The sequence below is a fragment of the Micromys minutus genome (genome assembly GCF_963924665.1).
Source record: "Micromys minutus genome assembly, chromosome: 18".
Lineage (NCBI taxonomy): Eukaryota > Metazoa > Chordata > Mammalia > Rodentia > Muridae > Micromys > Micromys minutus.
In genome coordinates, this window is record NC_137953.1 from 32,286,151 (window position 1) to 32,403,851 (window position 117,701).

At 46.1% G+C, this 117,701-nt stretch overlaps 7 protein-coding genes across 15 annotated transcripts in view; 1 reads left to right on the forward strand and 6 right to left on the reverse strand.

Annotated features, from left to right (window-relative positions):
- GIMAP6 (GTPase, IMAP family member 6) overlaps positions 1 to 4,174 on the forward strand; it is a 7,116-nt gene extending 2,942 nt beyond the window's left edge. Inside the window, exons 2-3 of the mRNA XM_080932201.1 lie at positions 667 to 748; positions 2,154 to 4,174. Coding sequence (XP_080788327.1) covers positions 667 to 748; positions 2,154 to 2,794 — 723 coding nt within the window. The 3' untranslated portion in view covers positions 2,795 to 4,174. The remainder of the gene's footprint in view (positions 1 to 666; positions 749 to 2,153) is intronic.
- A 9,117-nt stretch (positions 4,175 to 13,291) lies between these two features.
- On the reverse strand, positions 13,292 to 20,508 carry GIMAP4 (GTPase, IMAP family member 4). Of its 2 annotated transcripts, none has more exons than XM_080931942.1 (3): positions 20,472 to 20,508; positions 18,203 to 18,274; positions 13,292 to 15,012 (listed from the first exon to the last, which is right to left on the reverse strand). In XM_080931942.1, the coding sequence occupies exons 2-3, from the start codon at positions 18,258 to 18,260 to the stop codon at positions 14,084 to 14,086; spliced, it is 987 nt and encodes a 328-aa protein (XP_080788068.1). In that variant the 5' UTR covers positions 18,261 to 18,274; positions 20,472 to 20,508; the 3' UTR covers positions 13,292 to 14,083. The 2 variants fall into 2 exon arrangements, with proteins under 2 accessions (XP_080788068.1, XP_080788069.1); XM_080931943.1 differs by lacking the exon at positions 20,472 to 20,508 and adding an exon at positions 18,400 to 18,450.
- A 4,065-nt stretch (positions 20,509 to 24,573) lies between these two features.
- LOC308432212 (GTPase IMAP family member 9-like) lies at positions 24,574 to 27,739 on the reverse strand. The gene is made up of 2 exons (XM_080931981.1): positions 27,624 to 27,739; positions 24,574 to 26,485 (listed from the first exon to the last, which is right to left on the reverse strand). Exon 2 carries the CDS (start codon positions 26,458 to 26,460, stop codon positions 25,588 to 25,590), a length of 873 nt encoding a protein of 290 aa, XP_080788107.1. The 5' UTR covers positions 26,461 to 26,485; positions 27,624 to 27,739; the 3' UTR covers positions 24,574 to 25,587.
- Positions 27,740 to 42,687: 14,948 nt separating this feature from the next.
- GIMAP8 (GTPase, IMAP family member 8) lies at positions 42,688 to 54,629 on the reverse strand (the record flags this gene model as incomplete). Its single annotated transcript, XM_080932381.1, has 5 exons — positions 54,479 to 54,629; positions 51,202 to 51,859; positions 50,348 to 50,390; positions 45,986 to 46,612; positions 42,688 to 43,364 (listed from the first exon to the last, which is right to left on the reverse strand). The coding sequence occupies exons 1-5, from the start codon at positions 54,568 to 54,570 to the stop codon at positions 42,688 to 42,690; spliced, it is 2,097 nt and encodes a 698-aa protein (XP_080788507.1). The 5' UTR covers positions 54,571 to 54,629.
- Positions 54,630 to 65,320: 10,691 nt separating this feature from the next.
- Positions 65,321 to 68,077, reverse strand: LOC308432326 (uncharacterized protein; the record flags this gene model as incomplete). 3 transcript variants are annotated; one of them, XM_080932113.1, is made up of 3 exons in its annotated part: positions 65,321 to 65,647; positions 66,942 to 67,088; positions 67,235 to 68,077. In XM_080932113.1, one exon carries the CDS (start codon positions 68,075 to 68,077, stop codon positions 67,466 to 67,468), a length of 612 nt encoding a protein of 203 aa, XP_080788239.1. In that variant the 3' UTR covers positions 65,321 to 65,647; positions 66,942 to 67,088; positions 67,235 to 67,465. The 3 variants fall into 3 exon arrangements, with proteins under 3 accessions (XP_080788239.1, XP_080788238.1, XP_080788240.1); XM_080932112.1 differs by having other exon boundaries at positions 66,870 to 67,088; XM_080932114.1 differs by lacking the exon at positions 66,942 to 67,088.
- A 6,044-nt stretch (positions 68,078 to 74,121) lies between these two features.
- Positions 74,122 to 90,145, reverse strand: ZNF775 (zinc finger protein 775). 6 transcript variants are annotated; one of them, XM_080932166.1, is made up of 4 exons: positions 90,076 to 90,142; positions 84,282 to 84,401; positions 81,921 to 82,002; positions 74,122 to 76,401 (listed from the first exon to the last, which is right to left on the reverse strand). In XM_080932166.1, the coding sequence occupies exons 3-4, from the start codon at positions 81,949 to 81,951 to the stop codon at positions 74,822 to 74,824; spliced, it is 1,611 nt and encodes a 536-aa protein (XP_080788292.1). In that variant the 5' UTR covers positions 81,952 to 82,002; positions 84,282 to 84,401; positions 90,076 to 90,142; the 3' UTR covers positions 74,122 to 74,821. The 6 variants fall into 6 exon arrangements, with proteins under 6 accessions (XP_080788292.1, XP_080788294.1, XP_080788293.1 ...); XM_080932168.1 differs by lacking the exon at positions 90,076 to 90,142 and adding an exon at positions 89,640 to 89,917; XM_080932167.1 differs by lacking the exon at positions 90,076 to 90,142 and adding an exon at positions 88,653 to 88,789.
- A 2,760-nt stretch (positions 90,146 to 92,905) lies between these two features.
- REPIN1 (replication initiator 1) lies at positions 92,906 to 97,799 on the reverse strand. The gene is made up of 3 exons (XM_080932164.1): positions 97,678 to 97,799; positions 96,786 to 96,980; positions 92,906 to 95,612 (listed from the first exon to the last, which is right to left on the reverse strand). The coding sequence occupies exons 2-3, from the start codon at positions 96,937 to 96,939 to the stop codon at positions 93,952 to 93,954; spliced, it is 1,815 nt and encodes a 604-aa protein (XP_080788290.1). The 5' UTR covers positions 96,940 to 96,980; positions 97,678 to 97,799; the 3' UTR covers positions 92,906 to 93,951.
- Between the last annotated feature and the right edge of the window lie 19,902 nt (positions 97,800 to 117,701).

Sequence of the window (117,701 nt, forward strand, 5' to 3'; positions counted from 1 at the left end):
CTTAAATGGTCTGAGACACGAGATCAAGACCACACGGCTTCCTTCTTTTCTTCTTTCTCTTCTTCACCTATTTTCTTCTAGTGATCCCATTTCCTACCCCAGGCTCACAATGGACAGCTCTGGACACTGTCTACCCAAACACATTTAGTGGCTCCTTTCTCTATGACAAATAATTTCTTACACTCATGATGGAGACCACAGTTGAGTGGGGGATATGGTTCCTAAAGCCTTCAGGGAGTGTCTCATACTCCTCCTGCTCCATCCTCATCAAGCACCTAACCCCCCACAACATGTGGAATAACTTTACCCTGACAGGAGAAAGACAAGGACCCCTTAAAATCCAATCAGTCAAAATGTACAGGCTGGAGGGGTGGGTTAATGGATGAAAGTGCCGCTGAGAGAACCGAACCACCTCAGTCTGATTTCTGGCACCCACTGTGGAAGGAGAAAACAGACTCCCAAAAGGTGTCTCTAACCTTTTCATGTGCACTGTGGCACATAATTGCCTGCACATGCACAGCATGTGAGTATGGTCTTGCACAAACAAAAAAGAAAAAGAAAAAGGAAAAGAAAGAAAGAAAAGAAAGTTATTCACGTTTTTGGTTTTTGGGGGTTTTTTTTGTTTGTTTGTTTTGTTTTTGTTTTTTGTTTTTTTTTCTTCTGTAGGTAGAAGAAGAGTGTGAACACAGTCCCCAGAAGAATTCCACAATGCAGTTGCCCCTGGACTCTGGACAAGGATTGACAAAAGGTAGACTACTTTTCTATCAGGAGTGAATCCGAGAAGTGCAGCTGGGAATGCTGGTATGCCAATGAACATAGGGAAACACACTGAGTGCTGGGAGGGCAAGTGAAGGCCCTCATTCCAGAGATCTACATGCTGTAGTCTAAATAAAGCAAAAGGGCTCTTCTTCACACCAGGAAGAACCCCTGACAGGTGTGATGGCCCTAGGAGGTAAGAATTGCCAATCCCAAGGCAAAGAGTCTTCACACCTAAACCCCTTTTTGAGAAAGACAGCCATATAGCATGCACATGGTGAGACTAGCCTTGAGGAAACACTGGACATCAATAGTCCTTGTGTGGATGATTATCGGAATCAGATGTGTCATACTGACCCACAGTGCCATGCAAGCAAGCAAGCAGAATGTCCTCAGTGGCCACAGGGTAGGGCTGGGTTCAGCCTTTGCAGAGATTCACCTAACCTAGGAAGATCAAACTTAGGGGTGCTAGATACCCACCCATGTTTTCTTTCTAGGAGAAACCAATTGTGATTTGTTATAGTTTAACATGTTTTTTCAACATATTTTTTTTCTTTATGAATTTGACGTGCCTGGGATGTCGAGGCGGAAAACCCCGCTTATTCTACCACAAGAAACAGTCACCAACACAGGCTAAACCTTTTTCACTTCTGACAGGAGGCAAAGTTAGTTATTATTTGAAAAGTCTCCTCTCTCTATCTCGTGATACATTCATCTTCTAAGTAGCAGCTCCAGTGGCTCAGATAGGAGCTACTCTTAGGCTAGGCAGGTGGGAACAAACATCCAACCACCCACACTTACTTAAAACTCCCATGAGCCCACTCAAATTCATTTCTATCCCCTTTGGAAAAGCTCAAGAAAACCATGAAGACTTGAGGTCAGCCTAGAGTGCAGGTATGCAGGAGTAAAACTCTCAGGTACTGAGGGGGTGGAAGGCAGAGCCTAGCATTCCTTGGGAGTGTTGGTGCTCTATAATCTGAGAGCCATCAGTGTCTCCCATGGGGACCACACTTGGAAAACTATCATTTGCCACTTCATGTGCTTTTAGTCTTAGCACCCACAGGTTCCAGAGGACATCTCTTTCCTAGCCTCCAGCCCCAGATGAGTTTTAAAACATATATTAGCATTGGATTAGCCAGTGTTTGGTTAATATCTGAGTCTTCTTAGCTGGTGGCTCTGATGTCCCCTTGGTAAGAATATTCACTTCCACCTTTCAGAACACAGGCTGAGAATGTAAGCCCAGGGCAGACCCTGGGGACAGGTGCTGGCCTTTGTCACTTCTGCTCTCCTTATCCTGGGACATTGCTTCTCAGGTACTCAGGGGCATGACCTCTGATAAACAGAGGGTAGGATAGGTTCTAATCCCATCTCTGTCTGGTTTTATAAAACTCTTCCAGGACTGAAGGAGGAAAAACTCACCCCAAAGAAACTGCAGCTCCTTCTGGTGGGGAAAACAGGAAGTGGGAAAAGTGCAACAGGAAACAGCATCCTTGGCAGGAAAGTATTTGAGTCCAAAGTCAGCGCTCAACCAGTGACCATGACATTCCAGAAAGGGAGCAGAGAGTTGGAGGGGAAGGAACTTGAGGTGATCGACACCCCAGATATTTTGTCACCTGAGAACCATTCTGAGACAACAACTAAGAAGATCTGTGACATCTTGGCCTCACCAGGACCTCATGCATTTCTCCTGGTGATACAGGTGGGCCGGTACACCACCGAGGATCAGGAGGCCGTCAGGTACCTGCAGGAGATTTTTGGAAACAGGGTCCTGGCTTACACTATTCTGGTGTTCACTCGGAAGGAAGACCTGGCTGAGGGCTCCTTAGAAGAATATATCCAAGAGAACAACAATAAGAGCCTGGATGATCTGGATGTTGCATGTGAGAGGCGCCATTGTGCCTTCAACAACAGGGCACAAGGGGATGAGCAGGAGGCCCAGTTGCAGAAACTTATGGAGAAAATAGAATTGGTCTTGTGGGAAAATGAGGGTCATCGTTATAACATGGAACTTCCAAATGTCCCCAGCAAAACCCTTTAACCAAATAGCAAGACTCTGAGGAGGCAACCCTTAAAGAGCTGGCTGAAAAGGCTGTTCCAGATTCAGATGGCCTCTGAGAAGACCTGTAGGTACTGATGCGGAGGGTATCCATATGAGCCCAAGCTGTCCATAAGCGGGAGTGTCTTAGTCAGTGTTCTATTGCTGTGAAGAGACCCATGACCATGGCAATTAAACAGAAATAATTTAATTGGATCTTGCTTACAAAGTCAGAGGTTTAGTCCATTTTCATCATTGCCAAAAACATAGCAGGGCAGGTAGCCAGACATGGTGCTGGAAAAGTAGCTGAAAGTTCTGCTATCTAGATACACAAGCAGCATGAAGAGAGAGACTCTGGGCTTGGAAAGGGCTTTGTGAAACCTCAACACTCTCCCTCAGCCTCCCACAGTGCCATAGTTCATCCAACAAGGCCATACCTCCTAATCCTAATCAAATAGTGTCTTTCCCTGGTGACCAAGGATTTGAACCTATGAGCCTACAAGGGCCATTCTCATTCAAACCACCCCAAGGAGACTTCACCAGCAGCTGTACCCTATGTCCAGCCCCTGCTGCCTGTTCCTTCTGTCTCCACAGAGAACGTTGCAGTCCTTGGGCCAGAGTGTTCAGTATGGTGATGGGGTGAGTTTCAGGGGCCTAGCTACATTCTGTGTCCAGCTACATATCTTCTTTCTGAACACACAGGCCCTCCTTCACCTTAGTCAGCAACAGCGCCCTCATAAGTTGTGCCGTGCTGACACCACATTTTTATGTCCTGTGTCTATTCTTGGCTACAATCAAAGCCTTTTGACAATAGGACCGGTTTTTTCTTTGTGTAAGCTGCACAGCTGCCTAGCCAAGGTAGTCAGAGTTGATGCAACCCAAGGGTAGTCATGAACCAGATGGTTGTACATTTCTTGGGCTTCACCCTTGCCCATAAAGAAGGACAGGCACTATATTTATTAATACAACTGCCCTGTGTAGTGGGTAGAAAAATGACAATGAGACAGAATAGAGCGGCCCAGACCTCCAGTTAAGGTTTTCTTCCACAGTGTAAGGTATTTTAATAGGTTGCGTTCTATAACCATGTTCTAACCACTGACTTACTTCTAAGCTCTTGATAGACTCAGCAGCAATGACCACATGTGTACAATGACTAATTCTGAACTATATATTTCTTTCCTGGGGAGGAGCAGGGGTAGTGCCTTCTCCATCTTTTGTGAGCTAAGTACAGTTGGATATATAGAAGCAGACGACCAAGCACATGGAAGCCCTGCAATAGAGCCAAAGATAGGCAGGACACGGCAGAGATTCCGAGGAGTCCAATATGAGAGAGTCAACCCAGAACCATCCTCTGTGTGCTGTCTCCGTGTGTTCCCCAATAAAGCCTTCATGTTCTATTGGTATCATTTGCCTCTTTATGATTTCTATCTGATTTGGGAAAAGAACCACTGTGGCTCTGATGTACATAGCAAGATCTGTCCTGGGCTATGGGAGAATTTGAATATGAACCTAGTGAGAAACAAAAACAAAAATCAGTCAAGCCACTTGATACTCTTGAAACATAACCAAAAGGTCTCAGGGACACTTCCTATGGGTCAGAATAAGTGGGGTTGGGATAAGAACTAAAGAAGCCAGCCTTGGCTTAGGAGAGTCTTAGCCCGAGGCTATGGGATGTGTATACCCCAAAGCTAACATCTGCATAGACTTGGGTAGAAAAGGCCAGTGCTTTCTTCCTCCAAGAGGCTGAGATGGGGCATGCCAACCATGTTATCGCCCCTTTTTTTGAGGGGGGGTTCATCACTCAGATTTAGATCTAGCTTTGGATATGTTAAAACGAAAAGGATGTTTTCATGTTCATATGAACCTCTTTTAGAAAAATAGATAGGGAAAGGGAGGGTCTGCATATGCAAATGAGCTCTGCAGGAGGATCTTTTAGAAGAGTGAGCAGAGGGAAGAGTATCTTTGCAAAAAGAGACCCTGCAAAAGAAGGCTGATGCTTAGACATCATTTGGGCTGGGAACTTGGTTTGTAGAAGAACTCTGCAACAGAAGGATGTCTTCCAGGGGAGGTGTTCCATACAGATAGGGTATAACTAACAAAAGAAGGAAACAGGACATCCGCTTGGACATTTTACAGGAAGCAGTTTAACCAATCTGTCATGCCTCAAATGCAGCCCAGCATCTGGGAAATTCAAAAGAGGTCCTGGGAGTGTGACCTCTTTACCTCATTGGTAACTAAAGGGAGGAAGGGACAGGACAGATCTCCATTACTCCTCCCCTCTCTTCAGATGGGCAGCGGAGGATCCCTCCCCCATAGAACTTTGGGAAGCAGGGATAGTGAGAACTCAATGTGGACTGTAAGGACTCAGAACATGTGGCCTAAAGTCCTGCTGGATGCTTATCTGCAGGTCTGTGACTAATCTCTTCTGTCTGCCTAGAAAGAAGAACTCCTAACCTCTGTTGCACAGGCAAATACATCACAAATCACTTCTCTTGGCAAATGACTATGACAGCTCTGCTTTGGAAAATTGCTGGGAAGTCCCTGACAAAGGGTGTAGCTCTTCCTTGTTTTGTTTTGGTTTTCCCCAAGCAGGAAACAGATGGTTTGCTCTGCCCTGACTCCTAGCAACCAGATGGGAGTTTCACTTTCACTTCCTTGATCACCTCCTTCTGCCCCCAGGTAGCCTTACACTGTGAGCTGGGCCCAACTAATCAGGCATCTTGACATCCCTAGACTGAATCAGCTATCTGAAACAAGCATCTTTATTATAGGTAAGCCTTGCATCTTATGATAACATTCCAAGGATACAGTGGATCTATAGGTAGTGTGGATACACTCTGTTACTAAGCATAGAGGGAAAGGAGTACTGAGCAAACAGAATGTGCTTTAAAATCTCACCAAGACTCTTCAGGTAATGGCTACAGCAGGTCTCACTGACAAAATATAGAGCAGACAGTGATGTCTTTCTGTTCATGTTGAAAGTCCTGCTATGCCAGTAGTAGCCTTTCTAGGAATAAGGCTTTGAGGAAGTTTGAAGAAGCCACTGTGAAGTCAGTGGGTGCCTGGAAAGAATGTAATTTTATGTGAAACCGTGAAATCATTTCACTTAAACTTGAATGGCAGGTTTAAACACAGACTAGAATAGGAATACCAGGATGAAATTGAACATTCTTCTTTTCTAAATTTCTTTATTTTTTTGTAGTGCTCACCCATTGCAGTTGGAGGACGGTGACAAGCAAACTTTTGGCAGTGTCTGAATCAGGGCGTTTTGACCTGCTGAGATGATCTAGATGTTGGTTCTCCACAGTTCTACATGGTGGTTGTAGGCACTCTCTCAGGGAAGGCTTAGATAACCAGGCTGTCCACCAATTCTCTGTGTGGGTTCCAAGGACAGGTGGGGGCATTTTGAGCACACTTCTGCCCCTCTGCAGTGAAGCTCCCTGTCTGCAGAATCTGGAAAGTCAACATAGAAGTCTCAGTTGATGTAACTCATCACCAGTTTTCAGATCAGGAAGTATCTTTTTTTATAGTTGGTATAAAATTCCCTATAACATGTCTGGGGGGTTGCACCGGATCAGCTCAGGCATATCACATTAATATTGTTTGACTACACCTAGGAGATAATTCACTACTGTGGCTTAGGAATCAAAGGAGCCGAGGTTGATGTGGCAAAGGGAGGCTCTGAGTCTGTCAGAGGCTAGGACAAGCTCAGTCAGAACCAATTCTCCCTCCCTTCCTACTCAGACTTCTTCTATAGCAACTTCTAGGCTGGGGATCAGAAGAAAGAGGAAGGCGGCACAGCTTTGCAAGAGAGCAGGGCCTTTTATTACCAAGGCAAAGGAAGTGCAGAAACCCACAATACTTCTGCTTATGTTCCTAGGTCATAAGGCTGGCGCTAGCCACAGGAAACCCTGTGGAATGCAACCCTTGTGGACACTTTGCTTTCTAGGTAATGATGTAGCTCTGTTCATAAGGAAAGGACAAAATGGTGGAACAGACAGAAGGCAGTTGGCTCACTGGACTCCTATCAGGTGACTCAGCTTTTCTCTCCTCACTCTGAGGCCACCTCAGTCTCCTTCCCCTGGATGGCTTTTTACTGCAACCTTCTGTCCAAGATAAGTTATTGTTAATTCTACATGAAAGCCAAAAAAAAAAAAGAAGAAGAAGAAGAAGAAGAAGAAGAAGAAGAAGAAGAAGAAGAAGAAGAAGAAGAAGTCAAGAAATGAATTCTCAGAATATGAATCTAGTTTCAAACCACACAAGAGCTTACACCTGGCCAAATTCACACAGAGACACCCTGGATAGAAAAAAGTCAAGCAAACCATCAGAGCTACAGGGAAGAACAGACCTCAGCTCCCAATAGCTTTTTATTTCTGAGATCAGCTCCTCCTGAGATGAAACTTGAGGCACTTGTTTGTTTAACTTATCATTTTGCCTGTGGGTCTCTTTCTTGGGAGATGAGGGGTTCTCTCATTCTAACCACTGACAGTTCCACTGTGTAAGACTCCTGAGCAATGGAAGTTGGTGGTTTTAAGACTTAGACAAATGACTGATGTCACCATTTAACAATGGCCACCAGGTCCTGCCAGCATCCTTTTTCCTGTTTGTTACAGGACCCTCCTGGCTGGCAAACCCTGTACTCTGCAACTATGGGTCTGGGCTGCTCTTTCCTACATAATCCAAACATTTTGATTATTCACTCTTTTTGTACCTTTGGTTGCTGCATCTGGTTTCCTTCTCCCTTCTCCTTTCCCCTCCCTCTCTTCTCACATGATCCAGGTCAGTCTGCTCAAGCCCAAACTGGATTTTCTCAGATGCCTTCCCACATATCTACAGTGACCCTTTTCCTTCACCATATCTAGAAGCAGTTATGTGTCTCTCTCTCCTTTTTGTTTCTGTTTCTTTTTCATTCAGATTTCAATTTCAACAGAAATTGGAAATGCCATAACAGGAACAATCCATTCTTAACAAAATGCTCATACTAAGAAGGCTGCCTTCTTTGGTTAAATCTGTATTAATCTTTTACATGTTAGAAGATGACCATCACTATTGACTTCCTGTGTATTTTTATGATGTGAACCCTGCATTTCACAAAAAATAATCCAGTATTTGTCAGATATATTTACTAGGTACCTGGTATAAAAGTGCAGGAAGAGGTCTAGTAAGTACTTTTCAAACACATCTTTGGTTGTGACTGGTATAGCATTTCTGTACCATTGTAGAATGCCTACCTTGAGACTGAGATCCTATGCTGGACAAAGCAAAGGGCATTTCTCCTGCTTCAAGTATTGCTAAAACAATTAGCAGGACATCAAAGACATGCTTCCCAAGAGTCTGTGAGAAAAATATACACAGAAAGGACTGGATCAAATAAGGTAGAATGTCATTTTTCTCACTTTATTGCTCTGTCTAGCATGTGACTCCCTGATCATTAATGAGAGTTCATAACAGAGACCTGAAGCCAATGTGTACTTAAATATGTTTGTCTTTTACCTACATGGACTGTGCCCATGAAGGCCAAATTAATCAGAGTAGCAAAGGAGGCTATGTATCTGCCCAAAGGAGCCCTTCTTGGGGCCCATAGAATGGAAAGAGAAAGGGTGAATGTAACTCACTTCTGCTCACCAGGGGCCCCAAGGAAGAGCAATATAGTCTCAGCTTTTGAAAAATACAGATGTAAACAGGAAACGTGGGGGTTCCCCAGACCTACCCAAGAACAGAGCAGAGCCAACCACTGCCCTTCCTGAGCAACAGGACTTTCAAAAGTTTTTTATGGCAGAGTTGCCTCCTCTCCTCTGGCGTAGTTCTTGTCACACTTCCCATCTGGCACCAACCAAAATGACTTGCACGGTTTATGATTCTTAGTCAGCCAAGACTTTTGCTTTATGACTTCATGAAGGTCTTTCTTATGTGATCAAAGTTTAAATATTTAGGAGCCAGGTACAGTGACACAGGCTGGAGGCAGAGGCAGGCAGATCTCTGTGAACTCTAGGCCAGCTTGGTCTACAGAGTAAGAATAACCAGGGCTACATAGAGAAACCCTGCCTCAAACAAACAAACAAAATGTAAATATTTAGTGTTTTCCCCAAACTCGACAATACTTAAGTGCTGATTATAACATTTTCCTAATTAGCATTTGAACAAGTAGACTTCTGAGGTTATGTGCTGTGCCTCTGTGTTGTGAAGAATTGGGGTAACAGAAGGATCCAGGGCCTTTCTCATAGCCAGTCTCAAAAACAAACAAACAAATAACAAAAAGTAGAGAGGGTCTGTGGGTAATGATATCTCTACGAAACCCATCTCTGGGAACTTGAGGTAGGTCCCTGGGAAGAGACAGGTACAGGAAGAGAATCAACTCTCACAAGTTGTCCTCTGATCTCTACCTGCAGATGTCCCATGTGCATGTACACATACAAGTAAATGTAATAAAACATAGAAAATCAGGTAGAGATTGATGGGAAAAGGTTCTCTGGCTTCCACGTGCATACTTATGCATATGTACCAACCACACATATACTAAATAATTGTGATGGAAGAAACTCCAAAGTAGAACTATGTGGTCCTGTTCTACTACTGCTGGGTATGTGCCCAAAAAGTCAAACCAACCATAAAATACAGCTAAATATATCACCACAATTATTATCACACTACCCAGTCTAGGGTCCCATAAAAGAATAAATGGATAAAGGAAATATAAAGCTTATACATATGGTTATTGAAGAAAGAATGTCATTTTATTTTCAGTAAATGGATGGAATTAGATATTGTTATGCTAAATAAATAAGCCAGACTTAGAAGCACAAATGCCATGCTTTTTCTGTCATATGTAGAATCTAGATTTGTTTAAGGAATTAAGACACAGGTGGAATGATTTAGGAAAGCGAAGGGGATTAGCAGAAGTAGGAGGAGGTAACTGAAGAAAACTGAGGGGCTAGAGAGACAGCTTCGTGCTTAAGAATGTTTGCTGCTTGCCATGGATATACGATGAAATAATAATTAAACAAACAAAACAAGGAGTGCTTGCTACTATTACAGAGGACCCAAGTTCAGTTCTGACACCCATGTTAGGTGGATTACAACTGCCTGTAACTCCAGCTCCAGGGATCCAAAGCTTGCTTTCTGTCTTCTTCTGTCTTCTCCGGGTGCCTGCACACAAATGGTCTATGTTAAGATAGTAAAGATCAGACTCCTTTGTTTGTAAAAGTAACTTTTATTTACCTGAATAAAAGTCACTTTTACTCACTTAATGTAATTGTCATCTCGGAGACTTACAGCTGAAGAAGCTCACCCTTTCTAGTTCTTTCTAAATTTTGTCTGGCTGATTCTATTCAACTGTTCTGGCTTAAACTCCTCTCCATGCTGACTGATTCAAACTGGCTTCTCTCAGGTTCTCACTGAATTGTTCTGCTTGGCCTCAAATTAACTCTAGTAATCTGTTCGAATCTTTTGGTTCCTTCTCATTCACTGGCTCATGCTGTCTTTACCTGTGTCTAGCTTGTTCTCTCTGCAACATGTCTCTGTAAAACTGTCCCAGTAAAATTGCCTTCTCTCTCTCTCTGTATCTGTCTCTCTGTCTCTCTATTTCTCTGTCTCTGCCTTCTGTATATCTCTGTGGTATCTCTCTGTGTCTCTCTCTGTGTCTCTGCATGTCTGTCTTTGTCTGTCTTTCCTCTCTCTCTCTCTCTCTCTCTCTCTCTCTCTCTCTCTCTCTTGCTGCTGCTGCTGCTGTTTCTCCTGTCCTTGTGAGAGTTGTGCACTTCCTATCTCTGTCTCATTTGTCAAATCTTTCTCTGATTCATCACTTTGTCTGCCACTCATATGACATCACTTTCAGATATGGGTGCTTCCTTTAACAAATTAATTTTATCTTTATTGTTTGGGATTAGAGGTGTGTGCTAAGTGCACATCTGTATTCCAGCCAGAGGAGCCATGTTGCTGAATTAAAATTCCTTTATGGTTTGTATTCTTGATTAATGACTGATGTAGTAGGGCCCAGCCTGCAGTTGGAGGTGCCATCCATTGGATCAGTGGCTGAAGTGTATTAAAAATATTAAGCAAGAGGCTGGCAGGAAGAGAGAGATACCCAAGTGCCCTGTGATAAGGGAGTATGTGATGGAGAGAGTGATGGGTGAGAAATCAAAGCTGAGCATTTGGTGCACTGAGGAGAGAGGTGGAATTGGAGACATCACAGCAGTGAGGAACAGTCAGATATGATGAGCCTGTGTAACCACCTGGGGCCAGGGTGATGTGCTGGTCTGGGCTACCACTAAAGTCCATATCTGAATCTGAAGCCTTACTGCAGTCAGGGTCTATGCTAATGGCTGTGTCCTATGTTGCCACCAAAGGCCATCTGGATGTCAGTATTGATATATATGGATCTTAGGTCCTATCACAGCCAGAGTCTGTGTTGTTGTCCCAGGATCATGCTACCACCCAAGGCCATATAGATGTGTCTGGTCTGGGCTGACCTGAGGCTGTGTTGATGTCTCAGCACTGTGGTGAGAAGGCTCCACCCCTCATCTACCATGTGGTGGTGTGGGGAGAGATACACTGTGTCTCAGCTCCCATCTCCACCTCCACCCCTTCCACCCAGGGCCCAGATCCAGGTCTTTGAGTTGGCTCACCCCAACATCCACCACATCTATGAACTGCTGGAGTGCATGAAAGGGCCAGTCTTGCAGTTTCAAAGCTGCAGGGTTTCTTTGACACAGGGCAACAACAGAATATTCCAGAGGAGTCCCAGTGAGGATCCAGTATAGATAGTGTAGCAGAAGCCAGAGTCCGTGAAACACCCCAGTGACTTCATTGTAATAAACATTTTCAAGTAAAGCTGTTTGGGCAAAAGAGTAGTACACTGTGTGACACACTGAGATCTTCTTTGGGTCTTATTTTGTGTTCTTTTAGTATGTGGGTGGGGGAGGTGTGCAACAGCAGAGGGTGGGTATAAAGGGACAGGGGGGTTATTGGGATTGGGGTGCGTGATGTGAAATGTGAAATTTACATAGAATCTACAAAAAAGTTTTTAAAAGTTAAGCAAGTCAAGGACACCAAGCAAGTAAGCAGCACTCCTCCATGGCCTCTGCATCAGTTCCTGTCTCCAGGTTCCTTTGTTTCTGTTCCTCTGTGATGGGTTATAAAGCTGTAAGATAAAAATAAACCCTTTCTTCCACAAGGTGCTTTTTGCCATGATGTTTGTGTTGGTTTGTATATACTTGGCCCAGGGAGTGGCACTATTAGAAGGTGTGGCCCTGTTGGAGTAAGTGTGCCACTGTGGGTGTGGGCTATAAGACCCTCATCCTACCTGCCTGAAAGCCAGTATTTTTCTAGCAGCTTTTCAGTGAAGATGGAAAACTCTCAGCTCCTCCTGCACCATGCCTGCCTAGATGCTGCCATGCTCCTGCCGTAATGATAATGGACGGAACCTCTGACCTTGTAAGCCAGCCCCAATTAAATGTTGTCTTTATAAGAGCTGCCTTGGTCATGGTGTCTGTTCACAGCAAAACAAACAAACAAACAACATAACACAACAAACCTAACTAAGACAGTGTTTATCACAGCAAACTTCCTGGTCTTCCTCTTAAATAATGTTCTGGGTCTTGGATGCAGGAGTTGTGTTGTGAGTGTATCAATTAGGGCTGGGCATCCCACAGTGATCTCTGCATTTTGACTAGTGACTTTCTATAATGGTTACCTGCTGCCAAGAGAAGCTTAGAAAAGCTAATTTTGAGATATGAAAGAACGATGTGGGCTGTCACAGGTGCTGTGGGGAGAAAGCTCTGAGGATTCTGAGAAACCAAGTGAGGGTAATTCAGAAGAAACGTAGCAAAAGGAATAAAGAAATAATTGCTGCTATCTTTATATTAGAGGGAACTTATGTACCAGAAAAAGCTCACAGGTCTCAGAAACCTAAGACACAGCTTCTGCCATAAGCTAATAAGGACCCAAAATACTTGTGGTCTTTGGCTGGTGAAGGATTGAGAACTTGGTTCAAAGAATTCAGAGAAAGAGGAGGATGAGAGTGATTCAGTCAGAAAAGTTCTTGTCTTGCAAGCTTGAGAACCTGTGTTTGATTCACAGAACCTGTATGAAAATCTGGGTGGGGATGCGTGCACTTGCGATCTCAGGGCTGGGGAGGTGGAAGTAGAAGAATCCTCAGGGGTCATGGGCCAGCCAGTCCAGCTGAATTAGTGAACTCCAGGCTGATAGGAATGTAGGTAGCATTACTGGGGAAGACACCTGAGATCATCCTCTACCCTCCACAAACATCCATGTACCTGTGCACACACAAGCATGCATGCACACACACACACACGCACACGCACACACACACACACACACACACACACACATGTATGTACATGCATTCACCTGCATGAGGAAACAAGACAGGAGATGAGGTGCCATGAGGTTAGAGCAAGTCTGGTTCAAAAAAAACACCTTACACTTTTACCAATAAAACAAAATTCATCTCTGTGCTGTTACAGCAGTAGCATCTTCTAAGACAAAGCAGATTCCAGTTCTAAACATGTATGAGGCGATATAAAAGTTTATTATAACAGCAATAAGCAAATTAGCTGGGCAGGGGCAGAAGCAGCATGATTGGATGTAGGGTGGTTCGGGGGAGGACTGCAGTAACCAGAGCATTTCTCAAGGAGAGAGCTGACCACTGATCAAACTGGTTGAAGGGTTGGAGAGAGCTTCTGGAGGCACACCTGAACACACCAAACATTGTGGTGTTGCCTGTTGAATTGCTAACTTGTGCTCACCCTGGATTACTTGACTTACAAGATCATCTTCGCCTTCAAAGGGCAGCTGGGACAATTTGATGCCATTCATGAGAACATAACTAAATAAACCTGACATCCATTGAGAGGCATGCTATCTATCTCTGACTAGAGATTACCTAATGCAAAAAATTAAACTTCCTAATAAAACATACAAAACAGTTGTCCAAAGAATGAGTATCGTGCAGACACTACAGGTGAAGACTGAACCTCTGTTCCAGAGAAGTGGGTCGATGTTACAGTCATTTTCTGTGGACCTCTGGGTGGCTTTCACTGAGGAAGAACACAAGGTAGCAAGCAATAATAAGTTCTGCTTTGGAGTTTCACAAATTGAAGTTTGGTCAGATTCTTGATAAGTAAATTGAAAAACTGCCAATGGTGAGCTATATTTCATTTCTTAGTCCTGAAAGGCTGATATTAGAGCGTTTGGGCATTGAGGAGTGAGCTTTGTGTGGCAGGGTTCTCAGGGGAGATGCAGAAAAATAGGGTCTAGTCTTGTAGACTAAGTCTAGTCTTTCATAAACTGGTTGAAGATAAAGGAAGCAATCTGCCATGCTTTTATGATTAACTCAACTATCATACTTGTGTTCTCAACTTCATTCCTAGCATTTTGTCGTCTCTCTGCAAAAACATCCTCTTTCTTTTTGAATTCCATCTCCATACGAGCCTTTCTCCTTTCCCTCTCCAATTCATTTTTCAGACCTCTAATCTCTTCTTCATACTCCCTTCTTATCCGTGCTTTCTCTCTCTCCAGTTCCTCTCTGTAAAATTCTTGCTTCTTCCAGGTTTGTTTCTGAATCACATCCTCAGCACTTTCATACATCTTATTAGTAAAGCATCTTCCACCATTTTCCCTCACCATGCTCTGGACCAGGGTCAACAGCTGCCTTTTCTGTTCCTCCTGTTCAGCTCCTGATGCTCTATTGTTGAACAAACAGTAGCGGTTCTGGAACTCATGGAGCACATCTTGGAGGAGTTGAGGAGCTTCCTCTAAGTATTCATGGATATCAGTGTCTCCCAAGTCATCCTTCCTGGTGAGCAAGAGAATCATGAATCTTCTAGCTCTTGTTCCAAACATGCTCAGAATTTTCTGTGTGGCCTTGTGTTCTTCCACACTGTAACGCCCCAGTGCTACCACTAGGAGCAGAGCATGAGGCCCTGGGGAGGTCAAGGCAACATATCGAGTGATCTCCCTTTGTGTATCAGCATCTGGTACCTCAGTGTCAAAAACACCAGGTGTATCCACGACAACAAGTTCTTTCCCATCCCAGGTGCTCACCCCTTTCTCACAGATCTTGGTAATGGATTTTGCACAAATGCCAGAACAAAATGCTTTTCTTCCAAGGATGCTGTTCCCTGTTGAACTCTTTCCTGCTCCAGTTTTTCCAAGTAAGACAATTCTCAGCTGGGGACTTCCCTGATCTTGGTTTCCAAGCTCTAGAATGTCAAGAAAACAAAACCAAATGTTAGAATCAGCCCCCAATCATTACACATATGAAGTGGCATAATCCAGTGCCACTCTCTGGCTGTTTATGACCTTTCCCCATGACCTCTGCCCTATAGGGCCAACATACAACTTCTGGGTCTAAAGACCCATCTGGAACGACTTGACATTTTGTCCCTCCCTTGATCTCTTTTCTTCACTGCCCCTTTTTAATATTCTTCTTTGAGCTCCTCATTCTGACCTTTGGTGATTTTCAGTCACCCAGCAGAGGAAATAAAGGCTGCAGAAGAGAATGGTGAACCACTTCTGTTAGCTGCCTCACTTACAGAATCCAGAGTGAAGCACTAAGTGTGAGTTTGGGGCATCTACCCAAAAAAGCATTTTTTTTTTCTGCTTCATCTTTTTAAATGACATTTTCTTTCACCTGAGAGACAAGTAGGGGAGGGTGTACAAGCCTTAAGATAGTTTTCCATGTTTGGGAACCAGAAAAATCTCAGGATGAATGAAGTAATATGACTGAGAACACTGCCTAAGGTGATCTTAGAAAGGATGCAGGGGCAGTTCACATAAGTATTTACTTAACACAGAAGAGTGCCCCATCGGAAAGATTCTTGCGGGCATTGAATTCTTGGTCATAGGAAGGAAGACTGGGAGAAGGAATGAATGGTAGCTACTAAGCCATAATTAGCCAGCATTGACAGTGCATAGTGCTAGTTAAACTGGACTCTACACATTCCCTGAACAAGCAGGGAAACCCCATCTGCCCTCCTTCCCCCAACTCCACCCACATAGAGAAAACTCCCATCTGCTTAAACGCTTGGAGAAAACTCGGGGCTAACATGTCATCATTCTCCTTCTCTGAGTTTCTGGCAACGAACCCAAGAATGATTGGGTTTAGGTTTTCACCATGTATGGGCACAATCCCAGATCCTAGCTGACATATCATCACTGTTTGCTAAATTCTATAAAATCACCTTGCTCCAGCCAGGATATGTGACTTCACTGACCTCTCTACCTGTGAGATTGGTTAACCCACTAGAGAGCTGCCTACAAATAAACTGCCTTTATCTACTTTTAATCTGGTCTAGTCTGGCATATAGCTGCATTACTGAAGGGTGTGGAGAGAAAATGGCCCTGATTATACCATAATACACACCCTCTTCTTCCCATCCCTCAATGCCCTCCACTTTGGGATGTAGATTCGCAACTTTTTCTCAGTGGAGTGCAGCCAATGGGCTGGGGGACATTGTGACATGCTCTGGGGGACAGGCAAACAAAATATTCAAAACGCTTTAAGCACTGAGGCCTGACTGCTCCTTTGGCTCCTCTGCAGCTGCCATGTGGTGATCCCTGGACTAGCTTAGCTGTCAGTGAGAGCCAGGAGAGATTCCTCTAGGCCTGTCTGCCGAAGAGCTAGTCCACTATACCAAAGCTTCTTAAAGCACAGGCTGTGACTTCATATAGGGACACAAAATTGAACATGGAGAGGAATAGAAAAATTTAACAACAGTAAAAGATTCTGAATGCACAATGACTAAAAAAATATTTTGAAATCAAAGGTGTAATAAATCTGTCATGTCTCTGACAGCACTTAGGTGTGTTTTATGATGAAACAGCCTCCTTATTACTAACCAAACAACATTAATATTTGCTCATACCCCACAGCACCATATACACAGCATGAGACATTGTGACTTGGCTTTGACACTAATGCTGCTCTGTATTGTGAGCTTAGTGAATGGCATCTTGCAATTTCTTACTATACATTCACAAAATCAGTCAACCCTAAAAACTGTTTGATGTGCTCTATCCGTCAAGATCGAATATTCAATCAAGCTTTAGTTATGCAAACAAAACTAAACCTGTGTATATCCACATCACCAAAGTGCAACTGTGCTGTTTTAAGTTGAAGAAAGACAACAGTACAATTTATTAACTTTAATTTTCTCATTTACTTTTCTTGTACCTGGCATACACTTCTTCAGTGTTGTCAAAGACTAGTTGTTAAACACAACTTGTATGTAGCTATGGTGTACAATGCATTGCTTTAAAAAGATACTCAGAAAATTTAACATCTGCATTGCTCATATAACTATGTTTTGTGGTGAAAACACTTAAAATCTGCTTTCTTATGAAATGTAAAATATAGAACTTATTGTGTTCACTATGTTATGCAATAGTTCTTCAAAATTTACTCATTCTATCAAACTGAAACCCCCTATGGTATGGGGAAAATATACTTTAATCATTAAGAAACAGTAAATTATACATACACATATATACATATATAAATAGTAAATATACATATATATCAAAAGTTCATTTCAAATTTTGTATGTTTGACTTGCAACCTATTTTAACCTCACATAAAAATTTCTTGGGCAAATGTCTAAGAAGCCCTGATGTACACACATCTGTGAATCTGCCAAGACTGACAGAGAACCTTACCACAGGTACATGAGTGACACGTCTGTGAGCCTATCAGGACGCTGGCAGGAGCATGCATGAGAGTCCAATGTTAGCTAATGTGGTTCAAAGAAATGGCTGATGCTTTAAACTACTGTGTTGTAAGGTAGTTTGATAAGCGAGCAAATCTCAGCTGACAATCTCAGCAGAGGATCTGGGTGCTCAGTGGCACACAGTTTCATTTGTTGATTGGAATGGGGGCAATGGGATCAGGGAGCCAGACAAGGGACCAATGACCCCCGAATTGCTTTCTTTCAATCCTCCTTCAGGAAAGGACAGAGATGTGACCAGAGAGGCCACAGGCAGCCTTTCTGCCTGTAGGAAAGAGGAAGTGAGAAGTTGTGCTGAAGGCGGCATGGTGGCTCATACCCATCCCTCTGCACAGGAGCAGGGTGGCTGTCACAGGCTTCTGGCTAGTCAGGGCCACAGTATGTGTAGAAGCCCATGTCAAATGGAACAAAAGAAGGAAAGGAGAGAAGGGAGGGCTGTGCCAAGCTCTGGATGAGTGAGAGACCATCTGGGTTTGTTCTGCTCGGCCTAATGGACATTCCTCGGATAGCATAAGGACGTGCAGAGCAGAGAACTATGAGGGCAGCTTGATGGTTTTCTCCCATTCAGTTGTGATGGTCAAGACAGGAGGGACTGCACCCCTCTTTGTCTGCCTCCCCACTTCTCCTGCAGTTTGGCTACCCTCTCCCACGCCCCAGCTCCTCTCACCATGGTCGCTCCTTGATTTTTCCAGGATGGACCCCACACCACTGTACTGGGCTTCCATTGTAGCTCAGCTCCCTGCAGATAAAGAAACAGCCATGGAAAGACCCGAAAAACACCTGGAACCCCACTGTAGCTGACACTAAACATTTTGTTATAAACTCAGTACTTTGGTTTCTCCTGCCCCATACCCAAAAACTCACCTTGGTATTCCATTTTTCAGGCTATGTTTTTTTTTTCTTACACAAACTTAAATCCTACCAGCATTTGCATGTGCTGGACCTATTTCCCTCCATCTCTCCAGCTAGTGAATGAGTACTATTCAGACTTCTTCCTCAGCTTCTCATTGTGACTTTTGTTTGAGTCTCTAACAAAGGCAGACCAGGATAGAACTTTTGTCCCCTCTCCTTTTCTAGTCCTGACCCCTTGTCTCAATAAAAGGTATCACCACACAGCCAGTGGCTCTTGATAGGCTATGAGCTCCGCTCTAGTTTTGGTTTCCTGCCATGAATGAACCCATCTCCAAACCTTAACGACTACATTCAGAAATCTCATTTGGCCCTTTGTTTCTGCCTCCCTGTTGATCAGACCCATTGTTGTTCGCTGTCAGTGCAGCTGGGTGGGGCCCCATCATCCCTTCTTGGGTCCCTTTATAACACTGCCACCAGATCTCACTTTTGAAATAAAATTTGGTTTTACTTTTCTTGCTTGAATTTCCTAGCAGCTTTTGATTCTCTTTAGAGGATAGTTTGAACTATTAGGATGGTTCAGAAGTCCCTGCATGAACATTTTCCCTGAAAGCACTGACCTCCCCTATGTTCCCAGGGTCCTTGAAGCACTTTTATCTCCTATACTTTCTCAGAATTTCCCTTTTCTGGGGGCACTGCTCCAACCTAGCACCCAGCTGGACCAGCTCAACCTCTGCTTCCTGAGCAGCCCTCTCCAACACCTCTCTCCTGCAGTAGCACCAGCCTGAGACTCCAGCTTCTGAGGTCACTTGCCTTTGCTGACACTACACAGCACCATTTCCTCATCAGAGCATGGTAGTAACATGAAATTGTTTTCTAGCATACAATAGTCTCCTCTAAGACTATGTGACCGGAAACTTACCAAGAATAGACACAGCATTGGACAAAGAATGGGTCTCTATTTACTAAATAAGCAAACTGACCATCTTGAGTCTTTACCTCTCTCTGCTTGGTGGCCTGTGCACACAGCAAGCCTTCCTTGTTAACCAAGACACAGTCATGTAGAAATAAATGCTCAGCTCATTTTGAAGGCTTCCACAACCCATCCCACAGGAACATATTTGAAAACTGTAGAGCCAACTGTGACTAAAACAGATTGGAATTCTCCTTGTCAAGGACAGACAGAATCCCCATACAGGGAGCCATCAGTTACAAATGTGAAGCAGAACACCAGATGCTTCTTTTGAAAGAGGCTCAGTTCTTTATGCCTGAAGGCCAGGTAAGTAGAAGACAGATTTTCATAAACTAAAGAGAAACCACAAACTTACATAAAGCATTGGTTTTTAGCACAGAACTGATGTTGGTGATTTTCCTGGAGACCCACATCAATGGTAGAACATTTCTCACAACATTCTCGGAGTGGAGAGAGACAGAAGGCACCGAGTGACAGAGGGGCACTTTAGACAGCAATTCATATGTAAAACCAGACTTTGTTTCTGTAGGTGCTGATTTCATTGACTAAGTCATCTCCCCTCTGCCTATGACCTAACATCTACTCCTGACTTCAGAACTGTAGCCACAGTGAATGTAACCTCCCTACTTAGACCCACCTGGAGGGAGCTCAGCTCTTCTAAGAACTCAGGAAAGACTGGTTTCCCCAAGAAGCAGGTTCCCCAGGAAGCAGCTTAAAAGAACAAAGGTAACAGCTAGTGCTGGTTCTGCCCTGAATGCCAGCATGGTGGAGCTGTGCCAAGCTGTGCCTGTTAGGGGTCCCCCACCCTACCTTCTCCCTGCTGCACCTTTCAAGCTAGTTCATTCATTCTCCTCTTGGAAGATTCAAGACCAGTAAAGGAATACTTTCTCCATAGAGAAATTGTCCTCAAAATAGCGAGCCCTGAGGCACACAGGAATTTGTAGAACTCAGCCTTCCACTCAGATTACCACCTACAATGATCAGGCTGGAATCAGAAACGTACAGTTCCCAAGAGCAGGTCTGTCAGGAGGTTTTCTAGACACAGCCAAAGGAGAGACCCCCTCCTCACCAAAACCAACAGAAACTCAAATGCTATTCATCCCTGTTCTCTTACCTGAAAACCTCGGTCCTGTGGCCTTCTCTGATTTTGCAACAATGCTAGAACCAGAACACAGAGTATCAGAGAGGAAGCGAGGGGGAGGAACGGTGGAAATAGGAGGCTGCAAGGGACCCACCCATCTTCCTAGCTAGCTGCACTGCAGAACTTTCCGAAGCCCTCTTGTTCTGTGTCATCTCATCGGGGACACACGGGCTGCTAGTAGCTATTGAGCACTTGGAATGTGACAAATCAATAGTCACTTTTTTCATCTCCAGGACTTCAACAGACTGCAATAGGTTCCATCTTAGTAAATAATGGGCAGGCAGCTCTCGTTGGGCAGAATGTTCTGTAAATAAAATGGGAGTGACTTGGACGGCAGTGATACTGAATCTTGCTAACAAAATATAATAGAATCTACATTTAATTTGGATATTTAGATATTTTATATTTCATGTAAATCCTGATACAGGTGAATTTAAATGGGATGTCTATATCATTCCCCCTCTCCTCAGTTATTGAGGGATATTATAGAAGAGGGGTGGAAGGATTTGAGGTAGTGAACATCTGCAGTGAGACACTATTGCTGGTATGACAAGGTCATTTCACACACAAATTTGCACAGACAAAAATCCCAGCGCTGATGGTGAAGGGCTCATGAATTCTTGCCCCTATCTAAGGAGCTGAGAGCAACTGATTGCTCTGTGTGTCTGTGTCTCTGTGTGTGAGTGTGTGTGTGTGTGTGTGTTGTGTTTTCTCCAGGCTCTATACATACCTCTTCAACTTGGGACAGTTTTATTTCAAATTCCATCCAATCTCTCCACACACACACATATATACATATACACATATACATATATGTATCAGAAGAACCTCATGTCCTCATGTCTTCACACTGTTTTCGAGTACTTGACATCCATATAGTTCATAAGTCCCAAGGGACCACCAGGTCTGGGGAGTTACTCAGGCAGAGATCAGCAGGAAGAGCTTGGGTTTTGGATCCCTTACAGGAATAGGAATAAGTGTGATGGGGGAGGGGGAAGAAGTAAGTCAGATTAGGAACCCTCCCACCAAGAAAATCTATTTATGAAGTGACTTCGATTTCCCAGGTTCATCTGTAAAATCTGCTAACTTGGCACAGAGTCACCAAGCAACCAGGTGCTTCTGAGAGAGGCCCTGACAAACCTCAATTTTTACCACAGGTCTTCTAAGCCTCCTCTCATCTTCAGGTTACTGTCCTGTGCACTGAAAGGTCCCATGAATTTGTAATCTTCAGTAATTGGAAACCTGGGAGCACAGACATCCAGAAACATATCAATCCAGACAGGCATTTGTAGCAGATTACACTAGTCAGCACGACACCTTCCAGCCCTACCGTTTATTTTTCAACCATTTCTGTTCTTTCTTCATGTTCCCTCTCTGCTACATAAAGTGACATTTTCCTTCAATGCATGAACTCCACCCTCAGACTTATATAAATCTCTGGTCCAACTCAGTTGATGTTTTTGGTGAAGAGACCAGGGAATGATTTTTTTTTATAACAATCCTTGAGAAACTGTGGGCTTGAAACTAATGTCAGCCCATTTCCCAGAACCCTTCCTATGAGAGTAAGACAGTTATTGTTAAATGTGCCCTGAGACACTTCCTTCCTGCATCTGCCACAGACATTTCCTGTGCTAGCTCCTTCACCTTTGTCTTACTCACCTCATGAGTTGTTATATTACAGGGCAGAAAGGCTAAGATACAGCAGCCTTGTGCACGGCCATTAGCATAATAGAGTGCCTCGAGAGACCGAGAAATGAAGCTCCTCAGGAAAGCTCAGCTTCCTGAACTGAACTCAGAATTCTCTCTGGATGTCCCTTTGGACTAGAACTGGTCCAAAGCAGAACTTTCCTGTGCCTTCCACTTGGAGACACTTAATTCTGGCCAGTTTGTGATGTGAGTGACCTTCACTAGATATTCTGTACCCATTAGTAAGGTCCATAAAGCCAGGCTTTAACGTGTAGCCCCGAACTCATGGTCACATGAACAGCCCTATTAAATTCCGTGAGATATAAGGTAAAACAAAAAGTCGTAATTTAGGGAAAAGATTTGTAGGGAAGGGAAGATTTGAGGGGGTGGGAAGGGAATGAAGAAGGAGGGGGAAGAATGATGAGAGTATATCATAGGCATGGACTGCAAACAAAACAAAAGTTAGTAATAAAAACAAAAAGTATATATTTTTATTATTAGTTTCTTTGAACCAGTGGTTATTTAAAATATCATTGAGACCACAGGGATAAACATGAGAATGCCCGTGACATCATGCATTCTGTGCATTTTTTTTCTGTCATGTTTATTTGCATTGAATCACAGATCAGAGATTTCAAAATCAATATAAGCTGGCTTATGAAAAGTCAACTCCAGGGCAACACTGTGGTTTCCCACCTGTTAAGTTCCACAGGCAGTCTCACAGTCAACTCATCTACTCACATGATCAGAAGGCATTCGATGGTACAAAAGTTAAGGCTTTAGTGTTAACAGCATCCAACACAAGCCCAGAAGACTGGAGGTTGGTAGTGACCGAGACCAAAGCACAGCAGGTACCAGAAGTACCAGCTATGAAAAATTGTGTTACTACAGGATAAACATGGGGGCTAGTGGATAAGGTGGGCCCAATAGTTTCCTTCCTCCCCCTAATTCAGAGTACCGCATTTTATTTTCTCCTAGAAAGATGATTATAAGGTTCTTTTCTAAAGATTAGAGCATCTCACAAAAGCCTTTCATATCCCTGAACTTAGGACTCATTCCACGTATGCATCTGTGTCTGCTCTGCCGCCTGTAGTGGAGTTTGGAAACCTACTACAGAGTCTTCAGCCAGCTTTCCTGATCACTTGCTCATTTTAAATTTAAATGAATATGTCATGTATGAATACATATGTGTGTGTGGTGTGCTTGGTGCATGTGTGTGTGTGTGTGTGTGTGTGTGTGTGTGTGGTGTGTTACCAGGCCATGTCTATGTGGACTGTGAGTGCAAGTACCAGAGGAAGGGAATTTTATTGTCGCCCCTGGACCTGGAGCTGGAGCTGGAGCAACAACAGGTGGTTATGAGCAGCCTCTCTGGGAGCTGGGAAAGGAGTTTGATTCTCTGGAAGAGCAGTACACAATCTTAACTGCTGCACCATCTTTCCAGCCCCAGTAATTTCTTCTGAGATGAAAAGGTAACCAGGCAATAGTGACATTACATAGGAAGATACAGCACAAGAGAGATAAGAGGTGAAGAGGACACGAAAATGTGACCCCGAAGGAAACAGTCACCTCCTGATATAAAAGTGAAGAAAATTAACCATGCAAACTAATCATTTGCAATAATATGGGTGAGTCTGGAGGGCATTGTACTAGGAAAGGACAAATACTTCCCTTCTCATGTTCACACACAACCTAAAAAAAAATCTCAATTGGAGTTTGGAGGTGCTCAGCCACACTTGACAGACACATCTACAAATAAAACATCTGCACTTAAGGATCAGCGATAATCTCAGAACCAGGATATCTGTGAGATTGTGTCTCCTGGAAGTAACAAAAAACTTCACCTATAATATATCAACAATATGTGGCTGCTGAAACAAGACCTCTACAAGTTCAATACCAATAGACATACAAACATGGAAGAGGGAATTCTCATGAGGTCTTATCCCCAAAGAACCACAGGCAACTAAAGCAATGCTGCAGGGAGCTGCAGGGGTGTCCTGAGGAATGAGTCCCCTGACTATTGTTCAGTACCAAGTGGTCCCCCCAAGAAAATGTACACACATAACCATTAAATAGGCTGGGCAACTTGTATTTATGGATTTATGTATGCATACATGTGTATAATAATAATGAAAAAAGACTGAATTTGAAAGGCAGCCAAAGGGAACAGGAGAGAGGTCAAATGGAGGAAATGTAAAATAGAAATTATTTTAACTTCAAAACTTAAAATTTCAAAGTCATTTGAGCATGGGGCTCATGCCTATTAATTACCTTGGTTTAATTTTACACACACACACACACACACACACACACACACACACATGTCACAATGTCCACATGAAAAGCAAGCAGTTTTATTTATCTATTTATGCTTTAATCAGTCAGGAAATGTAAGATATTACCATAACCATCTTTAGAAAATACAATATACCACAGTAACAAATCATGGCAAATTAAAAAAAAAAAAAACACCAACAGAACATGATGATAAGACCCTATTGCTAAAGATACACCATACTCTACATGCTATTTGTACTGTAAGAAGAAATCAGGCAGGAACTGGTTTGGAAGCTTCTTCCCTGCAGGCTAGCTTCTCATGTTGCTGGAAGGTGCTATGAAGGCTGCTGGGGAGGAGAAGACATCCCTAGTCTTAAGCAAACACTATAAACTACGATGCCAACGCACCAGGCAAGCTGGGCCCACTTGTGCAATTCTGGTGTGATTGCTACGGGGATGGCCAAATGCTTTCTGACTGGATTTAACACCTATTCACAGGAGAGAGTTCATGTGTGGTACCATAACCCAGATCAAAAATCCACAGCTGAGGAGGCCATAGGCCGTAGTAGATACTCACGACATACTGTTTGGCTAAAATTGACATGGCAGCAAACAGCAGTCTAAATATTTGTACCCGTGGACAAATGCCATTCTTATCTTTTATCAAAGAGGCCTCTCTTTGCAGAGAATAGGGGTGAATGCAGAGAGACTCAGGACTGGATACTTAACCCTAAACAGGACACTTAAACCACTACCTTTAAGGTTCAGGAAACATTAACTGCCATTGGGGGGGGGGCACAGCAGCTATGGGTCTGTCAGTAGTTAGGCAGGTATACAACATGAAGAAGGAGCCCAAGGGAAATCACTCCACCATACTGATGGATGCTGGGAAAGGGAGAGTCATTGGATTCTGCTATAGTCCTTCTGGTGACCCCACCACGCTCTGATAGATGGTTCTAAACCTCTTGTCACACACAGAGACCTAGTTAATTTCAATAGATCACAAATCTAAGAAAGATACCCCACAAAAGGCTATGAATATATTCAGAACACATAATATGTGTGCTTGTATGAAATTGTCAAAAAAACAAATGTCATCAATAACAACAAAGAATAAAACTTTACATCACAACTTGTCCCAAAGTTTTAAAATAATTTCTTTTATCTTTACAAAAATATACATAAATATATTCTCTTCAGCCCTTTCCTTCAAATTCCTCATTTTTTCATCGTAATTTTTCCTTGCAGAAATAAGTCGTGCCTCCTTTTCCCTTTCTGATTTGTTAGCATATTCCTTTTCTATTTTTTGGGTGTCCCGAATGAATTCTTGATCATAAGTCTCCTTCAGCTGGTCTAGACATTGCTTCAGCCTGTTATCTACATCCTCATAGATCTTGTGAGAAAAGTAGGACCTGCTGTTTCTGGTTACCATTTCCCCTATCATTTCCATCAGCTCCTGCACTTGGTTTTCCTGCTCAGCTCCAACTGCTTTGTTATTAAAGGCCAGGTAGCGCTTCCCACACTGTGAGATGATACTGTTTAGCTTTTCACCTGCATCACACACAAAATCATCAAGGGTCTGGTCCCCAAGGTCGTCCTTTCGAGTAAACAAGATGATCATGTACTTCAGGGCTTCCTCCCCAAAGAGGCCCTTGATCAGAGCAACAGTTTTCTGCTCCTCTTCAGTGTAGCGGTCCAGTTGCAGAACCAGGATGATGGCATGAGGCCCAGGGCAGGAGTAGAGGACACAGCGGCTGATTTTTAAACATGTGGTTTTAATGCTCTCTTTGGTGTCAAAGAGTCCGGGGGTGTCGACTACAACAAGGTCTTTTTCTTTCCACCTCCTGGATGCTCTCTGGCAGGTCTTGGTAACAGCATAGGCAGAAATCTTAGACTCAAACTGACGACTCCCGAGGATGGTGTTGCCTGTAGCACTCTTTCCATTTCCAGTTTTCCCTACCAGAATGATCCTCACTTCCGTGTCTGAGTAGCCAGCCATACTGAGGTCAGCTGATACTGAAGATCTGAATGCACAGATATAAGGAAGGGAAGAGAGCAAAATTACCTATTAGATAAATGGGAGGCACTCCCCATCCTTTCTGTTTTCCTTCCCTCCCTGAAAATTTTCAGTGTTCTGTAGTTCTAAAAAGCTGATGATCTGGACGCCATTTAGACTGCTCCTGACGGCATGGAAAGGCTATCCCCACTCCTGCTACTGTTTTTGTGCTAATATTGGAACAGGTGCTCCGGCTCTATGCCCAGCACCAGGTCTGGGAAGTGAGTGCACCCAAATTGTTACTGTGCCAAATACCCTAAAGCCCAGGCAGGGGCACACAGCTGGATAACTATAGTGGTCAACAGCTTGCTATATATTTTATGAAGACCTAGAAAAGGCATTAAGGGACTTGAAAAATAAAGAAAGTGTAAGGGGCAGGTAGGATCTCTGTGAGTTCAAGGCCAGCCTGGTCTATTGAGCAAGTTTCAGGACAGGCCAGGCTATACAGAGAAACCCCATCTCAGAACAAAGAGAGGTACGGTGAGGAGTGGAACTGTTCATTTCCCACCCCACCCCACTTTGACCAGTATACAGTTATGTTAATTATTATAGTTAAATATCACACTGATGTCAGAAATATGTTCACCTATCAAACGTTAATTTAAAAAAAAAAAAAAAAACCCAAGACAGATAAAACAATGCTGAATTTGGAGGTATTACCACCTCAGATTTCAGGGTGCAATACAGAGACCCAGGAATAAAGAACACAAAGGCAAGAACCAAAACAGAGGCCCTGAGCCACTGCAGGTTCACCCTAGGCCACACTGTGCCTTCAGGCCTCAGCAGCCCTCTTCAACCCAAGGTCACACAGGGACACATGCAGACTTGTTTACTGTACAATGAAGAGGAGTCAGCACACTGGGGTATCTCTCAGCTCTGAAGAACCTGCCTTCAGGACACAGAACTTTCTATAGAGCGTCAGGCTACCCTCTGCCCTTCCCCACACACAGCCACCCATGGCTGGTGCACACTGTGACATGCCAGCTCATCTCCTTATCTCTCTTAACTCCCACCCTTCCCGCCAGCAGCCTTCTTCCTGTGGTCCACACTCACAGAGGCTCCATTCCCTCTGTCCCTCTCCCCAGGTCTCTTGCAGACAGACTCACCTTCTGCAGGAATTGATGAGAGTTCAGGATCCCTCCAAGGAACCTGTTTAACCTGGTGCTTCTGCTTAACTCCTAACTCCGAAGCAAAAAGGCCTGCATTCCCTAATGCCTGTCAGTCCGGAAGTTCTATGGGCGGAGCCAATGGAGAAACTGTTTGCTTTTAAAGAAACAGAAATATTGTCCTGTAATGGGTGCTTCAGCTTTGTCAAGTTGGAGTCTATTTTCTGTACGTCTGTCATAATGCCAAAATTTTTAAATCTTTTTTATTATTGTTTTGAATTTTTTAATTGAACTTTATTTTAAAAAACAAAGATAAATGTACAGTTTAAGCATTTTTGCATAAAAGTATACGAATACATTTTTGTCAGTACTTGATTTTTTTAAAGGTTTGATAGTGTGCATTAAAACCTCACTAGTTACAATGAGCATAAAGTACATGAAAAACAAGATGTAACCTGGAATTAGTCAAAGTTTTCTTGGTGTATAAAGATTAAGCATAATGCTTTTTCATTTTTTTTTTTTTTAGCCTTTGTTTTTCCTTGAACTTCATATAGGCTGTGAGTTGTTTCTGGGGTGCTCAGAGCTTTCTGGGGGGGGGTTGTAAACTGGTACAACCACTCCGGAAATCTGTCTGGCGATTCCTCAGAAAATTGGACTACTACTACCTAAACACCCAGTTATTCCACTTCTGGGCATATACCCCAGAGAAGCTCCAACATACAACAAAGATACGTGCACCATAATGTTAATAGCAGCCCTATTTATAATAGTCAGAATCCGGAAAGAAACCAGATGTCCTTCAGTAGATGAATGGATACAAAAATTGTGGTACATTTTCACAATGGAGTACTATTCAGGTATCTGAAACAATGACTTCATGAAATTCTTAAGAAAATGGATGCATCTAGAGAATATCATCCTGAGTGAGATAACCCAGTCACAAAAGAACAGACATAATATGCAGTCACTGATAATTGGATACTAACTACAGAAATCTCTGAACACCCCAGAAACAACTCACAGACTATAAGGATTGTTTTTTTGAGATTACAGTCTTATGTAGCCGAGGCAAGTCTTGAATTTACTGTGTGTTGAGGATGACATTAATGAAAGACCCTCGTCCAGAGGACCTTTATCTGAGGGGACCCCAGGACCCAAGAATCAGCCGAGACCACTGGCTGCAATCAGCATGAGGGTTTATTTGATCAAAGTACACAGGTACCTGTGGGCACACAGTCTCTCAGAGGACTTGCGCGCCGGACAAAGGGGCAGTCCCCTTTTTATAGGGCTTGGGGGGCAGAAGCAAGGTACAGAAGCAGAAGCATAGCAACAGGGTTCTAATTGGTTAGTTTAAATGTGGCCAGGGAGTGAGCCCGAAAATATGGCTCTAAGGACACAGCTCCTGATACCAGCCGGGGTTAAGGCTTCCGAGAATAATTGCTTTGGGCTTATCTAAGTGTGGGAACTATGGCAGAAATATGGCTTTAAGGAGGCAACTCCTGGTACCAGTCAGGCTGCAGCTCCCAAGGATAATTGCTTTGGGCTCATCTAAGTGTGGGGACGGTGGCAGAAATATGGCTTTAAGGACACACTCCTGGTTCCAGTCGGGGGCTGCAGCTTATCTGAAAGCTGGGCTTGTCTGAATGTCTTCCTTTCTTTGTCTATTGCTAGCTGGACTCTCACCGGTATCTTGCTTGGCCACCTGGGACCCTGACCTAGCCTGCCCCATGTGTGCACAGCCTTACAGACATGGCATTTACTGTTGCTAAGCGGGGGTCTTTCAATTAAACTGAAAGCTGAAAACCTGGTAATTACTCATTCCTTGAAGATAGCTAGGTACCTCAACAGTTGGAGTTGTCTCAAGATCATTGGGTCCCAAGGCAGATAAGGGATGGTAGAGCATTGCCCATACTCTGAACTTGTCTCAGAGATCTGGGCAGGAGTGTGGTTGCTCCTTACCCAAAACAAGCTTGGGCCTACTCAACTCCATAGAGACAAAGGCTACAAGGAGCTAAGTCAGTTAGGCTTCTGTTTTCCTGCCAGAGAACTGAGGTAACATTTGCTTGTCTTCAGTCAAGACTGCATATGCAAATTACGTGTACTTCCTCCCTTGGTCTTTTGTCCTCTCCTCCCAGACTCATGCTGTAGAAGCTAGCCCTGTTGTAGAGAGCCGTTTGTGCCACACCCAAACATGGCACCGGTTTCCCACCGAGGACTCAGCAAACAGAGCTGTTGCCCAGCCAAGAGACTTAGAGCGCATGCGTCACATGCGTCACAGCCCGCTCTCGGGTATGCTGATGAGTTACTGGAGGGCGCACCAATCAGGTAGCGACACGAGTCTCCTGGGCATATATAAGCAGTGCATTTCTCTCCCACAGGGGATCCCCTGCTCAGAGTGTTGTACGATAAAGGTTGTTCGCAGAAGAATCCTGTTGTTGCATGCCTTTTCCTGCCGGCGGGACGTGGGGCGCGAGACACCCTGTCACTTGAGTAAATGAGCTATCTTCCAAAATAGTCTCCGTGTTACTCATGCCTGCTGTACTCACTACCATGGAGACCCTGCTCCCCAGCCCCTCCTCTTGAGACTGCTGCTGGTACAGAACAGCCTGTCAGCATCTGGGATCCACAGCCCACAGTGAAAACTTGGACCTGCCGATTCTGATATCAGTGAAGGAATCAGCACCAGCAATAGAGCAAACCGACTACAGAGGAAAGCCTAGGGGCAAACATGGAAATTATCCTCCTTCTCCACAACCTTTCCATCTGGGCTGCTACCAGTCAGGGTAGCCCACAGCTGGGCCCCACAACCAATCAAGGGAGTCAGGACAGTTTCTTCAGGTGGTACTAAATTGTGGAGTTGACATTAAAACCAACCACAATGAAGTTCCACACCAGGCTTCAAAACTAATTTTGTTCTTGTCTGGAGTGATACTGAACATACAAAGAGGCCTAGATCTTCAACTTTTTTTCTTACATTCCCTATACTAATGTCAAGCTTTCAGACTTTACATGAAGATTTCCCATGGACCCTGTCTCAGTTCTCGGAGAGCGATACCTAGCATCATTTGCTAAAAGGCTGCCTGTTCTCCAACATGTCTCTCTAGTAGCTTTTGAGAAAATCAGATGGCTATAAATGCATGGGTTTATTTCCTGGTCCTATGTTCAAAAGAGCACAGAAGAATGTTGACTTTGTTTCTGTGTTTATGCCAGAACCTTCCATGAATAATTGCTAAGTCCCAATAATAAGGAAACAAACAACCAGTTAAAAACAGGACAAAGGATGATACAACCTCACATAGGAAGATCACACAGATGGCAAATGTTTTACATGGAAAGACTTTCTCAAAGGTATGTCATCAAGTATACATAAAATAAGACACTACTATACATGTCCCAGAACAGCCAAAGTTTAGAACACTGATACTTCAAATACCCAGTTATAGAGGCGTGAGAACCTCCATTGGTTACTGATGGGAATGTGGCATGGTACAGCCACTTTAAAAGTCGGGCTGCTAGCATATTACAAAAGTAAATACATTCTTGCCATATGTGAAATGCAATGTCTGGTTTCTTTGAAGACTCAGTTGTATCATGTGATATTTTTCTGAAAACTGGCTTATGAGAAGATGTTTTGCTGACAGCAGACACATGTTTTTTTGTTTTTTGTTTGTTTGTTTGTTTTGTTTTGTTTTCCAGAAGCTGCCTGGAAAAATGGCATGAGATGTTTTGCTAGAGTAAACACTTGGGAGAACAAATGACGTTTGGAAAGGGTACAAATATAACTCAACAGACAGTGGGCAAGGCTGTGAGGCTTTGGTTCACTTTGCCACTCTTTGCTGGTCTTCGTTGGGCTTTGCTGATGCTGGACTTTGGTGATGATGCTGTGACATTGGTTTGTTTTGCCTTCTTTACTGATCATTGTTTGTTGTGACTTTGTAGACAGAAATGCACCAATGAACTTCTGGTGGTGTTCTGGTGGCTTTTTGCCAACTCAGGCCAATTGGCAGAGTCTTGCAGTGTTGCAGTAAATATTTTTTTAAAAGGCTGTGCATGGTTCCTGTGTTCTTCCACACGCCCCACATCTTTCTCTGACCTTGTCGGGTTCCACTCTGATGCCCCAGCGTGGCACTACTCCACACTACCCCCAGGTACACTCTAGCTGCCCTCTTCCGGATGTCACTCTGCCAGTTGGAACTCTGCTCACATTCCCTGTAGCCTGGTAAAATCAGGACTCCAGAGGTCCCAGCATCAGCTGGTCCCCCTGTATCTCTGTCTTATTGTGGCTTCCTGCCAGACTGCCAACACAAGCCTGGCCAAATCAAAACTCCAGAAACTTGTCATTTAACAATGGCTTTATCTCAGATTTTCTCAGTAACTTTACACTCCACAAAATGTCCACACCACAAACTCAGGGCCAATTGATATGACATTATTTTCCTACCTACATAAGAAAAATCGTCCTATACAAATCCATCCCTTTTAAGATATACACAACTACCTATACCTACTCAGAGCCACACGCACTGAGACAGGTCATCTCCAACCTCCATCTTGCCTCTCTCCCCTGCTTCTTCTCTTCCTCTCTCCTCCCATGACTTTTTCCTGCCATATTTCCTTCTCATCCAATGATAGGCTTCCCTTTATTCTGGACCTGCCTTCCTGCATAATGACATCATCTTCATTGCAGTTTCTTCTGGATCTAACTGCTGTTCCTAATCCATAAACTATGTTTGAGAGTGGATCAAGCTATTGCCACTGATTCATGTGAACTGAACTGCTGATAGCCTGACAATACACATTAGAATCATCCAAACTATTTCGAAACAATTTCTAAACAGGTCCACATCTCTCTTTGCCCTATTGACCTTCCTTTCTACTACCTCAGGAAGGTTGGGGCTAGCAGGGAGGTTTACTCTAAACATTGCTGGAGTTTTTGTTGTTGTGGTTCTCATTTTATTGACAATGCTATTGAATATTACAGTGTCTGGAGTACCCTCGATGGCTTATTTTGTCCTCGCTATCTCCCATGTTACCTTGTGTATGGTCCTCTTCTCCTTAGAGTGTACTTAATCTCTGCTTTCTCTGCACAATGTCTTTGGTTGCAAGTCATAAGAGTGAGGCAAGTAAAATTCCAGTAATTTCCAAAACCAGAAAAAGAAAAATAAAATTAAACAACAAAACCAACAACAAAATCAGACCCTGTTGTTGTGAGCTCTATAATCCCACCTACCTGTGACATGAAAACAGAGGGACCACAAAATCAAGGCCAGCTCACAGGATAAAGAGAATTCAAGGCCAGCCTGGGCAACTTAGTGAGTAAGACTCTACCTCACAACACAGGTTTGTTTGTTTGTTTGTTTGTTTGTTTGTTTGTTTTTTAATGAAGATGAGCTTCACGGTAGAGTGCTTGTTTACCATGCACAACACCCTGGGTTCCATTCCTAGTGCAGAAAACAATTGGGGGCTATAAGAAGAACAAGGAGAGTCCAGAACCATCACCAAAGATGATGAGCTAGTAAGGATTTGTGAAGATCAGACTACAGGCAACTAGTCCGGGGATCAATAAACCTCTCCACCACACTGCAACAACCAACTCAGAAGGTCTGCAGAATGAGGAAGGACCATAGGAAACTTGCTAGTGACCTAACTGGCCCCATGGCCCATGTCATCACATCGTGTGAAGCCTTCTCTCACACAGGGATGGGCTATTTCATTGGCTCTCATGATGCCGAAGAGGGGAAGCAGGTGCCAGCATAGATGGATGGTTAAATTAAACCTTAGAGTATATGGATTTCAGTTCCAGGGTCTGAGGTATGGTTCAGTTGCTAGAGTGCATATTTAGTATACACCTGGCCCTGGGTTATCTCTAACACTCCATCAAACAGATATAATAGCACATGCCGATAATCTCACCGATCAAGAAGTGGAGGCCAGAGCAACAGTTCAAAGCCATTCTGAGTTATGTAGTTAGTTCAAGGCTAGCCTGGGCTAAAGAGATCCTGTTGAAGAAAGGTGAGAGGAAGAAAATGACTGCCATTTGAAAATTCCTCTGTACTCTCTGTCCATTTGAAGTATGTGGGAAAGCCTTTGAAGATGACCATGTGATGGCAGGGTTCTCCTAGGAGTAGTCTTCACACAGTGATCAGTCTGGGAGACCAATGGAAAATAGCTAAAAGTCAACATGTGCCAGGAGGTAGATTTATGGTCAGAGACTAGAGGTAAAGACAGGCCTCTGAGACCTATTCTTTCCCTCTTATGATTCAGTTCCTGCTGGAGACAAGATATTACTGTCATGTGACTGTGACAAGATGTCTTAGGTGTCTTAGACCTAAGAGGGTAAATTTTATAGTGGAGACATCCCACTGGTGAGAATTCCTCTACCTTTAACTTATCAGTCTTCCTCTGAATGCCCTGAACTCAGTTCTGAAGGCTGAATGACTTCAGGGGCTCTAGGAAGAACTCCATGCTCACAGAAATGAAAGCAAGGGGTGGAGGCCTTCCAGAGTCCAGGCAGAGACTGCACCAGGGAAGTACCTGGGAATGAGTCAAGCTCACTGAGGAGCACCTGGTTCTAAGAGCAGCAGGACCTAGTTGATAGGACTTCACACTACAGGGTTTTAAGGGTGATTTGAGTTTAAGAGAATTGGTTACAACAGCAAGGCAGCTCTGCAGTACAGACATTCCTTTAGAAAATGATGCCTGTGCCTACCTCCATGACTTAGATGATGCTTGCACAAGTACAAGAGAAAGGAAAAAAGACAGAAACAAAGCAAAAACAAAAAACAGAAATAAAATCTTACACTCCCCAGATAGAAACCATCAAAAAAGAAAACTATTCCTGAGGTGGTGTAGGTGGGTTAAACCTGGGGACTAGCTAAAAAGTGGCCTCTTCAACTCATTCAGACTCTTCAAACTCTTCAATTTAGAATCAGAAATTCTTAGACAACACAGGCTATATAGTGAAGCCCTGCCCCCAAACCAATGAAACAAAAAAGCTATAGAAACACAATTATGAATCAAACTTTCTATGAAACTTATTTTAGCTGTCCGTAGATACTTCCTAACCTTCTGGTTTGGGAAAGCTTTGCACTAGACAGATTTGGAGATGCCTTGGAGACTGCACATTGTCAGATCTTACATATTTGACTCCGTCCAACAGACAGTTCAAGTTTTATCATCTATGAATTGAACTTTTTTCAGGTGAAGCTCCTGCCTTAGCTAGAGACATCCAGATGTGTCTGTGAGCTGGAGGGAGTGCCGTGCTTTCCTCTGCCAAAATGCTTCCTCACAATCTGTCCAGAGGTCTTTCTGAATCCCTTGCAGAACACTTCCACACTTGCACAGGAGTCCAAGGTTCTGCCAGATTCTCATTCTCTGAATCTTGTGGCTGTTTGTTCATTTCTGTCGTCAGTTATTGAGGTTTGGTAATTTCCACATGCAAAAGAGTTAATGACACAGGGCTATAGGGTAAGTCCTACTGAAGGCTGTGAGGAGGGGAAAGAGGTGTCAGTGCAGAATGGAAATCCCCTAAGTTGAATGGTAGCCAAGCCTGGGTGTGTTCAAAGAACCTCAGCCGCAGACGGACAGTCGGTATGTTCACTGAACACCCCCTTCTTAATACTGTGCCCACTGGAGGAATAATGGGAAGGAGCCCACCACAACGGCCTGAGCCGAGACAAAGAACTCAGAAATGATGGAGAATCACACACATAGGGACACAGATTGTAACCCTGGGATCACTGGACAGAAACCTGGAGAGAGTCTTAGTCTGTTTTCAGCTGTAGTTAGCTGAGTGAAATTAGAGGGAAATGAGCTGGAACAACAGACAAATGAGAAAGTGTGCCTTTGTGCTCAGGGACTCCTGTGAACTGCACATATGACCAGGGTGTACTCAGTTGTGCTGATGAGTGTGAAGATCAGGCAAGATCAAGTCACTTAGGCAAACCTCAGATCTGGGAAAAAGAACAACAGAGGTGGGAAAGAGATACCAGTCCCCCAGCTCACACACCATAACTAGATGTGTCTAGACAAGCCAGCTCTCTTGAAGACACTGCTTAGAAGTCCATCTCCTTTCCAATTTCCCAATTCTCTTCTTCTTTGCTTCCCTAGGGTGGATAGGTCCCAAAGTCACTGAGTAAAAATTACAGTTCTCAGGGTGTGGTCAGCTTCTCCTGAGGAAAGCCACTGCATGTAACTACTGTTACAACCTGGAACCCTGCCGACATTTTACATTTGAGCTAGATTGCATGGAGTGAACATCCCAACATTCCCTTGGTGTTTTACACTTGCCATTTCTGAAAAGGCATAGCCAAGCACACTCAGTGCTCTCCCAGTGCACTCTAACTCAAGGCAGTGTGGTTGTTTCTTCTGCTGCTATGTCTAAAAATCTAGACATCACCCCAAAATGATTGAAACAATTTAATACCAGACAAAATGTGCTTTGTCTCTAGACTCTTGTCTGTCCCCAAAGCACACACCTACATAGATGTTCAAGTCCTTGCAGACAGAAGCCTTGCTCCGTCTTCATGAAGCCCTGTGCCTTGCCCTTTGCCTGACATTGTAGGTGGGTTTTGCCCAATTGCATAAAGTGTGTGAATGAGGAAACAGAAACTGAAAGCCTTCTGAGAAGCACAGAGTCGGGGAGAGTAAGATGGCAAGAGATAAGAAGGCTCTTACAGTAAGAGCCTTCTCTGCAAAGCACCCTGGCTGATGTGTGAGCTCAGGGTAAGAAAGAGCTGGGGTCTGAAAGCCCCTGTGATAAAAACAGCAGGGCCTGGCTTTTGCATGTGCCTGTGTCTCTGACTTGTCCTGCTGGGAGCTCAGAGCTCTGAGCAGCCTGTCACTGGTTCCTACAGAATAAAGGGGGATCCTAAACCTACTCAGGTTCCACAAAAACGACACGGGATGGGAAATCCAGTGCTACAGTAAGCTTCATTCACCAGGTCCCCAATTTTAGGAGGACAGGGGATGAACTGGGTGTCAGTATTTACAGTCAGCGAGATGACTGTGTGGGTAAAGGCACAAGCTGCCAAACCTGATGAGCTGATTTCAACTCCTTAGCCCATGTGATGGAGGGAGGGAACCAACTCCTGAAAGTTGACCTTTAGCCTCACTGAGATATGGTCGTATGCCCCCTAAGTAAATGAAATGTAATAAAATATTGTCCACAAGGAGGGTTATTTTCCTTAGGGAGTAGGCTAAAGACAGGAGAGGTTTAAGAGGGAAGATAACTCTCTCTTCATTCTACCGACCCGGAGAAAGCCCCCATATTATTAACAGTTTTCAGCTCTGTCCTACACTGAGCACTTCCTGTGGTTACACAAGGAGCACGTGAGAGACTGCAGTCAACCCTTTTCTGATTCGACCCCTGTGTCCCACAGCCAGCATCCTGTGGGGACACTAGGGTCAAAGTAGCATCCTGTGTGTGCAGGACCCCAGGGGTTATTTTTAAAAAAAAAAAAAAGCAACAACACTTTTTTTATAAAAAGAAATGCAACCGGAGCACCTGCAGGTGCGCAGAAAATCCAGATGAAGAAAGAAGAGATGGGGAGGAGCCTGAACTCAGAGAGCCCAAAGAAAATGGGAGCATCAGGCTTCCAAGGGGAGCCGCAATGTGGGTCGTTCCCGTTTGTACTTAAGGCTGGAACATAAGAGGAATCCCAAGAAAAGCCTGGTCTTTGACACAGTGCTGCCATATCTGGTCCTCTGATTCAGAGGGGGTCTCTTGAGCCTCTCAGGAGCCCCAGCTGAGACTCATCCTGGTGGGCAGGACCTGTGCCACTGGCAACAGCATCCTGGGACAGAAGTGCTTTCTCTCCAGGCAGAAGGTCGTGTCAGAGCCTAGAAGGTGGATCAGCTGGTACATGGAGGTGGCGGACACCCCGACATCATCAGCTCTGAGGCCTTCCTGCCAGCTGCTTTGTGTGGTTGGTGCCCAGGCGGCACACTCTATTGCTGGTCAGCCCCCTGTGTTGCTTCACCACGTAGATGCTCCAAGCACTGGCCCCGATGAAGCAGGTGTTCCGGGAGCAGGCAATGGCGGAGTGGTGTTCACGTTCGAGGAGGGAATTACCTGGCTGGCGATTCGCCGCTGTATTACGTGCGCTGCAGGGACAACCGCGCACTGAGGAAGTGGGTGGCCAAGTGTGGGACTTTGTGTGCACTCTGGACAACCCTGCCACAGATTATAAGAATGAGCAATTACTGGGCCTATACCTGAGCCTTGTAATGAAGCACGTGTTCGGGGGTAGGGAGGTGTATGAGTTGGTGGTGCAGGAACAACTTGGCCAAGATGGCATAGAAAGCGGAGGCATGCATCAGAGGCCCTGGGCACCAGGCTGCTAGCCCAAGCTGTGGGAGTGGCAGAAAACCCCTAGGACCTCTCTGAAATTAGGTGTGGTTGTCTTGCTAGGGTCTTCCCTACTGTCCTAGTCCCTGCCCTAGTGGGATCTACCCAGATCGTTGCCATGATCAGTTCAACCTGACAGATTGAACACTTACTTTGACCCATCTTTATTGATGATCATCTGGTGTCTAGAGCATCTCGGACTTAAAGATTCTCTTCACCTCACTCACCTCACTGGAATCAATCAGCTGGAACTCCTTGCCAAACTTACCTGGCCTCCCAGGGCTTCTGTTTAGTCTACCTGCCCTCTGCCCTTTTCTCTTTTCTGCTGATGTCAGACTGCCTACCCAGTCAGGAAAATTTGCATCTCCTCTCAGGAAGAGAGAGGAGGGGGAGGCATTGTTCTCCCATCCTCTCTTCCCCCAACCACCACCTAAAATGGTTTGTGGTGTGACACTTTTGCTCAGAGTTGATTTTGTTCAACTTAGCCCTTTTGTCTGTGGGAAACACAAGCCACCAACACCATCTGTGAAGATAATGCAGTTGGAAAGCAGTAAACAGGAAATATGTGTGGCTGAGGGGAGGAATGTGTTTTGCTAGTAACAGCTAGATTTTTACATCCTTTATTTATTGGGTAGATCCCTGATTATTGTCAGAAATGGTAGGGGGAAAGGCAAGAACGAAGGCCACCAGAGGGTCTTTTAAATGTCATCCTGCCTTTTGTGAGAGGTGAGACCTGAGGCACACTGTGACAGTGGGGCAGTAGGGGAGGCTAGGGTCATGGTCTCAGGACAACCGTGGTGATGGGATGGAAAGCAGGAGTCTTTCCTGACATGATGATAATTGTGTTTAAAGTAATGAAAGAGGACTCAGAATCAAGTGGCCCTGAGATTCTCCTAGATGAATGTTTCTTAGCTTGTGGGCTGTGAGCATTGGGAAACACACATTCCCGATGGTTAGGAACCTCCAACGATACGTTCATTTCCCTTGCTACTTCATAACTATAATTTTGCTACTGAGCTGTGTCTCAGTTCCCAAGACCTCAGAAATAAAGTTTTTGACTGGCCGTGACCCACAGGTTGCAAACTGCTGTTCTAGATTTTTCTTGCTTATAGATTCACAAGTTGTGCCAACACTGGACATCCTCCTCCCTTTTAAGGACTGAGACAATCTTCAAAGCCTGTTTAAGCTATAAAGTCCAGAGTTTTCAGGATGCCTTTCTTAGGACAAGAAGAGAGGGGCATGACACCAAGGGGAATTCTGTGAGGGAGGAGAAGAGGATGCCATGTAAAGCACAAGTCTTGTTATCAGCACAACAGACGCTGACGTGCCATTAACTCCTCCCACTCCTTGATCAGGAGAGATCTGCACTGTATGGATGCTCTGCTGCATAGTACAGGAATCCATTTCCTCCAGTATTTCAGCATCAGCACTTCTGACATTGAAGATCAGATGGGGTCCTGCTATAGAGACCCATTCAGTGAGTGCACTGTCCAATGCCCTCTATGAGCTGAAGTCTACCTTCTATAAATCAGGAGCATCACAACAGAAACGTCTCCAGGAAAGGCTTAATGTTCCCTGCAAGACAAACTCTCCACCTCACTCCCATTTGAAAAGCCACTGAATTACAGTGGTGACATCATATTGAAGAGGTAGGGGACAATAGATAGTCAGCATTCTGATGCTTGGGAGTATAAGAGCAACTCAGACTGTCGGCTCAAAAGGGAACTCTTGGTAAGGATGTGTGATACCTACTAAGATGCAGGAGGCACTAAAACAATGTCTTCTTTATGCCACTGTGTCCTCAGCAGGAAGAATACTTTGAGACCCAAGAGGCATCAGAAGAGTCACATCTATCACTCTCAGTTATCACTGTAATTTGTGCTGCAGGTCCCCAAGCTCTGTGGGTTAGACTTTCCAGGTGTAACAAAGTTGTCTGTGATGATCCATATTGATGTCAGCTTGACAAAATCTAGAAACAGGTAGAGACAAACATCTCCATATAATGGTAAGGGAGTTTCTAAACTGGGCTGAGGTGAGAAAGACCCACCCTAACTGTGGGTCACAACATTTCATGGGCTGGGGACTCAGACTGAACAAAAAGGAGAAAGGGATCTGAGGACCACGGTTCATCCTTCTTTGCTTCCTAATCATGGTCGAGATGTGACCAGTTGCCTCCTAATTCTGCCACAATCCCTGCTCTGATAATAGCAGGCAGAGTATATGTTTAAACTATGAGCCAAAATAAGTTCTTCCTTCCCTCCCTTCTCCTTTCCTTCCTTAACTTATTGCTATCATGTGTTCCATCACAGCAAAGGGAAGAACTAATAGAGAACCATTTAATGGTGAGTTATGTCTGCTGCCCAGACACTATGGCTTCCTGTGTTCACAAACAAGCAGGCAGGAGGAGAAACTCTGCTGGGGTCAACTAGCTCTGGACAGTGCAATGAAGTCCACAGTGAGGAGGCCGAGGCACAAGAATCACAGAGGAACATATGATATGTGTCTTTCCATTCCAGGACCAACTATCCCAGGATGAGCAAGAGCAGCCACCCCAGCCTAGGAGGAGAATGGTCACCAAGGGCTTGTCCTAATCTTTCAGGAGTGGTATTTTGTCAGTCCACCAGGAAGGACCACAATGAACAAAGGTAAAAGCAGAAGTTCAAGGACATTGAGAATAGGGAGCTAGGGAGGTGGGTGCCTAGAGCCAGCTGTAGTCAGAGACAGGCAGTGCCAAAGACTGCAGTTCAGCCTGGAAATCTTCATTCTTCACTTTCCCCCAGGAAAAGGAGAATCTTGAAAGAAGGGATCCCTAGACACATGTGGGCAGTGAATGTTCATGGAGAATTCCAGCAGGCAGTGGAAGCCTTGAATGTTCTTCAAGAAGAAACCTGTTACTCAGCTCCAAGGCATATGGTTAGCTGGGAGTCACCAAAGGTAATGCTTTCAGGACTCACCTCACCTTTTGACGTGAAACTTCTTCCCAGAAAGCTTCAAGTCTAAATCTGAGCACAGCAGAGATACTAATAGATCTCATGCAGGACTCATGACTGATCAATCTGCCCTGCAGAGATCCCTGTTAAGCTGTTATAGGCTTTGTCAGCTTCCTGTCCCTCTATGTTCCCTTCAAGAGAACATAATACCATAGCCTAAAGTTCACCCTCCCTTACTCTATTTATCCCTCATCTGTTCTCTACAGGCATCATCCCCTTATAAACCTGCAACTCTCCTGTCTCTTCCCATGAGCTTTCTCAGAACAGTAGTTGCCACCCACTCAGAAATAGACCTACAGAAATCCAGTATCATATGTTAGATCCAGCAATGACAATAGGCCACCCTGCTTATCCTGGGCTTCCCTCCTCATGCCCAAGTCTTAGTGTCACTTCTTCAGGCCTGAGGTAGCTAGCAGGGATGTGGTTACTGCATTCAAACTAAAGGGAATCTCAGAAAAGAGTCACAACTATCAATTATTTAGGCCTGCTGTTCCTGTTTCAAAGACTGTTTCCATTCATTTTTCCTGGGTGTAATAAAATGTCTAAGGCAGACAATCCTAGAGCTGACAAAGACGTGTCATACAAGTCATTTAAAAGACCCTTGGGGACCAGAGATGTGCAAAGCTCACTTTGGTCAAAAATGCATAAGCATTTCAGTGGCCTCTTTACAAAATTAGGCTCTTTCCCTAAATCAGAAAAATTGTCATCAATAGGAAAGTATAAAGTCATAATCCAGTTCATCTTTATTATCTGATTCAATTCATATCTATACATACATTTTCTATAATTTAATGTGTTAAGTATGTGACATCTAATGGTAGTTGGAATACTTCTTGGACTCTTGGCAAAGATAAAGTATAATATCAAAAACATTATTCTTTAGCAAAATGTATTATTATTATTATACACTTTATAATATGACTTTATTATCAGTAGGTTGATCTTGAAGGTAACTAAACACATGTTATAGATCTTATCCTCAATGTACATAGAGAAATGGGTGATTTTGAACATTTCTGACCTTGGAGAAGACTTCATATTCTTCATTTCACTGCAAGCAACTTCCAGCAGATCTTCCCAACTATGCACAGAACACCAGGAAATAAATTTAATATACCCAGGAAGCTGGACACAAAGAATGAAGTTGGAATGTTGAGACTCAAAACTACCTTTGCCATGGGGTGTGTGTGTGTGTTTGTGTGTGTGTGTGTGTGTTTGTGTGTGTCTGTCTGTCTGTGTGTCTATGTGTGTCTGTGTGTGTGTGTCTATGTGTGTCTGTGTGTGTCTCTGTGCATCTGTGTATGTCTCTGTGTGTTTGTGTGTCTGTGTGTCTGTTTGTCTATGTGTGTCTATGTGTGTCTGTGTGCTTCTCTGTGTGTCTGTGTGTGTCTCTGTGTGTCTGTGTGTGTCTCTGTGTGTCTCTGTGTTTCTGTGTCTATATGTCTGAATACCCTGGTTCACAGGTATCTTATTGGGCTTGATATTGACCTGAGCCTTGGGAACAGTAACAATCCCCACTCTATCCAACTTACACTGGTGAAGTGGTTTTGACCCTTAATATCATATTTAAAACATTTTCAACATTCTCTACTGTATTCTCTTTGTCTTCTAATTTCCTTCTGCCTAGCCTAACTTGATAATTTATGTTCCCAAATATCTACATACATCATGAGATGCCTTTATCCCTCTGCCTTCAAAGTCATAAAACTTCTTTGAGAGGAACCTTTCATCTACCCCCACCTCTCTCTGATGGCATCGTTTTAAATGCCGTAGTGACTTGGCTTAGTGTTGATTTTAATTGATTCGCCCATGAATTTGAATGCTCATCATAGTTCTTTTTGAGATCATTGGCTATTGTCAACAGATCTTTCACCTGGTTCTCCTGCTCTTGACCAGTTTCTTTGTTATTAAAAGCACAAACTCGCCCCTTGCACTTTTTAAGTATTTTTTTAAGAGCTTTGTTCTTTGTGTTTTTAGTATAATCATGTAGGTTCCCATCCCCTAGGTCATCCTTACGCGTAAACAGCACAATCATATATTTCATAATGTTTTCCCCAAAATAGGCCTCCAGTTGCTCCACCACTACCTCATCTTCCTGGGTAAACCGTCCCAACTGGAGAACCAGGACAAAAATCTTCATGCCTTCTCCACAGAGAGGCAAACAGTGCTTGATCTCCTCCTTTAAGCAGGAAGAATCCTTTTCAGTACCAGGCATCTGGATGAACGATGGAGTGTCCACAACCACAATATCCTGACAATCCAGTGTCCTCCAGCCACACTGGCTCCTAGTGGTGACCGGCTGAGCGCTGAGCTGAGAGAAGAAGGCAGGTCTCCCCAGGATAGTGTTCCCAGTTGCACTCTTTCCAGCCCCACTCTTTCCCAAGAGGATGATGTTTAGGAGTTCTGTTGCAGAGAAAATTGGAAAGGACTCATGACTGTGGAATGATGCAGGTTCACCTTCCCAAGTTATTCAGAGCACTGGTCTCCTCATTAAGCCCACGAGGCACCAGCAAGCAGGTCTACCCCACCCATGAGACTGGCTTCCCAGCTCATGTGGTCTAGGAACTCAACAATGAGGGCAACTCTCTGCCTAGTGCTCATCTATGAACATAGCATATCTCCCATCTCTGAATCTACTCTGCTGCCTTCTCCAGGGCCTCTTCTTAGTCCCTGCTACCTATGAGAAACAATGACCTCTTATCTTTGCTGGGACTACTCCATACGTTTCATTTCTATCTTCTGTTTTTTCTGTGACTAAGTCTCCTTATTGTCAACTCCTGATAACCATAATGTCTTTGCAAAAGCTCTTTGAAGTATTTGAAAGTCAAGTCTATACAATTGGATTTTAGGGAAAATCAATCACATATTTTATCAATAGATTACCAGTTGTGTTGGTTGTCTCATACTAAAATTTATTCAAAGCATGATGTGCCTTACTGTGTCTTTCACTAATGAGCTAAAGAAACTTCCTGGTTAAAATAAATGCCCAATAACATCATTCTTTGTGGTTTTGGTGATGAAGGAAACCTTTCCCTATAAATGGTATTTTCAGGTGCAGAGAGATCTGATTACATTTACTCTTTTGGTGTTCCTAATGCCTTTTTCTTCCTAGTGGTCCTTCAGCATGAATTCCTTGTCAAGTCACTATTGTCTACCTTAAACCAAAGAGGATGGAAATCCCATGTTGCTCTTCCTTTCAGGAACAATTAATGAACTATTCATGCTGAACTTAACCTCAGAGTTTTGCCTACAGGTTTAAAATATACCAATGATCTGAACCAACATATGCATGCACATGCATGAGTGAACACGCACATGCACACACAAACACACACACATACACACAAACGTTCCCAAACTCACATCATGTATTTCAATCACTACCTCTGTACTTATAGAAAAGATTAAATTGCCAACCCCATTTTCATTAAGATGCAAGCTCAGTCAGTCCTATTTCGTTCTTAAAGTTGCTAATGTATTCTCTGGGTGTCTTCCTTTCTTCCCAGCCATCCAAACCCTACCTACTTCCTAAAACCTGTTTCAAATTGAGTTTCTGCAGATGCTTTCTCCTGGCCTTCCCACTTCCCTGCCCTTTTAAAGGTAGTTCCTCAGAACCTAGCCCTCCTTGGGGAATGTGAAAGGGCAGTAAACAGAGATACCCACTTGGAGTCCTGATCTTCCTACGTAAGAATATTTGAGTCAGAAGAGAACAGATGAGTAGCAATAGGAAAAACCTCAGATGAGGTCAATAGCTTAGGGACTACTGAGAAAATGGGCAATCCTTCCTCCACAGTTAAGAGCCGAGATGACATTATCAAGTGTCACATACTGCTCTCTACCACAAGTGTGCAGGACCTGTCCTTGTCTTAGCTCCTAACTCCCTTACTCTAACATAATCAAGTGCCACATACTGCTCTCTACCACAAGTGTGCAGGACCTGTCCTTTTCTTAGCTCCTAACTCCCTTACTCTAACATTATCAAGTGCCACATACTGCTCTCTACCACAAGTGTGCAGGACCTGTCCTTGTCTTAGCTCCTAACTCCCTTACTCTAGTTTTTTTTCTTTTACTTTCTTTTACTTAGCACATGTACATAAAGGTGTTTGTGTGTGTTTAAATGAACATGTATGTGCAGGTATAACATATGTGTGTATGGTATGCATGAAGAGTCTGGAGAACAAACTTAACAGTCATTCCTCAGTCATAGTCTAAGTTGATTTTTCAGACAGTCTCTCACTAGCCTGAAATTTACTAAATAGTATAAAGATGGCTGGCCAGAAAGACCCAGAGAGCCATTTGTCACTGCCTCCCCAGCCCTGGGAATGCAGAATTCACCACCATGCCTGGCTTTCCTGACATGGGTTCTGGGGATCAAACTCAGGTATTATGCTTGTAAGGCACATGAGTCAGTCATGTTCTAAGTACTACTTATACTTTCTAATAGTTTCCCATCTCCAAAGCAATATGAAACAAATTGCCTATAGTGAGTTCTATGTTAAGAGAAAAACAAAGCAAACCAGAGTGACCCAAAATTGTCATCAGTGAGCTGAGTGCTAAATCCCAACAACAGCAGACTGCAAAAGCAAGAAGACTGGGAGCGATGAAGTAAGTGTCAGGAAGAAATCAAAAGCTAGTTCTAAGAGTGTACATTTTTAAAAAAACTCATAACTTTAGGACAATTTAAAACAAGACTATAGTATGCACCTGCTGGTTGGTTTTGAGACAGGGACAGGGTCCCATATAACCCAGGCTGACCTTGAATTCACTATTCAGTCAATGAACTTGAACTTCTGGTCCTTCCAACTCTACTGCCCAAGTGTTGGGACTACAGTTATACACTACCATGCCCAGTTGCTGACCTACTGAGCATGACCTTAGTGCATGCTGGGTAAGCACTGTACAGAGCTACAGCCCAGTCTGGAACTTTTCTCACCCTCTCCATATCCTTCAGAAAGCAATAGCTCTCAGTCATGCTCTATATGCCAAGCACTGGGTACAAAACCGTTTCCCATGCTCAGTCATACCTTTCTCTCTGATGACGCAAGGCTTGTTGTCACGGCACTGCACCAACCTCTCGATTTGGTGCAGCAGTTTGTCCACCTGGTTCTGCTCCTCCTCTACAGATGCCCGGTAGTTGAAGTCTATATATCTTTGTTCAAATTTCTGCGTGAGATTACAAAGAGCATCATTTTTCTCTATGTATTTATCTAGAGCCTGATCCTCAAAATCTTCTTTCCTGTTAAAGAGAATAATCGTGTACTTGGTGAATTTTTCTCCAAAAATATGTTTGATGATGCTGAAAATATCGTCATCACTCTTTAAGGAAGTGCCCATTGGTGTCACCAACAGAAAGGCATGGGGACCTGGATCAGTGTACTTCTTGACTTTAGACTCATCAAGCTTCCATGATGAGATCTCTGGAGAATCAATAATCAGAACTTTCTTCCCATTCCAGACCCTGCTGTGGGATGCAAAGGCTTTGGTGACCTGCTGCTTCTCGCTGAATTGAGACTTAAAAACCTGCTTCCCCAGAATGATATTTCCTGCTGCACTTTTCCCAACACCACGCTTCCCCATGAGAAGGACTCTCAGGTCTGCCATTTCTATGTCCAAATCAGGTCCTGTGATCTGGGGCTGCCTTTTCTTTGAACCTATAAGATAAGAAAAAATAGAAATAGATCCAGCATCTCCTCCTGCAATTGGATACAGTTGTGAACAGGTCTAAAAGGCTTCACCCCTCTGTTGGAGCAGGATTCTAATCTCAGGCAGAACCCAGCCATCCAGGAACCATGGAAAGCAGGGATGAACTAAGAGGAATACAGGAAGCCCAGGATTTCCCAGGAGAATGACTATGCTAAATTGAGCTCCCATTGGCCTTCATCCTTCAAAGGTATTATAGCATAAGGTCATTGGCTAAGGCAGGGGCTATGACAATCTGATAATAAAATGTCCCTTAGTCTTATACTCACACAATAAAATACTCAGTTGTTAGTTTGGATTTTTTAAAACATGTATGAAACTCAAAACCATGCTGAATGAAAGAAACCAGACATAAAACCTATGTTCTGGATAATTTCACTATATAAAGCTCAGAACAGGACAACTAATCTATATTCATAGGAATCAGGAATGGTTATCAATCAGAAGAGACTATAAGAACTGTTGTTCTTCATAGAGGAGAGAATATTATTTATGTATTAACTTTCTAGTAACACAGAAAATGCTTGACCATTTGTGTTTATTGTTGCATTATTTACAATAGAATAACTAGACATCCATCGACAGATAAATGAAGAAAATGTGAATGGGAGTCTCTGGAGATCGAGCCATTGCTAAAGAACTTACCTTTATAAGCATGAGGGTTCTAGTTCATTGCCCAGAAGCCCCCAAAAAAATTAAAAATTTAAGTATGGTGGTATACAACTGGAATCCCAGCACTGTGGGGGCAAAAACCTAGGGCATTTTGGCCAGATAATATAGTCTACAGCTGAGTTCCAGGCCAGGATAAGATCCTGTCTCAATAAAAAAAATTGCATGGTGCCTAAGGTGATATACAAGGTTGTCCTCTGGCTTGTACATTTACACACATATACAAACATGTATACATGTACATGCACACATATAAAAATGAGAACACTCACTCACAAATGTGATAGATATATATATATATATAATATCTGTGATATATACATGTATATATATATATGGATATTGTGTATATATACATATGTGTGTTTGCACATGTGTGCACATATATGAATATACATGCATAGATGTAGATATATATAGTTAAATGCATCTGTAATATTTTACAGATGTAATATTACATATGTTACATGGATATATAATATATAAAATATTGCAGGCACATGCAACATATGTGTATATATACATATTAAAGTCTAATTTGGCTGTAAGGAAGAACAAAATTATGTCTGGATAGAACTAAAAGAATAAATTCTTACTATGTTCTTTAGGAAAAATTGTTCCCTCAGAATCTCATAGTACACCTCTGCCCCACATGTCCTACTACCATGCACCCAACACACTGTACACCACACTTTGGACATCTATGCTGATCTCCCAAGAAATGGGAAAAACCCAGATCTGCAGCAACTATCGACTAGGAAGGGAAATGAGGGCAGGTTCCCTTGTGGAGGCAGGGGTGGTAGAACATAGGTAGATGGGAAGTAGATAAGAGTGGAGAGGATTAAGGAGGGAAGGGATGTGTACATTGAGGAGATGAGGGAATGCAAAGAGGATTAGCCAAAACAAAAGGCTATGGAAAGCCTTACAGAAACCTACTGCCTTACAAACTCCCTCCAAGGAAACACAGAGGGAAAAACATATTATTATTTTCCATTTGTTATTTCTTTCAAAGGAGGGCTCCTTCAGTACAGGAAAACCCATATAGTGCAGTGGATAGAAGCAGGTACTCAGAAAGAAGGCAGCAGACCTAGAATGTCTTTTTTTTCTCAGCAGATCATCAATGTCATGTCACAGATGCCAGCATACCCAGGCCATGACCATAAGCAGCATGTCTGATGCAAACCTAGTTGAGACTCCCAAAATATCCTCTACTGACTGCAAAGTCAGCAGTGGCCTCTCTCTAACCTTACATCCCAAGGACAAAATGTCATCAAGTTCTTGGCCTTAGAATTACCCCTACTGCTCACAAGCATTCAATCCAAAATGAACTTGATTTACTCAGAACTACCTATGGCAAGCCAAATTCCACTGAGCATAGTCTTCTACCCCTTGGCCTGAGGTGCTGTCACTGCCTTAGGTCAGTTATATTGGTTTTTCTTAGTCACATGCATGTTTCTGAGCATTTTACTAAAGGGCATTGGCTATATTTTGAATTCCAAGGCCTGTAAAAATCAGTATATTGATAAGACACCTTCATTTCATAATTCTTATAAAAAAGAATGACTTCTCTGTCTACTAATGTGCCTGCCAAGATACTACAAATTGTACACGTAATAGACATATCATTTTAAATACTTTGGGGACTGAAGTACATGTATGTTATTTCCTAGCACATGATGTTAGTTATAATTATTGTTAATACTACTAAACTTCATAAGTTACTCTTTTATTATCTTGTACTTAGAGGAAAAGAACTTTGTCTGTGCAATTCATGGTGAGAGTTTCAGTTCTTACACAGGGCTGACCCAGAAATAAGTTAAAACATATCCGTGACTTCATAGGCCAGTATGCCCTCACTACAGACATTCTAGTTACTATTGCATAATGACCCATGTTGCTACACAGGACACACAACTAATGGAAGTCAGTACAAAGATACTATGAGCTAACACCATTCGTGAGGAGTGTTTCCTGGTCCTGAAGTAGAAATTTCTGGTTTCTTTGGAGACTCCATTGTGTCTAATGATGTTTTTCTGGAAACTATCTCATGAGAGGATGTTTTTCCTGAAATAGATATTTGAGAGGATGTTTTGTTTAGAACCAACACATGGTGTTTTTCTGAAGGCAACCTGGGAAAAGGGCATGTGATGTTTTGCTAGAGGGTATGCTTGAGAGAACACATGATGTTTAGGAAGGACATAAGTACTGCCAACAGACAGTGGACAATGTTGAATGGTATTGGTTCGCCTTGCCATTCTTTGCTGATTATTCATTGTAGAGCTTTGCAAATGCTAGCCTTTGATGGTGACTCTGGGTGGTACTGGTATGCCTAACTATTCTTTGTTGGTTGTTTATTGCAACTTCATAAAGAGAATTGCACTAAAAAAAAAAACTTCTGGTGTTGTTCTGATGGCCTCTTTCCACTTTCTCAGATGTAAGCCTATTGACAGAGCCTTCTGGATTGGCCTGCCTTTGCTGATTTGTGAATGGTGTTTGCAAGACCTGCCATTGCTGATCTGTCTTGGTGTTTTGCTAGAGGACTGACTGAACTATTGATATCCTGACAACACAGATTGGACTTGACTCTAAAGAACTATTTCTAAACAGGTTTACTTCCCCTGTGTCCTAATAACTTTTCTTTTCTACTACTTCTGGTGTGTGGTGGGCTAGAAGGGAGGTTGAATGCTAAATAAGGTAATTTGGAAAAAACTTATGCCTACATGGTCCCCATCAGGAATACTAAAGTCATCCAGGAAGAAGAAAGTGAGTTAGGCAGAAAGCCATGGAAGGCAAAGCTGGCTCCATAGAACAACAGAGAGGCAGGGAACACTCACAATGTGCAGCCCCTGAGTACTGCTGCTGTACTTATTCGCACACATCAGGAGTCCTCTGGGAACAGAGAATGGGTCTTCAAGTATATTTTGTTCCTTATTTGTTAGTTTTCCCACCTTTCTTTGGATGGGCAAAGCATTAGAAGAATGTAGACATGAGTCTAAATGTTTAGGTGATCAACTTACCAGATAGATTGTCTCCTTCATATGTCACTCCAATCCCACAGCTCTAGGAAATAAAGAGGAGGATGAGACACATATGCTTAAAGGAGGTCATCTTTTCACACAGTGACAGATGGAGACACAATTGGAGACAAAATATCTGCTGATGAGGAAGTGGTCGCAGTAAGGTCACCATCCTCGATTTCCTTCATCCACCTGCTCAAATTTCAATCTCACTGATGCTGTTGGACAAGTTCTCAGAGATGGAGGCATTTCCAGCACCATATTACTCCCTTGCTGCTCCCCAGGGTGGGGATAGAACCTCTGACATGAAGTTAAATTGAGAATACCTCATCAGGTATAGAAAAACAAACACTTAACTAATGTGAAAGCAATACCTTTCAGTCTTGGAAATGAACTGTTCTTAGAAACTTCCTAGGTTCCATGTTATAAGTGTTAACACTCAGCCCAACCAACATCTTTAATGCATTCTTTCTCCCTCCCATCCTCCCCCCTCTCATTTCAATATAAATATGCTATACATATTATAAAAATTAATTTCCCATATCCAACTCACAAATGACTGCCATTAGTGCTTACATATCCTTTTGTATTTCTCTGTGTTCACCAGGCTTGCTGTTCAGCAATCGCTTGGTATCATAAACTTCACACCTGCATAAGTTAATATAGATGGAGCTGCCCCACTCTTTTATTAGAAACAATCTACTTTATACTATGGGCATACATAATTGATGCCTTTCAGTGGTGGGTCTTAGGGTTATTTCTGGGTTTGCTGTTTCTAAGGATGCTGTGGTAATCATGCAAGAGAGTCTATTGATTTAGGTGATTCAGGGTTATCTTCCTCCCACCAATCCTACCTGTACTCCACAGCTTTCCATTTTTAAGGGCTCAAAATACGGCCCAGAGCTTTCCATCATTAAAGCTTCAATTACAACAAAAAGCTGCAACACCTGCAGTTCCTGATGCTTCTTGTCTGCCTTGTTGTTGAAAACACAGTATCGTTGACTTCCGATGTCTTCAATCAACTTCTTCAGAGACATCTTGCTCTCGATGTAGTTCTGCAGCGTGTCTTCACCCAGCTCATCTTCTCGGGTGAAGACCACAATCATATGTCTGTAGGCATTAGGGCCAAACTCACCCTGGATGCCCTCGATGGCCTTCCTGTCCTTCTCCGTATATTGGCCAATGGGTGTGACCAGAAGCAGCACATGAGGATTATCAGCTAAGAGCTCCAAGCACTGCTGCAGGTTCTGCCGCTGAATCTCTGGACTGTCCAGTGAGGAGAAAAGATCAGGGGTATCGATGACAATGACCTCCTTCCCTCTTACAAACACACTTTCACTCTGGAAACTGTTGGTTACCATGTGATTACTGAACTTGGTCATAAACACATATTTGCCCAGAATGGTGTTTCCTGTGGCACTTTTGCCTGCACCATGTTTCCCTAGCAGGAAGAGTCGTAGTGTGGATGTTCCCTGGCTCTGCTTGAAGTTGCCTTCCTGGCCCCGACTGGTGCTGTTGAGACAAGAGCAACACATGAGTGCTCCATTCATGGCAAGTGGAGGAGGAACAAGAGAAAATTTGTCTTCCATGTTCCTAAGAGTTTAAACTAATAGGTTGGGAGCAGCTCAGCTATAAGGTCTTTCTTCACAGGTATGAGGATCCTGAGCTCAAAGTAGCAGGTGCTTGTAATCCTGCAGGAAAGACAGGCAGTCACCCTGACATCAGTAGCCTAGCTTACAGTAGGGATTGAACCAAGGACTTCATGCTTGCTAGACAAGCTAAGCCTCATCTCCAGCCCATGTGGTCCTGATTATAAAGTTTGATATTCACTCTAGAAGGCTCTGTGTACTCAAAAACATTTTAAGGAAGAACACAAAATCTCCATAAGCTCATCTCAGAAGTGGTCAGTGCTAATCAAGTGCTTGCTTCATATAAAAGTTGGAACAATATGTTAAGACATTAGAAGTTATTGGGATGAAATGAGTATCGTCTGTATGTAATTCAAACTCAAACTTGAGGTTAGGGGTGGGGTTTTGTGATTTCAAAGCATCCTCAAAAGTTTAAACTTTATCCGACATTCAGCGGTGTTGGGAGATGGGACCTAAGAGATGATGATAAGGGCATGAAGCCTCTGTCAGGCAGCACTCACAAGTAGATCAGTGTCATCTGGTGGGGGTGTTACAGAGTAAGAGTGACTTTGTAGTGCTGAAGAGATGACCCAGCAGTTAAGAACTCTTGCTGCTCTTGCAGGGAGCCTGTGTTCAGTCCGCAGCACCCACACAGTGGTTCGCAACCATCTGCAACTTCAGTTCTAGAGGATCTGATTCCCTCTTTGGGCCTCTGCAGGCTCTGCATGCATATGTTACATATACATTTTTAAGTAAATAAATCTTTTTAAGTGAGTCTGCACCCCTCTTGATGCCTCTTATGTACCCACACTGCCCTTCTCCTTCTAGTTATAATACAACAATATGAAGGCCTTTGCCAGGTATGGACTCCTTGATCTTGAATTTCCCAGCCTCAGACATTCGATGACATGAGTGCATAATGCACTAAGACAGTCCACGGGGCCAACAAGTAGATGGACAACCAGCAATCCATCCATGTGGAAATGTTAATTAGTGATTAAAGGTGGTCAAAAGGATAATCTGGTTTCATGAAACAGTGTCCCCAATGCCCTCGCTACAATCACACCACCTTCTCACTCCAGACCAAAATCTGTGACCTCAGGGTGAAACCAGTTGACAGAACAAAGGAAGGCCTGTCTTGACAGATGGTTCTGTATAACATGTGGGCACCACCAACAGAGGACAGCTACCTCACTGTGGTCTAGTCTTGAGCATCTCTTGTGGACATGTTGGGCAGATAGTCTCCCCATTGAGCAGAACTTTGAGCAGTGCACCTTGTTTATTACACTAAGAGAAGAAATAATCAGATATGAAACTATTACCAACCTGTAGGCTCCAGCCAACCATTTGTCTAGATGGTGTGGATTTGGAAACAACATGGCTGGGAAATCAGTGTTAAGTTGGTCTGAAAGAGGTGTCTGGAAGGACCGCAGGGAAGACAACCAAGAGAACATCTGAATGCTCATCAAAAGCTGACCTCAGCAAAGGAAGAGCTTGATCACCAAGTTGATAGGATGACTCATTATGTTGGCGACAGCCAGCCTCTTCCCAGTAACCCAATCATCAGCCAATAGGCTCATCACTTAGTGGCCACAGTATCAGGGATGGGGACTATACATGAACCAGGTGACAAAGTGTACAGTGCCATCTCATCATAGCCAAGATTCGTGGGTCAGAATTCATGAGTAGAAATCAAGTGGAAATGATAACCCTTGGCATCAGCAAAATCTTTGTTTCCAGTCCCCAAGACTGTGCTAGCACAAAGGTCTTGGTTACAGAGAGTAGAATGTTTCCACCAGAAAACAAGCATCACCCTGAACTGGCAGCTATGTTCCTAAGTTGATAAGTCCCTCTCTGTCTTCCCCATTGCTGCCCAAGGGTACCATGAGTTCAACCATTGGAAGAATCTTCTGTGATACAGGGATTCATCTCACACCAGGGTGCAAGTGGTCACAGAGAAAAGAGATTGAAGAGGCCCCCAGTGCCCAGCAGGGGAAGAAATTTAGTACTAGACAGTAAGTTAGTCAGCCTAAGAAAAGGGATTAACAAGTGAGGGCCAGTTTGGATTAAATGTACATAAACTCAAGACTTCCTTCAATCTATGACTAACTGGATCTTTCTGTGAAAGGACTGCAAAATGTTAGAAGAGAGAATACAGAACAGTCGCTGCCATCTGCTTCTCCAGGAGACCAACAGTCCTAATAATACCCGCTGACTTCCTTCTGGGAGTCCATTTCCTGAGACACTCCCTGCTGGATCTTAAACCACCCCACCTGCCACACTTCTGTCCTCTTCTTCCCCCTTAGGTGTAAAGCCCTCCCCCACAGACTTCCTGGCAGGCAGCTGTTCCACATTCTCTCTTAGAAAGAGTACTGTGCACCCCAGCTGGATCTGGTTGGAGTGGCATGCCAGGGGAAAACCTTTCTAGGGCTCTTGAAGCACACACACACACACACACACACACACACACACACACACACACACACACTCTCCTGAAACATACCTTGGTCTTTCCCCCTGTCCTATTGATGTTTCGCAGCTTCTGTGCTCTGCCTGGCTTCCTGCATCTACTTCTTGGTGGGTAGAAGTTGCCATCTCTACCCTCAAACCAGTGGAAGCAAATCCTAAAGAGGGCGAGGAGCCACTCGAGGAGAGTCAAAGATTTACCAGGTCACCACAGTCTCCCTGGCAGGATTTCCAAATGTTTCTTGGGGAGAAAAAAAAAGAGGTTTCTAGAAGCATTTCTCACATCAGTAGAGCTTGAGAAGTTGCTCAGAACAACACACAGGATGAGTCACGGAAGGGGCTTAGGGAGGAGCCTGTGTGAACACACAGCAGGCACAGGTTTTCTGGAGATGCCTTTGGGGGCCACCATGTGGCAGAAGGCTGTGGGAGCACAGTCATTCACACTGCTTTCAGACAGGAGATGGTGACAGAAAGGCCAGCTTGGGTCTTGTCCTAGTGAGCTTCAGCTGTGAACATGACACAGACCTAGGGACATCTGAGGAGAAAAAACCACAAGTGAATGGTTGCCCATAACAGACTGGTCTGTTCCATGTCTGAGAGGCATTTTCTTTTCTTTTTTTTTTTTTTTTTAATTATTTTATTGGATACTCTCTGTATTTACATTTCCCATCCCCCCCCTTTCCCCCGCCACTTGTTTCCATGAAGGTGCACCCTCTCCACCTCAGTGCCTTGGCGTTCCCCTACACTGGGAAAAACTGGAAAAAAAACACTCCTTCACAGGACCAAAGGCCTCTTCTCCCACTGATGGAGAGGCATTTTTTCAATTGCTGATTTATATTAGAGTTCATCCTGGTGGCCTGTGTCGTCCCTCAGGGGGCAGCCTGAGCTCAGAAAGAAAGGTAGTTGAGCAAAGCAGAAGGAAACAGCAGCAGCGTTCCTTATGGCTTCAGGTCCTGTCTCCAGGCTTCTCTCCTGCGATTATAACTTGTAAACTGAAATCAACCTTTACCTTCTCAAGTCGCTTTTGGTTTTGATGTTTATCGCAGCAACAGAAAAGCAAACTAGAACAGGACTACTCTTTGCAAATACTTAAATCGAAGTTTTGGAAGAAGCCACTTTGGGGGGTAAATCTTCCAAATTTTTCCTCTTGGCTCATCCCTACCACCCCCTCAGCCTGGACTGCTGACAAGATGTAGGTGCCCCTCAGAGATAAGTAAAAGCTTTTCCCAAGCTAGTGAAACACAGAAATGTTTGAACCTGGGTGTTTTCAAGTGACTCACTGTGTCTCAGAAATACAATCCTGTACCTTCTTAGCAAGGGACACACTGAGAATGACATGGTTTCCTTGCTATAAATCTAAAGTAAACCGTGCCTATGTTATAAGGATCCTGACGGATCTGGGGAACAAGAGACATACAGACTCAAACACTGACAAAGAAAACTGCCCCGCCCCACCCCCACATCCATTCACCTCACCTCCTTAATAAAAGAAGAACCACTCTAAGAACAGTCCCCACCGCCCTTGAACACCAGGTCAATGCATAGAACACCATTTCATTTAAACATTGAGGTGAAAACTTTAGTCTAGCACATGCCTGTGGGAGCTGAACTAAGGGTTAGCAAGCTCCTTCTGATCCAGAACGGAGATAGCATAGACTTGGGGGGGGGGGTAACTTGGGGAGGGGGAGCAGGGATCTTGAACGAAATAATAAGCTTTGGGGAAGTGCTTAAAGTAAAAATAAAGCTTCACACAGCCTCATGATTTATCAGGCTGCTGATTGATTTGCCTACCCAGCCTTCAGGCAGATAGATCTTTCCACAGGTGCTGATTTTGCTCCCGCGCGTCCTTTTTTAGTTTGGCTCTACGGAAGGATGGGGGCCTCCTGCCCTCTAGTGGCCATATGTAATAATACATGGAGCAAACGAGAACTTGCAAGGTCCCTGCTGACTCAGCTCTCAGTAGGGACAGGACAGAAAGGGACTATAAACTAGCAGAAGTTACATAGGGAGAAAGATGCGGACATGCAAGTTGGAGTCTTCCATGACCATGAACTGTGTTATACACAGAGGCTAGCCTCTGAGTCCTGCACTTTAATCCCTGCACTTGGAAGGCAGAGGCAGGAGAATCTCTGTGAGGTCCAGGCCAGCCAGAGTTTCATAGTGAGATTCTGTCTCCAAACAAAAACAAAAACAAATAAAAAAAAGAAATCCAAGAGTAGATGGGCTGCAATTCCAGGCCACTGTTACATACTAATGTATGAGCTAAGGAGTTCCTTTCAGCTCCTTGTGGGAAAACCCCACTCCCATTCTGAAGTTGACAGGCGCTAGCTGAGACTACATATGGTGGAATGTCCCGCGCAACCGTCTCGCCTGCAAGAACGATGCGGCACATGAAATAGGATCCTTTTGCGGTAAACTTTAATACTCTCGAGAACCAGCACTTGCTACACGTGACGAAGAAGACGACGAAGAAGACCAAGAAGACGAACAAGACGAACAAGACGACGAGACCAACGAGACCAACGAGACCAACGAGACGACCCGAACTATCTAGCCAGTCCCCTTATAAAGGGATCAGTTCTTGCCTTGGACGTGGAGCCCCCTGATTGGTTGAAACTCATCAGGCCCTATGACGCCACGGAAGAGGCAGAGCTCAAGGAGTGGAAAGTTACCCAGCACGTGCGCACATGGCTTGTTTACTGCTAACTCCAGCCGGATATCAGCGCCATCTTGTAATGGAGAATGTGCAGGCGGCGCCCCACAGTGGAACCTATGAGCAAGGAGGGGGAAGGTAGCCCACTGTAACCTGGAAGGGTAAGACGCTTTCTTTTTCTCTGGGAGGTTCCTTGCATTTGGTGTGTGGCGTGAAGACATCCAGGGACCGTTTCTGTAGTCCTGTGAAGATCCTCTTTTCTCCCCCACCCCCCACACTCCTCCCATTGCTGTCCTAGCACTCAGTGTTACCTTTGAGAATAGACACAAGCAGAGACAGTGGCTATGATGTTTGCCCTGCCAGTTTCCTTCCTGCCAGGCTTTCTCCAGTCCTCCTTTCTCTCACACCTTATTTATGGCAAGTTTGGGCTCATGAGCATATCTTCTGGGTCAATCCAGTATAACCAACCAGACCCCTTTAAATAATAACGGAGACCATTGAATCCCCACAGACAGGGAAGCTTCCTTTCCTTGGAGGACCCCAGAAAACAAGGTACAGTTTGAGTTACTGGGGTTAGGCTGTCTCTTCTTTTCCTCTGAGAGCCAGCCTTCTGGGTGAATGTTGGCCTCTGGTCAAACCTTTTATCCCTTTAGCTGATCTCTAGAATTTGTCTACGTTTAATCTCCATAAGTGACAAGAAAGAACTCTGGGATGTGGGAGCAAATGTTTCAGAACAACTACATGGAGGGAGAACACAGAGGAGGGGCATTCTGTGATGCGGTATGAGTTTTAGATCACACGAATGATGGGGAAAAAGAGCAAACACCCTTGACTTTGACTGCTCTAGGTTTAAGTTTTCAATGTTACTGTGGTGCAGTGGCTAATATAAATCCAGTGGTGACTTCAACATCCAGGGTTTGAGCCTTTCTGGAGTAAGGTACACAGGGCAAATTCTCTCTCCTATTCGGCAGTAGCATCAAGCACGGTGCACTCAGCCCTGCTGCTCTGCGGAAGACCGTAGTGTGGGCAAACATGCTGGACCTGCAGTGTTCACTAGATGGCGACCGGTCTATCAGGAGAGAGCCCCATCGTGAGTGAAGGGACATCTGTGTACTGACGAGCTGTGGAATGTGAGGGAGCCACAGAAATGATCAGGACACATCTGGTCCGGTTTTGTTTATTGTTCATCCTTTTATGGAAGCCAGAGGACAACCTCAGGTGTTGATCCTCAGGAACAGTAACTACTGGTTTTGTTTGGTTTTTTTGTTGTTGTTTTGTTTGTGTTTATTTATTTACTTACTTACTTACTTAGAGACAAGCTCTCATTGGCCCAAATCTCACCTACTAGGCTAGGCTGGCAAAGCAGCAAGCCTCGGGGTCTACCAGTGTCACTCCTGGTATTTTTATACGGTCCCTAGGGATCAAAGTAAATTCCTCTTGCTTGCAAGTCAGCCACCTTATGAGTGAAGTATCTTCCCAGCCTTCTTTAAGCTGTGTTCTGAAGTTGAACCATCATTGTAAGTGAGAGAATACTCCAGTCACAGCATCTCTGTAAGTATATTTCTGACTTTAATTTGCTAATGTTTTGCTGGAGAGTTTGTAATTACAGTCTTAAGTGAGACTGGCCTAGTTTTTCTCCATGGTACTATCTTGCTTCGGAAGGTCTCCTTGCCTAACTTTGAAAGTGTCTCCCACATTCTCTGTAACTGTACAGGAAAGCCATTTAATGAGGCTGTGGAAATAAAGACCTTACTTTTCTGCTAAAATTTCAGATATTCTGGGTAATTGTGATCCAGCATATATTCAGACTAGGTCCACTAGAGGAATTTTTGCAATTTTCTAGAAAATTGTCTGTTTCTTGTAAGTGTAAAATTGTTTGATGATTTGTTCATAGAATTCCGTGGTGTTTATAAAAGCGTTGTGTGCATGGCCATGCCCCCCTTTGCTTCCTAACACTGTGGGTGCTATGCCCCTCTCTTCCCTCTCCACCCCCATAAGAGGCCGTCTGTTTTGTCTTTTTAAAGAAGTAGTTTTGATGTATTCTATTTGATCTTATCCTATTCTGTAACCTGTTGCTTTTATTGCAACTTTTGTTTCTATTTTGACATTTTAATTTCTTTTCCAGTGCTGGAGATCAAACCCAGGGCAAGTATTGGCATTCTGCCTCTGAGCTATACCCTCTCCCTGCTTTTGCAAATTTAAATTGGATTTTTAGTTTGTTTGTCTGTCTGTTGTTATTGTTGTGTTGAATAGAAGTAGGAAGTTCTAGCTACTAGCCCAGGCTAGCCAGAAACATGTCCCTGATGCCATCCTCAGTTTCTGGAGTTCTACAATACAGATATGCACCACCAGCCTACCCTTGAGCTGAGCTTTTCACTTTTAGATTCCGACTTTTCTAATGAATGCATTTACAGCTAACATGATTTTTAATGCTGTACGGTTGGACAGGAGGAAATCTTCACATTCCCAAGGGCCTTGGACACCCATGTGGACCTCTGCCCTTCACACCCAAAACATCCTCAGACCAGCAGTCCAGGCCTACACCCAGAGGTGGGGGTTAAGGGTCATGGTCAGCTCCTCTGCCCAGCTCTGGTCAAAGATCAGAAACAGAGGTTCAAATGGTAAAAACCTTGGTCAACGTCAAAGTCATATAGACTCTGACCCTTACCTCTAAACTCTCAACCCTTGTTGCCAGTTGAAAAGAACTTTTGTGTTTCCACTGGGGGTGGGGGTGTCCAGCCATCATTTTGATCCTTTCTCTAGTTGTCATCTACCACCCATGAACCCAGTGACAATTCTTCACTGAAGACTCACAGCTGACCAGTATCACACAGAACTAGCCATCTTCTGTGAACAAAAGCTTGGGTCTTCAAAGGTGTTGTCCCACACAGTGCCGCACCCAGGAAGCAGAGTCTGAAACGGTAACCCTCATTTGGCGATTATTAGGAAGGTTCCAGAGATAAAGAGAAGTTGCAAACAGCACGGGGACAGAGCAAGAATGTCACAGTATGTCTCAGCAGGTGACCCCATTCTGTTCTGCTCCCCTGGAAACCGAGCACAAAGCTGTAACACGGAGTTCCTTGCCTATCCTGCTCAACTTCCAGTTCCCAGGTAGGGCAGGGTTGCGGCAACGCCCAGGCTGTGCAACGGTGAGCCCTGTCGGAATTAATTTTCATTGCTATGATCAAATTCCTGCCAAGAAGCAATTTAAGGGAGGAAGGGTTTATCTACCTATAGCTCAAAGAAGTCATCTCATCGTGAAGGGAAGATAAGGCAGCAGTGGGAAGGTGCATCAGGAAGGCGGGCGTGCTGGCAGGAACAGGAGGAAGCTGGGAAGAATGAGCCAAAACTTGTGGCTAAGGCAATTTTCCATACATAATAAGTCTCAGAGTTATTGTTTTGGGAACTTGGGTGCAGGTAGAAAAGCCCCTGGTTACACTAGTGAGATCAGACCACCCACCCAAATCTAATGCTGGACCCCCACTCTGCTCAAAGGCTGAAAAGCTGACTCAGGAGATACATACCTTGAGACACTCAAGAGTTTGGGGCATGCTCTCAGTTTTGCTGGCTTCTAGAGTGAACTCCCTTGCTGACAAAAGCAGCCAGCCTATGGAGGCATCCCCTGGTTTCCACTAGGCTTGCAGACCCCTTGCAGAAATCCCTGCAAACTACAAACTGCTCCAAACAGCTTCAAGCCCTAGACTTGTTGAAAGCTGATATAAACCAGTCCAGTTGATGGAATTGCTCTCTGTCTTCTGCTGAATCAGCTAACCACATGTTTCCAGTGAATGCCCCATTGTCTGAAGCCCCTCCTGGTTTTTGACTAGCATTCTAGCCTTCCAGGGCCCTGGCAGTGACCATCTAATTTCACCAGGAAGTTACAGAAGAGGGTACATCACCCTTTATCCTCAGCAGGATGAAACGTTAGGTCAAATGGAAACTTTCTGGCATAGGCTACCTAGAATGCCTATTGGCATACCAGAAAAGGTACCTGTTAAAACCAAATAGACCCAAGTGTATTGTGGTGGTTTAAATAGGTTTGGCCCCCATAGACTCATGTTTGAATGCTTGGCCATGGTGGCACTATTGTTGGGTGTGGCTTTGTAGAAGTTGCTGTAGCCTTCTTGGAGGTCCTTTGTCACTATGGGGGTAGGATTTGAGGTCTTATAAGATCAAGCTATGCCCAGTGTGACAGTCTCCTCGTGGCTGCCTTCAGATGAAGATGTAGAACTCTCAGCTCCTCCAGCACCATGTCTTCCCGCACTGTGCCATATTTCCTACCATATTCAGTCCAGTAGATAATGGACTGAACCTCTAGATTTGCTTTGGTCATGGTGTCACTTCACAGCAATAAACCCTAACTAGGACATCTATCAACAGGTAGATTCACTATCTGAAACAGTTTTATAATATAGTTGGGCACTTGACCTGCTCTGTGTAGAGCAAGGAGGTTATTGTGTGGCCTTAGGAGAAAATTATTGTTTCTATTCAAAACATTCAGAAACCATTAGACATAATTTAACTATACTTTAAAAAAAATAAAATGCAAAAGAAAATAAATAAAAGGATTTGACTCAGGATACAACTCATGGGTGAGTGTAATTACTAAAATTATGTTTTAAGTTTAAATTAGTGTGCTTAAAATTTATAAAACAAAAATGTATCTAACATGTGAGCCACATATGCCCACAGACAGATAACTTCCTGGAATTTGGGGAGCTGTTGGTTTATGTAAGATAACAAACCATTTGTTTTTGCTCTCATAAACAAGCTTGGTTGCCCCAGCTACACGGGGTATGATTGATCACACATAGGCTGAGATGGGTGGGTAGGATATAGACAGGAAGTATGTCAGAAGGTATGTTTGCCCCTGATTGGATGAAGGCAGGAAGTACATAGCCTTAAGGGTTTTGACATTTTTAGCCTCTGACTAGTGTAATTTGGTCTCATACTCTGGGAATATGTCCATTGTCCTGGAGAGTATTTAATAAAGCTTCCCTCAAATGTGGCTTTAAAAAAATGACAATATTAACTATCACAGTGGCCAACATGCACCATAGGTATAAAGGGATAAGGGACACCAAGAGCACATTCTCTCACTTGGGGTGGGGACAATGGGCTTTGGTGCATCTGAAGATGGGAACTGAAGCAGGATATACAGGTGAGGACTAGGAGCCTATTCCAGGATGGACACCTATGTTTGGCCCAGGACCAAACATTTCTTAGCTTTACATTCTCTGCTGTGTCTTGTATCCCAGCCCATTCTCATAAAGCTGGGCTGTGCAAGCCTGGTGGGAATGGGCCCTACTGATATGGCCAGTCCCCAAGACCGTGACAGTGGTTAACAGTACTGGAAGATGACCCCCTCATGAAGGTACTTGCGGTAAATATTAAAAATGATACGACTGCTCCACACTGATCCCTGGCACTCTCTGGTCTGGGTGGTCACTCTTACGTTAGCTCCGGCACCGTCAGGCCATATGGAACTAACATTAATTCATCTCAGCGGCGGCTGCCCCCTTGTTAGTCTCTCTCCCAGCCTCTCTAGTAGCCGGGAACTCTGCTCACATTCTCTGAGGCCACTCCACGGTCCCAACGGTGGCCACCCTCTCACCGTTCCCTTGTTGGGTTGTTATCACACCAGGCCCACACATCAACCTTGACTACTCCACTCCCCATCTCTTACCTTAGAGCCAAGCTTCAAAGGCACTGGCCCAGAGCGACATCCCATTTGTGACCCTCCTTGGCTAATGAAAGAATCTAGAGTACTCCTCAGAGCCATGGTTGGTCCCATACCCTACAAACCAACGAGGCCTGACGGTGGAGGCCCACCAGACATCAAGGTGCTGTCTAACACTTGCATTAGAGAAGATGTGGTCTGTGACAGGCTCCACCTTAGGGCAAGAGTGTAGGTATACATCAATTATATATGACTGCTTGTTCCCACCGTGGCTCGGTGAGTCAGCAAGCAAGCTCTCATAGAGCTACAGCCAAGAAGAAATGTGACTGGTCAACCCTGGAGTGCAGTTTCCTGACTCAAATCCTCTGTGGCCCAGCTCTTGAGGGCCCCGTAGGCATCACCTCATAGCTTTTGAGCAGATGTTTCCCGTTTGGGGCTGAGACTGACTGGAAGAAGCTGGGATATGTTAGCCAGACCAAAATAGCAGTTCCTATCAGGACAGGGTGGCCCATACTAACTTGGCTTCCTATAGTCTGGTTATGGTTACACTTTGAACACAAGTACATGTAACCTTGAATGAAAATCCCCCAGAAGCACTGGAGGCTAAGATACAGGCTGAGATATAAGTCACCACCCTCTTCCCATCCATGTCGCCCAAGAACTGCTCCACATACAAGCTGTTGTAGAGAACATTTATTTGAGTCACCTCCTCCAACAGATGTCAGAGACTTTTGGGAATATCCAACCTGGACATCCATTTATGTGCACTCCTGTGTAGCCATGGTCTATGTATGTTGTAGGGGAGGGTGTCCCCTCTGCTTCTACTACCCCCCAATTTTCAAGGACCTGAGGCCTTGAGAATCTATTATTGATCCAAGGAGTCAGCCCACAACCCAATTCCATACACCTCTACTAACCCATGTGTACTCTCCCCTTGCACACAACCCTCCACCTCAGATGACCTCCAGAATGTGTTTCATCATCCAGTTAACAAGTGTCTTCCTGAGAGTTGGGAGCCCAGGCCTGGGCTAGACCCAATCAAGGTTGAAGAAGAAATGACAGCCCCTTGCCCTCAGGGAGCTCACAGTCTAGTTAGGGACTCAAGGTGCACATGTGCACACACAGCACATATACATACACAAACACAGAAGAAACAAGCACAAGACTAAATAACACATAATACTCAGGGAGACACCATGTGTTAACATGAGGACTGTTGGGGGGGGGGCATGGGCTGGGTGGGTTGGGAAGCTCGGCCCTGGTGAATAAGTGGGTTTGGGGGCTGGAGGAAGAACATTTCAGAGCAGTATAGGGGAAGGCATGGCACAGTTACAGCAAGGAAGAGAGAGACAAGCTGGGCAGTTAATTGAGGGGCATGGTGAGGGCTCCCCTAAGTTAGCCAAGGAAAAGAGGTACATGGATGTTCCCAAGGTATGGGTAGCGCCTCCCCCTTCTCCGATCTCTTTGAGTACTCAGTGACCCCAGAATAAGGCATAGGGGTTCAGTAAGAACGTGTAACCCAAACTGTATGGGGAATACAGGCCGTAATACCCCAAGTCAGGAATCCAGAGGTTTTTACCAAGTCCTGATGGAAAAGAAAGCCCCTTCCCCTTTCCTAATGAATGACGGCTCATTCTAGGAAGAAAGGGGGACAGTTGTGGACCCTCAACTGACCTGCTCATGTGTGAGGATACAACTCCTTGACCAGCAGTGGCCCGAGACCCTCACGTCCTAGTCATACCCCTGCTTACTTAGGGGACACATACACCTCCTCCACTGGCCTCCCCCATTGCTTAGACCCACAGGAGCCATGTACCGGGTTCTAGTGCCCCTCTACCCTCAGCTTCCCTAGTGATACCTGCCTGGAGTGCGTGCCTGCCCAGCCAGAGGCCTGATTGGTTGCATATGGCTAATGGAAATATAAGTCCTTCTCTGTGGAATAGACACAGAGAAAATGATTTACCAACCTGGGGATTCTACAGTGTAGTCAGAGCCATAGATAGCCAAGCAGAAGACTCCACTGTGAAATCCTAAAGCCTGTCAGACATGAAAGGGGCGGGGGGTGGGGGGAACCAAGCCTGGGAGCTAGTCTCGGGCAGTGTCTGGGGAGGCAAGCCTGCCTCCAGAAATCCAGTGTACTGTCAGATTGCAGAAATGGGATTGGATGGACTAAAAGAGGCTCAGCCTCAGAATTCTTTATTCCCAAACAAGAGGAGACCAGGAGGAGAGTGACACACTGGTGTGGAGTAAGGAAAGGATGGGAGATGGAATCCCCAGGGCTGAGGTCTTTAGGCTGGAGTCCAGAGGCTCCTGAAACTGCTTGGCACTGTGAATACTCCATGAGTATGTGAGTTCTCCCAGGAGAAGGTCCACAGGCTCCATCTGGTTTTAGAGCCACAGGCCCCTGAAGTGTTGACCTTTCTAGCTCGGAAAGGTCATGGAAAGCTGCACGTGCTGTTCACATCTTGAAGGAGGTTCTGCCTCTTGAGCCAAGTCCACCATTAACTTGCTGCAACAGTACACAACAGTCACTCCTTGTCCCTGCCCTTCAACCAAGTGCTGAGACAGGCTGAAGGAGAGAAGCCACCTCTCCACACAGCTACTGTCTCCGCCTCCACACCTGACTTGAGATCTAGGAGCAGGAAGCCAAAAGAGGCTTGTCAGGCTGTAACTCAAGCCAGATCTGGGGAGTTTTCCCACCAAGGCATGGGATCAGCCTCTAATCCAATGTTCTATCAACACAGGGCACCTCCAGAGGTAGGTCTTCTGAGGAGACATGTCCTCATGCCAGGAACCCAGGACCTATGAGACTCCATTTTTAGTTTCCATGTGCCCTGCAGGTCCTGGGCCATGAGGTACTGTCCGCCTTGTATCTGTTCACAGAAGCAGAAACCATGATCAGTACATTGTCGTAGCATGGCCTGGCCTACTGGCCCATCTGACTACGTGAACACACTCACACTCACCTGACCGGCTCTTAGTCTATCTGGACCTTAAGAGAACCCTTTCACCACCACGCCACAACAAAACACCGCCAAGATTAGCCTGTTTACACATGAGATGCCTTGGGTCTAGGTACTTGAGTGACTGACTAGCTTCTGCTCTCCCTAGACCTTATTAAATAGTTTCTGCCATTAAATACTAGTCCACATTACAATAACCACCGGAGATCTCGGGCAGAAGCCAATGATTCCAGAGGAGCCACACAGCACTAAGGTGGGTCAGAGAGTAAAGGCAATGAACAAACTCCAGCACCAAGCACAGTCTAGCTGAAAGCAAGGGCTCAGGAAACAGAGACATGCTCAGACCCCCCCCCCCCCGGCATCCTAACTTCATGTCCTCGAATCTGTCAAACCCAGTGATGGCCTATCACCCGGACCCTGGCCCTAGGTCCTCCCAGATGCATTTTCAATAACTCAGCAATAGAGCTGAAGGATTTTTCAGGTCCAAAATGGAAAACAAAGCCCAGGCGTGACCTACTGTAGTGACCTGGTTATTTGCTGTAATTTGGAACAAGTTTGGGTGAATCTTGGTTTCCTTGTTTGTCAAATAACAGAAAAGGCAGTGCCTCGGAGTGGCAACTTGTAAACATGGATCTGAAAGCAAGCCCTAGCTAGCATTCTTACCGGATGACCCTGATCATCTTGACTGAAGCCTCCCTTCTCATTATCTGAATGAGCCTCAAGGCTTTGTTCATCCATTTGTCCTCCCAGGGCCTCTGTTCTCATTCTAAATCACGGCTCAGTGCTCCCTGCACTCCTGACAAATGTCTGGTGTACCTTCCCTCTGAACACTGTCCTTTGTGGAACAAAATTCTAGCCCTTGCTGTCCTGAAGCCATCCTTCAGTAACCCCAACTCTTCCTACAGCTATTCTGTCCCTCTAGGACTCAATACAAAGCCACAAAAGCCTCTTGGGTGAAGCTAGTCACCATCCAACCCGAAACAGGCTGTCCCTGTGCAGATACCTTGACACCCGTCACAAGCATGAGGGTTGGCTTCTAAGTGCCAGGGCTGGGGGAGGGGAATCCCACCAAGAGTGGAGCAGAGCACAACCCAGAACTAATTAGTACAACTCTACAGAAAAATGGCTTCACCTTCTGATGATAGTGGAGCCTCCTGGCACCCCAGGGAAGGGGAAAAGTCTCTCATCTTCATCTCCAACTTACAGATAAGCAAACTGAGACATGGAGTGAAATGGCTTCTCAAGGCCACCACCAGACAGTGGGTGCAGGAAGCTGATGCTTTGGGGACGGAGCGTGGGCCTGGGAACCGTAGCAAGTGGCTGTCTCCAAGTCGCTTTCAAGTATGACATGCTGGGAATGAAGATCGGGTAAGCAGCAAGTCATGGAAACCAGCACAGGCACCCATTGCCCAGTCCTGACCTGCACAGCCAACACTACACACCCCCTTCCCCTATCCCCACACCAGAGGGGACTCTGGCCAACCCTGTGGGTCTCACCTGCTCTAGGCAGCCGGAGGAGGCAAACTAATACAGGTGCTCAAAGCAGATACATGCAGCCAGCCAAGGGGTCCAGGGACAGGAAGAAAAGAGGGTGATCCCAGGCCTTTCAACACCCTAAGCTGGCCCCGCCCCCTCCCAGGAGCCCATCCAGACAGGGGACTGCAACTCAGCACCCTTGGATGTGGCTTCTGGATTGGAGGCAGCTGGTGGTGGCAGGTCTCCCATAGATCATAGCACACGGCTCAAATGGGCCGCTTGGCTCTCAGGCCCGTGGCCATGGCTGCGCTGGTGGGTCTTGAGCGAGCCCTCACGCGCGAAGCTCTTGCCACAGCGAGGGCAGAAGTAGGGACGCCGCTCCCCGAAGACACCGGGACGGCGCGGGTGCGGTGTGGGCATGCGCGCGTGGGTGCGCTGGTGGTTTAGCAGGAAGCGCGGCTCCCGGAAGCAGCGGCCGCACTGCGCGCACTGGTGCGGCTTCTCGCCACTGTGGATTCGCTGATGCGTGAGCAGGTTCTGCTTGAGGCTGAAGCAGCGGCCGCACTCGGGGCAGGGAAAGGGCCGCTCGCCGGTGTGCGTGCGCTGATGCACCTCGAGGTTGTGTTTGACGCTGAAGGCCTTTCCGCACTCGGGACACACGAAGGCGGCTGCGCGGCCAGCCCCCACGTGTGCCTTCTGGTGCCGCACCAGGCTGGGCTGCTGGGAGAAGGTCTGCCCGCAAAGTGGGCAGCGGTGGGACTGTTCCTCCGCAGGGTGGTGGATAACCAGGCCTTGATCGTCCCCCAGACCCTCCTCCCCGTCCCCTGTAGGGGACCCTCCCCTGGAGGACACCAGCTCTGTCATGGGCACTTCCGGATGCAATCACCAGCCCCTGGAGAAGCAGAAGCGGAGAAAGGGTTCAAGGAAGACCCCAGGGTCAGCTATTATCCAACCAGAGGAATCACTTCCCACAACCTCCAGAGTCTGCCTGTCAACAGTTATTTTGTTTCATCACACTCTGGAGCCCCTTCCCGGGCTCTTCTCAAGAGCCACCTCCTTCTAGAAGTCTTCCCTGGCCTCTCCAGCATCTTCTTACAGTCGGCTGCCCCATGGCCTTTATCATCACCCTGAAATAACCTCAAGAACACAGCCCTACTTTCTGTTACAAGACACATCAAGCCCTGTGCCTTTACAAGTATGGAGCCAAACAAGACATGGGCTAAAGATTGATGGAAAATTCTCAGGAGCACTTTCTCTAGTCAGATGCCCAAGGATAGGGAAGGGAGGTGACCCAAAACCTTCAGGAAGAAAGATCACCAATGGCTTAAAGCAGGAAGTAAAATACCCCATCCCCCATAAAGTTGAGAGTGACCTCCCTGGGTTAACCATTAAAAATAGTCCCACTGTTTAACAAGATTAATCATACATTTGAAAAGCTGCAGGTCACTGAACCAAAAAGCAAGAGCTCCCAAAGAGACAGGCCTAGCCAAAGGGGTTCCCAGCATGCCTGGTGCAGAGATCGTTTTCCCAGACCACTGTGCCTCTCTGAAATAGTTCCCCACTACCCTCACCACATCCTTAAGCAAGGAGAACAGTGTCCCTGAGCCCAGGTTTGTAAATGGAACAATTGAACCAACCTACTTGTCCAAGGTCACACAGCAAGGTGAGCCAGGACTAGGCCTAAGTCTCCTGACTCACTGTTGAAATTGAAAATGCTTCAATATACTAGCTGCTTAGCAACTAAACATCCCTTCACACACACACACACACACACACACACACACACACACACACACACGCCTACCAACACCCCAGCCACCACAAACGGGTCCTAAAGGCATGGTGTCTTGCCATCATTCCCATGCCTTGAAGAGCAACTGGGACCCATTCACTCCCTCCATCAGAAACGCTTCTTTAGGGTTCCCTTCGAACCTCCCTTCAGGTCTTCTCCGTGCTTCCAGCCTCAATCAATCAACCTGCAGAGTGGGGGTCTCAGGGACACCCCCTGTTTTCCCCTATCTTCAGGCCAGGGTGGAATTGACACTCACCCTGGAGAAAGGAATTAGAACCCATTGCCCTATGGCTCCACCCATAATCTCTCCCCAGACATCGGTGCTGGCATTTGCAAAGACAAACCCATCAAAGTCTCCTTGGCCAATCTAAACCTGGTCCTGTTATTGGGCAACCTTCCCACTTTCCCTACAACACCTTAGACTAGAGGGTCTAAAGCCAAGATTTTCCACCCCTCCCCCAAGTCCCTCCATCAGGTGCCACACTCACAGCCCAACCTGCTCCCCTTCTGCAGTCTGCAGCAGCTTTTTCCTCAGTAGTATGAGCAGCCCAAGGAAAACACAGTTAAGTCTCCCGCAGCGCTGCGCCCTTCTTCCCCGCCCCCATAAAGCCGAAAAGCCTCCTGCAGCGCTAGTCTGGTCAAAACCCTGCATTAATCCGAAGAGCTCACTCCACCTAGCGTGACTCTCACAGCCTTGTCAATTCAGGGGTCCGAGAAATGTGACAATCTGTGCATCGCAACCCCACCCCTAGGAACATAAATAGGCCGCCACCCAGCTGCCGCAGCCCACCCTGTTGGGCTGCCAGCCCCAGCTCCTGCAGGAATGCATGCAATCCACCCACCCCCGTGCCTGCAGCGCCCCCCCCCCCCCGCGGGACCGCGCGACCCTAAGTAAACAAGTAATTAAGTCTTGGCACTGCCACTCCCAGAAAGGACTCGTACAGATTCGGGCAAATATGGTACCACGCCTGCAGTGACCCGGCACCAAGGGTCCCCCACTGGCCTCGATAAATACGGTAACCTCCCTCCTGATTTTGTGCTCTAGCCTGGGACTCACGTGGCGCCGCCTCTGGAGCCCTTGCCTCTGCTGCAGCGCCGCAGTCGCCAGCTTCGTCGCAGCCGCACAGCAGCCCCGTGAGGCTGGGAGGTCTAACGTGCCAACAACCTGGCTGGCGGGGGGGAGGCGGGGAGGCAGCGAGCGCTGCGCCTGCCCGGGAAAGAAAGGGGTCCAGATTTTGGGGCCAACGTTGCCTTGCAGAAGTCACCCCAGTGTTCGACACAGGCCATTCTTCTCTCCGGGGGAGCACGGTCTTCATCTCCCTCATCCCTAGGCAGAAGCAGCCTAGCTAGGCTTTGGACCTACCCCAGTTCTTGGAAGACCGGCCGGGACTCTGGGACCAATGCGCTTCTCCGGAGGAGCAAGAAGGGAAAAAAACAGGGGACCCAGTAATGGGGAGTCTCAGAGTTAAAGTCCCATGAAGTCCCCTTCTGGTGACTATTGTGATCAAGCCAAAGCTGTCCCCTAAATGAACTGTTTGTAACCCCCAAGAAACCAGGCATCATGGCATGCATTTAATCCCAGCACTTAAGGCAGAGGCAAATTTTTGGAGTTCGGGGCCAGCTTTATCTCCATATTGAGTTCCTTGCAGGCCGGTGCTATAGTGAGGCTCTGTCTCAAATGGGTGGATGGATGGATGGATGGATGGATGGATGGATGGATGGATGGATGGATGGACAGACTGACAGGCGGATGAATGGACACAGAAGCAGCAGGTGGAAGAGGTAGCACTAAATTCCTGGTTCCCACTGCCATTTAATAATACCCCTTGCCTGTCCATATCCCGGCTTTTTACACCACTATTTCCCATGTATTATCTCACGGGAACGTCCAATGAACCATTTGCATCTATAAAATGGGATTATAACGTTGTTATTATTCCATTTTATAGATGAGAAAATATTTTTAAAACAAAACAGAAGGTGGCTTCCTCTAACACCCACAACTTGAAAAGTGGCAAAGGTCACATATAAATTCTACCGGGACGGAGGTTTAACCATACCAGTTATGAGTTACTGTGACATACACAGCTTGACCTCTGACAGACTCTGACACTCCCTCCACATCCAGTTCCTGCTGCAGGAGCTGTCAACTGCCGGAGAAAATGGGTTTCGTCTCTTAAGCAGGCCGCTGGGAGAAATGGGGACTCTTATGGAAGACCAAGGTTTTCGAAAGCAAATGGGGTAATCTGTGGAGGGACAGGACCATACCCTTAACAGCATTTTCTAGATAAGCTATGCCAATATAGAAAAGAAAAACACAGCTGTGGGCAGGGATGGAAAACAGGGGATGCCATCCAGAAGCCTGTGTCTCTGAGGGGAACAGCAGAGGTGAAGGCTGAATGAATGTCAGCTGAGTCACTTCTGGCCTCCCATTCCACAAGCAAGCACCTGTGCCCAGCCCAAGCCCATCTTCACGTGCTGTGGCACACACAACAGCGTCAGTGTGACATTCTGACATTCTGCGTACACAGACATGCTTGCTTATCCAGGCAGGACAGTGGCCCACATGTGGCCACCACCATCATGTAAGAGTCACGAAGCAGCTACAGACTAGCAAAGGCCTGTGAATCCTTTCTGCGTGGGTGAAAGAGCTAATTCAGCAAGCCCTGTTCAGGCTCTGCACTGCATTCACCCTGAGACCCAGCAGACAGAATACTCCCGAGGCTCCTAAGATCACTGTGTCGGCCGTCCTTGCACACAGCCTACACTGGAATAAATCTCCAGGACCTCCATCTCTCTCGTTTCCTTCCAAGAGTTCTTTCTGTCCCCTGATATCATGTAGTGGTCATGGTCCCCACTACATCTCATCAAATTGCCTGGCATTGTCCCCACCAAGTTGTAAGTTTTCAAAAGCAGGGACTGTGTTTTAAGCATCCCTGTACCCACAAGAGTCTGTTGTAATGAGTCTTTTTCACTGTCTTTTCAGTGAATAATACACGTTTACATGTACATCTGATATCTCCACGGGCAACCATAGGGGGAAGAAGAGAATGAGGAGCTGCAAGCTAAACTGCAGATCCAGCTACAACTCAGAGGGGTGTTAGGATCTGAGTATAGATGTAGGGCTGTTTGTGAGGTGTCATCTGTTGTTCCAAAGTTCTTTCTTCACAGTTGAAGTCCAAGACAAGACCGATAACATCAATTCAGCCAAACTTTAAAACATACGAACTGAACGTGGAGAATTGGCTTCGACCCTTTAACACAGTTCATGTTGTGTAAATAAACGCTACTTCATAACTGCCATTTTGCTACTGTTGTGAATCATAATGTAAATATCTGATATGCAGGATATCTGATCTGCAGCCGCAAAGAGGTCACAAGCCACAGGCTGAGGACTGCTACTTCAATGGCTCACATGGATTAATCCACTGATGGATTCATATGATAGAATGTTGGAGGCGGGGCCTTGTTGGAGGAGTAGGCCTTTGGGTGGGAGGGGTTCCCATGAATGATATACCTTGTCCCTGATTCTTTACTGTCTTTCTGCTTCCTGGCTGCCTTAAGATGAGCAGCCTCCTTTGCCAGACACTCCTACCACCATGACATTCTGTCTCACCTCAGGCCCAAAGAGATGGGGGCAGGTTAGCTAGTGCTGAAACCCAGCCCTTAGGATAGGACCACCTTTGTCGTTCTCACGTACTTTCACAGCAACAGAAAAACTGAGTAATACCTCATAGAGACTGAGCTCAACAGGGAAAATCCTTCTCCCCCTCCCCCAGCCCTCCTTTCCATAGTGCAATTGCTCTTCAAGTAGCCGTGTGTGAAGCTTATTAGAATCATAATAGCAACTTCTAAGGAGTGCTTGCTGTGCGCTTAACCCGCCAGGTCCCAAAGCCTCAACCCCAGAGCTGTAACTCTATCCTTGATGGACAACAACAAACCCCACCTTTTTCTAGATTTGGGCAATGTGTACAGGGTGCAGGAAGGGGTGGAAGAAGACAAGGTTTCTAGGGTTTTCTGCCATTAGAAGCATCATTACTACTAGGGTGCAATGTTGCCTCATGTAGCTGTTATATAAAATTCAAGTTGGGAACCAGGATCTGTGTGTGTGTGTGTGTGTGTGTGTGTATGTGTGTGTGCTTAGTTGCTTTTTTTTTTTTTTAAAGGATCCCATGTAGCCCAACTTTGCCAGTTTTTCCACCAAGCCTCCTCTATGAGCAAAGATCTATCTGCTCTCTCTCCAGATTAGTGCACCTACTGGGCAGCCACTCCTCCGGCCTCTGTATGCCACCCCCCACCCTCCCCCATCAGTTTCCATGGCAGTTTGACCCTGGGCGGTGCACACCAACTCCTCCCAAGGAGCCAGAGCTTTGCTGTCAAACTTGATGTTTTTGTTGCTTACCAAATGCCAGTCTCTCTCTTCACGTACCATCTAACAATGGTTCCAGGATCCAGCCCAAACCAGCTGATGTGGCCTTTAGCAAGCTTGGCCACACTGCCCCTGCAGGCTTACCTGGCAAAGGACAGGATAGAAACTGCTGGGGTCTTGTTTCCTTTCTCAGGGCAGGCTCCCCTGCGCCCCTCCCCCTCACTCTCTGCAGTGCTGGCATCCTCAGGAATACAGGCCCCAGGACACCCACAAGTACAGTTCTCCTCCTCCTGAACTTCACTGGGCCCCACTTCCTCCTGCTCCCAGGGTATCCTGTCCTGACACTCATCTCCTGGAAGGAGTATAGACCCAAGGCTTCTGTCAGCACTAGCACATCAGCCACCCTTCTGTAAAGGGACATGAGCAGTGACTTCAGAGGAAGAGTGGGGACGGAGGATCAGTGCATGGGAAGAGACATGAAGTGACGTGAAGGAGAGCTGGAGAGAGAAAACCACCCTCCAGCCTGGGCAGTGGGTAGGAGTAGGGCACAAATAAATGGTAACACCCCCTGCACCTGCCACACACGTGCACGCTCGCACACACATATGCACGCACACACACATACACATACACACGCATACGTATTCGCATACGCCTTATCCTAGGGAGTTCAGACATCTGGGCTCCAGTAAGGATGATTCAGAAAGAGCAGTGACACCATGTGGAATGTTCAGTCCTTCATTTTTCGGCAATACAGTATGAGTAAGGATCCAGGTCGGTCACAGAAGTCCACACTCTTTGCACAGACAGCCTGTTCTTGCATAGTCACTTCCCCAGGCAGCCAAGCAATGGAGGAGACCACCTGACTGCACCACGACCCCTAATCATCACACACATTGCCAGTTAGGCCAGTCAGTAGTACCTAGCGTCCCAAGCAGCAAGATGCTCAGAGTTGACCAGGGCAGCTTGGCACTGTCCTTGGTGATGGGGAAATAATCACCCCTTCTTAGCCACAGTGTTTGTTCTATTGGTATCCTGGAGTCTGTGGCCATCTTTCCCATGGGGACCACCCCCACTGACCGTATTGTAGCCTATGTGACAGATTAGTGCTACCATTGATCAGTTCCAGGTCATTTCACACACAGTGGCTTTCCTAAGGCCCCCAACAGCCCTTCACTAGGACCCCCCAACAGCCCCTCACAAGGTGCCTACAGATGGGGTCCAATTCTGAATGGTCTAACCCTAACAATCACAGCCCATCCTAGACATTGAGGCTTTGATCTCACCTCCCCTTCTAGGCACTTTTCAGGCTTCCTTTGAGATCCTAGATACCATCCTCAGGCCTCAGAACCTTGATGAGCCTAACTCAGGGAACACCCCTTGTTCCTGATATACACCCTACAGGCACACACTCCACCATCCACCACCATCAGCTGCCCAGGGCACACTACAGCTCTTCCTCTGGGCCAGGGTGTGGTGCCTGAGCTTCTCGATGGATACGCTGATGCTTGAGCAGATGCTGCTTTTGACGGAAGCCACGGCCACAGGCTGTACACAGGTAGGGTCTCTCCCCTGTGTGGTTGCGACGATGCCGTGTGAGGTTGGGCTTCTGGCTGAAACAGCGGCCACAGTCTGGGCAGGCATAGGGCCGCTCGCCTGTGTGGATGCGCTGGTGGATGGTGAGCGCTGACCACCAAGAAAAGCTCTTGCCGCACTCGTTGCAGATGAACTGGCGCTGCTCGCTTGGCACAGCCAGAGTCTCGTGCCCCTGGTCACATAGCACTTCCTTAGCACCCTGGGAACCTTCGGGCTTCACAGCCACGCTCTGGGCAATCTCAGAGCCGGGCACAACACCCCGGACTGCAGACTGCGAGCGCAGCAGCTCCGCAGCTGCATGCACACGCTGGTGGGCTCGCAGTGCTGCACGACTGGGGCAGCTCTGGCCACAGCTGGTGCACCTTGCGGCCTGGGCGCCAGGCAGGTGTGTGCGCAGGTGCTTGAGCAGGTGCTGCTTCTGACGGAAGCTGCGGCCACAGTGCGAGCAAGGGTGTGGCCGCTCACCCGTGTGGTTGCGTAGGTGCCTAGTGAGGTTGGGCTTCTGGCTGAAGCGGCGGCCACACTCAGGACACGCATAGGGCCGCTCACCCGTGTGGATGCGCTGATGGATGTTCAGCGATGACCACCACGTGAAGCTCTTGCCGCAATCATTGCAGATGAACTGGCGCTGTTCGCTGGGACCTAAGCGGCTCTGGGCTGTTGTCCGGACACCATGCTGGCCCCACCAACTCCGGCAGAGCCCCAGCCAGGCGAACTCGGTGTGCCCGCGTGGAGACCCTGGGCGCAGGCGACACGCCCAGCGACGTGTAGCAGCATGCCGGAGCATCTCATGTAAGTGGACACGGGCCCCCAGGCGGTTTCGGGCATGTGCTCGCTGGTGGATGCGGAGGCCCACTTGGTGCCGAAAGCAGCGCTCACATTCTGGACACGTGTGAGTGGCAGGCCGAGAGTGTGTCTTCTGGTGCTTGAGTAGGTGCTGTTTCTGACTGAAGCGTCTCGCGCACTCCAGGCAGCAGAAAGGCCTCTCGCCCGTATGGTGGCGCTGGTGGCGCACCAGGTTGGGCTTCTGGCTGAAGCTCTTGCCACACTTGCCACAAAGGTAAGGCTTCTCGCCTGTGTGTGTGCGCTGGTGAATCTTCAGGGAAGACCACCAGCTGAACCTCTTCCCACAATCGACGCACACAAACTGACCCCCACCTGCAGAAAGTGAGGGGCTCAGGGGACCTGGAGCTGTCCCTGGAACTCGAGTAGCCAGCGGTGCATCCTGCTCAGGAAGTGGGGCCCACCTTCCATCCCCAGTCTCCTCTGGTGACCCCAGAGCCCAGGGCCGTCCCATGGTCTGGCAGGGTGGGAGACCACTCTGCTGCTGAAATATGTTTTCCTTGTCCTTCTCCGGAAGTACGGCCTGAGATGCATTAGTCTGCAACAGCCACTCTGGCTTCTCCTGCTTGATCTTTGCCGGCCCATCTCCTGCAGAGGCAAAGGGGAAAGTGAGAGGACATCATTCTGGAATGGGAAGAGCCTAGAGAGGAAGAGGGCTGTGGGCAGCTGAAAGAGCGACAGGCAAACAGCTTTAAATAAAGGGAAGAAGGCGGATAAGAAAGAATGGGATAGGGAAAGACTTGAAAGACTGTGTGCACAGGCGAATGTGGAGTGAGGAGGAAGCCCACAGGAGAGTAAAAACAAGTGCATGGCTGGCTTGCCAAGGTCATGGGCATGCACACGCTGTCCTGCCATCTCTACCTAAGGCCCAGCAGATTCAGAGATGTTAAAGAAGCCAAGCAGTGATGCTTCCTGACTCAGGGAGAAAAGATGGCCAATGTTCAAAATTACCACTTCAAAAAAAACTCACCCCCCCAATGCACACACTGAGTGTGTGTGTGTGTGTGTGTTCACAAATGCAAGGCAGATATGTGGAGGTTAGAAGACAACTCTGTGGATTTGATGTTCTCATTCCACAAGTAGGCTTTGGGGACTGAACCTGGGCTGTCAGGTTTGCCCTGTAAGAGCGTCACCTACTGAGCCATCTCACTGTCCAAACACTTGCTTTTCTTTTTCTAAGAGTTTGGAACTGGGTGCTTTCTAGGCAAAGGCATGCTCAGTCCCTCAGTGGTTAGGGTTATCACACCCTGAGTCACTAACCTTTCCTCTTCCTTGGCAGGACCCCTGCTCCAATACAGTAGCCATGGAACAGGAACACCCCACTGGTAAGACCCCCAATTTAGCAAGTTCACCAAGAGTAAGAAAGTAGGTAGGCCCCAAAGGCCCAAAATGGGAAAGTGTATTCCAATCCCTGTCAATAAAGGTAATCCACTAGAGCTTGGGGAAACCGCTACCAGCTATCTTACACCCAAGCTCCTGGCAGTAAGAAGCCATAAGAAAAGACCGTATGGATGTGATTCACTTTATAATCTGTGAATTAGAAACCAAGACCATGGCTCGTTACAGAGGTTCCTATCAGTGTCCCTTGGTGTGGGTCCTAGTCACAAAGCTGGGTTTGCTTTGTAAGAATTTATGGACCTTGTAACATGTGCACCTTTCTGTGTGTTACATTTCAGTAAGATGCTCACACCTGATAAAAAGGATGTATATCGGGAAACAGTTGTGAGCCAAGACAAAGATTTGTAAACAACAGTCTTCAGCAGCAGCACAGCAGCACATTCGAAGAAGTAGAAAGGGGGTATTATGTTAATAAAGTTAAAAACAAAGACTAGCAAAAGTACAAAAGGATTCCCAAAATCCTAAAATATCAGGTATGCTCTTTATATCACAAAATCTGTAAATATAAAGTAATTAAATCTACCAGAAAATACTAATTAAAATGGATTCCTGCACAGATTAAAGGGTCTGGAGAGATGGCTCAGTGGTTAAGAACGCTGGTTGCCCTTCCAGATGACTTAAGTTCAGTTCCCAGCACCCACAAAGCATCAAATAATCACCTGTAACTCCAGTCTCGGGAGATCTGATGCTCCCTTCTGGTGTTTATGGGCACTGCATGCAGGTGACTCACAGATACATGCAGGCAAAACACACATACACATAGAAATAAAAATGGCCTAGCTCAGATGTTTAATCCCAAAATTTGGGAGGCAGAAGCAGGCAGAGCTCTGTGAGTTCGAGGCTACCCTAGCCTACATAGTGAGTTCCAGGACAGCCAGGGTTATCTAGACCATGTCTTTAATTTTTTAAAATAAAAATACATTAAAAATAATTTTAAATATGATCATGCGTTTAAAAAACAGATTGTATAAACATTTATAAGAGGCTAATGTGAAAGCTGAATTCTAGCACCTAAATGGGTTATATATAGCACACACACACACACACACACACACACACACACAGAGCGCTGGAACTGTTCAGTAATAGGAGGGAATAATGAGAGGCTGGCAATGGAGAGCAGTCTATAAGACAAGCATACAAGAACAGGGAGAGGCAGGAAATTGGAGATGTACTGTTTCTAAAACAAACACAAACATATGCAAAGCAAGTTCAGGACATCACGTGAGGTTGTAGAGTGATTGCCTAGCTGCCTAGCTGCCACGAGGTCTGCCCCAGCATTAAATTAATTCTCCAGCATTAAAACAAAAGGTATGTCTTCTGCCATTCTCAAAAGATGCAGAAAAGTCCTGATAAAAGCCTCATTTCAGGAGGCAGGAGGGAAAGCATTAGCAAACTCACAATACAGGAAAACTCCAGTTAACAAAACAATGTGTGCTAAAATTACAGCATTCTATTCAACAGCAAATGATGGAAGACAGTGCTAAGAACAGAATAAAGATACTTGTTATCATTGATTCTATTTAACCTTGTCCTTGGGGAATCAGCCAAAGGACAGGGGGAAACACAAAGCTACAGAAAAGAGAAGACAAAGAAAACCTCTCATGTGCTCAGGTGTGCCAGAGAAGCCACTAAGGAATAATCACTTTTAAAACACAGACAATAGCCATTATAAAATAACTGAATGCCTTTAAAAGGGTACAAACCTTTTGTAAAGAAAACCACTAAACTTTACTGAAGAGACAAAGAACTTGTGCTGTTAGGATTAACTGTCACCTGGGAAGAGTTTTAATGAACAATTATCAAGATCAAGTCGACCTGCGGTGGGCTGTCTTGATTAACTGGGGTGTGAAGACCCACCCTGAAGCAAGAGGCACCATTTCAGGGCCTGGGCACTGAACTGTAAATGTGAAGAAAGCTGAACAGCCGCAGCAGTAGTTCCAGTTGATTTTACTCTCTCTGTGCTCTGGAATGTGACGGGATGTGACTAGCTGGCTTGCTTCCCAAATGATGACCTGTAACCTGGCACTGTACGTCAGATGAGCTCTTTCTTCTCTATATTGCTTTGGTCAGGGTATTTTATTGCAGTGAAAGACGTGAAACTAGTACAGAACCCCAGGACAAATACATTCCGAAATGAAAAGGCAAGTAATATTTAATTCAGTGTGATCCCATTTAAGTTAACTTATAATGTATATAATTTGATAATAAATCCTTAGAAGAAAAAAAATTGGCTCACACAATATAAAAAGTTAAGATGCTACCACAGGATTCTAACACTGTCAGAAGCCTGAAGTCTGGCGAAGATGCAGAGCAGCAGGGACTCATTCCTTGACAGTAGAAGTGAAAAATGACAATTTCTTCAAAAGACACTTCAGCAATGTATTAATGAGCTGAACATGAGCTTATGGTATAATCCAGCAATCAGTGTTGTACTGACTCAAATAAGTAACTATTCCATACTAGATGCCCTTGGAGAAGTGAGCAAATGGGGGGGTCTGCTATATATGTGGAGTGATATTTAGTAATAAAAAGAAATCCACTATCAGGTCATAGAATGACGGGGGTCTGGGGAAACCTCAATGTAGACTGCTAAGTGAAAGAAGCCAATCCGAAAAGGCCACAGGCTGTGTAGATCCAGCTACACAACATTCTGGAAAAGGCAAGCGCTATAAAAAAGGGCATGGTCGTTCAGGGTAGAGGTAGGGAGGGGGGATGGGTGGTTAGTACTGTATTTGAGGTCAATGATCCTACTCTATACCAAACCCATAGAAAGCCCGGCTCCAAGGGTTAGTCCTCGTGTGTACGGTGGGCTTTGGGTAGTTACTACAGCAATTTTGGCTCATCAATCGTACTTCACTGAGGTGAAGTCCATTTAGGTGAGGTGACCAAAACCCTGCTGTGCTGAGGCTGCTCTGTCACAGACCTGGTAAGCTGAGATTGCTAGCCCAGGCACTAGTGAGCTGATGCTGCCAGCCCAGGCACTGCACCCAAAGAAATTTTAAAGAGCTAAGGACATCAAACAGGCTGATGGAACTGAAGAGTCTGACACAAGACTCAAAGTGGCATTACATGTTCAGGGTGGAAGACTGTCCTATGTCTTAGTGTCAACAAACTTTGAATGAGAATGGCCTCCAGAGAGGTCATATGTTTGAATACTTGGCCTCCAGTTGGTAGAAGGAAGTATGACCTCGTGGATGGAAGTGTGTCACTGGAGGCAGGCTTTGAGGTTTTAAAAGACTTGTGCCATTCCCAGTACTGTGTGTGTGTGTGTGTGTGTGTGTGTGTGTGTGTTTCTCTGTCTCCGTCTCTCTGTTTGTCTTTCTGTCTGTCTGTCTCTGTCTGTCTCTGTCTCTCTCTCTCTCTCTCTCTCTCTCTCTCTCTGTTATAAAGATGTCTTCAGCTGTTCCTTCACTCCACCATTATGGACTCCAGTTCTCTAAAACCGTAAGACAAATTAAATGCTTCCTTTTATAAGCTGCTCTGGTCATGGTGTTTTATCACAGAAACAGAAAAGAAACTAAGACACTTTATTTCAGAGGAAAATAACTTATGATAGATTCCTGGTGCGAAGTGGTAATAAAGGTCAGTTCCAAATAAATGTTGGTCTTCCCTGTGCTGGCTCATGAGAATTCATTTTATAAAGCCATGCTTTAGAAGGAAAGTAGTGACTTCGATTCTATATTGTCAGGACTTGAATGCCCAAGTGTAATGAGTTGAATTTGATTATAGGACTGTCCCCTGACCTGCACTGAAATCTGGACAAAGGAAGCCTTTGGTACCAAGTATCCCACCTGGCAGTGAGTCTGAGGTTTACTCAATGAGAAGAGATCATTGTCCCTGATTGTCATGCTGCCAATTAAAGTAACCCAGTGACCCCCCATGTTTAATGCTTGCTTAGTGAAACTTGGCTTTGACATCCAACCAGACAGAAAGATGACCCTGGGCAGAGTTTCTCTCCACCCACCCACTGAAGGGTAGAGAGGAATGTGAACAGCACAGGCTCTGCAGGTCCTACAGTGGAGGAAGGGGTGTGCTTGAACCTCAACCTGCCCAGAGGTGCATTCCCTTGGGCTCAGATGTGATAAAAGCCTCTGACCTGTAGGTACTTGTCCCCAGTAGTTATAAGAAAATGATGCTCTCTGTTGCCCTGACAGGACTGCTACTAAGAGATGAGAGGGCCATTTGCAGGAGGGGGCTGTTGTAGGCACATGACCAGGTAGGAAATTTTTCCACTCCAGGCAGCATGTGCCTGGGAATTCACCAGGCTACCTGCTGTTTGTCATCATAGCAAGCTGCAGAGAGAGAGGAAGACCTTGAACTCCAAGTGACCCAGGGATCTATAGTACTCTGGATTCAGTAAACACCAGCTTCTCTTAGCCAGCCATCCTACCCTGAGAGCTCATTTTCCATATCTGACCAGCCAGAGAGCCTTCAAACCTCAGTTCCAGCACCCAAAACACACCCTGCCTTTTACCCAGCCTGCTGTATCTCTCCTGGCCTGCCTTTGCCTTTTCCTTTTTTTTTTTTTTTTTTTTTTTTTTTCCCCTCTCAATATTAATGTCCTTGTTTATGTCTTTGGATGACCTTCAAAGTCCTGGTACCGACACTGAAATTCTACATTCTAGTAGACACTAGTTGAGGACATCAACTTACACTTGGCTCCAGGGAGGTCAAGGGGTCTCGAATGGGGAGGCTGATTCTCCTACCTGAGATAGTGCCAGCCAAGCCATTCTCCATCCCTGAAGGCCTTCTACCACATCAGTGCTGGTGAGGTCTCAGCCCTGCCACCTGGGGGGTAAGATGGGAGAAAAGAGAAAGAACAGCCAATGGCACATAGTCCAAATCACTTCCCCAACCCCCTCTACCATCTCATAGCCCAGGCTTTTGGATTTTTGTTTTGTTTAGGTTTTGTTTGTTTTTTAGTTCTATCCACTCCCTCTGGTAAAAATGTACAGATGAAAAGGTTAAGTTGGCACAATTCTCATGTACAAAGAGGAAATGTGCCCAAGAGAGGCCTTGGTGTGCCCAGAGACATAAAGATGGTTAAACAGCTGGACTGGATTAAATCAGAACCTCCTAATCCCCACACTAGAGCTTTAAGACCCACACGCTCAGCATGGGTACGGAGCGTGTGAGGAACATGCCACCTGAGGACCAGGTATATCAGGCAAGCATCGTATGAGTGAAACTGTTAAAGAAGATACCTAGAGAGGCTGGAGATGTGACTCCACGTAGCAGAGCACTTGCCTGTGTCATGTATGTGCCAGGCCTGAAATTCAACCCCCAGCACTATCACAAAACCAAAACAACACTTGGAAGGCAGACCTTCTCCCATGTGTCCTAAGTCAGTGGGACACTCTTCCAATGCCCCAGAATAAACCCCTCCAGGACACCTCACTGCTGCCGCTGCCCCTGCTGCCATCACTGCCACTAATGCCATCAACGCCACCAACAACATGCTAGCTCACACTCCCTAATTCAAGATCTAGCATTCATCAATCTTACTTCACACTCATCTTTTGATTCGCAATTGCTTCCCTTTACTCCTGGGTATGGCTTGAGGCAGAGCATGCAGCTGCTTGGATACCCAAGTCTGAGCTGCACTGCGCTGCCTGCCCATCCCTACAATCTACCTGTCTCACTCTTGCTTCCTTCTTCTGCTTAAGTGTCACCTTACCAGAGAGTAGCTGGCTTATCCTGGGACCTCCATGGACAAGCTAACTCCTCTCACAATTTTTTCACCACCTCCCCCTATTATTTAGAGGAGTGTAAGGCAGGGTCTTGTGTAGCCCAGGCTATCATTGCTTATCATGTACCCAAAAAAAGACCTCCAGTTTATGACCTCCCATTTCTATCTCCCTAGTGCTTCGATAACAGAACTATGCCTGGCTTTTTTATGTGGTGCTAGGGCTGGAACTCAAGGCTTCCAGCATGCTATTACTGCACTATACCAACTGACCTACATCCCCCCACAACCCAGTTCACCTCCAACACTTACTGGTTTGTGCATTTCCAAACACCCTGCCTGGCTTCGAGCTGTGGCTCACAGGTAGGCTCATGCTACCCATCACAGAACCATGACTATCTTTCCTAAGGTTGGGGTCTGGCTTCAGCCACTAATACCACCTTAACACAAGCAGGGGCTGTGTGGTTAGCTGCCCTATGAAAACTCAAAGCTGACTTCATGCTGGCCCTGGACAGAGGCTTCTTGGTATTTTTTACTGGGTTTTCTCCAACTAGAAGACAAACTCTGGGCCCTAAAGACCCAAATAAAGACTATCCCTTGATTTGATAATTCTCCAGGCCACCTTCCTGAGTCTGCTTTGGGAGTACTTACCCAGGCTAGAAACCAGAGCCCTGACTGGAAAGACAAACTCCAGCTGTAAGAAAGGGAGGAAACACCTTCTTCCTTTTTCTCAGAACATTTTCTTTAGAAACTTGCAGTTGCTAAGCTATGGCTCTGTCCTCTCCAAACAGCTGTAGATCTTTTCAAAACTAAATAAGCCTCTTGCAAGCTTGACAACCCACTAATGTCTTCCTCAAGGATCTGGAAGCCATCATTGAAGATATGAACAGGAAGGAAGCCCACAGCCCATCCTCCAGGGAAGGAAGATGGTCTCTCTTTGGCAGGCTGGCTGCAATAGAAACTTTTCTGCTATAAAAATATGTTTATTTTTGATTTGGATAAGGGCAATTATCTAAAGATGGCACCCCAGTGACCAGGTGGATTCATAATGAGCTGCATGTGACATCCTTCTGCGTGGGGACCGGCCATGATCTGTTGTGAGAGCACGTGTGTGCAGTGCGGCACATCTGCCTGGGCTATATCCGGGACTTGAGTTCCACTGGCAATGTCACCATTCTTACTAATATTTATTCAGCGAACAAAACAAACCTCTGCCTTTTACCCCTGTGGAGATCTCTTCTGTGGAGGCAGCAGGTTTTTGGCTGCAGCTGTTTTCCCCAAGAGGATCTGGGAAGAACTCCCACTGTGAATTCTCCTAGACACGGAAACCCACTGGTGGGCAGAGACAAGGGAGCAACAGGAAGCTAAAAGCAATTCCTACCTGAAGAGGCATCTGGGGACTGGAGCTCCCTCTTGCCTCCACCCACTCACAGTCTCCAGGTCTCTCTATGTGTGTTTCTTCATCCCACACCTTGGGGACCACCTCAAGAGGCCTTGAGAACTGCAAACAGAGAGGTCACCTAGCCATGGGGAGACTCAGGCAGAAAGAGTGTGGGTCAGAAATGCAGGACAAGGTTAAAGGGTCAGGTCTCACCTACACCTCACAGGACAGGCCCTAAACCACCCAGTCAGAGCCCCACCTTACCTACTCTGTCTTCTAAGAACAGATTCAAAAACAAAACCAGAAAGGCTTTGATTCCTGGTGACCCAGCATGAGCACTACCTTAATATGTCTGTCCATACCAGGCAGAGGAAAAGCAACTCTTCTGAGGTCTCAGCATGGACAAATGTGGGTACAGAAGGAAAGAAACCCACACATGCTCAAATGAGTCAAACAAGGGGGAGGGGGATATGGAAAAGACAGAGATGTGGGAGGGAGACCATGACTTTTGAGACCTACTTCCTTTATGCTCAGATGTTATATGTCTGCAGAACAGCATCCTAGGAAAACCAAGCCCAAGGCAGGCCCTGCACATGACCACTCCTCTCAGGTCCTCCATTCCTCCACAGACCCTTACCAAGTGTGTCTCTCATTCCATCTATCATTCTACCACACCACTTACCTTCCTCATAGCCCACGTGACACACCAGTCAGCTGACAAGAGTGAGCAGGTGAGCTGACTGCCCATCTAGCAAGACACAGAAGCTAAGGAACAGATGTATACACACACACACACACACACACACACACACACACACACACACACACACACACACACACACCTTCCTATGTAACCTCAAGAGTCAGGAACACAGGTTGGTCTATCACAGGGAGCCTGAACCCTAGTCTTGATGCTCTCTTCCTTATGTCCACCCACGAGTACCATAAGGACAGAACACACACACAAGATAAAGTCCTGGTCACCTCCATATTCATGTGGCCTGCTTAAGCCCAGATACCCACCCCAAACCACCAGCTGCTCTGCCAACTGCAGTAACACAAAGAGGGGATTGTGGCTGTAGCAGGTGGTGGGGCCAGGGGCTGGAGAGATAACAGGGGACTATGGTGTCTGCACAGACTGAAGCTCACAAAGTGCAGAGTAGGAATGAGGTGAGGCCAAGAGCCAGGGATCAGCACCTCAGGCCTCCTCACCCCTCCTATAGTGCAAGGACCCTGCCTAGAAGCGAAAGTGAGAAGTGAATGGCTCATCACATCTACTTCATCAGCAGTAAAGCAGGACTCCCAGTGTCCAAAGCCCAGCCACTGGCTTTTCTCAGCCCAGAGATCCCTTGTCCTGTTGAGCTCTCATATGGACCAACAACCCTTTACCTTCCCAGGAGACCCAGACATTAGACAGTCTGCCTCAGGACCCTCCCCACCTGCCAATCCCCTCTACCCTACTTCCCTTTCTAACAGACACATCTTTCCTAGAGCTCACTGACCCTACCTCTCCTCAGAGCACCCCACCAGTGACAGTCCTCTGCTCACTTTCCCTGCTGGCCTGCCTTCCCAGGAAATTGCAGGTGAGCTGAGACAACATCTGCATTGAAATAGATAAGAACAGCATCTGTATCTCTGTGCCACGGGGGTTCTTAGATCTCCCCTTGAGGAAGAGGAGGCTCCTCACCCAAATCCCCCTCTGAGCAGGTAAGGGCTTCCTTAAACACCTTGGCAGTGACCTGGGAAAAGAATGGGTGATCCCAGGAACAAGGAGAATGTCACCAGCTGTTGAACACTAAGTATCAAGCACTCATTAAGAGAAGCCTACATTATCACTTAGCAAAGGAAATCCTGCCTCAGAGAAGCTAAGTCACTGCTCAAGGTCCTGGATATGCTGGTTCCTGAATGGAGCAGGGGCAGCCTTGCCCCTGATGAAGTATTCTCTGTAACTATGTAGCCTCCGAGAAAAGCCATGAGACTTGGAAGACAATCCTAAATAAACTCCCAGTCCCTCATCTTCAGGAGCTTGGTGTCTATGCCCAAATGTGTTCTTTAAATTCAAACAAGCCAGAGATGGCTCAGGCCTCCAGCACCCACGGGCTAGCGAACTCCAGTTCTAGGGAACCTGACACCCTCACACACACATACATGCAGGGAAAACATTAATACAAATAAAGTAGAAATAGACAAAAATCATTTTTAAAATACAACTAAAACATCCTTAAATTCCAATAAATTAACTTTAGAATTCAGTCTCTCAATGACATTGGTCATGTGGGCGTCAGAGGCCACACGTGGGCGTCAGAGGCCACACGTGGCCGGTCCCGCTGTGACTGACAACCAAGGCTACTGCTGTCTTCCAGGAGCACTAGGAGCTCTGCGCTGCTGGAGCCCTGACACAAAAGAGCCTCCATATGCGCTAAAGTGACTGGCCAATTAAACTGAAGACTTGAAAGCTGTCACTCCTCTGGCCTCAGTCCTTTGTCACTAACAACAAATTTACTCTGCCTTGGAAAATACTAGATTCAAACTTGCCCAAAGGCAAACAGGAAGCTGAGGAAACACAAGCAAATGCACATAAGAGCAGTACCTCCTATTCACACCAGCTACGGAGACAGAGGTTCAAAGACACAGAAGGGAGGCCCAAAGGGATACCTGGCCACACTGCACAACAACCCATTTGCCTGAAATGTGCTTTCAGATTCAGTTAGGAATGGCCAACCTCGTAGATTGCAATAGATAAGACGTTCTGAGGGAACCAAGAACCAGGTACACCGTCATAACTGTTATATTGGATCATTAATCGACCTTACCCTCTCTGTGTGTCTAATTTACAAATCAAACTGTCAGATGTGTATGCTGGAAAAGACTGACTGCAGTCCAATATTGGCTGCAGCTTCAAACAACCCCTGGGAGTGGGACAGACAGACTGTCCCTTAGACTAGAGAAGGACTGGAAGGCTATACATGTAAACACAAAGGAAAGTATCTTAGAACATGAGGCACGTTAAGAGCTCTTGCTGCTCTTGCAGTGGATGGGGTTCAGTTCTCAGCACCCACATGACTGATAACTATGTGTAATTCCTGGAACTGGACCTGACTCCCTCTTCTTATCCACAGGCACTGCATGTTTATGGTGCATAGGCATACACATAGGAAAAGCACTTAGGCACACAAAGTAAAAATAAGAATTTTTAAGCTACATTTCCAACAGTACACAAGCCTGCCAGTGTGAAGCACCTCAACACAATTCTCTATACAGTCCACTTCTCAAAGCTGATCAAAGCCTTATATTCATGTAACCCAAGCTTTCAGTAAACAAGAGTTCCAGGAGTTCAAGTCCAGCCTAAGCTACATATCAAGTCCAGCACCTGCCTGGGCTACATGAATCTCCCCCCCCCCTTTTTTTTTAAAGAGTCTTTGAATATCCAGAGCCATACTGGCAGAGCTACTTACTCCAAAACCCAGAACTTAGGGAGGCAGGAACAGAAGTTGTGCAGCCTTGTGGGACATAAACAGACTGTGCCCAGCAGCCCATGCAGTGTGAGATCCTCCAAGGCTTAGCCCACACAGAAGGAAAGGCCCTTTTCCCTCTACCAACTTTAGGTGAGCTGTGTTACAGCAAGTTTGAATCATCAGCACAAGTTTCTCCCTTGAGCCAACACCCAAGGCTAGCAAACGTCTTCCAGGCCTCTTCATAGCACCTAGAGTGGGAATCAGAACCCTGGTGTCCTGGGCCACCTGTCACCAATTCTGAGTCCAGATCTCACCATTTCTCACCTAAATAACTTAAAAACACAACAAAAAAGCATAATGCAGAAGTTCTCAATCTGGGGGTCAAATGACCCTTTCAACAAAGGTTGCCTAAGACAACATCAGAAAACACACATATTTACTTTATGATTCATAACAGTAGCAAAATTACATTTATGAAAGTAGCAATAAAAATAATTTTATGGTTTGGGGTCACCACAACATGAAGAACTGTATTAAATGGTCACAGCATTAGGAAGGCTGAGAGCCACTGGCTTAGTGGGTAAAAGTGTTTTGACATGCCAGCCAGTTGGCCCAAGCTGGATACCATGTAATCCATGTAATCCACATAGTAGAGTAAGAGAACCAACCTTCAAAAATTGTGTCCTCTGTCCTTAGTGTCTCTCTCTCTCTCTCTCTCTCTCTCTCTCTCTCTCTCTCTCTCTCTCACACACACACACACACACACACACACACACACATTCAATGAATAAATAGTTTTAAAGTTGTACTGATTTCCTTGGTCCACCCAAATCCATCTGCCACCAGAACCCAAACTGATTTTTCTTTCTTTCTTTCCTTTCTCTTTCTTTCCTTTCTTTCTTTCTCCACCACTTACCCCAAGACAGAGTTACTTCGTAGTCCTGGTTGTACTGAAACCCACTCTGTAGGCCAAACTGGCCTGGAACTCAGAGATCTGCCTGCTTCTGCCTTTCAAGTGCTGGGATTAAAGGTGTGGGCTACCATCACCCAACTCCAAACTTATTTTTCTAAAACTGCAATTTTGACAATTTGCTCCCTTAACATACTTCAAGAGCTCCCTGATACTTGGAAATTTAGACAAAAAAGTCTTGGCAAGGCCGTTCAAAATATAGTTTTTGGTTAGCTTCCTCATTGTCCCCAGTATGTCACCAATATCTAGATCTGATATGTCCTCACACACCTGCCTACCTATAACTTACTTGTCTGTCTTGCAATAACCTTGCCCATACACCCCTCCCTGGTACAAATTAGGGGTCACTTTGCCTTTTGGAGACTCGAAGCTACTGTTTAACTTATGTGTCACCCAAACAAGCACCCGTGGGGTAACTGTAATCATCAGTGCATTCTGTTACCGCCAGAAGACCAAATGCATCCTACCTAATACAGGACGCCCCTATCCCTAACACACAGTTCAGGCCCCAGCCTTGTAAACCATTACAAAACACGATTATGAGGGCTCATTTCTATAAACATTAGTCACAACCGATTGGTAGAAGCACAGAATCATGGAACCTTGGAACTGCCAGGACACAAATGCTATGAAATGTTTTCATGTTATTGCTTAACCCAACTCAAAACCAAAACCAAACAAAAATGCAGAGCCTGGACTGTCACTTGCCTCCAGCCTCAGGTGACCACACCCAACCTCCCCGCTGCTGCTGGAGACCACTCGGACTCTGTCGCCAGACACCACACCCACTGAGGCTGCTGTGGTCATTTTACTTGAAAGAAGTCTCAGTAACCACCCCCTCAAGGCGCGCACATGGTTGTAACTTCTGCGTGTTTTCCTCTTGCTTTTTCTCCACCTCCAACCTCATCCCAGCTCACAGAATCGCTCACTTACAGATCGCCTTACTACGTCTTTCTGTAGCCAACATTGGGATCGCTACCCCCAGAAGCTCTTCTACACGGGATGCAGAGACACAGAACTCAGAACCCAGATGGCTCAGGAAGGGCCGCCTCTAAGCTCTCCAACGGTCCTACCCTCCTGACCTTACCGCCCTGGCCTGTTGCCCTCCCAGCCAACCTCAGGTCCCTCCCACTGAGCTGGGCAGGGTGCTGATGGTGCAAAAAAGAAAAAGAAAAAGAAAATGGGGCCCGGAGCTGGCGTGCACGCGGGACCCCGGGCACCTCAAGGCCCAGGATCCATCTTTCCTCTACAGCCCGGGACAGCGGAGCAGAACCGGTACAGCGGCCAGGCGCTGGTCCGTCACTGCAACGCCCCTCCCCGCCAGAATTGCACAGGGACTCGGAGGGAGGGGGGCCTGAGAAATAAATACCTTTGACTTTGTGGCTAAGGTTAACGGGAACTGCTACCCAAGGGGCGACTTGGGTACCGGGCTCCGGGCCATGGCCAGTCCCGGGGCAGGCGGGGCAGGCGCGCACGTGATTGGCTGGTCGCTCTGCACCGCCCCGCTGCGGATTGGTTGCACGGCTCAGATGACACTCCCGGCCCTATTGGAGCAACCCGCGGGGCGGCCCCTTTGTTCTCCGGAGCCAATAGCCAGGATCTGACCTCGCCTGAGGCCGCGCGGCCCTAAGCAATGAATCAGTGAGTTGAACATTGCTGGGGTGGGAGAAGTGGTCCCTGACAGTCAGTGTCCCACGACAACGCGTTTTTGCTGTGCCCGTCCACCGAGTGCCTCCGATCTGCCCACCTCTGAGCGCTCTGGCTCCCGCACAAGCGCATATTGACATCTGAGCTCGCGGCATAAGTGCGGGGTACCTAGGTAACAAGGTGCCATTTGGTATCCTTGCTTAGAAGCCGTCTTGGGCCACATAGACCACTTTTAGGAGCCCTCTGGAGAGTACATCTACTTTATTGTGGCTCTTTTTCTTTATTCCCTGAAAGCTGTGTTTAGGTGGCATTACTCACACTTGCCTATTGCACATTCCAAGGCTCCTTTACCTCGTGAGTGAGTGTACAATGAGCCACTGCCAGCCAGCCCATCAGTAGACCACACTGAGTCATGATACATGATGTTTTGGATCTGGCTTTGGAAATTGTCACATTCGGGGGAGCTTTTTCTACCTGAGAAAGCAGGTCTGAAGAAGTTACCTAACAGCATCCAATTTCAGTGCACACTAGAGTTCAGTTGAGTGAAATATCTTCTAGCTGCTAACCAGGTCCACATTGCCAAGGAAGGTGATTGGTTCCCAAACACTTCCAGTTAAGCGTTTTTATTCCTACCCTTTCCTATACATCTGATGGGAATTCCACCCACCCCTGCCTCTTGGTCACAGCTGGGTAATCACAGTGGGGTAAAATAGGTGCATTTTGGGATCAAGGTGGGTGTCCTGTAACCCCTATTATGGCACCAGTCCATAACTGGTCAAGCCTCTAGGTCCAGCTGTTGTTCAGCTGTTAAGCACAGTGGGAACTGGGGCCAAGTTTCTGGTCACTTTCCACTAAATTCATGTGCAGTTATCACAAGAGAGGTGCTTCTGTTTCTGGACTTTGATGTGTTTGCCTGTGGAACATGTAAGTTTTTCCACCTGCATGTGTACCTTTCTGGATTTTCAGAAAGCATTCTAGTTTCTGATCCTCCACCAGCTAGTGTGGCCCAGGAACAGCACTTCAAACCTGGAGTGACTGACTCTCCAGATATTCAAGACCAAGGCTGGTTCAGGCGTGGAAAGAATGATGCACAGAAAGTGAAGGCTAGCCTACACTTCACAATGAGATCATACATTCACAGCCAGCCTGGAGCTATATTAGACCCTGTCTCAAATACACACACACACACACACACACACACACACACACACACACACACACGGAGTCTACATTATAAAATGTGTGTGTGTGAAGGTATCACACTGGGTATCTTCAGGCACCTTCCATCTTTTCTGAGACAAAGTCTCTAATTCAAGTAGGCTAAGCCAACTGAGGTGGCCAGCAAGATACTAGTGGAATTACAATTGTGACCCACCATACTTAGCTTTTGTATGGCCTCTGGGAAGCAGCATTCCAGTCTTTTATGTTTGCAAGGCATATATGTTCTACAAACTGAGCCATCTCCCCAAACCCAGTATTTATGTAACCAAAAACAGCACTTTTTTTTCTGTATACAGTTGTGGTCAAGGCTGAAAGGTAGAGATGGCTCAGCAGTCAAGAGCACACGCTGGCTCACAACCATCTATAACTCCAGTTCCAGGGAGTCCAATACCCTCTCCTGGTCTGGCCTCCATGGGTACCAGGTACACACAAGTACACAAACATACATGAAGGCAAACACAATGCACACACACAATCTTTAAGACAAAGGGGGTCAGAAACAGACCTGGGTCTCAGCCTATCGTAATTAGCATCCAGGACCTGTGCAGGTGTTTGTGAGTTTGAAGGGAGCACAAAAGCATTCAGAACAGCCTATCAGGTGAGATCAGACAGAACTTAGCAAAGTCCACTCACAAAACAAATAGCTATTCTTATGCACTACTCTGGGGACTGATACAAAGTTGATAGGTAGCAGAGCCTGTTGGTGCCTGACAAGAACAGCAGCCAGCTGTGTGTGATGCTGTCAATGATGGATCTGCATTTGGCAGACCAACCAGGGAGGCCCTGACAACCAAAAAAAAGAAAAAAAAAAAGAAAGAATGAAAGAAAAATCAAACCACCACTACCTGAGCTTAGGGGACCTGCTGACTCTCAACTGACCCCAGAAAAGGCTGAGCTCATGTCTGTGTGGATCTGTAATCAGTGTTGGGGGATGTGTGAGCTGAAAGCTATCTTTGCTGCTCAAACATCTTTCCCTTTTTCACAACAATGCCCTAGCAAGGTTGCAGATGTAACCAAAGTAAAAGCATGTAAGGTCCACTGCCCTTCAAAGGAGGCTCTCAAGATGTGACACGAAGGCTGAAGTGGTAAGAAAAACAATGACCATCCTGGGTCTAATATTACAAGACCTTGGTTCCAAAGTAAGCATCCTTGCTCTCTGGTGCTTTTGCTTGAGCCTGGGTCTACCCACCTCTGCCTGCAGCAAGGGCGGGAGGGGAGCATAGAGGAACTTAGCTGCTTTCCAAGCCCCATGGCCTGACTCCTTTTCAGGAAACAGTGCTGTTTCCTCCCCCATCACCACAGCTCTCACAGATAAGAACACCACCAGCCACTAGTGCTAAAACCAAATCTTTATTCTCTAGTTTGTAAAGGGGGGTAAATGGTTGTTCTGTTTCAATCCGAGGAACAAAACAAGACCCAGTAGGCAGAAGTCATAGGAAAGCAGGATCCAATCATTATAAGAATTTCTAACAATTAGACTCAGCCTACGATAGAAGCAGTGCCTTCTGGAGGTAACAGTACCCAGCACCCAGGTGCGTGGGTGGAAGCTGGCATCCACACCCTGGAAACCAGGACCTTCCCTGCAGCCAAACCCCCAGCTAGTCTTTCATGTAACCCCTGAAGCTTTGAAAAGAGTTGGGGAGAGTCAGGGGTTTAAGCAAAACCACCAGGAAGACCTTTACTTGGGGGAGAGCGGGCATATAAAAAAGCCAAGCAGGTGAAGGAGTAAATCAATGTCCTGGGAGGATAATGTGCAAGAAATAGATGGAATTGCTAACCATGGATGAGTCTCTACACATCTGGGTACCTATGTAGGAGGCATTGCAGAAGGGTTCTGGTAAAAAAAGAAAAAGAAAGAAAAGAAACAGCTCAGCTTCACCTCTGCTGCTGCCTAACAAGCCAGCAGGTTTACCAAGGTGCAGCCAGCCAGTCCATTTTCCCTGCCCCAGGATTCATTCACTAACTACTATACCATACCTACTTCCAAAAACACAAACAACAAAAAATGACCTGAAGTAACTCAGTAAAGACTGGGGACATTAAGGCGTTAACACCAGAGGATGGAGTGGCTGACTCCCTTCCCACTGGTGGCTAGTTGAGGACGCAAAGGGTAGATGGGGCTGCTATTGCTATTTTCCAGGGTACAGGTCAGTGAGTTGACCCTTAGGAAAACCAGCTGGGGGCCAAGTGGCTCAAAGCCAGGTCCCCTCATTCTAAAATGGGTTCCCTGGACACCTGGGGGAAAATCCATTCCTAAACAGAACCCGGATCACTGTCTCCTCTATCCCACTAGCAATGTCAGTCTAGGTACCCACCCGGGCCACTAACACAGCTGCCAAGGACATCCAGGCCTGTCTCCCTAAGCTTACAGCCCCTCTCAGGCATCGTGCTTCTTCTGGTGCATCAAGAGTCGGTCCTCATCGTCAAAGGTCTGGCCACAGATGGCACAGCAGAAGGCGCCATCCCGGATGTGGCTCTTCCGGTGTGTGATAAGGTTGGACTTCTGACTGAAGCTGCGATCACAGTCGGGGCAGGCATAGGGCCGCTCACCTGTGTGGATGCGCCGGTGGGACACCAGGTTGGACTTCTGACTGAAAGCTTTGCCACAGTCGGGACACACGTAGGGCTTCTCTCCTGTGTGGATGCGTCGGTGCGCAGCCAGGTAGGGCTTGTGGCGGAAAGCCTTGCCGCAGTCCGGGCACACGAAGGGCCTCTCCGGTGCATGGTCGCGGCGGTGGGCTGCCAGGTGGCTGCCCTGTGAGAACCGGCGACCACACTCCTCGCAGGCGAAGGGCCGCTCGCCTGAGTGCACGCGTGAATGTGCCACCAGGTGCGTCTTCTTGCCGAAGTTCTTTCCACACTCTGTGCAGACGAAGGGCCTCTCGCCTGTGTGCTGACGCTGGTGTAAACGCAGGAAGCGCTCCAGGCGGAAGCTGCGGCCGCAGTCGGTGCAGCTATGCAGGAGTGCAGGTGCCTCAGCCGGGGTCCGCGGGGAGCCCAGGGGCACCCCAAGTGTAGGTTGTACCATAGGCTCCGCTGCAATCTGGTGGCTCCCGGTGTGGGGGATAGCCTGTGCTGATACCTCTGAGCGCCTATGGATTTTGCTATGTGACAACAGGTTGGGTTTGTGGCGGAAGCGGCGGCCGCATTCGGTGCATGGGTAGGGCTTCTCGCCCGTATGTATGCGCCGGTGCGAGGTCAGGTAGGGCTTATTGGTGAACCGCTTCCCGCACTCTGGGCACTGGTGTGGTCGCTCGCCAGTGTGCACGCGGCGGTGGGCGATCAGGTTGGGCTTGTGGCGGAAGCGCTTGCCGCAGCAGGCACACTGAAAGGGGCGGTCCACAGCATCTCCACCAGGCCTGGGAGCAGTCACTGCAGGACGTCCTCGCGGGCGAGGACCAAGGGCCTTGGCAGCTGCCTCCTCCAAGGCCTCAGCCACGTGCACCCGCTTGTGAACAACCAGCTGGTCCCATTGGGCAAAGCTCCGGCCACAGTTGCCACATATGAAGGGCCGAGCCTCAGGGGCAGGGGGCTGGCACCTCCGCAGATGAGCTCGAAGCTGTTTTTGTCGCCAGAAGCGTCTGTCGCATTCTGGACAAGTGATGGGCCGCTTTGAAGCTGAGTGAGCCCGCAGGTGCAGAACCAAGGCCACCCAGCCTCGGAAGCATTGCCCACATAAGTGGCAGGTGAAACCCAGGTCAGGGACTGCAGAAGCATGAACCTGAAGATGCAGCGCTAAGAAGGGGGCGTGGCGAAAGCGCTGGTTGCACTCCTGGCAGGCCAGAGGCAGCCTGGCCTGGCACCGCCGAGTGTGAAGCCACAGGGCTACCCAGCCCGGGAAGCGCTTTCGACAGTGAGCACAACGATGGACCTTGCCTGGGACTTGGCCTCCTGGCTGAGCTACTGATTTGCCCTGGTACCTCAACCCTCTGTTGGGCTGAGAGGACTCCTGGGAAGGCCCAGAAAAGAGCCAGGGCTGGGCTGGGCCCATGGCCGTGGGGCCCCTGCAGCGCCGTTCCAGCATCGGTTCTTCCTCTGCTGAGGGTGGAAAAGCACAATCACTGCAGGAACTAAGCCCAGTTTCTCCCTTCTGACCCCAAGGAAGGAGAAAGCTTCCCTCTACCAACTGCCATCACTGTTTTATTTTAGGTACTACCTTTGTATCTTTATTGCCCTGGAAACTTCCAGAAGGGAGGCATGTTGATTCTCCCATGGAATATACCTCGTGTCAGGAGGACTTACAGAAAATATTCTTGAATATTCCAACTGTACCCTACCTATTGCAATCTTCCCGCCCCACCCCCTCCCGCCCCCTTAGCCTTTTCGTGTGGCAGGCACTTCCTTCTACCACAACTGAGCTCCCACTTCACACATGAAGCAAGTCTGAGGCATAAAATGGTGGTAGGACTTGCCTGAGGTAACACTGTAAACCACCAGCAAACCAGTGGGGGACAGGATCTTGCAAACACCAGGGCCAGTGTGTGCTCATTAACACCTAGGTGTACAGAGATCTCCTCAAAAACCACCTGACTAAACCTTGAGGAAGGTACTTTCAGCCTCCCCAGCTCAGCTCTAAGCCTCTACTAGCACAGACTAACGCCAGGCCACCACCTGTTCAGACTACCCACATTCTGCCTGCCAGCCCTTCTCCACCCACACCCAAGCAATTGCAATTGGGACATGGGGGGGCACTTCTCCATCCAAGGAACACCCACAGACTGCTGCCCCTCCCCTGGGGTGAGGGAGAACCCTGGCTCAGCACCTCTTAGGGGTGTTAGGGATCACTGGGTAAAGAAAGGGGCGGGAAGATGAGATTGTAATCTCTGTCCCCTGCCTGGTCCTGCCCAAACTGGGCCAAGGACTGCTCCATCTTCAGCTATACCCCACAGGAGAGCCCAGATTCCTGAGAGCCTCCTACACACAGTCAGTTCAGGGGTGGCAGTAAGACTTCCCAGGGACTTTTCATGTCTGTTCGTGGCCTCTGTCCAGGCACAACCTCCTGAATTCCTTTACAACCTACTCTCTTTTGGGGGACTACAGACAAGACCCACAATCCCCATCAACCACTCACCCCACCCCCGCCTGAATCCAGGGACGACCCCGTGAAGTGAGAATGGATTCCTTCCCCAGTACGTCCCTGTCCTCAAAGTATGAGACACGAGCGCTGGAGTCTGGAGTTTGTTTGAGGGCACAAGAAAGGCCAAACTCTACCCTGAAGACTGCAGAGCTGAGGGAGAGGGTTTTTCCAGCTCCTTCTGGGGATGTTCCTGGGGATACTTCTGCTGCAGCGCCTGCTTCGGCCCACACTTCGGTAGCCCCCGGATGTCAGAGAAAACTGTAGCAATAAAGACATCCCTATCCCCATGGCAGAGCTCAGACCTCTAATTGCTGAGAGGTCAGCCTTACCTGGGGAAGGGAGAGAAAAAACGAGTGTGAGGCTCTGCGCTCTGCCAGGACAGGTTTGTGTCATCACCCAGTCCCTCCCAGATTCAAAGCTACAGGGTTCAGCCTGGCCGAATGACCTAGCGGACACTGGACTAAAGCAGGAATATGATCCTTCACTAAGGAAGCGCAGTGCTGCCTTTGGGGGCCACCTCCTAACCTCGCAGGGACACAGAATTCTCCAACTGTAGCAAGGCTTTCTCCGTGGTCAAAGGGCTACCTAGGCAGTAACTCTGGAATCCCTACTGGCTCCCCTTCCCCCACTCTCCTCGCAACATAAATTCCAGGCCTGTTTTCCGAGGGTCTACGCAGAGAGCGTCAGTGTGCTCAGAGCTCGCCAGAATCCCCTTGGATATCTAGGGCAGCCCCGGGTGGCAGCAGTCCCACACACTCCCCCTTTGTATCTGTGCGTGTCCTCCGTCCACATTCGCTGGCTCGCTGGACCCGTTCCGAACAGCCAGTGGGCCATCTTGGGTCCCACGCACGCCGCAGCCCGCGGAGCCTGTGCGCAGGTGCGCTCGCCCCGCGCCGCAACACTCCCCCCTCCCCATTCCGCGCGCGCGCGAACCCCACAGCCGCACACACTCGCGGTCACGCGCCCCACAGGTGGAGCTGCCCCCGCACGCCCTCGGTGGCCCCTGCGCCCCTACTCGAGCCATACCTCTCTCGTGTGCCCTGCAGGGACGCGGCGCCCATCCATAGAGCACCAGGCCGGCCTCTGGGGCCGGTTCCCCGCCCTGCAGCGGCGACAGCGGCAGGTTCGAGTTCACAACTGCCAGGCCCGTCCCCAACCTCCCCCCCCCCCACGCGCCGGGTTCCCAGCTCCACGTGACTACAGGAGCTGCAGAGGGTCAGTCCTGGCTAGGCGGCCGCGGCCTGGGGGCGGGGCAGGCCAGGTCACCCCGCTGCTCTCCTGCTCCGGCACTAAGCCAGGGAGGGCCCCCGGCTCCGTCACCACGGCAGCCATTCGGCTCCGGTTTGGCCACCGATCAGAGCTTCTGTTCCTTAACCCTCTGCCCCTGCAGAGGATGCTCGCCCCTAGGCCACCTTGTGGCGGGGCTGTGGTCCCTGCGTCTGGTCCACCCTTACTGGCTTTTTAAAGACTCAGAACTAAACAAGACGCCAACGGTTTTCCTGGCGTCGAGCCTGGGATTTTGCCCAGGCCGCTCTGGCTTGTGGCTGCAACACAGCACCACGGCAACAGAGCGCATCTGGACAGAGAATGAATGGCCCACAACTGTGAATTCTGCAAGGCCCTCTATTCCCACAACTAAGATCCGGAGTTGCCTGAGCTCTAGAGATGCAGGCTGGGCCCAGGTGGCTGTTGGCACAAGTGGGTCATTTACGCCTGGAAACGCACAGCAGCCAGTGTGGCGTCTGTGGAGGCAGGTGCAAGCCTGTGGTGATGACTCACCACCCACTAGCAGGTGGCCTTGGCTTTCCATAAGAACCCCATCTTAGAGCTTCCAAACCAGTGCAATTTCGTGTCCTTTCATGCTTTCAACAGAGACAAGTTTTGAATTGCACAATTATTTTAAAAACACTTTTAAAATATCTCTCATATGTAGAAAATAGAGGGTCATCTAGCCCTCTCATATATTAGCCTCCTAGATTCAGTTACATTCTGTAATTTGACATTCTCAAGTTTTATAAATAGTGTTTTATACTGGGGAAGCCTGGGGTAATCCCTTGCAAATGTATGCTGGCTCTTAAGATATTGTAAGTTTTCTCCCATGTCATTATTCTCTTATACATTCTTTCATATATTTTAATGGTTATGTAAATATGCAAATAGATTACACATAGTTTCTATATCCTTATAGATTAATGTCTCATTAACCATGCCCAGGATCAAACATTTGGAGGCAGAAACAGATGGTCAAAGACAAGGTATATATTTGTAAACAATCATCCAAGACTTATTAGTTATACCTGAGAAATGACCATTCTTCCATTTCCTTGGCAACATGGGCTATTTTTCCCAATTTTAATTAAAATGACTATTTGTTTTAGTATTTAATTCTTGGATTGCTGGTTTCCTGAATTGTTTCTTTTGTGTAATTTTTTTTTTACCGGTTTATGCTATAACTTTTGAGAATTTCTCTTTGCTTGATTTTCTATTTGCTCACTTTCAAGGCTGGAAAGTTGGTTTTGTTGTTTGGGATTCATGCTTAAAGGTGTTAGTTTGTCATGTATGTGGAAAATATTTTCCCCAAAAGATTGTTCTTTGGGGGAGGGTAAGGTCTCACTATGTAGACTTCACTGGCCTCATACCCAAGTCCGGTTGCCGGTCTCCCTGGGACTGGATTACAGGCATGCCCACCTTACCCAGCATGTTAATTTTTGAAGTGATAAAATGTTGGTTTTATGTGCTAAAACTTGTCCATCGTTTTCTTTCTGGTGTTCACCTTCCTGTTTGGAAAGTGTCCCCCCCACCCCCCAGACCGAGCTACTCTTTTATATTCCGAGTCTCACTGCAGAAGGTGGGTTTTAACACTTTGGCTTCAGCGTTCCTTCAGTGATTCTGTCTTGTTTTGATTTTCAAGTTTCTCATCTGGAATTGCTCCTCTGTTTTCCACATGAACTTTAGAACATGTCAATATTAGGAAACCCTGCTTGTGTTTGGAGAGAGTGGAGGTGCGCATGTCTGCACTCTGTGGGTCATGTTTCTCTAACTGTGGAGTCCTTGATATGTGGGCTGCACACAGACCATTCACGCTTCCATAAAGTACAGCGAGATTTTAGAGCTTCCCTCGCCACAGATATGAAAGGAGCCTCTTCAGAGCATCCAGCACAACGCAGTTCGACCGACTGGCTTCACCTGCATGTTTTCTAAATGCTTAAACCATCGGGGGCACTTGATTTTTCTGTCCAGTGTGGTGATAAATTCTTCTCAGATACAGTTCATTTCATCCCCTCAACATCCCTATGAAACAGACCCTCTGCTCCTCATTTTACACTCTGAGCCTGGGAGATGTTCAGGGGTTTCCCAGGGGCCACACAGCTGAATGGTTGGTGATGGGAACACAGCAGCACTACCCGGCTTTAACCACTGCAGTTGTTTGTGGGGAGAGCACTACAGAGCTGGGCCCAGCCGAGTAAGTGTGAAATGTAAAATGTGCTGGTTAATGAGTGTGCAGATCGGATGCCTCTGGGTCACTACGGTCCATTATTGCATTGTTGCAAGAGCCCCTCCAGCAGAATCCATACACACAAAGAGACCACTTCATCCCATCTGTGACCAGCCCTTCTTTCTTAAACAAGACCCTAAGCCAGTGTTTCTCAATCTGTGGGTCTCAAGCCCCTTGAGAGTTGTGTATCCAATACAGTGTGCATCAGATATTTACATTGTGATTCATAACAGTAATAAAATTACATTTATGAAATAGCAATGAAATCACTGTATGGTTGGGAATCATCACAACATGAGGAACTGTATTAAAGGGTCACAGCATTAGGAAGGTGGAGAACCACTGCCCTAAAGCATTCCTTTTCTCCCCACTCCTAAAGGAAGTACTCTGTTCCCCCAACCCCTCTACTCACTAGATGCTACCTGTCCTTATTTTTGGCCTAAATAAAGAAACTGAGCACACTAGCCTTGACTCCACAAGGGAGTGAATGGCAAGGACTTTGGCGAGGATTCCTGAGCCTTTGTACTATTCAGAAATGTAAGGTCTTGGAGTTGGGAGCTTCACCCTGTACAGCGTCAGAGGAAGGAAGACATAGTTCAGCAGCCAGCCAAATGGCCAAGTGACCTAGCCTAATGTAGAATGTCCCAGCTTTTGACATGTTTACTGGAGTAGTACAGGGCTAGACTGTGCTGAGGACCCACTGGAGGGCCCTGGGAGGTTTATTGTCTCTTCTGGAAGAGCCCGGTCTTTATCTTGAGTTGCATGACTATGGGCATAATGTTTTCAACCTTCTTTAATAAGGGTTCAACATCCCCGTTAGCCAACCACCCACCAGAGGTAGTGGGAAAAAGTTACTAGGACACAGGAGAAATAGAACTGTTTAGAAATAGGTCTTTGAGGGGGAGTCCAGTCTACTTGTCATGATATCAGCAGTTCAGGATATCCCAGCGGGTGAACAAAAGACAACAGTGGGAGAGACCAGAACTGGAAACTTCCAATAGAAAGATTGCTGCTGGGCCAAGGCCCTCTGTCCTCCCTGGCCTGTTAGAAGACAGAAAATGATCACCACCAGGGCGAGCAAAGAGGACAGCTTGATGCCCTGAGGCAGTACCAAAGTAAACCATCAACAAGCTTTACTGCTGCCCTTTGTGGCCCCGACCACCCTTTCACAAGTTGCCACCCCTAGAGACTCAAAGTCCCTTACCTTGCCTTGTCACAGTTTGGGCTGGGGTATTGCTCAGAGGCTGCATGACTACCAGCAAGTCCCAGGTTAGGTCTCTCACACAGTGGAAAACTGATGATAAAATTTAGAATTCATTCTTGTTTTTTGCAACATTGAATGGGCAATGAAACCCAAGGCTACCTTGTTGAGGACGACTTTCCCCTTAGTGGCTCCCGCCTGTGCAAAATAGGACAGGCATCTGATTTCCTCTGCTTAATCCAGACTGTGTTATAAGAGTCATATCCGACTACAGATCTGTTGAGGTTGAGGAAAGGAAGTCTCCACAGAAGCCCCAACACAGATGAAGCAAGTCCTGTGTGAGCGAGGATGGTTTACCCCCTTTAAAAGACACTAACTGACAGCCAAGTCCTGCATGGAGAGAGATGGGGGAAGGAGATGGAGAAGTCTTGTGATGGGAGACTTTAAGAATGGCTGAGCTTCAGAGAGGCTAAGGCCTTTCTTACAGGACAGGGTTGGTTCTCATGGAAACAGGTTGTCATAAAGCAAGAATACCTCTTGTGCTTTCTCTTCCATGCATGCCTGCACATCCTCTTGAAGCCCACCACAATGTGAAATTCTATATGGTCGTCACCAGAAGTGACATCCTGAACTTCCCAGCCTCCAGGATGCTGAGCCAAAGTCAACCTCTTCCCACATAAGTCTCACAATTGCAGGCATTTCGTTACAACAGAAAACGAACTGAAAGGCTAGGAGTGGTGGCACACATCTATAATATCCACACTCAAGAGACTGAGGCAGGAGGATCTTAGACTTGAAACCAGCTTGGGCTGCAAAGCAAGACTGTCAAAACAAAAAAAAAAAAACAATAGAAAGAAAAGGGCTGAGGATCTAGCTCAGTTTTCTGAGCACACATAAGGCCCTAGATTCTGTTTTCAGCACTAAAACAAAACAAAGAACAAATATTATAAATCAGCCCCTGCCTTTCCAAAGGTTAGCATCTTAGATGGAAATGCTCTTGATGATCGGTGTGCAAAAGATCAGAGTGTCTCAGCTGCAATGTTCTAAAAATAGCTGTAGCTGCATGAAGCCATGCATACTGCATGGGAAAGACAAGGCCCTGAGAGGCACTCCAGCCTTGGGTAGAGATCAGATGTCAGCCCTGCGGCACTTTTCTATTGCCTATCCAGTTCCTGGAGTCTATTCTGCTAAAAGAAACAGAATACTGTTGCTAGGAAGGAAGCCAGCAGGTACCTCAGGTTTCCTGCAGAGGAAGAGCGTATGTGTGGGTGCCCCACAGCCATGCGGCTCTGCTGCCCACCCCATGCAACTGCCCCACTCTCCAGCTTCCCCCTTGTTTCTTTCCCTTAATCATTTTGACACTTTAAAAGGTGAATCAGGACAGATTGCATCCCTGTCTGAGGGTAGTAAGTGGCTCCCTTGCTGAAGCGTGTGTGCATGTATGTGTGTGTGTTTGCTTCAGATGGGGCTCCATGTCACCAAGACTGGCCACAGGTTTATTATGGAGCCAGGGATGGCCTTGAACTACTTATCCTCCTGCCTGCTTGTCTCCTTATGATAGGGTTATAGGTATATTTCACCAGACAGAGTCTATAGGATGCTGGGGATTGAACTCAGGGCTTTGTGCATTCACAGCAAACACTCTATCAACTGAACCCAATCCCCATCCCTCCCTCGCAATTTTTTAGTAGCATCCAAACCAATAATCATGGCATGAACTCATAGAACTAGCCACTTCCAGGCACATTGAATACCTGCTGAACTCTGCTCTGGCCAGTCGCAAATTGCTTCCAACAAGCCTTTGCTATGTTGTCTGCCCAGATAATGCCCTGTGGTTCCTCTCAGGCCTCAGTTTTGCCTGGATTCAAATTTTGGTTCACCTGTCCCACCTTCACACCACATTCCTCGGAGCTGCTATAATAAAATGTCACCAGGTTGCTGGCTTAACAAACCCCACTTACCCTTTTAAAATAACAAAGTGAAATCAAGTTGTCTGATGGGCCAACCACCTTCCTCCAGGGAGAACCTGTTTCCGTGCCTTGTTCCATCTGCATCTGTATCCTCTGTCCTTGACTCGTAGCCTCTTCCACCATCTGCAAAGCCAAGTGTCCAGCCTCAGTGTCACTTTGCTGTATAGAATTTTCCTGCATCAATGTATAAAGGCACAGGTGAGTGTGCCCAGATAATCCAGAATTACTACAGCAACAAATACAGGCAAACACTCAGAAACAACATTTTGATTCTTTCTGGGGCAAAAAGGAAAAAAAAAAAAATCTCCCCACACCAGGCTCCCCCTTGGTTAAGGCATTCACCCCAGAAAACTTGGAACTGAGAACTTCTGTCTGTTTGAGGCATGTTTAATTCTTTCTTAAAGCTATGGTGCCTTTCTCCAAGATCACCTACAGTGATCATCGTACGCCAGGACAAAAGTCACCCCCATGGAACTGTAATCATCAAAGCAAACTGAACTGACCATCCAGGCTCCCGGTAGCGGGGAACTTCTGAGGTTTCCAAATGGCAAGCCAACTTCCAGTCATAAAGATGATGGTGGCATGCTGTAAGCTCAGCACTGAGGAAATACAGGCAGGAGGGTCAGGAGTTCAAGGCCACCCTTGACCAGATAGTAAATTCCAAACCAGCCTAAGCTACAGGGGACCTTGTCTTAAAACAAAGACACTTTGGGTACAGGCAATAGAAGTGCATGTGGCTTTCTGTAGTCACTGGGGGAATTTAGAATGAAGTACCAGTGACAGGTGGTGACATCAGGTCCTCTTGCCTGAGGACTACTCATTCAGACATGTGGCAGTTTGTGCACTCTCCTAGGTAACAGATTTGGCTAATTTAAATATATATATATATATATATTTATATATATATATCTTATTAGTTCTTTGTGAATTTCGCATCATGCAACCCAAATCCCACACCTCATGCCCATCCTCCACCCTTGCAACCTCTCCTGAAACAGAGAGAAAGAAATCTCTGTTATGGAAGTTGTAGTGTGTCCTAGTGTGTCCCACAGTGTAGGCTTTTGCCCACACTTCCTTGCTCATGACTGTTCATTGCAGTGACTCATTGGTCTGGTCCGAGGCTTCTGGCTTCTGCTACTCTATCAATACTGGATCCTCACTGGGACTCCTCTTGTCTGTCCTGTTGTTGTCCTGTGTCATGGAGATCTTGTTTGGATATGTAGGGCCAAACCTCTTCACACACTCCAGCAGTTCATAAATGGGCTGGATATTGGGGTGAGCCAATTCAAATTCCTGGGTCTGAGCCGGGAAAGTATCTGCGCTGGTCAGTCTACCAGTTCTCCTGCACCAAAATGCCTATGGAGACCAGAAGAGGGCAGATGTGAGTTGCTCAATGTGGATGCTGGGAACTGAACTCTACAAGAACTGCAAATGCTCTTATGCCTGAGCCATCTCCCTGATCTCCTTGTGTCACGACTCATAGTTTGCATTTGCAAAGTGATTTTTTTTCTACGTCAGGTAAAATTCCCAGGTTGAGGAAAGGTCACCTTTGAAGTCTGTTCTTCAGCCCATCACACCATTCCCATGCCTTCTGCCCAGGGCTCAGCTATAATGTTCTTCATAGCATCTGTTGATGTAGTCAGACATTTATAAGGCTCCTCTCTTGTTCCCCACCACAAAATAAGCTATAAGAAGACAGATATTTTGGTTTGTTGTTTCCACCAATGTCCAGCAGTATCTTTGGCTCAAGGTACCTGCCCACCAGGTGCTTGTGGTTAAAGGAAGATGTCAACATTGGCTCCATCCCATGGTTCCACCAATTTAATGAAACCACACAGACTTGCCCCATATGCTTCCTTGGCTGCCTGTGTTAAGCAGAACAGGGAAGCCTAAGAGCAAGAGAACTAGTGTCACCATTTGGAGAGAAAGAGTCAAGCAGCCTACAGCAGCAGTAATTAACAAGACAAAGACTCAGACAGACTCTGCATCAGGGCCTTTCCCTCTGTCTCACCGGGAGCATTACTCCTGTCAAAATAACTGGGTGCAGGACACTTAGAAAAGCCCTGCCTCTGAAGAGGGTCTGACATCATGACACAGGAACACACTTGGTGGAAGGCACTCTGCAATTTACTTCCACACCTCTTTGTGACATAGTCCAAGGTATTGCCAGGAAAACATTACACCATCAGGTGCTTCTCTAGAGAGAGAGAAAGTGCTTAGCTTGGTTTTAAAATCCTTTGTTATCCTTTCAAGAGACTCTATTTTTGCATTAGCCCACCTCTATTAATGTCTGGCTGGGAACCAGTAATACCTTAGGCAATTTAATTTTAAAAAAAAATGAATTTGGGGGCTGGAGACATGGCTCAGCAGTTAAAAGCACTGAGTGTTCTCCTAGAGGTCCTGAGTTCAATTCCAAGTAACCACATGGTGGCTCACAACTATCTGTAATGGGATCTGATGCCCTCTTCTGGTGTGTCTGAGGACAGCTACAGTATACTCATATATCAAGTAAATAAATCTTTTTTAAAAAATTCAGCATGAATGAAGAGTCTGAAGAGAAACCATTGGCAGGAATGGATGCTTCTAGAAGAGACAAAGATATAATTGCCAAGGATGCCAAAAAGGAGGGAACTCAATCACTGGGAAGCTCAGAAAACGTGCTGTGTCTTTAATCAGCCACATCTGGGACTAAAGCCAGCAACCCAGTTCTTAAGTTAGCTTTTAAAATGCCGTTGTCTAGATGGTTCAGTGGGTAAAGGCACTTCCTGTCAAGCCTGACAACTTGCTCCCTGGGACCCATATGGTGGAAGAAGAGAGCCAACTCACATACATAAAATAAATAAATAATCTTTTCTAAAACTGGATTTGGAAGCCAGTGTGTACTTATCTGCCCTTGCTTTAATATCTACTAAAAGCCAGGCCCGGCTCAGAGGTGGGAGGAAGATCTGTCTTGTCACCGAAGAGGCTTTGGGGTTCAGCAGAACACAGGTATCACAACATGTTTTGTAGCCAAAGTGCAGTTTGTTTAAACATCTGTACTTGTTGACTAACTAAAACCTTGGGCTTCCTCTCCAGCCTGCCCAAACACCCCTTCAGTAGAACCATTTAGGTGATTTGAAGGAATTGTCTCTGTGGGGGGTTTGAATGAAAGCTTTGCTTTTCTGGTTGAAGGTGTGAATTCTCAGCTCCCTGATGAGGCCTCTGCTACCACGCCTCCTCCATCTCCCCCATCTCCTCCACCATTATGAGCTCTCCTCAAGAACCTACACAAGTAAGCTCTTCTTTCTGAGTCGTTGTATTTTATCACACCAACAGAAAGAACACCAGTACAGTCGCCTTGACCCCAGTCTTCACCCTCTGGTTTGTTTCAAACCTGGATGCATCTTCTGTTAGCTCCAGAAACTTCATCTTCATTAGATAAGCAGTTGGCCTTGACCTTCTTAGGACACAAGAAGGCACAACTCAGCATCAGTTAAGAAAGCTTTTTTAAATTATATTATTTGAAACAGCAAAAATGGGATGCGTTTAACAACTATATAACAACCTTCCATCATCATCTCCACCTGATACCATGCTAAAATTAATTTTGGTTAATATCACATATACAGTTTATGAATAGTACATTGTATCATAATATGTAGTGTATCTAATGACCAAAAATATTTTTAAGGACTTTACTTGAAAAATGTCCAGCCTAGCTAGTCTTCTTGGTATGCGCTGTGCCCGTGAGTTACCCTGACTCAAAACCAAGGTGAGTAGTTTCTCTGGAATGACACTCAAGGTTTGTCTCTGCCCTCCACACACACGTGCATACGGTACATTTGTGCCCACCCCCTGCATACACACGAACACACTGATAAAAAATAAACTACCAAAGTGCCTCTCCCAGCTGACATCTCTGCCCTTGTCTGTACCGTGCAGAATGGCAGCTCTAACAAACACATCTGTGGGACAGAAAACTAATACCGCAAATGACATGAGTTTGGGTCAGAGCGGAGGTAAGAGACATTATTAGGGTTATGGCCTATGGTGACGATGGCTGTGGTCAGTTTGGAAGAAAAGTCTACAGCCCTGAGATTTGAAAACCTTTAGAACATCCCAGTTGAAGACTAATGGCAGAGTTCCTGCTCAGCAGCTCCATCTGGTGGTAGATCTTGAGTGCATCCAATATTTGCATCTGCATCCTGATCGCTTTGATTTTTTTAAATATTTCTCACTCATGAAGTGAGCATGAAATGGCTACTTTATAATGACATAAGTTCCTTTTGTTAGTTGTTACACTTTCTTAAAAGAGTAATTGCAAAGTTTCTAATATGTGTGTATACATACGTGTATATATATACACACACACATACATATTGGATTATCAAAATGCATCCACTTACACCAAAACTTCATTTCCTTTTTTTTTTAATTTAAAAAATTATTATTTTCTGTATGAGTACGCTGTAGCTGTGTTCAGACACCAGAAGAGGGCACCAGACCCCACTGCAGATGGTTATGAGCCATCATGTGGTTGTTGGGATTTGAACTCAGGACCTCTAGAAGAACAGTGAGTGCTCTTAACCACTGAGCCATCTCTCCAGCCCTGTTTTTGTTATTTTTATAGAAAGTCACAGTCAGGCTTTGAAGTTTTCTATGTAGTCAAGAATTACCTTGAAATTCTGATTTTCTTGCTGTCTTGTGGTTCAGGTCTCCACTCCAGGGGTCCTGAGGACAATGGGTGGAACTGATCTCTTTGCCTTTTGCAAATCTTGTTCCAAAAGGTAGCCACCTCTAAGGTCAGGAGACTGGATTTCCCAGATGGCATCTTCTGCAGTATTTAGTTTGAGACCCTTGCCCATAAAACTCAGCTGACCTCCGGCTACCTGGGTTTTGGCCAGGGTCTCTGCCAGTTTGGTAATGTCTTCAGAGGCCATGACTACAACAGTGGGCTCCCCTGGAGGTCTGTAAACACAAAATAGCGGTGCCGCTGCATGAAGGCCTGGCCGGTCACGGTGCCTCCATATGGCGGTTCCAGTGACCTGTCTGCTTGCCTTGTCCTCGCTGTGAGGTGATCGTCTAGTTTGTGCACACCACCTGCTCCACGATCCCTAGATATGTAAAGGGCACATTTCTCTACTTCCAAACAACATTGTGGGATGCTCTCCTACTGAGGCATATCCTGCCTCACACCCTTGGAGGGTGAATGGAACCATTCTTGGATGTGAAGACCAATCTGAATTCACTCAGGAAGGGTAACAGTAGATCTTTGAGTATTTCCCCAAGTTTGCTGTCACAGTCCCACTATTTGTCATGAGATGGTGGCCCATGACTAGCTTTACATTTTACCTGCTGACAGAGTGCCTTAGTGATAAAACAGGATTCCCACAAGATGATGGACGATCTTGCTCGGTCAGTCCAGAAAGGAATGTTAGCAGAGATAATCTATCTCACAGGACTATCTCTCTTGCTTGAGGTAGAAAGACAGAATGCAGAACTGCACGTAGTCCCCACGGCTGCAACCATTTCCCAAGCTCCTCATCCCGCCCCACAAGAGGTTAGTCAGCTTTTTTCCCTTGGTAGACCCCAGAGAAGCTACCACCCCTTGCTGTGTGTGCTTACGAAGACAGTCTTGTAGGTTGGAGGTCAGACTCTATCTCTTTTCCGCCTTCTGTGTCTTTATGCTGCCTCAGAAGTCTAACAATTGGCGCCAAAACCCAGGAAGAGCAATCAAGGCCCACTGGCACCCCAGACCGCCCTTGCTCTCATCTGCTGTGGTCCCCCATGTGGTGAACAGCACCCCATCTCTTACTCTCTTCTCCAGCCTTCTCTAACTTTTCTCTATCTTGCTCGGACACAGTCTGAGCTCCGGGTGGAAGGCCAGTTCTCTGTTAGATCAGACCACGAATCCAACACGGCCAAAATGTCAGGACAAGGAAATTCACAGATGCTAACTCAGAGGGGTTCTGGCTGGGTTTTGAGGGCTCCAGAAGTCCCACTCTGCCTCATCTTGAGATTCTCTGGGTCAAAGGTTCCAGGAGCTTTGCACAGGCTGTGAGAACTGCTTGACTGAGAGTTCTGGGAACTCTCCACTGGTTCCTCATTCTCTCGGCTCCTGGAAATGTAGAAAAACAGGGATGTCTCTCCTACTTTCCAGGCCTCTTTGGTCAATTTAAAACCCAAAGGACGTCTTCAGGTGGCTGGATTTGGCCCATTTGGTAGCCTGGTTCTGAACCCACCATGGGCTCTAAGTTGTCTGCACCAAAAGACACAATCGTTAGTCTATTTGTAGGCTAATCTAAAAGAGCCTTTGGGAGACTTCAGACTAGCCACATTTGTTTGGCTCTTGGTTCAAATCTGGCTTCAATACACATTGAACAATGGCCACTGCTAGCCTGGGTTAGAAAACTTCATAAAATAGAATAAAGAATGGTCCAAGTCTCCACGTCCCCCGCCACACACACACACACACACACACACACACACACACACACACACACACACACACACACACACAAACTCCAAGCTCATCTTATTAACCCTTTCATCCTTGAGCTTAGCTCCCACTTGAATCACATCCAGAGCCAGAATGCCAGCTGTTTCTACTATGTCTCAAGTCTGTTTCTCTCAACTGAAATAATTTTCTGCTCATGAGGTTCCTCTGCCTTATCTTTGTCTGCCTTCGTCTCTGCTTTGTCAAGCCTCAATGTGCTTGCTTGTATTTTCCTAATTTTGTTTGGTGGCCTCTAGGTTCTGATATGTATATTCTTGATATAAAAATATTTGTTAGGTTTTGCAGGTTGTCTGCTTCCGTCTGCGGATGGTTGTGGATTAAAAACAAAAACAACAAGAAAAGACCCTCTGTCTAAAACCTCTCAATAAAAGTTGCAGTTGTGCCTACTTAAAATAAGCACAGCTAGGATTTAAGACGGGCAATGTCATCAAACGTTCACTTCTCCCAGCTGTATTAGACACTGGTTATATGAGATGTCGAGGTTTTCTGGGCGTACAGGCTAAAATCTAAGACATGGAGCAGAATTCCATCTGTTCAGCCATGGAAAGGCCGTGCTACACACTGAGTAGAGTCCCTGAATGCTGCCTAACGTCTCCCCATAGAAAATTCTATTACAACAAATAGTAAATTTATTTGTTATTGTTAAGTCTCCTGACATTTAAATTTTTTTTACTCAAGAGAAACTTATTAAAAAATAAGCTAACTGTAATTTTCTGAATACTACTCTTTCTCGATTTTGTTTGCCAAAAGGTGTTTCCCTATTCAAGGTAATACCTTTTCAGCTCTGACTGAAAACTGTAAACTTTATGTGTGTGGTTTTAAAAGTTGTAAAATTTCAAGCAGAAAAAAAAAAATCAGTCTAAAACTTGTAACCAAAAAAGGCTCAAACTTAACAGAGATAAAATTATAAAATCCTCATTTTATAAAAGTTACTATTTTATTAAAAACTATTGAAGATAATTAGCATAAAAGTTAACAATCAGTCACCTTTTATAAATAACAAAATGCTGTAATGTACTCAGTCCTTGTAACCATGCTAATTACAAATACAATTAATTCATTTACAGAGACAAGCTTGGAGGTAGAAACTAATTTATATCTCCAAGTATTTAGCCTTCTGAATATGCCACCAAAGTTAAGCCCAAAGCAAGTTTATAGCAAACTGAAATTTATTTAATGTAAAATAATCTTGTAAATCAGAAATGTTTTTTAAAACAGATTAGGAAAAACTGGATGTTGAGTGGAGTGGCTTAAATTCACAATACACCTGCATGGCACAGGATGTCCCATGCTTGGGTAGACATCAGGAAGCAGCATGCTAGCTTCAATACAGAATAAGGATAAGGGGGTGGGGTGGGGGCTCAGACCTGCCAGGAGTCTGCTGCTTCTGTCCAAGGCTGTGTAGGCCTGGTCGACTCTGGCTGGGTAGACCAGGCCAGGAAAACCTCCTCCTCATCTATAAAGATGAATTAGTCCTCATGTCTCCCATGACAGGGGGATGGATTTCAGAGTCTGCGCCCACATCCAAAATGTCTCGAACAGCAGACAGACAAATAACAATTATTCTGCCCTCGGTGCCTCCTGAATTGACCTATGGGGATGCTGAGGACAAGGGAACCTTGTTCCTATGCCTACAACCAGACTGGTGTGGGATCTGGATGTTGCTCATGCTTTCCTGCTATCCCAGTTTTTAGTTTTGCCTCTCAGCAAAAGATCACTGGAGGTCCACATTCTAACTACCTGCTTCCTGACTCAAAGAGGCAGCCAGAGCTCTGCCATCAGACTCACAGCTTTGGAAAGCTCTCCAGACTATCCGGGCAGTGTCTTTGTAAACTTTGCTAGACAATGCTATAAAAACGACTCAGTAGGATTTTGTTTCTCTTTTGACTGTCAATCAGATGCTGGCTTTAACTGACTTCTTTGACTGAAGCTTCAGTTCCTTATGCAGGAGTCTGATGAAACGAACAGCCAGTTGCAGTTACCCTTCTGCAGAAGGTCCAGCCAGTTGTGCAGTTGCATTTGACCTCATGTTAACCTCATGTTTAACCTTACATTAACTTATGTTAATCTTGATGTAAAATAAGAACTTCCTTAATAACTTTGCCTCTTAACGTTCCCACAGGCTGTACCATTATTATCCCCTGCCTCATGTTCTGGGTCTTTGTCATCTGAAGCGTTCTGGTGTGGCCCCGGGATGGCCCTCCTCCAAGGCACTCTAGCTGCCACCTCTTCTACAGTACCCACTGTTGTCAGTGTGAAGCCGTTATAAGATAGAGCAGTTCCCCCAAAGCTATGAAGGTAGTTCCAATGACCCCTTAAAGAGGAGCTAATGCCATGGGCCATCCAAGTCATGTCTCTTCTTGCCATTCTTCTCAGGTCTCAGAACTCAGAATTACAATTCCTGGACTAAAGCCTCTTCATATCAATTAAGCTGTGTCACCAGCTCTCCATGGGGTGGGGAGGAGACGTACATTCCAGATCAGCCTAACACCCTTGGAGATGAACTCATTCTTTGGCTGCCACAGTATTCGGAGACTAGATCTTGCTAACCCTACATATTCGATATGGGCCCTCCTTCACGAATGATACTGCTCTTGCAGCTATAAATTCTAACTGGTCTGGAATGGGGCCTAAAGACACAAGAAGCAGACAAGAAGCCAGCCATAGCCTCCTCCTATGTATGGGCTTCTGGTTGCCTTCAGCCCTGGCTCCTCCCCTGGGTCACTCATTTCCACCTTATTGTCCTTCCTTATACAGATGGTTCTGCCCTGTCTTTTGGATGCTTTACTTACTGAATCTCCCCTCACCCTACAACAGTTACACTTCTCCTGATACATCTGCAAAAGGGCCTTTTAGATGTTGTGGGTAAAGTCTGGCTTTAAGGAACTTCCATCCCATTCATCCCAGGCCAGATTTGCTGTCAGCCCTCAAGTTTCTCTCGTTCCAGTCCTTCAGTGCTCTGTAACTCCCTGCGGCTGCCTCTGGTTCACTATGGTGCATTCTTGGCCATGGGACCTGCCAGTCATTGTCCTGAATAACCTTGTGCCCACTTCCTATTACAGCTCACTGTCTGTCCCGCCTCCACCTCTCCCTTGCCGTCCACCTTTCTGGGAAATCTCTCAGCTGTACTCTATAACCGAGTTGTCTACTTACAGATCTCTAGAATCATTTTTCAAATGTCTCTCCAGAAATGCACGACCCAGCAATTGCATAACCCATCAAAGCCAATCAAGTTAAAATTGCTAAGCGACCAGAGTACTTCTCTTTAACCGAGCCTGAACTATGCCCCTCTGAAGATGGACCAACGCCCCCACCTCCATTTTTTATAGTGACGAATTTAAAATGATAGAGTGCCTTGGTGACAAAACGAGATCCCTACAACATTAAAGATGCTTTTGCTCAGTCATCCCAGAAAAGGATGTTTGCAGAGATAGCCTATCCCCCATGAAGATCTGTCTTGCTTGAATCATACAGTTTCAGCAAAGACAGACTGCAGAATCACACGTAGTCCTGGTGGCTGCAACAATTTTTCTCAAGCTCTTCACCCTGCCCCATAAAGAGTTGCAACCAGCTTTTTCCCTCTGCAGATCACCTCAATATCTTCAGAGGGACAGGGACAGGGAGAGAGAGAGGGAGGGAGAGGGAGGGACAGAGAGAGAGATGGATGGAGAGGGAGGGAGACTACCCCTTTGCTGTGTGTGCTAATAAACATAGTCCCATCTGTTGACGTCAGACTCCTGTCTCTTTAAGCTGCTTCAGAAATCTAACATCCACCCTTTTTAAAAAAAAAAAAAGAAAGAAAGAAAGGAGTTCCTTATATAGATGAAATAATGCTAACCTCAGAGCATTTTATGTATGTTTGTGTATGTGCGTGCGTGTGCAACTTTTTAAAACTTTTAGAATCACCATCAATTAAAAATAATTATACACAGGTTGAGAAAGTTCAGAAGTTTAAAGAAGGTATAATTTCCTTCCCTCATAAAAAGTTTCTTTTCTTTCAGGAAAGATGCCACACACACACACACACACACACACACACACACACACACACACACACACACGATTTGGTTTTAGTTTTAACTCACGTCATTTATAACTCTCTGTATTGTCTACCATCCAATATGGCAGCCACCACCCACATATGGGTCTGCCAGCTTGCCATGTGGCCAGTGAGACTGAGATGTTAATAGTTTACTTTCAAAGGATTTTTCAATTATGTATCAGTGTTTGTAAGTGCAGGTGCCCCAGAGCCTGGAGCAAAGTTACAGGTGGTTCTGAGCTGCTTGAAACTAGTGCTGAGAGTTAAACTCTGGAAGACCCACAAACACATTTAACTACTGAGCCTTCTTCCCGGTACCAAAAATATTCTGTTTTAAATAAATATTTATTATACTGAATTGAGATTTTTTTTAAATCAGTGAATTTATATTCACATCAAGGTCAGATTGCTTGTAGCTAGAACAGAGACTGCAGGCACAGGAGGACGGAAGGGAATTGTGTGTGGCCATTACCTTCAGGCAATGCAGCGGCTCCCTGTCAGTGCACAGCTTGGTGCTCTCAGCCTCCATTTCTCAGCCTAGGAGTGCTGTCCCTCCTTCTCACACCCTTCCACACACATGATGTAGCTGTTTTTCTCAGTCCCAGTCCCACACTGAAAGAATTTTCTGATCACCAGTCTCCAGAGCATCACCCAGCACAGAGCCCGGGGCTGGGAAATACTTGCTTTGTGTATGCATATTGGCCCTGGAACCCAGAGCTCTAGGGAAACACAGTTGTCGTCTATGAAAGTTTTATTGTCTATGAGGTAGACTCTACAGTCCCCTGGGAAGAGTCTCAGTGGGAGACTATATCTATCGGGTTGGCCTTTGGGCGTGTCTGGGGGATTGTCTTGATTATGAATTGATGGGAGAAGACACAGCCGGAAAGTGGGTATCACCTGACTTTGGGTCCTGAATTACATACCAATGAGAAGAGGAAGCTCCTGAGCAGTGGTCATGCATACATTCCTTCCCTGTGACCAGCTGCTTCAGGGGCTGACCTGCCCCCTAGTAATAGACCATAACCGGGACCTACAAACAGAATAAACCCTTTCTCCCTCAAGGTTGCTTTTCTCAAAATGTTTCATCACAGCAACAGAGACAAAACTGGATCTCCATCTCATATCTCTGCTCACCCATAACTGTGGACTGAAATGCCAGGAATGGGTTCTTGGAGGTGAAGGCAGTGCTGGTACTGTCAGAGTGCATGTAAGGAAGCCTTAAGTCCATATGAAGAACTGGTAAGGTGTGAACAATCGTGGAGAGAATTTATGTCCAACATCACTAGCCAGTCCCTTTCCCTAAGTTTCCCGCTGCATCCTCAACAACTTGAGCAAAGGGCTCATAATCCTACCTTACAGACAAAAGATGGTCTGGCACACCGGGAAGCTGTATGGGGTCTTCCTTTGTTAGAGCTCAGGGCTGTAGCAACAGCCTTGACAGGGAGAAGACTGCAGTGCTATGGAACAGACACTGGTGGCTTGTGCATACTCAAGCACTCTACCAACCCAGAACCAACTCCCAAGGTCTACAGAAAGGCACTGTTCTAAAGAGATATGCAGTGACGTCACATGGTTCCTACCCTGCACACGCCTTTAACACCAGGGAGGCAGAGGCAGGCACATGTCTGAGTCTGAGGCCAGTCTCGTCTACAGAATGAATTTCAGGCTGGCCAGGGCTGTACGATGAGACCACGTACCAAACAAAGAAGGATGGAAAGAAGTGGAGGGCAAGAGGGAGGGAGGGATAAAGGGAAGGAGGGAGGAAAGGAGGAAGAAGGAAGGAAAACAGCAGAAGAGGGAGGGAGAGAAGGAAAAAGACGGGAAGAGAGAAAAGAGTGAGAAAGAATTAAAATTTTTCTGGGAAATCTCAAGTTGAAACAATGCAAAGGCTGGAGCTTACAGGACAAACTTATGACTCAGAAAGATGTCATACAGCCCTGGTGACTTGTCAGACCACCTTACTGGAGACTAGGGAGGCACTGAAGGCTGGTGATGAGTACAACTAGGTGGGACTATAAGTTGACCATAAATATTCGCACTCTTGCAGTCTGAGCCTCAGAGGTTGACGGATGCTCAGTGGTCAGGCACACTGGATACTCTTCCAGGGGACCGGGGATTGATTCACAGTGGCTCACAACCTTCTGAACTTTAGATCCAGATGATGTGATGCTCTCGTCTGACCTCTGTAGACAACAGCCACATGTAATACAGAGACATACATCCAGGCAAAACATTCATACACAAAAATAACAAAATACTTTAAAAAATTAGTCTAGTCTTTATGCCAATACCTGAAAGGCAGACTCTGGAGTTACTGTAGCTCTTCATCATTTTCCCAATATGGCCACATTTGAGTAAATCCTTTTCTGCTTTCCCTATTATTTTTCTCTGTAACTGGGGGGGGGGGGGGCTTACAGCAGAGCCTAGTTTACTGGGCCTGCCAGACACCACACTTTGACCCTAAGGACTCTGTTAATGATCCTAAGGAATGACAGGTATGATTAGTGATATACAGTCTAGGTTTTGCCCATTTGCTCAAGAAGTTGAGCCAACAGTTGGACACTTTTCTCTGTCTCCCTTATGAGTTTCAGCAGTGCATTCTGTCCCAACCACAGGCTCCTAATGCTCCAATAGCTCATGGGAGGCCAGAAGTCATCTCGCTTAGAATGTGGACCTCAGGAATGGCCGAGAAAAGCAGCACATGGAGCCAACAAGTTCAGGCGTCAAGAGTGCGTTTCTGGAAGAGGCTTACTGACAGGAGAGTCTCAGCTCAGGATTTCCCTCACCCAGGAAAAGCGTAAGGAAAGGCAGCCCCTGAGCAACTAGGAATGTAGAAGAAAGTTCGTCAGTCCTCTTCTCTGATGGGTAATGGAGGAAGGGACTTAGGAAGGTGGAACTGGGAGTGAGGCTGAAACTGGAATGAAAAGTGAATAACTTAGTGAAAAAAAAAATTAAAAGATTGCAGGACCTTCAAACTATCCAAGATCTAAAAATCATCAGACCCATGTCATTTTTCTAACCTGACATAAAATGGCCTTATTTTTTCCCCCAGCTTATTCGTTTAATTAATTGACTGAAATTAAACTATCTTTAGTGCCAATAAGTACTCGGAAGTAAAAAAAATACATTTCCAAAAGGAAGTTCTTCAGAGAGCACGTAGTTCTTCATTCCTTAGGAAAAGGTCCACCTGGTCAGCAGTGATCCGGAAGGCCTCAGGTCCTCGGACAGGAAGCGGTGACACAGCCGTGACATAAGGGCTCCTGCACTTGCTCAAGTCCTTGGAGACTGAGCTGGAGAAATGAGTCAGGGTCAGGGGTCAGGGGTCAGGGGTCAGGTAGGCTAGTCTGGTGGAAGCTGTGAGGTGGATGGAGTTACGACTGCGGGAGCACATCCAGCCTTGCAAGTCTATACATGGAGACCTGAGAGTTGGTGGCGGGTCCTAGGAAAGGTGGGTCTGCTTGGAGCCTCTGCAGGAAGAGACTGATGTCAGTCAAAGCTAGGCTTAAGTGGGTGTGAACAAGACCAAGACATCAGGAAAGCCACAGTACAGGTCTGCGAGGCAGATGAAGGCAGCAGCCAGTGACACAGGAGCTCTCTCACTGGACACTCAGACAGGCTGATACTGAAGGATCCTCCCTTTCCCCATCGGTGGCTTTCTAGTGGAAGATCACCTGTTCAAGCAGGGCTCTATCGAAAACAGCTCCCTCAAGTGTTCACAGTATTGTGCTGACAGACAACACTAAGGCTGGAGAAGAGGCAAAGCAGAGAAGCTCTATCTCACATGAGAAAGCCCAGGACTGGGTTGGGAGTGAGATGGAGAAATACCCACTGCTGGGGACAGTTGTCTT

Coding starts and splice junctions, on each gene's coding strand:
- GIMAP4 (XM_080931942.1), bottom strand. CDS start 18,260: ATGGAAGCCCAGTACAGTGGTGTGGGGTCCATCCTGGAAAAATCAAGG. Junction 15,013..18,202: donor AAAATCAAGGAGCGACCATG/GTGAGAGGAGCT, acceptor TTGACATTCTAG/AGCTTGGAAACCAAGATCAG.
- ZNF775 (XM_080932169.1), bottom strand. CDS start 81,951: ATGGAGAATGGCTTGGCTGGCACTATCTCAG. Junction 76,402..81,920: donor CTTGGCTGGCACTATCTCAG/GTAGGAGAATCA, acceptor TTGCCTCTGCAG/GAGATGGGCCGGCAAAGATC.
- LOC308432212 (XM_080931981.1), bottom strand. CDS start 26,460: ATGGCTGGCTACTCAGACACGGAAGTGAGGATCATTCTGGTAGGGAAA.
- REPIN1 (XM_080932164.1), bottom strand. CDS start 96,939: ATGGGGATAGGGATGTCTTTATTGCTACAGTTTTCTCTGACATCCGGG. Junction 95,613..96,785: donor TCAGCTCTGCAGTCTTCAGG/GTAGAGTTTGGC, acceptor TTCCACCCTCAG/CAGAGGAAGAACCGATGCTG.